At 43.6% G+C, this 119,661-nt stretch overlaps 1 protein-coding gene and 2 non-coding genes across 8 annotated transcripts; 2 read left to right on the top strand and 1 right to left on the bottom strand.

The window, feature by feature from the left end:
• Nucleotides 1-13,546: 13,546 nt before the first annotated feature.
• LOC140607644 (small nucleolar RNA SNORD104) lies at nucleotides 13,547-13,617 on the top strand. The gene has a single exon (XR_012009603.1). It is a non-coding gene; the product is annotated as a small nucleolar RNA SNORD104 (small nucleolar RNA).
• A 199-nt stretch (nucleotides 13,618-13,816) lies between these two features.
• On the top strand, nucleotides 13,817-13,950 carry LOC140607662 (small nucleolar RNA SNORA76). Its single transcript, XR_012009621.1, has one exon. It is a non-coding gene; the product is annotated as a small nucleolar RNA SNORA76 (small nucleolar RNA).
• Nucleotides 13,951-14,831: 881 nt separating this feature from the next.
• On the bottom strand, nucleotides 14,832-116,584 carry TEX2 (testis expressed 2). 6 transcript variants are annotated; one of them, XM_072781139.1, is made up of 13 exons: nucleotides 116,430-116,566; nucleotides 74,234-74,437; nucleotides 71,229-72,891; nucleotides 53,351-53,551; nucleotides 52,038-52,377; nucleotides 50,516-50,763; nucleotides 40,856-41,002; nucleotides 36,242-36,341; nucleotides 27,710-27,842; nucleotides 21,908-22,033; nucleotides 20,003-20,212; nucleotides 17,986-18,106; nucleotides 14,832-16,491 (listed from the first exon to the last, which is right to left on the bottom strand). In XM_072781139.1, exons 3-13 carry the CDS (start codon nucleotides 72,864-72,866, stop codon nucleotides 16,369-16,371), a joined length of 3,387 nt encoding a protein of 1,128 aa, XP_072637240.1. In that variant the 5' UTR covers nucleotides 72,867-72,891; nucleotides 74,234-74,437; nucleotides 116,430-116,566; the 3' UTR covers nucleotides 14,832-16,368. The 6 variants fall into 6 exon arrangements, with proteins under 6 accessions (XP_072637240.1, XP_072637242.1, XP_072637241.1 ...); XM_072781141.1 differs by lacking the exon at nucleotides 74,234-74,437 and adding an exon at nucleotides 115,221-115,438 and having other exon boundaries at nucleotides 116,430-116,554; XM_072781140.1 differs by lacking the exon at nucleotides 116,430-116,566 and adding an exon at nucleotides 114,528-114,670.
• Nucleotides 116,585-119,661: the final 3,077 nt, after the last annotated feature.

Genomic DNA, 119,661 nt, shown 5'->3' with positions numbered 1-119,661 from the left:
GGAAGTTGCATTAAATAGTATGCACTCAACAAGGCAAAGGTCATGGTCTTTGTGTAAAGATAAGCCCTCTTTTTTCACCAAGGCAAGAAGAATATGTGTATCAGATTTGACAAGGACTGCAGCAGGACCTGAATGTGTCTGAGGAGCTGGGGGGTTGGGAGAAAGTGAGTTTGCCAAATCTTATTTTCACTTCTCTCTAAACCAGTGGTTCCCAAACTTGGAGAATGTTTTAAAAACAGATTTCTGGGTGCCTGGGTGGCTCAGTTGGTTGGGCAGAGTCCTGATCCTGGGGTCCTGGGATCGATTTCCACGTTGGGCTGTGGGAGGCCTGCTTCTCCCTCTGCCTGCAGCTTCCCTTGCTTGTGTTCTTTCTCCCTCCCTCTCTGTCAAATAAAATCTTAAGAAAACAGAACAAAACAGATTTCCAACACCTTTTGGTGCCCTCATCCCTCACTGATTCAGCATCTCCAGGGGTGGACTCCAGAGCCTGTGTGCTTTCCAGTTTCTGCAGGTGACTGAGGGAAGCCAAGATCCTGGGCCCCAGCTCTCTCCTGGTGTCCGGTGTTAATTCCTGTGGCTGCTAATCCCTTTTGTTTATTTTAACAAATGTCGCCCTCTGCTGGAATAAATTATGACTCAGGCTTTAAAGGGCTTGTGCCTCTTTTGTTTGAAACCCTTCAAGATTTCATTTAAAAATGATTATGAGGTTGATTTGCAGATAGCTATTTAATGAGAGGGTACCTACCTTTGTAGGAATCTTCTTTGTAATTTAAAATCAATTTAATTGGGACATTTGGGTGGCTCAATGGTTGAGTGTCTGCCTTTGGCCCAGGGCGTGATCCTGGGGTCCTGGCATTGAGTCCCACATCAGGCTCCCCTGCAGAGAGCCTGCTTCTCCCTTTGCCTAAGTCTCTGCCTCTCTCTCTGTGTCTCTCATGAATAAATAAATAAAATCTTTTTTAAAAATCAATTTAACAGATAGTGTATTATTATTTTCAGAAGTAGAATTCAGTGATTCATCAGTTGCATGTAACACCCAGTGCTCATTCCATCACACGCCCTCATTAATGCCCATCACCCAGTTACCCCATTCCCCCCAACCTCCCCTCCAGCAACCCTCAGTTTGTTTCCTAGAGTTAAGAGTCTCTCATGATTTGTCTCCCTCTGTTTTCGTCTTGTTTTATTTTTCCTTCCCTTCCCCTATGTTCATCAGTTTTGTTTCTTAAATTCCACATATGAGTGAAATCATATTTGTCTTTCTCTTGAAGGATTCTTGAAAGGAAAAAATGGTAAAACCACAAAGAAAGGCCATGGTTGGCAGTTCCAGGAACGTCTCAAAGGAACAGCGTCTTTATTAGAATAAGTTGACTTTTTTTTTTTTTTTTTTTTTTTTTTTTGTGATCTTGCTGCTGCTGCTGCTGCCACTTACAAGCGGACTTGAACTTTCAGCGTGGGTCGGGTAGTTCCAGAATAAGTAAAAACAATGAGGCAAGAGTCTCTGGTAGCAAGTGAAATTTTTATCTCCTTCGTGTCCTGCCATTTGAGGGAAATTTAAGTAAAGCCCTTGTCACTGTGGGCAGTTGCTTTTAGGTAAACAGAACTCTGGTTCTTCCTGTTCCAGGATGACTGGATTTGAAAAGACTGTGACACTAGTCTGAAGAACTTCTCTTTACCACAGAAGCCAGCTCACTGAGTGCTTTCTTGTATCACAAAGGGGAACTTTTTCTCTTTTTTTTAAAAGATTTTATTTATTCATGAGAGACACACAGAGAGAGGCAGAGACACAGGCAGAGGGAGAAGCAGGCTCCTCGTAGGGAGCCTATGTGGGACTCGATCCCAGGACCCCAGGATCATGACCTGAGCCAGTTGCTCAACCAGCGAGCCACCCAGGCGTCCCTGGGAACGTTTCTTATTATCACTAGTGAATTACTGGCTGTTTGCTATTGTTTGGAAACGCGCAGGTACATGCTTTGTGGGATCACCTCATGGTACCTGCATGGTAGGTCCAGGGGTAGGTGTTGTTCACCCCGTCTTACAAATGGCACGTGGAAATGTTAAAGGGTTAACCATCTGGTGGGGTAACGTGCAGCTAGCAAGAGGCATGACCTGGCTTAGGACCCAGCTACCTGCATGACGTCAGAGTTTGCCTGAGTTTGTCTGGTCCACCCCAGATGCTATAACATGGTCCCCCATTAGGTGCTTATTATCCTTGCTCGTCCCACAGCATCATGACAAGGTGCCCTTATGTGACCTGTAAATATAGTTAGCAGCCCAGCTTGGCATTTCCCTGGAGTACTGATAACAACCAGAAATTCATCCAAATATGTGAGGATGAGGGGCATCGCCTCAAAGAACACGTAAGCCTCCTGGCCTCCTCTGGGGCTTGTGCAAAGGAATGTGAATAAGAGAGCAGCCATCTGGGAGAGAAGAGTGAGCTTCCTCCTGGGAATTCTGCTCTGTGAGAGAATTCAGTCTAATCCTGACTGATTATCTGTTCACTTGCCTGTGAGCTGTCGGATCTCACACGGTTGTACTGAGTCCGTGTGCCACCATGGGGAAGCACCCACAGGATCACCGTTCATCATATATTAATATTCTCAAAAGGTCAATGCAGCACTAGTGTGAAAATGGCTGTCCTCTCAAAATGCCTCCACTTCCTCACTGGCCAGTCCCTCCTACTCCCCTGGGGTCTGGCTTATTTCCACAGAACTCTCTGGAACTTCCTTCAGGCAGCTCATAAACATTCTTCCTCTTGTGAAATCCCGATGGCCATGCTTCATCTACTTTTCCCTGGGCCTCTCTTCAGATGTGTTAACAGTTCTCCTTTATGAACTTTCCCTCTCTGGATATTACCATTTTCTGGCTCATTTTCCTCCCTCCAGACTCTGTTTCGCACAGCTTAATAGGTAGACCTTACCTACTCTCTCTCCTTTCTCCCTAGATCTCATTCACAGACATTACCAGATTTCAGAGCAGAAGGCAATCTTAGTAATAATCTAGTCAGCTTCCTTTTGCAGATGACTTCATCTCTGACTTCCACACGGTTGATGACTACTCATTCATTCATTCTTTTAACAAATATGGCCAAGGGCTTCTGAGCACAAAGGATTGGTGCCACGAGGGGACTATGATGGAGTTTGCAGGTTGGCAAAAGTGTTAAGACATGCACAGAGATGAGCACCATGAAAGGCTGACTGTGAAGAGTTTGAGAAAGCAGGAGTAACTCAGAAACAGAGCTATGGTGTTCAAGAGAGCAATGGATCGGTGGAAGGAAGGGAGTCGGATGGATAGAGCAGGAGCAGGGGGGCTTCATGGAAGAAGTGGTTCCTGTGCTGAGTCCTCGCGGATTTGGCAAGGGAAGAGGAGGTCAGAACAAAGGCATGAGGAAGAGATGACACCGTGTGGCTTCATGGGAGCCCAAGCTGACTCCTCAGTGAGCTTGTGCTTGGCTTCCACACAGGAGAGCAGTGGGCAATGTGGGGGGAAAGGCAGGCAGGATGGGCCAGTGGGGTGCCGATGTCCGGCTGGGCTTTGTCCACTAGGAAACAGTGTCAGGACTGAAGCTGGGTTTCAGGGGAGAGTCAGGGGAAAAGATAGGCATTTGAGAGACTATTAGGGCATTGTTAACAAGGCTCACTTTGGTCTTAATTAGAGCAAGAAAAGGAAGTGGGAACAAGTTAGACACAAGAGACCTTGCCAGGGCAGAATGGAAAGCATTTGACTGGTGCAATTACATGCATAAGATGGAGAAGAAGGAATAGTTCATCAAACATTAGCCATGTTCAAGGGGCTCTTCTCACTGCTAGGATGGCAGAGGGAGCAAGCGAACAAGAATCGGGGCCAGTCTTGCAAGAGGAGCTGATATGCTAGGTGGTGTACAGACCTGTTGACTGTCTCCTAGTGGGCACCTACCAGGCTGGGCCTATCAGGTCACTCTATTGTGGTAGCTAATTTTCAAAGATGGTCCCCTAAACAACACTCTCTGCCCCTTCCCCCCATATGCACATGCTGCTTTTCACATCAAAAGATAGAGCTGTTTCAGGGCACCTGGCTGGCTCAGTCGGTAGAACATGCAACTCTTGATCTCAGGATTGTGAATTCCAGCCTCATATTGGGTGTAGAGAGTACTTAAAAGTAAAATCTTAAAAAATAAGTAAGAAAATAAAAACTTTAAATTTAAAGAGTTGTTTCTCCTCCTTTGGATCCCAACTGGCTCTGTGACTGGTCTTGACCAGAGGTGACATTCAGGGACTTACTTACCAGCTCCGGTTTAAGAGGCCTGGCAGCTTCCATTTCCTTCCTCTTAGAATCCTCACTTTGGGGACACTCCTTCTTGGAATGTGGTTGCTATGTTGGGAGCAGCCCAAGCCACACACAGGCCACATGGAGGAATGGAGTTGCTCTAATTAACAGCTCCAGCTGAGCTCCCAGTGCGGGGGGCCAACTCCTGCTGTCTGCCATCTGGGTGAGCCACCTTGGATGTTCCAGCCCAGTCAAGCGCCTAGGTGTCTTCAGCGAACACCACGTAAAATGGAGGAATTTCCCAGCTGAGCCTAGTTAACTCACACAATTTGTAAGAGATAATAACCATGGCTGATGTTTTCATTCCTGACTTATGGAGTGGTTTGGATATGCAGTATTAGTTAAGCAAAACAGCCACCCATCTGGCCACCTTCACGTGACCCATGAGTAGGCTTCTACCCATTCTGACTCCAACTAGAGGCATGAAAAGAAACTCATTGCCTTTCTAGTGGCCAAGCCGGAGGTATGAGGCCCATCCAGTAGAAAGCCAATAGAAAAGAAAGAAGTTGACGAGAAAAGCACAGATGCAGTCAAGGTGCCCCGGACAAGCTTACATTCTAATTGGAGTTGGCTTGGGATTGGCCTGCCCAGCCCCACCTCCCCTATTTAACCAGACCTTCCCCCATTTACCTCAGCTAGTTTAAGTTGGGTTCCTCACTCCAAACCAATAAACCCTGATTAAAATGCTGGCTCAGCATTTCTAGGAGGACTAAATCAGCAATGCAAATGACCACACCTGGCCCACGGCCAACCTTCAGTAGTTTTCTTTCTTTTTTAATATTTATTTATTAATGAGAGACACGCAGAGGCAGACATAGGGAGAAGCAGGTTCCCCACAAGGAGCCCAATGTGAGACTTGATCCTAGAAATCCAGGATCACTCCCTGAGCCAAAGGCAGACACTCAACTGCGGAGCCACCCAGGCATCCCTCTTTCTCCTTTTCTCTTCCTCACCTACACCTGTACTCTGAAGAAGACTGGTTGAAGGAGGTTTAAAGAGGGACATGAAGTGCAGAAAATGTAGGGGTTTTCTTTTCACCCTCAACTACGCGGTGGACTAATTGAAGATAGGGACTGTTTGCTCGACATTCATATTGCCCGATCCCAGAACAGGATCAAGCATGGAAGGGGGACTCTTAAAGTGTTTCTTGAAAAAGAAAGTGAATGAGAGGCCACATCTTCTGAGACCAGAGAGAAGGGTCTCAAGGGTTGTGTTATGTTGAGGTAGAGAAGAGGAAAGTTGAGGGAAATCACACAATGGGATGATTTGGGTCCCTTTCAGCTTCCACACATCACCTCCCTCCACACATACACACCGATGGCAACCATACGAGCAAGTCACAATGCTGGCTAGATGACTGTTCTAGACAGTGTTCTTGGTCTTCTCCATCTTTCATCCCTACATGCTGGTGTCCCTCTCACTTCCCAGGAGCCCTGTTCCACATTCACCTCAGGCCCTCCCAGATTCAGTACCCTCCTTGACTCTCCCCCCAGGGCCTCGGGTCTTAGCTCCTCTGTATAACATCTGGGTCTTCCTACTGTTCTGAGTTAGGACTCCCCACCACTCCTGCTCCTGGTCCCTTAGTTCACTGGGTAGTTCATGGTGTGGGAGGTTAGTGGCCCTCTCTCAAAAGTGAAATGTGTAGGTATGTATGTTGGATGAACTCAGCCTTCTCAGACAACAAGGAATAGTTTTGGCTAAAACAAAGTTTTGCCCTTAGGAGGGTGCATGGTGTAGTGATCAAGGAGCATAAGCTTTAAAATCAAATTGTTAGGGGACGCCTGGGTGGCTCAGTGGTGGGATCCTGGGTTCCCAGGATCGAGTCCCACGTCGAACTCCCTGCATGGAGCCTGCTTCTCCCTCTGCCTATGTCTCTGCCTCCCTCTCTCTCTCTCTGTGTCTCTCATAAATAAATAAAATATTTTAAAAAATCAAATTGTTATGAGTTCAAATCCCAGCTCTGCCTGGCCATCTATTAATTATGCAAATGTAAACAAATTACTTAATCTCTCTGAGCCCTGGTTCTGATTGTCCTGGGACTTACAGCTAAAGACCAGAAATAGCATTCCCTACCTTTTAGGACTGTCCCGAGAACTAGAGTTAAAATGTCAAGCCCTGCCTGTGGTAAGCACTCCCTTATTAGTAGCTCATGTTATTCTCAAGAGGGGAGATAAATCTGGATTGTGAGATGTCACAAGGAGCTTGAACTCCACCAGACTGTCACTGTCTTGCTTAAAACCCATCAATAAATTGGATTTCTTTTTTTTTTTTTTTTGATTTCATTAAAATTTAAAATGCCTCCTCCTTGAAAGACAGGAAAATAAAAAGGCAAAATATTCACAACACATAGATATGAAAAAGGATTTAAAGAATTCATATAATTCATTAGTAAGAAAACAATTTTAGAAGTGGGCAAAAGATCTCAACACTTTATAAAAAGAGGTATAGTAATGGTCATGTGAAAAGAGGTTCAACATCTTTGGTTATCAGAAAAATGTAAATGAGGGGCACCAGGGTGGCTCAGTCAGGGTTAAGCGTCTGCCTCCGGCTCAGGTCATGATCTCAGGGGTTTGGGATCAAGCCCTGCATCAGTTTCCCTGCTTAGCAGGGAGTTGGCTTCTCCCTCTGCCCCTCCCCTTGCCCCTCTGCACATGTGCTCTCTCTCTCTGCCTCTCAAATAAATAAAATCTTTAAAAAAAAGTTTTTAAAAAGAAAAGTGTAAATTAAAACCACCATGAATTATCACATTTCTACTAAAATGGCTAACATTAGAATGAGTGACAATAACTAGGATTTGAAGTAACTAGAACTCTCATACGTTGCTGGTGGGCATGTAAAATGGAAAATAGATTGGCAGTTTCTCATAAGGTTAAAGATATATGCTTATCACATGATCTAGTAATTCCACTCCTAAAAGGAAAGCAAATGTCCATAAAAAGACTTCTACGCTGATGTTCCTAATAGCTTTATTCATAATAGCCCCAAACTGGAAACAACCCAAATTCTGTAAACATGTGAATGGAAAAACAAACTGGCATATTCATAGAATGAAATCCTACTCAGCAACATAAAGGATTGGATTACTGATACAATAACATGGATGAATATGAAAAATATTAGTTTGACAGAAGTCAGACACAAAAGTACCAATTGCAGGAATCTTTTACAAGAAAATCTAAAACAGGCAAAAGCATTCTGTAATAACAGATCATGGACTAGTGGTTGCCTGAGTTGGTGATTGAAGGGGCGAGCACTGACTACAAAGAAGCAGGAAAGAAGCATTTTGGAGCGATGAGAATTTTGTGTCTTGATTGTGGGGAAGGTCATGCAAATGTGCCTATTTGTAAAAACAAACAAAAACCAGAGAAACAGACACTTAATATGGGTCCCTTTTATTCCATAGAAAGTTGAATTTTATTTTATTTTTAAAATATTTTTTATTTACTTATTTGAGAGAGCATGAGAGGAGAAAGAAGCAGGCTCCCTGCTGGGTGCTCCCTGGCTCCCCTTAGGGCTCCATCCCAGGACCCCAAGATCATGACCTGGGCTGAAGGCAGATGCTTAACCATCTGAGCCACCCTGGAGCTCTAAAGTTGAATATAAAATTCAACTTTATTTTTCAAAAAAAATTCATTTTTATTTTTTTATAAAGTTGAATTTTAAAAGAGCAACAACAGAAGAGAAAATCTGATTGTCAGCTGATTGGTCAATGGTCGTATAAAAATATATTAAGTGCGTTAAAAAGTTAACTACAATGAGATACCATTTTATATTCATGTATGAAAAGTCTGACAATATCACTAATTGGTGAGGATGTAGGCCAATGCCACAATGCAAAGTGGAGCATTCACTTTGGGAAGTTATTTGTTATGATTTAGAAAGTTGGAAATGTGCCTACGTTACCACCCAGCAATTGTGCTTCTATATACCTACCCCAAAGAAATTTTTTTGCGCACACACACAAGAATGTTCAGAGCAGATTCATTTGCAATAATGAAAGCTGTAGCTATTTTAAACATCCGACATAAAGAGATGTGTAAAGTGCAATGTAATTGTGTACTGAGATGCTACACAGAAGTGAACCTGGTTGCATTACTACAATTACTGACTGCATATATACAATGTGAATGTCACCAATATTAAGTAATAAATATAGTAAGTCATAGAAGATGCATATATATTCTATTTCTATAAAGCTCAAGATCAAGCAAAATTAAATAATATATAAATATATGAAGGAAAAAAAAGGAAACAAGACAAACTCCAAACTCAGGATGGTAGTTTCCTCTGAGAGTGTGCGAGGGAAATGGAATGAGAAAGGGCAGAGTGAGCTTTAAAGCTATTGATAATAAATAAATAAATAAATAAATAAAAATAAAGCTATCGATGATGTCATTTTTCTAAAAGTGGTGAGTATATGAATGTTCAATTTGTTAATAATCTCCAAACCACACATATGTTATATATGCTCTTTTGTATGCAGAGACATTTCATACTAAAAATCTTAAAAGGTAAATATTGTCACATTGGGTTAACCATGATAAGCCAACCATGTACCTCATACAAAGGACACACTGAAAATAAAATAACACAGAAAGGTTAAAAATAAAAGGATGGGCAAAGTTATATCAGCAAACACAAACAAGAAGAAGACACAAGTAGAAGTGCTAATATAAGACAAAATAGAACTAAAGGCAAAAAATAGGAGTGTTATTTATATTTATATATTTATAGATACATGTAATCCATGATGGACTATCATCAGCCACAAAGTGCAATGAGATAAATAACATAGCCTCAAAATATACAAAGCAAATAATAGAAGTTATCAAGGAAAATGACTGAAGCATAATTTTTTAATTTTTCATTTTTAAATGTCACACTGTAAAGTGAAACCTTCTGGGGGTATAGTTCTATGAATTTTGATAAATACATAAAGTCATGTAACCACCATGATCAAGATACAGAATAGTTGTATCACCCTCAAAAATGCACTCCTGCTGCAACTTTGTAGTCAAATGCACCTGCACTTCCAATTCCTGGAAAAATCTTTCATCTGTTTCAGTTCCTATTGTTCTCTATTTTTAAAATGATTTTATTTATTTGAGAGAGAGTGTGTGTGAGAGTATAAGCAGAGGGAGCAGCAGAGGGAGAGAAGCAGACTCCCCATTGTGCAAAGGAGCCTGACTCAGGTATCCATCCCAGGACCCTGAGATCATGACCTGAGTCAAAGGCAGATGTTTACCTGAATGAGACACCCAGGCACACCGCCCCCATAGTCTTCTTTTTTCTAGAATATCATATAAATAGAATCATATCATCTTTTGAGTCTGGTCCCTTTCGTGCAGCATAATGCCTCTGAGATACTTCCAAGTGTTGCATGTATCAATAATTCATTCTGTTTTATGGTCCGATAGCATTCAATTGTATGGATGTACCACAATATTGCTTAAGATTCACCCAATGAAGGGCTTTTGAGTAGTTCCACTTTGGAAGCATTATGAATAATGTTATAAATATTTGTGTATAGGGATTGTGTGTAAACATAAAATTTTGTTTTTCTTGGGTAGGTTGACTTTATGAGAAACTGTGCAAATTCTTTTCCAAAATGTATGTACTATTTTGCATTCCCAAATAATAATGGAGCAAAATTCTTGTTGCTTTGCATCCTCCCCAGCATTTCATACTTGAAACATAATCTTAACAAATCGCAGTCAATGACAGTACATATACCCTCCTGATCAAGAATAAAATAGATAGATGTTTGGACAATATGATTACAACACAATTAAGGTTGAATTAATAAATACTTCATGTCAATGTACATGATAGTGAAAACATCTCCATTCCAAGAATCCATGGAATATTTATTTATTTAAAAATATTTTTAAAAGGTTTTATTTATTCATGAGAGAAATAGAAGCAGAGACATAAACAAAGGGAGAAACAGGCTCCATGCAGGGAGCCCGATGTGAGACTCGATCCTGGGACTCCAGGATCATGCCCTGAGCTGAAGGCAGACACCCAATCGCTGAGCCACTGAAGCATCCCTCTTTATTTAAAATTTTGCTTATTGGGATCCCTGGGTGGCGCAGCGGTTTAGCGCCTGCCTTTGGCCCAGGGCGCGATCCTGGAGACCCAGGATCGAATCCCACGTCAGTCTCCCGGTGCATGGAGCCTGCTTCTCCCTCTGCCTATGTCTCTGCCTCTCTCTCTCTCTGTGTGACTATCATAAAAAAAAAAAAAAAAAAAAAATTAAAAAAAAATAAAATAAAATTTTGCTTATTTATTTGAGAGAAAGAGTGCACTCTGGCAGGGATGAAGGGAGTGACAGAGGGCGTGGGGGGCAGGGAGGGTTGTGGGTAGGCAGAAGGGTAGGGAGAGGGAAAGATGGAGAGAGAATCTCAAGCAGACTCTATGCTGAGCTTGGAACCCTTCTTGGGGCTGGATCTTATGACCCTGAGATCATGACCTTGAGCTGAAACCAAGAGTCGTCCAATGCTTAACTGACTGAGCTACTCAGGTGCCCTGAGAATCTCTGGAACACTTATAAAAATAGATCATATTCTAGGCCACAAAGAAAAGTCGTATTCTTTTCCTAATGTAGAAACTGTACCACAATGTAATAAATATAGAAAATAATAACAAAAATTTAAGTAGCAATAAGAATGATTGCATAGAGGTCATAAAACCATTTGTCAAAATAATAATTACTTTGGGTCATAGAGGAATTAAAAATTTTAAAATTTTATTAAAGATTTTATTTATTTATTCATGAGAGAAATAGAAGCAGAGACATAAGCAGAGGGAGAAGCAGGCTCCATGCAGGGAGCCTGATGTGGGACTTGATCCCGGGACTCCAGGATCACACTCTGGGCCAAAGGCAGGTGATCAACCACTGAGCCACCCAGGCATCCCTTTAAAAATTTTTTTGAGTAATTTTTAAATTTAACCAAAGACTGTGTAGAAAATAATGAAAATAAGAGCACTTTTCAACTACAAGCTCAGGTTGAAATGCTCTTCTTATTACATTTTCTTTATTAAATTAGGAGGAAAAAAGGAAAAGATCTCCCAAAGAGAACATTGAGGAAATAAAGAAAGCCAGATATTGTGACAGTCCAGTTGCGGTTCTCTCTCTGGGTAGATCAAGCTCTTACGGGGCAGGGCCATATCATTTGCCATCACAGTTGACCCTTGAAGAACATGGGTTTGAATTGCAGGGGTCCACTTTTTTTTCCAATACATACCGTATAGCACTGCAAATGTATTTTTTCTTCCTTTAGGAGCTTAAGAGGAAGAGAGGGAGAGAGTGTCCATGAGCAGGGGGAGGAGCAGAGGGAGCAGAGAGAGCAGAGAGCATCTCAAGCAGGCTCCACACCCAGTGAGAGCCCCATGTGAGGCTGATCTTAGCACCCTGAGATCAAGACTCAGATGCTTAACCGGCTCAGGTGCCTCTCCTTTATGATTTTCTTAATAACATTTTCTTTTCTCCTACTTTACTGTAAGAATGTAGCATATAATACATGCAATGCACAAAATATCCGTTCACGGGCTATTTATGTTATCCGTAAGGCTTCTGGTCAACAGTCAGTACTACTAGTTAATTAAGCTTTGAAAGAGTCATAATTGAGTAAAAAATTTTCCACTGCCTGGTGGTGGGTGCCCCTAACACCTCCCTCATCCCCTTCCTTGTTGAAGGGTGGTGAAGAGTGTGCCTGACTTTCAATATGAATTCAGTACTTGGAAGTACTTTTCACCTTCCCAAAGTTAGCCATTCTCTCCTTGGTGCCTCCACAATAGGGTATTTTAGCATTTATTAAAGCGCTGCACTCACATAAGCTTCCCACATCACGGCAGTCCTTTATTTATTTATTTTTTTAATATTTAATTTACTTATTCATGGTAGACAGAGAGGGAGAGAGGCAGACGACACAGGCAGAGGGAGAAGCAGGCTCCATGCAGGGAGCCGGACCTGGGACTCGATCCTGGGTCTCCAGGATCACGCCCTGGGCTGAAGGCGGCTCTAAACCACTGAGCCTCCCACGGATCCCGCAGCAGTCCTCTAAAAACAATTATTCTGGGGCACCTGGGTGGCTCAGTCGGCTAAGGATCCGACTCCTGAGGTCATGATTTCAGGGTCACGGGATCCAGCCCCACGCTGGGCTCCGTGCTGAGTGTAGACTCTGCTTTAAGGTTCTCTCTCTGGGGCACCCGGGTGGCTCCGTGGTTGAGCATCTGCCTTTGGCTCAGGCCGAAATCCCCAGGTTCTGCCATCGGGCCCACATCAGGTTCCCCGCAGGGGCCTGCTTCTCCCTCGGCCTATGTCTCTGCCTCTCTGTGTGGCTCTCATGAATAAATAAATAAAATCTTTAAAAAATGATTTGGGGGCGCCTGGGTGGCTCAGTGGCTGCCGTTGGCTCAGGTCATGATCCCAGGGTCCTGGGTTCCAGCCCAGCATTGTGCTCCCTGCTCAGCAAGGGAGTCTGCTGCTTCTCCTCTCCCTCGGCCTGCTGCTCCCCCCTACTTGTACTCTTGTCAAATTAGTAAATAACCTTTAAAAAAGATAAACACAACTGTTTACCACTCAGAATGCACCAGGCAACTGACGTTACTTAATCGTCATAACTTTTTTTGATATCATTTTCCTCAAACTGAGGATCGTATCACAAATTCGTCACAAAGACAGGATTTGGTTGCACACCCTCTACTTTCAAAAACAGGCTCTTTTTTTTACCCAAACAGGTTTTCAATTCAGGAACGAGGTTAGGCTGCCACCTAGGTACGCTCAGCTCCTCGCCTAGCTCCTGGCACGGAACATCTCAAACAAGTGAGCGCCAGCTGCGTCCCGTTTGCAAACTTCCCTTCGGTGTACCGTACAGAGACACGCTAATTACGAGCACCCGATTTACGCACGGAAAGAAATCCACAATTTAGGACACAGCGCGCCTTGCGGCCCTTCTTTCACGCCCGTCTCTATGGTTGGCAGGTGACCACTCTACACTCTGGAGGACTCAGCGAGGACAGCCTCTCCTGAGGCCCCTTTACCAGCACGTGACCGGAAGTCTGGCTTGCTATTGGCTAGAGCCGGTAGAGCCCGCCCAACCGCCTCCTGTCAGTTCCTTTAAGTAGAAGCCAGAGGCCCCCGCTCGGCCTTTCGGGGACTGTGACGCCGGACCGGCCAGGTGCGTTTGTGTTGGGCCCCGGCGGGCCGGCCCGCAGCCTGGTGGGTCGCGGGGGGCGGCCTGCAGTGATGACATTCCAGAAAAATGCACGTGTTAGACTGCTGACGCGGGTGATGCGAACTACAGTCTGAGTCGGGCCTCCGCGGCGGCGGGCAGGAGACGGGCAGGCCCGCGGGCGCGCAGCCGCTAACCACCGCTCTCGTTCTTGCAGGTTCCGGCTGGGCCGAGGACGTCGGAGCTTCCTGCCCTCCTCCCCGCCCACCTTTACCCCGAAGCCTCGCAATAAAATGGTTTGATCCAGCGCTGGTGTTAAGCGTCTTCGTCGTCCCGACGCGCTGCCTTTGAGCCCCCGCCGCGCCTGCGCGTGGCGCCGGGGGTCAGGCTGCAGCGCCAGAGCACGCGCTTGCGCATAACTGGGGCCGCCCGGTTCCCCCGCCGGCGGCCCTTTTAACCGCGAGCGACACGGCGGCACCTGCAGGGGACGCGAGCGTGGGGCGGGGGCGATTTGCGACTCCAGCCTCAGCCCTTGAAGCCGAGGCTGAAACGCCCCGGGCAGACGCGGCGATCCTCTAGGCCCCGGTACTCAGGGCCCTGCATGTTTCCTGGAAGTCCTGGCCTCCGTGGTCTTCGAGACCTGCAGGCTAACCGCGGCGTGGGTGGCCTCTGGAGGGAGGGAGGGAGGGGGCTGTCCGTGAGCAGCTGGAAGGGCCGCTGTATACTTGACGGGAACTGGTTTCAGTCTTGAATGCTTCCATGAAGTTACCTCACCTGGTTAAGGTGTAGCAGCGACCCACTTCGAGAAACTACAATTTAGGGTCAACTGCTTACCTGGATACTGTGCCAAGCATGGGAATAAAAGCTTTGCAGTTTAGCCCAGTTAGCCTAAACAAGGTAGTTCAGATGAAGTAGATCTTATGCATTGCCGGGCACATCAGGCACCTAAGTAAATGCACAGTCCTTCCCGGTCCGGATGATTGGTGGTGGTCTCCTCTGGGTTTGGGTGAAATATGCAACTTCGAGTACCAGGCAGCTCTGTTGACGGGCAAGGATGCCCAAGTGCAGTGTTTAACCTGCTTTGGCATGTAATAACTGGGGCATCCGAAGTTAACAGGATTACTAGGCTATTGAGGGTGTAAAATCCAGCACAGAAACAAAGACGGTCGCCCTCAGGTTTTTAAAATCCTTTGAAGATCACACCTACCTCCTAATATTAGAAAACCCATCTAGTGATCATACCAGGAAATGGAAGCTGCTTTGGCAGCTTGAGTGCCCAAGTGATCTGTACACCTTGTTTATCCTCTCCCTATTAATCTAAAAAGGAGGATTCAGCAAAAATAACTTAGATGCTTATCTAGTATTTGACATTGAGATATTTATTTTGTGAAACAAAGCAAGCGATTGTAAATCCCCACATACTATTTGAGTGCAATAGGGTAGTCGTGTGTAATCTCTTTACACAGTAGTGCATCTAGTCCTTTGCCTTTAGTTATTGCACAAAAATTATAGACCAGTGAACAAGACATGCGGACTGACAGGCAAATTGGCCTACACATTGAGAAATTAGAAAACAGTACACCAACTGGAATGATCAAATAATTTAAGTCAAATGTTTTAATGGTGCAATTAAAGTAATCAAGGGTTCAAATATACTTTTTCAATATATTAGTTTCTTTATCTTTAAAGTCCTGTTCAGGCAAGGTGCTGTTTAAAAAACCACTATTAGCTTTGTCCACAGATGTTATCAAAAGTTATCCACGGTAGTTCTGATGTTGAATGCAGCTTTAAACAATAAAAAATTGTGTTTAAAGAGTACTTCTCAAAGCAAATTACATACCTAGGGAGCCCCAAACTTATAAACTAAAGATTCTGACACAAATGCACAAAATAAAGTTGGCAACATTAAAGAAAGGTCACATGAATTTTGAGATAACGTAGTGTTTAATGTTGAGCAAACTTGGTCGTGACTCTCAAAAGTGATAGAGTTCTGTTTTGGCTGTCAGAGGAGGAAACTGCCCGCAACCTCAAAATACAAATCAGATTAACAAAGCATTTTAGATGCCTATATAAAGCACAGAGCACATAGGAAGTGCCAGATAGAAAGATGGCTCTGGCTTTCTGCTCCCACCTCAATCCATTATGTGCAGTATTTGACATTTTCACATCTGCTCGTGTCTCAGGAAAACATTTGGGATTAGAAACCAGGTGATTGTACCTCATTGGTAGAAGGCTTTGGATGGTTTGATCTCATGGCTTTGCCTAATGTTCACATAAATCCCACTGTCCCCACTCGAGCTGATAGTATGTTAGTGTGTGTATGTTCTATGGCTACTTGCTTCCAAAATGCACAATAGGAAAAAAGTTGCTATGCATACCTCTTTTTTATCATCCATGAAATGGTTCACACAAAATTCCACTCCCCACCCTCCACACATTCCTGAATTGACATTCAGGAAGTATGGAGGGCTGTATCACCTATAAACTAGGAGGAAACGTTCCATTGTGCACTGGCCGCCTGAGGAAAAGCTTTGGAGTTGAGGCAAGGGGAAAGCCTTCCAGCTGTATAGCTTTGCTCTTACTGTGCTCTTTGGCTGCCACAAAAACTGGTGGACTCAAAAAAGCCATGGTGTGAGTCATCTGTAACCTCCAGATCCACTGTGGTGACTCTTCCACAGTCTTCTTTGCTGAGTCAAAGCTTTGCAGCAAGGCATTTTGGGCCCCAGTTCCCAGATGCGTGGAATGACGACACGTCACAGTGGAATGGGCACCAGCAGGCAGAGGGCAGAAGCTGTGGCACGAGGAGGGGCCAGTGCTACAGCACGGATGGCAGCCAAGAACCCCACACCTTGAGCTAGATCTAATACTGGGAAGGTCGGATCTTCACCCATCACAACTGATCAGCAGCCTCCACCAGTGAGTCTTTGAGGAGGCAGGAGGCGGAGCGAGGGTCCATGGCTGAGTGCATTATAGGGATATAGACATCATCCATGTTTGGCATGACAAAGACTTTCTGAAGGAAGAAAGAGACATGTAGAAGAATGCTTTTAGATAAGTTTTAAAAGTACCTTTTCACATACATTCTAAACTAGCTCCTGTCACATTTAAAGAGTTGAATCACATCAGCACACGAATACAAGAACCCAGTAAGTCAGCTCTGAGGCAGAAGCGCCTTTGATTTCATGACATATAGCGACATTACTCATGAATTCATCAACCTTCAACACCATTACTTTAACAGAAATGGCTTAACCTGCTCATGGTATTTCCAAATACTATGTCCAGAACACATATTCCAAGTGAATTTATTCATTTAAATCTTAGCAACAAAATGTAAGCTAAGTTTTTTCACCCCCGAACAAGACAGCTATATAAGAAGGAAATCCTACTCTAATGAACACACGAAGAATAGTGATTGATAGTAATGGTGCTTTGCCTATCCTGCTTATAAACTAATTTTACATAAGTGAATTTTGGCAATGCACTCATGAAGTCTCCAGTAATACCCTCTTATGAAAGCATATATGAAAGCAAAAAAAGGTGGCTATGGGAAGTGGTAGCAATTACCCATCAACTTCCCAACTTGCCTCAAAATACCAGGTGCAAAACACATATGGTGGCTTCCAGAAGCCTGGGTGGCTCAATCAATTGGGTGTCCAACTCTGATTTGGGCTCAGGTCGTGATCTCAGGGTTGTGAGATGGAGCTTTGAGTTGGACTTCAAGATGAGCTCTGTTCTCAGCAGGGAGTCTGCCTGAGATTCTCTCTCCCCTCCCCCCAATAAATAAATCTTCAAACAAAAACAGGTGCCAACCTCTGTCCCTTTGTCTTGTCTTTTAGCTCCTTGTACCCCAATACCCCTGAAAGAAATGGCCTCCTCTAATTCCTATTATAGGATCTAGGAAAAGGAAAAAACTAAAGGTTCAAATTACTTTTCCACTTGGTGATATTACTAAACTTTACAGAAACTGGTTTTCAGTTAATGTTAGTCCATAGCCTTTAAATATAAGCTTTTATTTATAAATATAAACTTTTAAAGGCAATAGCTCAAAGTATACCATGGCAAAAATTAGTCTCCTTCAAAAGGTGAAGTGCATTATGAAGTAAATTGTTTGCCAATCCATAAAATCTCAAAACACAACTGTGCCTCGAATGTGATAAAAATTTGGTAGAAGTAGTCATCCCAGGGCCTCGACTACATTGCTTTTAGCTCTGGTGACAGAAAACAAGGCAGACATGGAGAATGAGTTCTGGCTTAGTGACTCACCTTTTGGGTTTCCTCTGAATTACTTAACAGGGTTCTGTGGATAAGGTTCAGGATTTCTGAAACTGGACCTAAAATGTTATGCCTGTTCGATCATGACAGGTACTTTCCTAGGATGAAGGTCCAAAGCTTTCATTAGCTTCTCAAAAGAAGATCCTGACCCAAATGAACTTCAGAACCTCTGTTCTGCTCTGAGCTTTGAGAGTCAGGTGAAACGCACACCAGACAAACACCACATGTTTACCTGAAACTCTTGTTCCAGTTTCTTCTCTATCCAGTCTGTCACATGAACTAAAGTCACTTCTCTCTCTCCAAGTTTTGGCCGAGCTTTCAGCTCTACATATGGTGGCTTCCGGAAACCATACCTTTTGAAGAAGACAAGTAGTAAACAATTACATTTAGACATTTAGATGCAAAGAAAGGAAGGACATAAGTACCAACAGCAGACCTAGTTCACTTGCCCAGGGCTTTATCACTATTTTAATTGTTCTCTTACTCTGAAGATCCCCTCTAAAAATGATGCAAAGCAGCCAACGCAAATTGTGAGCTCCCACATCCCCGGGCCGTGTGTAGGACTGTGATGATCTGACAACAGTCCTGACAAAATGGTAAAGTCAGGAAGCACCACTGGAAAAGTCTGTGACCTGGGCACTGCTTTCCGGTTTTTTGTTTTTCCTGAAACAGCAAGGATCTTTCTTGTTTCTTTTTCAATAAAGGTAGTGTACATACACTACAAAACCCAAAATATACATGTGTATAAAGCATAAAGGGAAAGATACTGCCTCTCTGAATCTTACCCCCAAGACACTGAGAGAAGGACTACTGAGAGAAGTGGGGTCGATTTTCCCCACACTCCTACATAAATAGAGAATATTCTATAACCTGCTTTTACGTTCCATACCCCACGGCATGCTTGTTAAGGCTTCCTAATGGAGCAGACTGACACTCAGCTGGTAAAGGATCCAGACAAGAGACTGTGTGCTATCAAACTACCTAGAAGTTTTTCGTCCATCTGTCATGGATCGATGTTTTAAAAATTACAACAAAAATGTCAAATTGCTATAAGCATTTCTAAATCTCTCAATATCTATACTTAACTTTATGGATTAATAACAAATGCAGTGGGTAGTACTACCCCAGAAGCCTTTAATTTTATCTTCCACTTGGGCCCCCTGCTCAGTAGTGAACCTGCTTCTCCCTCCCTCTGTCACTCCCCCTTGCTTATGCTCTCTTGCTCTCTGTCAAATAAATACAATCTTAAAAAATTGTTTTCTTTTCTTTCACTAAGCAGTAGCACCTGTAACTGATTTTTTTTATTTGTTCCCACTTTTTTTTTTACAATGAAAATACTACTGTCTCACAACAAAATCTATAAAGGTATTTTAAAGTTTTTACTGGGAAACACCAATATCATCATCAAATAGTCAATTCAAAAATCGCCTTCTGATCATTCTTATAAACCCTTCCTAATGCCAGGGATATGCACTAGCATGGAAGTTTCACTCTAGGATAGAACAGAGCTATCTTTTTCATACCATTGTAATTTCTGGTACAATGAGACCTCCTACAATCACTGTGTACACTTATGTACATTTTAAAGGACCTAGAATGCCAATCTTAAACTTCAATTCACAGATAGTGATTTTCTTCTACAGGACCCATGAATAACAGGTTAGTTCAGTGGTTCTCAATCTTGGCTTTGTCCCCCAGGCCCTGGATTCTGGGAACTGGGTGCATCTTTGTTCTTACCAAGTCCCCAGGTGACTGTGATATGCAGGCAGGGTTGAGAACCACCAGTTCAATGACAACTCCTTGGACAGACCTCCTACCACAATTACCAAGTGCATAAGCTCTGCCTCCTTAACATCTAGGTCTAACCCAAGGAGTCTTCCCTAAGCACCACAGGCTCTGCTGCATGCATGAACCCCTTGTGTAAGGTGGGGTAACAGTGCTACCTATCTCTGCAGGATGCTGTGTGGACTGACCAGGTGAAGCAGCTACACCCCAGGCCAGGCAGAGAATAAGAGCTTTACAGATGGTGGAAAGAGCTGGCTTTAGAAGACTGAGAAGAAAAACATATGAAGATAACACTTAACATGTGAACGAACCATTCACAGAAGAAAATAGAGTTGGATTTACAACAGACATTACGTTCCATGAAAAAACGTGTGAAAGTGCTTCTGCCCAAGAGGAGGTACTTCCCATAATGTCAAGGGTAAGCATGCTGGGATCTTTCTAGCCACACAACAGGCTGTACGCACCATATCCGGTCAGTCGGCGGAGGTGGAATGTTGACTGCCAGGGTTCCTCTGCATTCTTGTACTTCCACAGTTAGCAGCAGGGGTGTATTGGAGACTTCTTCAATCTTCTTCTTAATGAACTCTGTCTCAGTTGCTTTTTGGAAGTATTTTGACTTGGTAATCTTATCAACAAACCTCATAATCTTACTTGTTCGATGACCTCCCACATACCTTTAAATGAGGGACACAGACAGGTGTTAGTATAAATTTTGCTCCTCCACACACACAAACTCTGTGGCTCTTCGTTCACCTCACTTTAGACCAGAGTTTTTCAACCGAAGCATTACTGACATTTTGGACTGAGTATTTCTCTGCTGTAGGGTCTGTCTTGGGCACTGCAGGATGGTTAGCAGCCTCAACCTTCTAGATGTTAACAGCAGGCTTCCCCCAGTCATGATAATAAAAAATTGTCTCTAGACATTGCTGAATGTCCACCGGGGGTGGGGGTGGGGTGCCGGCAGGGGCACAAAATAACCTCTCAGTGAGAAACTACTACTTTAGAGATGGTATGGGGATCAGAACCCAAGTCTTGACCCATGGAGAGACAAAGTTGTCACAGTGCAGAGAAGACATCAGACCTTTCCTCCTTAATAACCCTCTGCTAGTGACTGTAAATCCTGTGTCCTCTTAGAGGAATCTCCCCATCTCTACACTTCAAAAAGGAAATCATGCTGCATCAACAGAGACATAAAATACAGTATTTAACTGACTGTCTTTTAGGTGATATATCAATTTTAAATGGCAACTACTTTTCAAAGGGCTTAGAACTTCTTTCTAAAAAAAAAAATGCTAATCAAGCTGGCATGCTAGCAGGTCAAGAAAGCAAGCTTTTCTATCAGGTCATAGTTACCATAAGACTGCTTTAAGAAGGGAAGATATTTGTTTTTTAAAAAACGCACACATGGGCAGCACGGGTGGCTCCAGTGGTTTAGCGCCGCCTTCAGCCCAGGGTGTGATCCTGGAGACCTGGGATCGAGTCCCACATGGGGCTCCCTGCATGGAGCCTGCTTCTCCCTCTGCATGTGTCTTTGCCTCTCTCTCTGTGTCTCTCATGAATAAATAAAATATATATTAAAAAAAACCTGCAAACTTTAGATATCAATTTCTCAAATGTCTGGATTCTTTTCATATTCTGTAGGATTTCAAAAGTGAATAGGCTGATATCTTCTTACAAGTGCTTCTGAATCTCTGGTTTCTTTACAATCTTATTTTCTTCAACTCACCTTAAATAACTAACAGATCCTTACAGAGAAGCTATTTAAGCACTCTGATTATTCCAGAGTCCACATAACAGTCAAAGGGAGCTCTGAAAATGAAGTCATGATCTAAAAGATCAGCTAAGTGACCCACATCTTTAAAACACACCAAAGAAATCACTAGACTGTTCCAGCCTTGCTAGAAGGAACTGGCAGGCAGCTCAGCATAATTGTGACCCGACTGAAGGGGAGCAGTGCTCTCCACCCGGCACCAGGGGGAGGTGTTGTATAAGCTGTGCCCCTTGCGAGAAGCTCGCCTTTCAATTCTCTATGCATAATTTTCTTATATTCAAGTGATGCATCACTAAATTCTACTCAAACTAATACTACAATATATGCTGAACTTGAATTTAAATAAAATCTTTAAAAAATACTTTTTTTTTTCAATCGCCCAAGAAAGCCATCCAGATGGGGACCTTCTTAGCTAAGAAAAGCTATTTGGATCTTTTGGCTGTGGGGCCTGGAGTTTCTAGCCACTCTGGGTTCTTAATGCAAAAACCATTCACTCGATGTGAAGGAGGAAGAAAGATTACCAGGAAGAGGGGGAAAAAAGCTCACTCCCAACTTGGTACCCCAACCCCTGGAGACCCTCAAAACTGGATCCACTCACCCTTCAGCCCCCGGGAGAAGTGGTTTGTCTCCTGCGCTGGGCTCTGGAGCGTCGTCTTCATCAGAGGAGCCAGCACTGGAGGACTCCTCATCGCTGTCCGCCAGACAGTACGCCCTGGGCCTGCAACTGATCAGGGCAGAGTCACCACCGTAGCCTGTCCTTCAGGCTCTGCTTAGAAAGAGAACACACATGCTCCACCGCTAACAGGTCCTCAGTCTCCCCACTCTGCCCAGAAAAGAAGAGGCCCAATCCAAGAGTCCTCGGATTGGTCAGGCTACCCAGGAGGCTCTTCAGTGCCAAGTTCCCTAAGAGCAGTGCAGAGGACTTGGACCTCAAGAGTTCTATTTTGTGCATGCGTCAGGACAGGTGGTGGGAGTGTGATGCAGTCCACACAAAATGCAGGGATCTCATCAAAGTGCAGCAGGAGCCAAGTGGGAGGGTGAATGGAAAGAATGATGGTTGCAGGGGTGAGGTGACAGCTTATGTTGGCGACATGACCTCCCCTCACCCATGACGGGGATGTTCAGGCAAGTCCCTTGACTCTGGCTGAGTTTAACAGCTATGATGCTTTCTTATTCACCTCCACATTAGTTTTGACTCGAGACTCCTTTCTAGTGAAACTACATATGTTACCCCATACCTGCCCTAGCCCCTAAAGGCCATAGAAAAAGCTAACAATCACACATGACAAATCTCAAGGGACTCGGGGAATCAACTGACAGGAGAACCCAGGAAGTTTTCTGGAGAAATACAAATTTAAAAACCATTTTAAAAATAAAGTAATAAAAGCATGTCTAGGTGGTTCAGCAGTTGAGCATCTGCCTTTGGCTCAGGTCATGATCCCAGGGTCCTGGGATACAGTTGCACATCGGGCTCCCCACAGGGAGCCTGCTTCTCCCTCTGCCTGTGTCTCTGCCTCTCTCTGTCTCTCATGAATAAGAAATAAATCTTTAAAAAACAACAACAACAAATAAAGTTATACAAAGCCTCATCAACAAGCAAAGTCTCTCATTCATCTTCCCAGGTTGAATACTCAGTTTCCAGAGGCATAGGGATTACTAGATCACCAGCAGTGGCAAGTGCCCCTCTAATGGTATGGGACAGGGGAGGAGGATTCTTGGCTGAGCTTCAGCCCCATAGAAGGCAATTTCCTTCCTGGATGGTGGCTTTGCTTCAGAGAAGCAGAGAGGCAGGGTCCGTCCCTGAGCCTCAGAGACTTAATTGGGATGAAGCGAACAAGAGACAAAGTAGTCTCTGAACACACTAAGCAACCAAATAGTCACAAAGCAGAGGCAAGGCCTTGTATTTTTGATAAGGACAAAATTACCAGGAGAGAGGAGGGCAGTGGAGCTTAGGTCCTATCCTTACAGGTGCAATGCCTTTGAGGTCTTCCTCTGATCTCACATCGAGCAGCCATCCCTTGGCCAATGGGGACCAAGGGCACCCAGGGCAGAGTACATACAGGAGGGCAGACTTAAAGGCCCAGCAGAGGCCCCAGCCCTGGAAGGGTGGGGCTGAAATCTCCACCCCTGAAACAGGAGCTTGACTGTAAGAAGACCCCACCAGTGTCCTCCCTGGCAGGACACCCGGATCTTCCTCAACCCCAGCTCTGAAACATGAGAGCAAGCTGTTTCAGCCAACAGGCTTTCATGTACAGTTAAAGGGAAACTCCCCCTGCAGATACAAAAGGGCATGGGGATAGCATCTAACTGATTCTTTCTCCTTCCGTTAGAATCCTGGCTAGTCCAGGAATGTATATGGGTGCTCATTGATCACAAAGCCATTTTGGAGCTTTCCATGGTTAGGCAGTCCTTACAGAGATCTTCTCTTATATAAAATGTGCACAGCAAAATATTATTCCCAAGAAAGCCCAAATTGGGTGTTGAGATGAGGAAAGTTGGGGAGTCAAATCCCCAGATAACACAACCAGCTGAGACATCCATTTTCCTTGTCCATAAATACAATGACTAGGCTCCCTGGGTCTCAGACCTAGAGCTATCAGATGAGGAGTCTGTGTCCTGACTGCACAGGTAGCCTGTTCCCCATCCACGCAGCACTAAAAAAGCTGCCTTGAGATCTGGGACTGCAGTGAAACCTGCTGAGCCACCATCCCCTCCTGTCCCCACTGGTATTTGTCATCTGGCAGCCTCCAGACTTGAAGCAAAAGATGCCAAAGGCTGAGCACTGCAGAGAGCTCTCAGGTTCCCAAATTAATCCTCTGCAGGATAGAGAACAGGATAAATTTTTGTGGCTGAAGTTAATAATTTAGACAATGCCCTATCAGTTAAAGTAGATTAGGTGACATGAAATTCTGATTTTGACCAAACAGTACCTCTATGTGGCACCCAATACTTAACTAATTAAATGGGTAACTAAATGTTTGGCTGTTACTCAGTTTTATAACTGAACATGCATTTTATGATATCATGATGTCAGTATGAACTTCAGAGAAAAATACACTGCACATTCTTAAATAAGGTGTGCTAAACATAATAAGCCTAATTTTTAAAAATGCTTCTTAGAATCCAGCTATGATATCCTTTCAAAGAGCCACCTTAAAGGGCTAATTCTAGTTTTGCTGCCTCTGCTAAAAATCTATTTGGATATGAGCTTGGAGTCAGATACATAAGAAAAAGTGAATTAAGCACAGCCCTGGTGGCTCAGCGGTTTAGCACTGCCTTCAGCCCAGGGCGTGATCCCAGAGTCCTGGGATCGAGTCCCACGTCAGGCTCCCTGCAAGGAGCCTGCTTCTCCCTCTGCCTGTGTCTCTGTCTCTGTCTCTCTCATGAATAAATAAAATCCTAAAAAAAAAAAAAAAAAAAAAGGATGCATAATTAGATTAAACAGCACAGTGAGGTGGCCACACAGGAGAATGTATTTTCTTGGGAGTGAAATTGGCACCATTCATTTGCCACAGACATGCATGTGCGTATACCCACAGAGCGAGACCAAGTCACAGTGTGGGCTGCAGGCACTTGGCTCACAAAACACAGGAGCTTCAGGGTTGTGGTGGTTGGGAGTATACTGTGACCTAGGGACCCAATTCAGAGGTCACAATGGCCCCCCTATGGGGACTGTCCCACCAGACCCAGGCTGCAGTGGAAGAACATGAACTGGCCAAGTGCCTCCAAAGCCACAGTTCCTTTAGAGAGCAGCCAGCCTGTAAAAAATTCCCCTTACTGACTCACTCTGGTCCTCTTCAAGTCACTTCCTAAAGTTACTACCTGAATTCCACTTTGAGCACCTTATTGCCCCAAGGTGATGTAAACTACAATATGTAAGAGGGTGGCTATTTGGGAAATAGAGACTAAAGGAAAAATATCTACAGATATAAAGACATATTTCAGAGAAAGGACTTCACTAGAATAAAGCAACACAGATTGGCATTTCTCACTATCATCCTCAGGATAATAACGTGAGGACATGAACAAACTTTCTAACAATAAGTGGGGCTTCTCACAGGTTGAGCAGCTTCTTCTAGAGACTCCCCAGGCCACAGTCATTTGCACACTTGAAGGGGACTGAAAAGAAAGCCATGAAACAAAGCAGAGGCCCAGCCACAGCCTCCACTTTGGAGAGATTTGCCAATAAGGAATTTCGGTCTCTCAGTATTTAGACTTAGGGGGATTCTGGTGTGCTCATGATTGAGGAAGTGATGAAGTGGGTTCTAGAATCTCTTCTGGGATTAGGTTCTTAGTTATGGATGGGCTTTCAGAGGCTCTCAGTGCTCCCAGAAATTGTGAGTCAAAACCGTACAGGTATAGACATTTTCAGGGAGGATCCAGAACTCCTGAATTCCTAAAGGGGTCCTTTATATATATATATATATATAAAGTTAAAGATCTATCTTTCTAGGCCTTTTTCTCTCAAATGAAGTACTTGGAATGGGTTTTTTCCCTTGCTTTTAAAATTAAATGACAGCCAATTACCCATCAACATATAACGTAACACCATAGGAAGAGGCAAAACATTTTATACCCGCTCTACTAGGACAAAAATGGTACTTCAGAAGTATATTACAAAATATACCATCATATTCCAAAAGCAGAGGATTTTTTTTTCATGTAGTCTGGAGAAGCACTGCTTACTCAGAAACATGCCCATCCTCTTTGATCAGCCAAGGTTTATGAACTTGAAATTGTGCCAAGAGAGTCACATGAACGTGGCACACCTAAATGGCCAAGATCTCAGGGACCTGGCTGTGTTGGGGCCCCGTCTGCTACCCAAGACACCCCTTTCTAAGGAGTCCAGTCACCCTGTGCTGTTGAGAATGGACTCCTTCCACAAGGCTTCTGACATTTGCTCTGCCCTCTCCTGTATAGTTAGAACTCACTTTCAAGGCTGCTTCTGCCCATGGTGCTTTGTCTTACAGGCTGGGCAGCTAATACACAGCTGTGCATGGCAGTGGGGTGGGGGCGTCCAGACACAGGAAATTGAGTCTGATTAGAGAACTAGATCAAAACACCAGCAACTCAGATGAGGGAAGTTGGCAAGACTTTCCCTCCCAGGAAAGCCTCTTATGTACTCTGACCTCAATCCTCTTAGGTCTACAAACTGAGCCTTTATGTTCAGGGACATGATGAAACGACAAGCTTCCTAGTGGCGTCACATGGGACCAAACAAGACTCAGCACCTACAGGGTATGAAATGCTACATGGAGAGTTGATAAACACCACTCACCAGAAAATACAATCCACAGATTGCCGAATCCAAACACATTTTAACAAATAGCAGAAAAGTGAAAGGAAAACAGCACAGATACAGGTTAGATTGCATACAGGTAGGGAAATTCTCCAATTGTTAAAATAACATTTCATTAAGTAACTGGGAGAAATCAGAATAATCTAAGTAAAAGCACATTCTCAAATGTCTAACCATCCCCCCCTCTGCCAATCTGCTATGACCATATGTATGAATACAAGCACTAGGTCAGCATCATAACCAAGCAAAAATCTAAGAGTCTGTGTGTCTTATATATAGACCCTGCGAAGGTGGCTCCTTGTGGGGTTTTTCTGTCATTGTACTGTTAATTCCATGCCAACGGATAAAAATGTGAGAAGTAGACTCTAATCAGTATTTTTAGTTTGGTCAAAACAATAATATAAAGGAGTATTTTAAGGCATATGGAAAACTAAAGTTCCAATTTATCCATTCTAGGCCTCTAAGGGGGAAAAAATAAACCTTTATTACCTATCTCACGAATTTGAAATATTTACTAAATCAAACAAACTGTGGGCAGCAGATGCAATATCTTCTACAAAGAGAGGAATTTACTAAGTAAATCAATATTTTATTATTTAAGGAAAATACATCTCAAAACACTTTAGAAGCACCCTGTTGGCTACAAGATCAATTGAAATAATTTAGACTTTATGATTAAAGCAGATGGACCGACCCCCCCCTCCCCCCGCCCCCTCCAGGGACCTTAGCCTTCCCACACAATGCTGTTTGTGGCTGCAAGTTGACAGAGGAAGTTTCTGAATGAGGATTCTTTTCACAGAGCATTTTCTTGTGCAGATGAGCCTGTCCTACTGGTCTGAGTCAATGATGCTTTCTGAATAATTGCTCTGTGTGCCCCCCTGGCAGCAATGAGGCCAAAAGGTGCTGAGCAGAGGTGGGGACTCCCAGTCTTGGGGAGATGGAAGTCGGGAACCCCTCCCTGAAATCCTCTGTGGTCCAGAAGTACATGCATGGAAGCTCACTCAACATCCGAGGCTATTACACATCCAAGTTGCTTCCCAAAGGCTAGAGGAAGAGGTTGGTTCCCCGGGGATGGGTTAGTAAATTTGTATGGCCCCTTACCCTTCTTTGCCAATTTCTCCAACCTTCAGGGCTTCAACAAGAGGCTCTTTACCTAGTTTGGTCAAATTCATTTTGGTCTCGAGAGTCATCAGAAAGGACCCATTGTAGGACATTTCCAAATCAATCCACAGTCCTGGAGAGAGAAACAGTGAAAAAACAGAAGGTTCCCATCCCTGCCAAAAACACTATAAGTGACAATATAAAAACTTACATTTTAAGGTACTGAAGTAGGTATCACATTGAAAGCCTGTAGATTTATATTGCCTGTACTATCAATGCATGCAACAGGAGGTCATGTAAAGAAAAGCTCCTGGAAATGGTTCAAGTGTTTGTCACTTTGCCAACATGTGAATATCCATTAAAATGGTGAGCTCAGTGCAACCTGTCAGTCCTGGAATGGTCCTGTTCTCTGGGTTTTTCTCGCATTTATTTATTTAATTTTAAAAATGATTTTATTTATTTATTCATGAGAGACACAGTCTTCTCACATTTAATAAGAAAATACACTCCCAACAGGAGGATGGCTTGACCTAGGGCAAAACCAGGACAAAGTCGCTGATTCCCAGCCAATTATGAGGAAGAAGAGAGGTGCGGAGACCTCACTGAATGCTGGGCTATTCTTTAAAGCCACACATGAGAACCACTGCCTTAAAATAACCTCATGTTGGTGGGGGAGTGGAGCACAGGAAATGTTTCAGACTGAGCTCAGTATGATTGGGATAGGGACAAACATTTTTAGCACCCTATTCTTTCTGGAAATTGCTTAGTAATGGAAACAAAAGAATTAATGTTCAAGCACCATAATTATCCAGATAAAGTGGGATAACTGCTTTGTACCTTAGTTTAAAACCCTGTTCCTTAGAAAAGACACCAGTATCAGTGAGATCGTATCTAAGAGGGTTTCAACTTTGTGGAATTTCAGTGGGATGGCCCACCAACAGAAGCAGTCACTGACCAGAAGTCCAAAATGCAATCAGAGATTATCTCCTGACCTTCCACACAAGGACTCTAGGATTTGGGGTAGAACATGCTACGTTGTGATTTTTAGACTCAAGGTTCTGTGACACTTCATGGACTTTCAGTCAAAATGTGATTGTTCAAGTGGGTGTTTAAATGTTAATCCACTTTATAGATCCTCATAAGATGCATGACAACATCTAAAAGGAAGCAGGAAACTCATCTAAAACCATCGCTGACACAGAGCAGCATTTCAAGCAATTACAGTAAATAATCTATCCCCTATTTGGCTACCATTTTAGATAAAAGCTTTGCTTAACCTCAAGAAGCACTAATGGTGTAATTCCTCACTACAGGCAGAATAATTCCCATTTTGTTTTCAACAAATTCTTTTTATCATAATTAAAGGTAATTGTTTTCCATGAATGACATTAGGTGACATGTAGGTCAATTGTGACTTTGTTTGTAGCAACTCACAAAACTGCTTTATTTCTTGCTTACATTAAGCAGTTAAAAATCATCAATTAGCTTGCTCTTCATAGGTAGTTACTGGAAACAAAGGGTACATCTGCTTTATTTATTTTTTTTTTAATTTTTTTTTTAAAGATTTATTTATTTATTCATGATAGACATAGAGAGAGAGAAAGAGGCAGAGACACAGGAGGAGGGAGAAGCAGGCTCCATGCACCGGGAGCCTGACGTGGGATTCGATCCTGGGTCTCCAGGATCGCGCCCTGGGCCAAAGGCAGCCGCCAAACCGCTGCGCCACCCAGGGATCCCGGTACATCTGCTTTAATGAAGACATTTAGTCATTAATCACTTCCAGTGGAAAGGGAATAGGGCAAAAAGCCAGATATGAATAGGCTTTAAATTCAGTATAGATAGAACATCAATAAAGAAGGTATTTATTGCTGTATAATATGTCGACCTTTTTTAAACTTGAGAATCGATAGACCCCAACTACCTGGCTGTTGTTATGTATTCAGAAATAACTTCTGAGAATCCTGGTCAGGTTTCTAATAAATATTAATAGTGTATGTAGTGCCTTTGAAGATTGTCATAATAAAGGCAATGCAGAATTTTCCTTCTTATAAAGTCCAAGGTTTTGTCTGTCTGTTTTTTTATGAGGAGGTGTGGATACAGCTTAGTGCACTGCTGACTTACACCCTGGTAACTGGAACATCCTGCCCAGTGACATGTGGTTCAGCGCTCCCTCCGCCAGGAGTTGAAGTGAGGCAGGCAGAGGGAAGATGCATGTGGAGCCCTAGCACATGGACCAGGGCTGGAGTTCCCTTGCAAGTTTCTAGATCTCCTCATGTGCACAAGGGAGGGACTGCACTGCCTCTTCAGGGGAGGGCTATGTCCATCCTGGCCAGGGCTCGTCCCTCTGCTGTCACCAGCCCCATGTCCTTACTTCCAGGACTCTCTGCTCCAGCCTAGTTTTCTGCTGCTGCCAAGGCAGATGGGGACTGAACGAGAGAAGGCCACTGGGCCAAGGGGACACAGGGCAGGCAGAGAGCCCTGTCTGGGCTGGGGAGGGTATGAAGCATGGACATCTGATCCAGCCTCTGCATGAGGAATGGGGTCGGTTTTTTAATGTCATTATACAGGCCCCAACAGGCCCACCCCCAGGGCTATGTCCAGCCCTGGCTGGCGGGGAGAATATGAAGGAGTCAAGAAGGTCTTGAAAACTTTAAAAAACAGATATAAACTGCAACCATTCCAACAAATTACTTGACACACTTGCTTGCATTTAGATGAGGGTAAGGAGACTATTTTAGCATTAGGTGCAAAGAACAACTTGCTTCTGTGACAATGATTTGGCGAGCCAAAGAGCCCCCCGAGAACCCTGGAGCACACACAACCTGGAGCCGAGAACGACCAGTCACGTCACGGGTCAGTTGGGAGGCTCCTGCCTGAGAGGACTGGACAAGGAAATTAATGGCACCTGGGAGGCTGTCTTCTCCTTGTGGACAAATGTGTCAGCAACGTAAGGATGGAGACACACCCTGTTCCACCAGCGGTGTCTTAACCAAACTGAAGGCCACTCGCCTGGATGAACGTGGTTGCAGAACTCTCTCTTTTGTGCTTCTGACAAATGTTAAGACTCCTGTGAGGCATTCCACTTAAAATGCTGCTTTCTGTCACGATCTGCTCTTGCTAGAGCTCAGGGACAAAAACCAGAAGTTGAGCAGAACAAATTTTTAAGCCTTTAATAGGAGTAAGGCTGTCAGTGCATTCAGAGGTCTCCAGAAAGGCCATGAAAACAAAGGGTCTTTGTTAGTCTGCTTGGGCTGCTATCACAGAACACCACAGATTGGGCGGCTTAATCAGCAGGCATTGGTTTCTTGAAGCTCTGGAGGCTGGAAGTCTGAGATCAAGGCACCGGCCAAATCAGTCCCAGTCAGTGTTCTTCTGGCTTGCAGAAGGCCACCTTCTCCCTGTGTCCTCACACGGCAGACAGAGAGAGCAAGCTAGCCCACTGGTCTCTGCTCATGAGGGCACAGTCCCATCATGAGGACCCATCCCTCATGAACTCCTCCAAACCTAATCACTGCCCCAAAGCCCCACCTCCAAATATCATTACATTGTAAGTTAGGCCTCTAACATCTGAACTGGGGGGAACAGGGGAACACAAGCGTTCAGTCCATAACAGATCCTCCCCCACACAAGAAAGGGTCCTTGTGCAAAGAGGATGTCCAGTGATGAAGAGTGGCAGCTGATTACCAACAAGTCCCTACAAGACGGCACTTCATCTGGCAAGATGGGGAACAAAGTGACGATGACAACTTCAGTCAGCTTTCATGCCAGAACCTGTGAGGAGCTCAGATGGCTGCTTTTCTGCTCTTCCGCCAAGGGCAGGATCAGTTACCACCATCACCACTTGGAGGGACACTGCAGCAAAAGTTACAGCCTGTTCCACTGAAAATGTTTCTCGAATTCTCAGTGCAAGACATTACGGCTAAAGACACTGAGATACATCCCCGCCTTCAGGCACCTTAGGCTCGAAGATGAATAAAGATGGCCAGGGGCACCTGGTACATGGGAGATAAGCATGTCTTAGCATGTGTCACCACGGACAGCATGAAAAGAGGCCCTTCAGCCTTCTCTTGGTATTCTATTTGACAGACACCATGCCTCAGAACAGTCTAGCTGTGGCCATGGATATCTAGTCATTTCACTCGGCAGCTCATTGTTTTATTATTATTAAAATAGCTAAAAGGCATCAGTCTCACTGGAGTAGGCTTAACAGGATACCTGCTGCTTAAAAGGGGTAAGAGAACCCAAAGCCTTGCTCACCTGAGCTTGGCCCTTATGTTATCTGCTCCTCCATTTCCCTCTAATTGTGACTATTACTGGTTGATTTTCACTTTGAGAGGCACCATTTGTCATCCAAAGAACAAACTTCTTAAAATGGCACATTTAATAACATATCATGAACAGATGTTGGTTAATGGGTTCTTAGAAAAGCACACCGGTGATTATTTTGTTCCTGGTGCCATATTGCTCACTCAAATACCACAGAAAATTAGCATTCCTTGTATTAGGATGTATCTTTTAGGACAGATGCTCTCTACCTGCAACTGTTCTCGGAAACAGCTCTGCCTCTCAAGATTGATCTAGTCACAAATCAGAGTGTCCTCTCTTCCACCCCAACAGAGTTCCACAAAATGGTATTTTTCTCTCTTTTCTGGAAAAAGTAATTTTTCTTCCTGCAACATGATCTGGTTAGAGTGTGTGGGTCCATTCCTGTCAGCACTGAGCCCCACGGTCTGGCCCTGTCGCTGTGCTCAGCCCTGGGTTGGCTGCTATATTTGCTCTTAACAAGGGCATAGTGGAAGGAATGGGCGGGCCACAGACGGACTCTGGGTCCAGTTTTCTGCAATACTCAGGGGCAAAGTAACTTCAGTTTCAGCACTGGATAAAGGTACCAGGCACTAAAGGTTAAGGTCCAGAAGATGATCTGTAGATGGCGGACACCAGCAGTCACAACCAAGGGCATCTCCGAGAACAGACAAGGTTCCTGTTCCTGTGGGACACGGTATTCTTGCCATAGAATCCAATACCTTCTGTCATGTGTTAAACACATGCGCCGCACACCCTGGAGACTAAATGAATTAATCTGAATCTGAGGGGTCACAGCCCACATCCATGGTTCATCCTGACATTGGGTGACATGCCTGCGGGTACTGCCCAGGTGTCTGGGCCCACTGTGCAGCCTAAAGGAAGAAAAAAGACCTATACACATCCCTCAGTCAAAGGTGCACATGGAGTGAGCAGGGCTCAGAGATGAGGTGGGAGGTGCACAGCCAGTTTCCAAGGGACAAATCTTCTCTATCTTCCATCTACCTGCCACTGGTAGGAAGTGAAGACGCCCCTGGGAAAGGTGGTCATTCAACCTGAGGAAACTGGCTGTGTGTCCTGGCACTTGGACAGGCCAATGGTAGCCAACATGTGATTTCAGAACTATAGGCGTTGCTTAGTGGCAAGGCCACAACAACTGAGAATGGCCTTTTTCTTTCCATTTATTCCTGTAAAATGGGTCAACTGGGCACCAGAGCCACCCACATTCTAAGCTCTCCAAGAGCAGCAGCAGCAGCGAAGGTGCCACTACTAATGGTAAAAGTAACAACAGCCGGCACTTCCCACGCTCCTCTTCCAGGGGCCTTTCATGCACTAACCCACTCCACCCTCAGACCAGCCTAGCCTACCAAGTCATATAGTCTCCTCACTGGAGAGAGCAGTTAGCAGGGTTTATGGAACCTGCCCTAGGCTGCAGAGTGGTGAATCCCAAAGCCTGACCCCAGAGCTGTGCTCAGAGCCACGGGTCATCCCCTCATCCCGAGGATGGAGTGATCCAACCAGCTGTGGTCCCAACAGCCAGCCCCCTCCACCCCCTGGCCAGGTGCTTCCAACAAACACGCACAAGTTAGGAAACATTTAAGAAAGAAAAAAAAAGGGTATGTGTGGGGATTCCCTCCCTAGAGATCTGGTGGCCGCCTTTACAGGGCTTGCATTTCCTTGGAAGGTGAGCTCTGCTTTCCAGAGTCAGTGTTAGCCAGTCACCACTGATTTTCATTTCCTTCAAAGAAAAGTTTACCTTAGAGCAATGGAATCCAAAACAACACATTTCCTTTATGTTTATTTCTATTTTGACTATCACATGCATCCTTTGCAGACTTGGAAAAGCCTAATTTGATGGAACTTTTAAAAACCACAGGCTTTATGTCTTTCATCATTCCTTTCTTTCGTAACATTTCCTCCCTTGTTACATAAGCAGGCAGACGTCTAAAACTTGCCCTGAAAGGAGTTAAATAAGAATCAAATGGATTAAAAACCAGCAAAGCTTTGATCTGGGTAGAAAAATGTCTTGCCCCAGAGGAAGAGGAAAGAGACTTAAGCATTTGGTGAATGTCACTCAAAGCCTGACAAAGCTGCCCTGGGAGGCCGCAGAGTTCAAAGCTATAGAGACACTCCTTAGATGCCGCAAAGCCCAGTTATGGCCCTGCTTCTTTCTTGCTGGAAATTTCTACTAATGCAACAAAGGACAGAGATAAGAGACTGCTAACACATTAGGAAATAGAGCATGTCCACATATTATTTACTTTATTTAAGCTTGACTCTGTGGAGGTGTACATTAGCTGATCATTTACCAGCTTGTTACAATTCCTAAAAGGGCAAACAGCAGGGCAGCCCGGGTGGCTCAGTGGTTTAGTGCCGCCTTCAGCCCAGGGCGTGATCCTGGAGACCTGAGATCAAGTCCCCCTGCATGGAGCCTGCTTCTCCCTCTGCCTGCATCTCTGCCTCTCTATCTGTGTTTCTCATGAATAAATAAATAAAATCTTAAAAAAAAAAAAGAAAAAGAAAAAAAAAAGGCAAACAGCAAAGGCGAGTCCAAAGCCCACCAGAGCCAGAGGAAGGCAGGCAGCCATCAGGTGGATGAGGTAGAGATCCTGGCTAGGTACTCACCACACAAATAATGTATCTTTTAACATTTCATATGCTGTTAAAAGAATTCTAGCTAAACTGTCTGCAAATTACCTTTTCTAGTTTTACCCTCAGTGAACCAGAAAACAGCTAAATCAGGAGCACATGGATTCAATAAAGTATAGACATGGTCAAGGGGTTCCAGGTGTTCTCAACACACAGGTATTAGGTGGACTTTGGCATTTGCAAATAATACTCTGGTCTATCTCTGAAATCCACGGGATGCTAAAAACAAGGAAATACAGGCTCAAAAAAAAAAAAAATACAGGCTCACTGTTGGCTGAAATACTGCTCAAGAGATCATCAGAGCTGCTAATTGTAGGGCTAGAAAAAAATCTCTGTATTTACATCAAATGTATACAACACAGAGAGTGATTTCACTCAACATGATTCAAGAGCCATCTGATACAGCCATGCAGAAACAAAAGTAGATGCTATAGTCTCTAAATTTACAAAACATTTACTTTGAAACAAATATCAGTCTCAGAAAGTTGTAATTATTTTCTCCCCTACCTTGGTCCTGTGCCTTTTGAGGAATGATGTCAATCCAGTTTAGGTGGAAAGAGGTATATAATGAAAAGGACTACTACAGAAAAGAAGTCAACTGCTTCCACGGTGGGAAGATTTTGCCTGCCCGTTCACGGACTATTCTGACTTACTGGCCTCATGCCTATTTTCACCCCACTCCTGTGTATTAAATTTTCCATCATGGTCCTTTTAAGCCCATGTGCCACAAAAGACACATAAATCTTTACATCATAATTTTATTTAAATGCTATATATCCGAATCAACTCTTCCTGCCCCAACCCACAAGAGTAGTTGTAAATAACGTGTCAGGAGTAGGTCTTATTTTTTTTTTAATTTTTTATTTTATTTTATTTATTTATGATAGCCACACAGTGAGAGAGAGAGAGGCAGAGACATAGGCAGAGGGAGAAGCAGGCTCCATGCACCGGGAGCCCGACGTGGGATTCGATCCCGGGTCTCCAGGATCACGCCCTGGGCCAAAGGCAGGCGCTAAACCGCTGCGCCACCCAGGGATCCCAGGAGTAGGTCTTAAAACTCAAATCTGAGCACCTTCCCCCAGCAGACAACCATATTCCCAAAATATTGCTGACAACACCTGTTTTCATTTTTAAAACACTTACTGAGCACCTACTAGGTGTGGAAAGGAACAGCAAGATGTAAAGCATGAAGGTCAGAGAACTTGCAACCTAGGGGTTGGGTCAAGGCAAAGGTGTGAGTGCGCACAAGGAACAGTGGCAGCTCTTGGTGAGAGCTGAGGGCTGCTGGCTATTTTCTAAATCACATAAAAGCCAACAGGTATAAAGCCATGTCTGGGCTGGGGCAAGAATGGTAGTGATCCGAGAGACTAGAAGGATTAGCAGGGAGATCTATTCCTAATCTGTTCCTCATCAGCTGAAAGCAGTGACTTAACAACAGAAAACAATCAAAGTAAGACAGATGCTTAAAATGTCCCTGAACTCCCTCCCAACACAAAGCTTTCGTATTCGATCTGCAGAGATGGAGACATTTCGACACTCATATAAATGGTCAGTTCTCTGCGAGAGATTATTAAGAGTTACCTTGGTGATCAACGTAAGGCTTGAAGGCCTGAAGGATTTTTGGCATAGCCACCCCCATGTCAAGTTCCGTCAGAGTTAGTTCATTCATAAAGTAGGGGAGCTGGAGGAGAAAAGTAAACAATGAATGAGACATTAGTAACCTGGTCAGTGTTAGAATTCAGCATCTGCTCAGAAGGAGAGAAGGTCAAGGTTTTGGGGACACATTCATTTCCCTGAAATTTACTGAGTACATACTGCATATGAGGCATCATCCTACAGAGAGAGCTGTGGACAAGTCAGGCAAGCTCCTTGCTATCCTGGGGTTTATGTTGGAGAGGTGGTAACAGATAAATAAGTAGATAAATAAATAGTTTGAGAGAGTGGTTAGTGTTACAGAGACAGTAAGGCTAGTGGTGGGACAGAGGGAGCCAGGATGTGGGTCGGGGGTGGCTATTTTGGAAGTTGGAGAAGGCTTCTGTGAAGAGTGCCGATTGGCCAAAGACCTGACTGAGGAAGGGGGAGCCAGCCATGCTGGTCAGGTTAACAATGCCTGGCTAGAGTGTGGGAAAGTGGATCCCTCTTAGACTACTAGTGGGGAGTTAAGAAATTGCTGTAACATTTATGATAGGCAAATTCACAATATTTATTAAAATGCTTGGAAAAAAAGAAAATTCACATCCCTTGATACAGTGCTGGACATTTTCTGTTTGCACCCCCTGGATTCAAGTTCTGAGAGGCTGGTCTGTGCAAAGCACACCGATGGGCTCTCCTGCCCTCTGGCTTCTGGTTGGGCTGGCCGATGGGATCCACCAATGCGCAGGGAAGAGGGGAGGTATTTGGAAAAGAGTGCTGTCAGGTATTTGTCCCCTCCCTCTGTTGAAGGCCACAGCTCCTGTCAGACAGGCAACCTCTCCACACAGCCATGGTCTGGTAACTGCTCCCTGCTTTCCCCCTACAGAGAGTGCTAAGAGCTCCCCACTGCTGCCAGCCCTGGGTCCTGCCCTGTTCTTGGTTTCCTTACATTGCCCCACACATTTATAAATCTTTTCCTTAACAAACTCTCCTCTCAGGTGATGCCACTTGAGTGTGCCATTTGTTTTCTGCTGGGACCCCAACTAATACAGTGTCAGTAGGAACCTGCTCTAAAGGAAATAACAGGAGTACTAATATCATGCTTAGAAATTCCTACTTTGCCTTGAGACTGAGGAATTAATTCATCTATTTCTTTCACCTGAATTTAGGTATGTGTATATATTATTATTTTAATTTGTAGTCTAGTCTTCATTTTAGTATAAGATATAAATCAGGGATCCACTTTAAACTTTTTTCCCCAATGCCTTCTCAGGCGTCTTATTGAACAACCAATACTTTCCCCACTAACTCGTAGCGCCATCTTTATATATGAGATTCCCATGACACTGGAGCCTATAATGAGCCCCCAGTTTTTCTACCAGCATCAAACTGGCTTTTTAAAATACACATACACTGAACATTTCCCATAAAATGTGGTAACATTTAGCCAGGCATGGATTTAATGCCTATTTTGGCTGGACCTCTTCAGCTAAGTTGTACACTTTGACAATTCACCAGAGAAGTTTCTCCTTCTCTGTTTTTCTGCAGGGGTGGGATAGTTAAAGAATTATGACATCTGTGATGAACAAAATGTGACCAAAGGCAGTACTCAAATGTGCATTTTGAATTGGTGGTTGCTGGATATGGAAAACCTTTTTTCCAAGGCATCACTGTTATGTGGTGGCTGACCTTCCAATCAGCCTACTTGGCCAAGAACGTAGCCAGATTCTTGCACCTTTGCCCCAGACTGTCTATTATCATCACTCTAATACCCAGTGAGTCAGGAGCATGCTGGGTTTCTATGGGAACAGGAGTCCAACACTGATCAAGGGGAGTGGATGCAGAGATGGCATTCCCAGTCCCCTGTCCAACCTCCCAGCCCTCCCACTCTGTACTCTGTGGTTCCTACAAGGGTAGAGGAGGGACCTGAGACAAAGGGCTGAGGGACCAGGGACTGGGAAAGACTCAGCAGGGTTGGGCCAGGCCTAATCATCAGTAGGCAGAATGAGGAGGGGCTCTGCAGGGCCCAGATTCCTACTTATTCACCTGAGTGCCTAACTCCAAGATTCTAGAACATCTCTCACCCTTCCCCTCCAAATCACAACTGCTTTGAATAAAAACTCTTAGAACAGGCCCCAGCCTAGTCAGCCTCCTTCCTACTCTGCAGGGGAAGGCAAGGAAACGTCACTCCTTCTGCTCTTTTCTACCAGAAACTCTCTTCTTCCCACCCAAAGGCATCACAGAGAGACAAGAACCCACTGCATGTTCTTTACCCTCTTAAGTGAACCCAACTGGACATTCAGGTGAATGGAACATTCTCAGGTTGGTGGGAGGAACTGCTGGAAGCTGTCTGCAATAACAACATTTGCTGACACAGGCATAAGAGGCCCATGACTGAGGGCCCCGGGGCAGTGTTGGGAGGGGCCGGCTGAAGCCAAGAATGTACTTGCTGTTGGGGCAGAAACCCAGATTGTTTTAAACCATCACTGGGCACCAGATACACACACAGGGCTGCTCTTTCACAACATGAGTCATTATCACATGTGAGGGTGACAATCTGAGACCGCAGGGCAAAGCCAGCAAAGAGTTCTCCATATGTCAGGCCTTGAAGGGAAACCAGGAGATGGGAGATCTTTGTCAAAGCTCAGGCTCCTCCGGCTATTCTGGCTCTTGTATTGGCCATTAACCAACACTCACTACTAGATTTAGTTCTTTCCAGAATATGTGGCTTTCCAGAATATGATGATCAGAGTCTTTTTGGTAGGGGTGGCAACAGGTTCAGAATTGGTAGGAATATCCTGCTGCCTTTCTGTTTATTCCATTATATCCAGGGTCTCCTCTAGTCTTGCAGGACACTCAGGTATTGACCTGCTGGTACTACTGGAGCCAGGCCATTTTTTCCATCCTAACCTTCTAGCACTTCTGACCTCAGTTTTAAGTCTGCAAACTGAAAAAGCCCACATGACCAGCAAAGGGAGAAGATGAAAATAAAAGACTTTCCCTCAGCTTCCTCTGGAATGAGAGAGCCTATCATTCTCCAAGACGGTAGAGGATCCATGGACTTCCAGCACTCAAGAGAAGCGTGGGACAAGACCCTGCCTCAGTTTGTTTTGGAATGTGTGTAATTGGGACAGCAACGTCCTGTCCGGAGTTGAGGCACGCCCTGCTTTCTGCCTCCCACTGCCAGGACTCCCAGCCCTCATGTTCAGGGAAGGGCCCCCAGCAGTCTTTGGGAAAAGAAGAGGGCCAGCCCCACTTGCGTGTCTTTACCCAGAACTCATCAAGCTCTCCATAATTTTCTAAAAAGGGGGAAGAGGTGGAGTGAGCTCCAGCTTGGCTGCTTGTGTGCGAACATGGAAGGGTCACTGCTGCTTCCTACTCCCAGTTGGACCTGGCTAGCAGAGTGGTTTCAACCCTCAATCTACCTGAGAAACAACAGGCTGACCCAGGTCAACTGAGCCCTCCCAAATCCTTGCCCTGAATTCTGCACGAAATCCACTCTTCCAGCTCAGATGGTGGTCTCTTTTCTTCATGTCCTCTTAGGGAAGAGAGGACATGGGCCTCCAGCTTGCCAGAACTTGACTGAGCCCTTAAGATCCTTGGTTTGCCACCCAAAGGAATTACACAAGTCACACTGAAGTTTCTTCATGCCTGCATTTTCTAATGAAATTTTACCTTAGCCCACAGTTCCTAACCTGGAGTCCTTGAACTCTCTGAAGTCATGGGCAAAATTCTGCATCACTGTGCATTTTTCTAGGGAAAGGATTCATCTGTTTCTGCATCTCAAAGGTATCTCTGACCCATAATGATCTACAGCTGCTGACTGTGCCACTTCTCAGTGAAAATTTGGGGACCAAAGGGACTCCTCCTTGGTTGGGTCTTCCTTGGGTCAGAAACTTACTTCTATGTAACCTTAGTAAGGTCTCTGGGTTGGCAGAGGTGGTACTAAATGAGTCACTTAGTGGCAATCATGAGGAATATTTATACAGTTTAAACTTATTTCCAAGTGGACCTTGATCAGCACCAGGACTGGTGTTTTCAGCAAAGAGAGAGCCCAAAATAAAATACCATCTGGCCACAAGTAAAGGTCAGACCCAGACACATTTGGAGTGCCATGCTAACTTTCCCAGCTTGGAGAGAGAGCATGACTTGGGAAAGAGGTCTGTAGTCTGGCACTTTCTGCAGCAGAGATAGAACAGCCCCCAGACTCTGAGGCCGGGTGGGCTCCTGAAGTATGATTTAAGTTCCTTACTGATTTAAAGACAACAGAGGTCTACATGACACACCAGCTACAAAAGCTCCCATTTTCCCAAACCAAATTCTGGATTATCACCTAGAGTGGGTAATAATGAGGGGCACACAAAGGAAAAAGTAAACAGGCACATTCACTAGGGTCCCCAGGTCGGGTGAGTCCTACAGTCAAGGTCACAGCTCAAGATATACTGTGGTTCTCATATGTTATATGCTTTAAGCCAAGTTTTTGTCCCCTTAGGATATAATGATACAAAACTTCAAAATTAAGAAAGATGAAGAATTGGAAGCCTCTTGGGTGGAAAACGGTACCTTTATTTTGCTGAGTTTCATTTGGATTTTCTTAGATACCAGGTCAGACCAATATTTCTCTCCTAAGAAGTCCCAAAACATTCTTCCAAGGAAGGCGTTCACCCAGGCTTCCTGTTCTTCCTCCTCAGAGGGCGGAGCCTCTGGCAACTGGCAAAAGAAAGAGAACCAAAATTAGCTGGAAAGCAACTGGAGAATAAGACAGGTGCTTATTTTTACAAAGTCACTGAAGGTCCTTCCCTATAGAGATGGGCGGCCACGGGAGTTTTATTTCTCCCCTACAAATTACAAGCCTCATGTTATGTCAGTGAATAGAAAAAGGGAGCAACAAAAGCCACCATCACAGATAAAAACTCCTATTTGTCTCTTTTCTTTTTCTACCAGTCTTCCTGTGAATGAGCTAATATTTCATACAATTAGCTCAACCAGATTGCCCTGCCTCCCAAATGAGCTTGGTACCCACTTCTGATTAATGACACCTCTGATCAAATGTCTGCCTGTCTTCTTCCAGCAGAGGCTCCCTAAAACATATAACCATCAGGCTGGTCCTCCCAAGGCAGCCCCAAAGCCTCTAGGCCCAGGACTCCCTCAGTCAGCTGTGAACACACAGCCCTCTTGGGCGTGGGGCAGGGAGCTGTTTAAAAACACTGGTGCCTGGGCCCTACACCCAGAGGTACTAATTTAAGTGGGTATCCAAATTTCCAGCAGCTCTCTCACTGATGTAATGAACAGGTGAGGCTGAGAACCACAGCCTCAGATTAGAGAGAGCCTGTTCTCAGGAATTCTGTGAAAACCCCTCCGGCTGTTCTCCCCAATCTCAGCCCAATGACATACCCTAGACCTCACCACCGCTGGGTACAATCGGTCTTAAACATCTAGCACAGCCAGTATGCGAGGCAGGAGGAGAGCAAACGTGAGTTAGTCTCTGATTTCCAAGGCTAATCATCAGACGATGGACCCTTGCCCAGAGAGGGCCACGTGGGGTGAAGCAGGAGGGAAAAATAGGTGGCAAGGTACCAGCAGTGCAGGTAATGCTTGCAGACCACAACTGTCGTCACAGGTGCCACCAACTGACCCTGCGCCAGGCCCTGATAAGACAACTTCTCAGGCTCCCTCATTTATGCCTTACAATAGCCCAGAAAGACGGAACCTTTACTTCTATTTTAGGGGTGAGGAAATGGACTTGGAACCATTCATGTCCTGCCTGAGGCCCCTCGTTGATCAGTGCAGCCTGACTCAGAGCCTCTTTCTCCCTGATTCCTGCTCTGTCCTGAGGGCAGAAGGTGGTGTGACCAGCACCTGGTGTGACAGACATTTCCTTATGCTGAGATCTCTAATTAGACTACAGCCTTACTGAAACAATTAGCCTGGAAAGCAAAGACCAAAAAACCCAGAAATGCAGAAATGAGCAAACTGTTTACCCTTTCTCTTCCCTCTGCGGTTTGTACAAATGCATCTGCCCTGACCTCCGGGCTGCCTGCAGCCATAACACACATCAGACTCCTGCAGTATCTCCAGGCTTGCTGCATGAGCTCACGCTAGGGCAATCTGTGGTGGGCGGCTGGGTCTAGGCCAGGGGGACTGTACCCAGGTGGCCTAGTGCTCATGCATTTGACACCTGGAGATGTGATGACTTGTGAGTACCCCAAAGGTCTATGGCATGTACCCGTGTGTGATTTTTCTGGAGCCTGGAGCTCTGTGGGTCTGAACCGCTCACTGAGCTTGTGCAGGGACTGGTGGACTGCCCAGCGCCCACCTGTCCACTAGTCTTGTCAGAGCAGGCGCCGTTTCTCTCTTTGGGGGTCTGGGAGTTTGCTTGTGTTTTTATATTTAATGTTCTCACGTATAAGGGGAGATATTTTATGTTCTAGGAGTCCTTCAAGTGTGGGTGTTTTTGCAGGTCTCCCTTAGGAACGTTGGTGGGTCTCATTTAAAAAAAATTAAACTCTGGTTTAAAAAATAATACATGTTGGTCATTCCATTTCAGAAGACATGGCTCTACCTCACTGGTTTCAATGGCTGTACAACGCCTCTGTCCTTTCTAGTGCTGTAATATCTTTTGTTATTAATCAATACTTTTTTTTAAGATTTTATTTTTAAGTAATCTCTATACTCAACGTGCAGCTCAAACTCACAACCCCAAGATCAGGAGTTTCACACTTCCCCAACAGAGCCGGCTGGGCACCTCTCACCCAAGACACTTCTACCACCAGGTCTTGGGTACAAGAGCAGAAGTCTGTGATCACTGGGCATTTGGTCATGCTACAGGTATTACATGTTTTTTGGAATCACTTTTCTCTCTGCCTGAACATCTGCGCCCACCCCCCATGGGGATCTGGTCCAGCTTTTCTGAGGTTACGGTCTTTGAGTCACATCAGATTATCTACACAGACTTCCGAGTAAACACCCATCCAAGGACGATGCCCTCCTCCCCCAGGTATTTAGGCAGTGCCAAGTTGTGCCCACACCAGGCAGTGCATGTCTTGCTTAGATCTGGAGGCAACATAAGAGAATTGGTCACTTTCCCCCCTCTATTAGCCTTTCTTTACAACCTTAGATATTCACAGCAAACAGGTTTGGCACAAAAATAGCAAGGAACAAAGGGCTATTTCAGAATTTACGTCCAAGCCGAAGGCATATGATGTGGAAACACATTTCTGAAATAACTGACAAGCAGGTTGTTTTTTCTTTTCAACAGTTCCTTCTGCAGGCTTCTCTCCACAGATTCACTGGGAACAAAGAAAAATCCAAGAGCAGCAGGACATTGACAATGCATCAAAGCAGCTTTATGAACAAAATCTGGATTCACTGGACTACTAGAAAGAACTCACTTCCAATGAACGTCATAAAAATTTAAGAGCTTAAAGAATAAATATGCATGCGTTTCCTAACACTGCCATTTGCCTGCAGGAAGGAACGTGAGAATATTCATTTCACCATTTCAATTGCACATGTACATGTAGATAGGGTACCTTTCTCAAAATGACTGCCAAAAAAAAGGTCTGGAAGGTCTGACAGGCAGAAGCTAAAGGAGGCTACCAGGCTTGTCTGAGTAGCTTTTGGGATATAGTTTATTATAAGCTAACCTCCAGAGTAAAGTACAAATTTACTTAATTTTTTAGCCTAATCTTTGCTGTAACAAATGGCCAGGAGGCCAAGGCCAGCCCAGCTTTTTTTGTTCCAAAGAGAGCTTAGTGCCTCTGCTCTAAAGGTTTGGTCACACACAATCTGGTGCCACTAGGGTTTCACAGAGGACTACTGGGTCCAGAAGACACAATGGAAGACCTTTCCTCCAGATCTGTTAGCTGTTTTCCCAATTATAAAAACAATACATATTTATTGCAGAGAACACCCATAACCCCACTATCCAAATGTAAGGCTGATGAGAATCCAGATAGCTGACAACCTAGGGACAAAAGGAATTTGGGGTAGGGGGATTCACTGGTTGTAAGAGAGTTCTATTTTCTTTTTTCTATCAGTTTTTTTTTTTCAATGTATGCTTTTAGGATACTTTTTAGGATACAGAACTTTTTAAAAAAACAAAATTGGATCAAACTAACATGGTTTTGAATCTTCTTTTTTTTTTTTTTTTTACAGCTTTACAGAGATATAGTTTACATAACACACAATTCACCCATTTATCTAAGAGTACAATCTATGGTTTTTAGCATATTCACAGAATTATGAAGCCATCACCACCATCAACTTTAGAACATTTTAAAAAAATCTTTGAGAGCGAGCAAGCACACACACACATGTGCAGAAATGGTGAGGGACAGAGGTAGAGAGAAGAGGAAGCAGACTTCCTGCTGAGCTTGGAGCTCCCAGTGGGGCCTGATCTCTTGACCTAGAGATCACAACCTGAGCTGAAATCAAGAGTTGGATGCCTGACTGAGCTACCCAGGTGCTCCAACTTTAGAACATTTTAATTACCCTCCAAAGAAACCCTGTATCCCTTAGCAGTTACTTGCCATTCTTCCCCAACTCCATCCCTGCTACCACCGTTCCCACCGGCACCATCCCCATTAGCCTCATCCCCAACACCAACACCTCTCCCCACAAGCCCCAGGCAACCAACCACTAATATATCTCAGCAAATTCACCTATTCTAGATATTTCATATAAATGGAATCCTGCAACATGTTCTTTTGTGACTGACTTCTCTTGTAAGCATAATGTTCTCAAGATTTACCAATGCTGTAGCAGGTGCTGGCACATTATTCCTATTACAGAATAACATTCTATCGTGTGTATACACCATACTTGATGTAAGTTTCAGTTGCTTCCACTTTTGGCTACTGTGAATAATGCTGCCATGAACATCTGTGTACAAATTTTTGTGCAGACATAGGTTTCTATTCATTTCTCTAGGATATATACCTAAGGGTGAAATTGCTAGATCACATAGCTATATGTTTACTTTGAGAACCTACCAAAGTGCTTTCTACAGCAGCTGAATCATTTTACATTCCCACCATCAACCCAAAATGGTTCTACTTTCTCAATATTCTAATACTTGCTATTTATTATTATTATTATTATTATTATTATTATTAATTCTAGCCATCCTAGTGGTTGTGAAGTGGTATCTCATTATGGTTTCTTTTTTTTTTTTTTTTTTTTTTAATTTTTATTTATTTATGATAGTCAGAGAGAGACGGAGAGAGGCAGAGACACAGGCAGAGGGAGAAGCAGGCTCCATGCACCGGGAACCCGACGTGGGATTCGATCCCGGGTCTCCAGGATCGCGCCCTGGGCCAAAGGCAGGCGCTAAACCACTGCGCCACCCAGGGATCCCCTCATTATGGTTTCGAATCGAATTTCCCGGATGACTAATGACTGAGTATCTTTTCTAGGCTCACTGGCCATCTGTATTTCTTCTTTAGAGAAATGTCTATTCAAATCCTTTGTCCATTTTTTTTAAGGTTTTATTTATTTATTTGACAGAGTGTGTGTGTGTGTGTGTGTGCACAAGCAGTGGGAGCTGCAGAGGGAGAGGGAGAAGCAGGCTCCCCACTAAGCAGGGAACCAGGTGCAGGGCTTAATCCCAGGCAAACACTTAACTGACTGAGCCACCCAGGCATTCCCCTTTGCCCGCTTCTTAATTAGGTCATTTACCTTTTAAGTGTTCCATTTTAAGTCCTTTGTTTATTCTAGGTAACAGAATATCAGATACATGATTTGCAGATATTTTCTCCCATTCTATGGGTTGTCTTTCACAATCTTATTGGTATTGTTTGCAGCACAAAAGTTTTTAATTTTGACGAAATCTAACTTATCTTTTAAAATGTTTTTGGTTGCATGTACTTTTGGGTATCTTATCTAAGAAAGTTTTACCTAACCCTAAACCACAGAGATTTACTCCTGTGTTTTCTTCTAAGAGTTTTATAGTTTTAGCTCTTATATTGAAGTCTACAATCCTTTTGAGTTAGTTTTTGTATATGGTGTGAGGTAGGGGTCCAACTTCATTCTTTTGCCATGTGGATACCAGTTGTTCCAGCACCCATTTGTTGAAAACACTATTCTCTCCCTCCTACCTCCTTGAATTGTCTTGGCACTCTTTTCTGTATCCTTTCTAAAATTTATGTTTATTTTTTTTTATTTTTTTTTAAAGATTTTATTTATTTATTCATAGAGACAGAGAGAGAGAGGCAGAGACACAGGCAGAGGGAGAAGCAGGCACCATACAGAGAGCCTGACGTGGGACTCGATCCAGGGTCTCCAGGATCACGCCCTGGGCTGCAGGCAGCGCTAAACCGCTGCGCCACTGGGGCTGCCCTAAAATTTATGTTTAAAATGGCTCTATGGCTTCATATTTTTTATTCACTGTATGAAGAGCACTTTTTAATTCTACTTTTAAATGTCTGAAAAGCTGACTTTGAGCAGGAAAGGGGAAGCCTTGGAAAACCACTCTGCCAACTAAGATTTCCTGGTTTCTGTTGGATTCCTATTTGCTTTTTTGGGGTTCTTGTCTCATGATCCAGTTAATAGGTGACAAGATAATTAGTACAACTGTAATAATGAAAACAGGGCTCTCCAAACCTGGGAAGCTTACATTATTTCTAAACATTTAGGATCTTCCCTGAATGAGTGTGGAAGTGTGTGACATGATCTGAATACTAGAGCCTTGCACCTGCCTCAAGGATAGGCAAAGCACTGCCCCACCGATGGTCCTCTCTCCCAGGCAGTCCACTCTGGGGCACACAGAATTAGTAGCCTCTCTGGCCTCACACCCCTGAGCAAATCTGCAAGCAGCCTGTGTGGTCTCCCTTCTTGAGGTAACCACACTAGGGGTAATACTATGCCACCCTTAGACTTTTTTTAAAAGAGAGCTTCCCTCTTAACATACAGTGTGCTCTTAGTTTCATAAGAGTTTCCTTATTTTCTGGTTTTCTGAATTACTATTAAAATCTCCTCCTCCAACCAAGCCGACTACCTTGACAAGACAATAAAGCTCTGGTCTCCCCAGCCAGCCTCATGGTCTCTCAACTACTCTAGAGGTTAAGTTGCCTGAACAGTGAGAAAATGGCTCCAACACCACAGAGATTCAGAGGCTTGCACAGTCTGTGGCTGCGGGACAAAGCAGTCACAAGGGCAAGTCAGGGCTCAGTGGCTGGTCACTAACCACTACACATCTGGAGAACCAGGCCCTTCCCCCAAAATAGTAATTTTATGATTCCAATTTTGAGCTCCAAAATGGTTTCAATATGCAGAATCCCCTGGTTATGTTTTTAATAATAAATATTTGTATTTATTATAATAAATAATAGTAAATAATTTAATAATAAATTATACTTTAAGGAAGGATGATCACCAAAAGTGTTTTAGCATTGTTTAATGCAAACTTTGTCTATATTTACTAATTATACCCTAAGTGTTTTTAACAGTGGTTTGACTCCTGAGCCCCAGTGGCCTTATTTACCTCCAAACCTAGCTTAGCAGTGGGTGACATGTCAGAAAAGAGGCCCAGCGGGTGGAAGTTGCCATTAGTCTCAGAGCCCTCAGGGTAAGATACGCTTTGACCATGGCCAAAAAGAGGCAGCAGCAGGGGGAGAGTAGGGAGAAGAGAAGTTGAGGCAAAATCTGGAGCTGTCTCCCCAAGCTCCCTCTCTGAAAGAGGAAGGGGCCTGCTACTCTGGGTAAGCTCTGGCTGGTGGCTGACACTGACTATGTGACACTGTAACATGAAGAGATGTCAAAGGTTCATTTGTGTCTCTGAGCCCTTTGAGTTTCTCCTAGACTTGTGATATCAGAGGCACAGAGTAATAGTTAAATAACAGCTTATTCAAGACTGTCTTAACTAGCAGACCACCCGAGAGCCAGGACATGGCCCACACACGCTTCAGGCAGGTCAAATGGATGCGGGAGCCCAGCAATGGACCTCATGTGCTTTCTTCCAAAGATCCTTTTTTTAAGGACAGTCATCCTGTTTGCACAATAATTTTTTTTCCCCCCAATTCTGGCTTTCTGGTTTCCCAGCCTACACAAACTAGAATTGTTATATTAAGGGTAGGGGTGGGAGATGGGCATTAGCACTCAAGGAAAATCCACTAGAAGGACATATACCAACACCAGCCAACAGACAATCCAGAGAAACTACTGCACAATCTGCAGCCTGGGATAGCTCAGATGGGGGTGAAAGGTCTCCAAGCTCAAGTAGGCCTGCATGACGACAAGCCTGAATTTCTGTTTGTTAAGTCCTTAAATTATCAAGATTAAATCATCCATGCCTGCTCTGCCTAAGGGGGCCAGGAAATGCAATGTGGTTTTTAAAGATTTTCATCAGATTTAGGAAAGGAAAGACATGTTTTGGTGCTTAAAGAGGTAAATGCCAAGTACTCAGAAAGGAGGTTTGCACTAGAAAACTCTCCCCTGCTTGGGGGGCAGCAATGCTGGGTGGAGGGGCTGTGTTATGTGCCATTGGGGCCTCCCAGCCCATCGTGGGGTTTCCATAGACTCCAGCAAGGACAGGACACATGTACAGGTAACACACTGAGGAAACTATGTTCAAAGACATGTTTTTGTATTTTTAACTTAAGGAACTCTTTTAAAAAGCAAGCATTATCATTAGACAATTTTCTTACATTAGTATACAATTCTCCCCCTGATTTCCCTGAAGCTGATGAGAATCCAGATAGCTGACAACCTAGGGACAAAAGAAATTTGGGGTAGGGGGATTCACTGGTTGTAAACAGGACATTCCTAGAATAGTCTTTTATTACCCAACTCCACCCTAGAGGAAGGCCTACTTCCCACTCTAGTTGGTAACTTAGGTCAGAAAGCAGAGGCAGTGAGGAAGGGACCAGCTGAGGCACAGGGTCTTTTTGGCCTGACAAAGTCAGCTGAATGACGGTTCAGGGGCCTCTTTCCCACTGAAGAGGATCAACAGAATTAGTCAAAACCCATGACTGACGAACAGCACAGAGAAGGCACCGAGTGCTTCCCATGAAGAACAGAGATATGGTCACTTGAAGAGGTCAAACATTTCAGTAAGTTACTGAACAGGAGAAAAACGGGTTTTGTGCTACACAGGCCAGAGGTGGTGCTTAGAGCATGAGTGGAGGAGTGGCAGGAAGCCTCAGGTCCAGCACCAAAATGGCAGTGGTGGCAGCTGGGGGCCTACGAGTGTCAGATCAGGTTTTGTCTACGCCATCACTTAGCAACTGTGAAATTAAGCTACTTAATTCTTGTGAACCTGTTTCCTCATCTACAAAATAGAGAATACCATTCATCTGCAAGACTGTTGAAGGGGTCAGAGTAATTCTATTGCAGTGCCTAATAGAATCTGGCATATGGCAGCTTAGATTAGCTATCTTATTGCAAATGATCCTGAGTCAATGGCCAGCTTGTTACTCTACAGGAGGAATGCTCGTGGTAAATCTTCAAAAGCACTGGACATAGCTAATGAGTCCAAGAATCTGAGAATACAAACATAACTGAGGAATTAAGACCTTTATTACTAATGATTCTGAGAACTTCCCTGATTGCCCAGTTGCTCAGGTCAAAGGCCCCTCTGGTTCTCTCATACCCACATCTAATTCATCAGCAAATCCAGCCAGCTCCCCTCCAACACATATCCCAACTGCAGCTGTTCTCACCACCCACTGCTCTCCCTCATCACAGCCCCATCCCCCACAGCCCCAAGGGTGCCCCCTGCCCCCCCACTCTCCATGGACAGCCATTTTTAAACTTAAATCCTCCTTAGAACTGATCCCATGAGGCCCTACCTCTCCGTCATTGCAGGGCCTCATCACAGTTCCTTATACTCCAACCACATCCCTGCTTTGGGGTCTTGGCACTTGCTGGTCCCCTCACCTGGAAGGCTCCTCCCACACACAGCCCAGGGCTCACTTCCTCACTTTGGTCAGGTCTGTGCCCAAATGTCACCTCCTCAAGGAGGCCCTCCTGGACCACCACTCTAAAACAGCAGTCTGGCCACTTTCCATTCCCCCTTACTTGGCTTTATTTTAATTCTTGCCACCACCAGATGTTTGTTTCTTGCTGTCTCCCTGACTAGAGTATAAGCTCCCTGAGGGCAAGGCCCTTATCTATCTTGGTCATTACTGTGTCCCCAGTGCCTAGAGCAGTGCTAAGTGCTTATGTATGAAGAAATGAGTTTGAGTAGAAAAGCAGTATAGCCACAGCCCAGGCAGCCAGCTTTACCTTCTTCCCAGCCGTGGGGCTGCTTTCCGCACTCTGCACAGGGCTCCTCTGGGGGCTTCGATTTTCCTGGGGGACACATCTGGCCATGTACACACTGTAGTCCAGAAGCATCTTCTGCCGCACACTGCCCACCAGCTCCTTCTGCTTCGGCTGGGACATGATCTCCTCCACGCTGCCTTTGCTGCTGCTGCGGCTGTGGGTCAGGTGCCCTGAGGGACTGTTGTGTCTGCTGTGTGAAGGCAAAACACCTGCAGCAAAGAGGGGCTGGCTGTTAATGCACGTGAAGGAAACAATTGCAAAGTCAATGGTACATCAAACAAACCTCCCTGGGCTGAGTTGAAAACTAGCTAAAATGCTAACAAGTGAGTGTTTAAAAAAAAATATTTATAAGGTTATTTCCTATCTTGGAAAATATCTTCCACTCTAATAACAGATCATTTTTTTTAAAGTTTTTATTCTTCCCTAAGACAATTCAGAGGAACTGAAAGCCATGAAGTCCATGTGGTAAGTACCTTTTTCTTTTTTCCTTGTGATCATTTAAGGTCAAATACGGAACTGACATACCCCATGGACAAATGAAAAGTGGGCAGAAAGCTAACTGTTCACCCATAGCTCATGGCAATTCCAGACCTGTCATCTTTCATTTAACAAAGATTTTTATCAAGCAGTTTCTCTGGGCCAATTCCACATGAAACAAAGAATAAGACATAATCCCTGCCCTTGGGTTTGGGCACCTAGGCAAGTAAATCACAGCCCTCTATAAAAATCATTGTAACTGAAGCATAACTAAAGGACTTTCAAGACAGAAAGAAGAGGGTGACTATCTCCACCCAAGAGAGACCAGGACTAACTTTCACAGATAGTGTCCTCTGGGCTGCCTCTGGAAGAAATAGTTGGCATTTTCCTGGTGCAGGTGGGAGGAAGAACACTCCAGGTAGAGGGAAGAGCACATGCAAAAGCAATGACAGATCCCAGTATGTCTGGAGAATGCTGAGAGGTTCAGTGAGGGTTCAAGTGGCATACATGGGGCAGAAGGACAGGAAATGAACAGAGGCTCATTTATCAGTACAAATATGAATCAGGAGGCCAGGGGACTCTGCATTTTTATGGTGATCTCAGGTTTAGAGAACCATGTTTACAGCCAGGAGTTTGAGAGCACTAATCTGATATACTGCCCTGACTCATCCATCTCCTTATCACAACCAGGATTCTCCTGAGGTTTCTTCTCTCAGAGGAGTCAAAATATAAAGTACAAATAAATATAATCCTAAGGAACCAACAGAGGTGAAAAACTATATATCTGCAAGCTGTTCCAAAACTGGTTAAATGGTTTGGTACACAGAGCTGCCTAGAAGTGATCAGCACAGTGATCAACCTAAAAGGTAAACAACTCCTAGGTACACTCCTTAGGTAGCAGACCATCATCAGTTCAGGGTGGCTTTCCTTCCTTCCTACCTGGGAATCTCTCTCCCTTGCCTATGTGCCTTTTAAAAATACTGGAGCATTTAGCACGTGTCATTACCTGGTTTACTTCCAGAAACACCAGGTGGCTTCTTGATTTCTGACTTCAGTTTAGATGCCAGAATAAATCGCCTAAACCACTCCTCTTTCTCTCGGCCAGTTCTCCCAAAGAGATATAGTATCTGATCTCGCTGGCCAGATCTTGTTCCCTCCTGAGGATGGGGTGGCTTCTTAGGGTCCTCGCCTCCCAGCTCTCTCTCAGCTGGTGGCTTTTCTTCAGAAGTCTCTTTATCAGTCTGGGCCTTAGACATAAAGTCATCTTGTCGACCAAGTTCAATGCAAATGGGGTACTTTTTATTCCAAATTCGTTTTCGAGCCAAACTTTTAGGCACAAGATAAATCTACAGGAAAGAGAAATGATGATTGACATAAGAAATTAAGAACTAGCCACACTGTGCATTAATATTATGCAGGAAACAAATGCAAACTTTATAGCTTTTTTGACTAAAATAATGAGCGTAAAATAATTACCACCCATCTACAACAGGACTATAGAAACTGGGATAAATTTTTAGAAGTGACTTGTTATTCTTCAAACCCATTCCAGAAGTAGATATTTAAGAACTTTGCAAGAATTACAAGTATCTATAATTTTCAGGTAACAGTGGCATAAAAATTATTAAGCAGGTTATCATCAACTAAGTTTCATAACCCTGGATCAACTTTAAATTTGAAAAAAAAAGAGTTTATCGAACTAGATCTAGATGGGAAGCTCAAGTTTATCAGTCTCAAGTTAAGAATGAATTTATACAAAAATGATTTTAAATACTTCTGTCATTCAGGGTAAACTTAAAGCTCACTCATTTGAGTTATAACAACAGAGAACATATAGCTTTTTTGGAATAATAAACAATTTACATTCTCACAGTAGTATATAATACTTATCAAATGTAGTTATGTTGCATAACCATAATTTTCAGAGTCTTCATTCATTATTACCCTAGCACCACTACTCATAGCTTTTCATTGGACTGAAAAAGTTAACTCTCAAAGTCAGATGAGTGTGCTATGCCTTTGTTCCTCAAAGTGTGGTCCATGGACCAGCACCAGAGTATCACCTGGGAGCTCATAAAAATGCATCCTCTCAGGCCCTATTCAGACTTGCACTTAGAATCTGCATTTAAAAAGATGCTTGGGGGATTTGCATGAAGGGTACTGCCCTAAATTATAATAATACTTTAAACACACGCGTGCACACACATATATACATATTACACAATACACATACACCTTTTTGAGGGGAAAAATGCAGTAGAACAACCAAGATTCCAAATGCTTTTCTTTCATTTAAATTTCTCAAATTAGCAGGCTTACCTTGCTGTCTGAAAGGTCGTAGATTTTCTGGCTGATGTAGGTAACCTCTGGCTTTGTTTCATTGTAGCTTGCCCTCCTAGATATATTTTTATTGGGCTTTGAAAGTCTTAAGGTCCCACCCTCAAGTCGAACAAAGACTGAATGTGTCAAAGTTGCATGGTAGGTTTCTGGATCATAGTTGTAAATCTCATTCATCCATCCCTGATGGAGAAAAACTTCCATTAGTGAAATTAGAATAAACACAAATCTTATTCGATACAAAAATGAAAGTATTCGGGACACTGAAACCAAATCTGTGACGCAAGTATCAAGGCATTGGTAACTAGAGGTTGCTAAGACAAATGTGAAGCTTGAAGAATGATAATCAGTGTTGAGGTGTAATCTGCTAGGTTTTTGATAACTAAAAATCTGAATTTGGAGGGATAATGATAATGTCCATTTCTCTAAATAAAAGGTTCCTTTCTTTTTTATTAATTATTTTTTAAAAGATTTTTATTTATTTATATGACAGAGAGAGAGTGAGCACAAGCAGGGAAAGTTGCAGAGGGAGAGGAATAAACAAGCTCCCTGCTGAACAAGGAGCCTGACATGGGGCTTGATCCTAGGACCCTGGGATCATGACCTGAGCCAAAGGCAGACACTTAACCAACTGAACCATGCAAACTTTCTTTCCTTTTTAAAAGATAACAAGCAAATCAGGAAACTCAAACGTGGTTTTTTTTTTTGTTTGTTTGTTTTTTTGTTTTTTCAAACGTGTTATTCATGTAAATAGAGAAAGTCTTTCAGCCTGACCTCTAGGTGTGAATAATCCCACCCAGTCTGGCCTTCTTCAATTTGCCAAACTCATCCTCTTCTCAGCTCACCTGCAAAACATCTTTGGAATTTTACAGATCATATTCATTCACGCTACCATTCCAGGACTGAGAGAACTACCACTCCATTACTAACTCACTGAAATCACACAGTAAGGCAGATGGTATTAGGCATTAAGTATTATAGATATATGATCAATAGTATGTCAAAATCAAAAGATATATAGTAACTTAAATGAGTTATATTATGCCCCAGGTCCCCCTCAATCAACACAAATGTACTTATACATTGATCTTCAAAAGGAGCACATATATTAATATGTACGGACAACACACCATAAAATTATGCTAAAGCTATTCTCATAACAATACTCAATATTTATCATCTAATACTCTACCTGCCCCACAGTCCCTTTTCAGATGATATAGTGGCCCAGATCTTTTTAAAAGAAGTTCTCTTGGGAATTTTAATTGATTCCCTTCCATACCCCTCTTTTTTTTTTTTTTTTTTTTACGATTTAGAGAGAAAGTATGCATGTGCACATGGGGGAAGGGAGCAGAAGAAGAGGGAGAGAGAATCTCAAGCAGACTCCCCACTGAATGAGGAGACCAATGCAGGGCTCAATCTCAGACCCTGAGATCATGACCTGAGCTAAAATCAAGAGTAGGAATGCTTAACCAACTGAGCAACCTCAGCACCCCTATACTCCCCTCATTTTATACATGTTTTTGAACCAGAGAGGTACTAAAAATCACAATGCAACTGAGAATGTCCTTCTTTTCAAAGAATGGCCATTTCCACAATGTGTACTTGAGCCTCACACTGAAGTCCCGACCTGAAGCCTCTGCAAATGAGGAATCCTTAGAATTCTTTTTTATTTATTTATCCATTCATCAAAACATGCACTGAGTCTATATCCCAAGTAATGTGTTAGGAGTTGATTCAAAAATTTTTTAAAGGACAGGATTTTTGACCCAAGCATGCTCCCAAATCAATAGAGAATTAGGTCTTCATTTTTACAACCCTCCTGGAGTAACCGTTAAAAGGTCATCACCAGGTGCCTGGATGGCTCAGTCAGTTAAGCATCTGCCTTTGGCTCAGATCCTGATCCCAGAGTCCTGGAATCGAGCCCTGCATTGGGTTCCCTACTCAGCAGAGAGCCTGCTTCTCCCTCTTCCTTTGCCCCTCCCAGCTCGTGCTCTTTCTCCACTCTCTCTCAAATAAACAAAATCTTAAAAAAAAGAAGCAAGAAAAAGGTCATCACCAAGAGTATTCTGAATGTTAAGTAAAAACAGACAAAAGTACTTTTTCGTGGGGTGTGTGTGAAATTTATGAGCTAATTATATAATTTTATATATCTTAGCACAGTTTTATGGGGGTTTTTATTTTTTGTTTTTTTTGGGGGTTTTTTTTTTGCATGAGTTAGGAATATCTCTCCTTCCTCCCAGTGCATCACTGCATTCATTAAAAATGTTGAATGAGCAAGCAGTGGCCACAGGAAGAGGGTGTAATCTAGGTGTTACAATGATCAGAGCAATGAAATGAACAGGGGACAAGCGACACAGAGCACAGTGGGACCTGGAGTGGACTGTACTGCCAGGGTATCAGTTTGGGTAGGTTTATTTGGCTAAGTATAGAACCAAGCACATCTTTTGGTTCATAGTTTTTTTGCCTTTTTACTTAGTACATTCATTGATTTTTGAATGTTGAAACAGTCTTACATTCTTAGTAAAATTATGTATTGGTCACAATGTGCTGAAGTTGGATTATCCCAGCTCACAAGAGCTAATTCTACACATCTCTTCCTGACTCTGTGCTTGGGGACCTCACAGTGGTAGCTTACAACTGGCCGTGGTGGGAGTTTTTCATTTTTTTGTGGGATTTTCTATACCATGGAAATCAGTGAACAGTACAAAGAGGGCTTCCCCTTAACCCAGAGAGCCAGTTTACCAGCACAGTACTATAATTATCCTTTTCATACATTGCTGAATTTGGCTTGCTAATAATATTTTGTTCACTTGTCCCTCTAAGCTCATAAGGGAAATTGATCTATAGTTTTCTTGCAATATCTTTCAATATTAATTAGCCTCATATAATAAGTTGAGAAGTGTCCCTTCTCCTATTTTCTGGAAATTTGTATAAAATATTTCTTCCTTAAAGGTTTGGCAAATTTGCCAAGGAAGCTATCTCAGCCTGGAGTTTTCTTTATAGAAAGGTTTTAAACTATGAATTCAATTGAATTTAAATAACATAAAAATATAAATAAATAAATAATAAACTATGAATTCATTTAAGTTTCTACTGGAAATTACACTATTTCTTCTCGAGTGAGCTCTTGTAGTTTGTGTCTTATAAGGAATTTGTCTATTTCATATAAGTTGTTCAACTTCTGGGCATAATGTTTGTAATATTTCCCTATTATGCTTTTAAGTCTGTAGAGTCTAGTAATATTACCTAATATCAGTAATTAGTACTTCTAAAATGAGCACTTAATGCTATTAATTTCCCTCTAAGCACTGTGTCAGCTGTAAATTTTGATATGTTATATTTTTAATTTCATTTCATTAAAATATTTTCTACTTTCCCCTGTGGCTATCTTTGGACCAACAGGGTAATTAGAAGTATGCTGTTTAATTTCCAAATATTTGAGAATTTTCCAGATATCTTTGTTATTGGTTTTTAGTTTAATTTCATGATGGTCAGAAAACATGCTTTATAAAATTTCCGTTCTTTTAAACTTTATTTTTTATTCACTAAGTTTTTGAAGTTCGTTAAATTCAAACATTCACTATAATATGGTGTATCAGGTGAATGTTCCATGTACACTATAAAAATATAGACTTTCTATAAAGAACATGAAGCAGATCTGATTTTTCTGGACTGCTTCAGAGCCATGCTCGAAGGCCAGGCTGTATTTACTTGCAGAACTACTAAACCCAAGAAGAATCTGTGGAGGAAGGGATGGAAGGACTGGTGCTTAAACATTTCTTAGTCCCAGGGAATGACAATGAGATTTCATTTATTTTTCATTTTATCGTGTCATTTATGAGCCATTTAGCCATGCAGTCCTCACTTGGGAATGCTCTTCTTGAATTATTTCACTCTGAGTGTACATTTCCTACCTAGAACACAGGCTATTTGAGGTGACACCCTCTGTGGGGTCCATATTATATCTTAGCTGAGATGTTAAACCTTTATTTAACTGATTATTCAGTTATAATAATAATTTGATATGTCAAAAGTTTCTACAATATCTCCATATAAGATTTTTCATTTGTTTCTAGCTATGTAAAATTATAGAACTAAAAAGCCAATAGAACTAACATGATACTGGAATTTTGGCTAAAATACCCAGCATTATAAGTTATCATCTAGATATCACCAGATTAGAAAAGGCTGAAAGAAAAAAAAAAAAGCATATTATGAAGTTATTCTCAAATAACAGGACAGTTTCTGAGAAATAGAGTAAGTAGTGTGAGCGGTTTTGAAACTTCTGAGATTGCACAGGTTAAATGATTTATGAATAAGAGACATTTTGAAAAAAAAAATTAAGAGACATTTTGGGGAAAAAAAGGTTGTTTCTCTCCAATTGCTTTCATTTTATTTTTCCTAGTAAGTCAGAAAATGTAGAGTTGTCCCAGGAAGCACTATCTGTTGGAAATATAATATAAACCATAAATATGCATCATGAAAATATCTAATTTTAAATTGTCTAGTAGTAATAAAAAAGAAAAAAGCAAGTGAAATTAATTTTAACAATGTATTTAACTCAATACAGTTGACCCTTGAACATGGGTTGAATTGTGCAGGTCCACTTACGTGCAGATTTTTTTAATGAATACAGTATATTAATGTAAATGTACTTTCTCTTCATGATTTTCTTAATATTTTTTTCTCCAGCTTATTTTAAGAATATGGTATACAATACACATACTGTACAAAATATATGTTGACTATTTGTTATTGGTAAGGCTTCCTGATCAACAACAGGTTATTTGTAGTTAAGTTTTAGGGGAATCCAAAGTTATACAAGAATATTCCCGACTGCACAGGGAGTTGGTTCAGTGGTCCGTATACCCAAATATTATCATTTCAACATATAACATTAACAATTTCTAATTATATTTTACATTCTTTGTTTTGTACTAAGCCTTCAAAATCCAGCACATATATCACACATAGAGCACATCTCAGTTTGAACCACCTGCACTGCAAGTGCTCAACAGCACCATGTGGCTAGCAGCTACTTATATTAGTACACATCCAATACATAGGTTCTGGCTTTTGAGCCTAGACACCAGGCTCAAGCAGATCGATCAACATCCTCCTCTCTTCTCTTACTGTACTTCCAGGATTCTAAATTTTATTTTATTTTAAGCAATCTCTATGCCCAACATGGGGCCTGAACTCATGACCCCAAGATCAAGAGTCATATGCTGTACTGACTGAGCCAGCCAGGTGCCCTTCTTGCTCAAACCTCCAACACAGGCAGTTTTATGCTGTGTTCTACACTCTGCTTTACCAAATTACATGAGAGAAGATAATCTAAGTAATCTCCAGATGAAACATCCAATCTTAGAAATTCAAAACCACTCTAAAAAGCTAACACGCAGGGCAGGGCATCTGGCTGGCTCAGTCAGAAGAGCACATGACTCCTGATCTCAAGGTCATGAGTTCAAGTCCCATGTTGGGTGTAGAAATTACTAAAAATAATAAACTTTAAAAAAAACTAACATGCAATCTTAAAAAGTATAGAAGTAATCTAAGTAAAAGGCTAAAGTTTTTGAAAACCCTTACAGTTCTATAAGATCATTAAAAGATACTCAATTTGTGAACAAACTTACAGTAAGTTTTTGCTTATTCCTCTGTTTTTTTTAGTAGAAAAGACAACAGAAAAAAAAAAAAAAAAGAAAAGAAAAGACAACAGGACACACAGGCACATGTATTAGGACATAAGCATGCTTCAGCTCACCTGTTTACAGGATCACTGGTGAAGAGCCATTGCTCAGTACTAGTCTAACGAACTGCTGCCCCATTACTATTCCTGGTAAACTTCCTTTATCTGGTTAACAAGAATAACCATTTCCACAGTGCTTCAAGGATTTGCTCTCGACCTAGCAGCCTGAGCTCCTACCCAAGCCAAGAGCCAGCCCTCCAGAATTCTTGTTGGGCTACAACCCAAGACCCCCAACATGGCCACAGTTCCAAGATGATATGTGATTGTCCTTCGCTGACTGCTCTGACAGGTCACTCTCTACCACTTGCCAAATTGCAGCAATATTAGAACCACTGGATATATAGAGGCATGTGGAGGAGAAAAGAGTTTCAAGTCCTACACAGTTTAGGAACAAAACCCCACACCTGACCCATGAGAGGACACAGCAGTGAGAGGCGAGGGTAGGCCTAGGGAAACATTCTAGGAGATGCCTTCCCTTGGGAAAGGTCATGGGGGCTCCAAGTTCCCTTCTGGTTCAGGGCTGGCTTGAGCCTCCTCTTCCCCACCCACTCCTTTCAGAACCACCAGTGGCTGCATTCCAATACAAAGGGCCCTGTGACTTTTCCTTCCTTTTATCTTCCTGCTTCCTGTGCTACCATTTTCTTTTCTTCAGGTTCAGGAGCTATCAGAGGCTAGAGCCCACAGCTGCCAACAAACAAATAAATAAAACCCATGAATCAGGATTTCAATTGCACGTCTATTGTAGACAATCATTTGTTAGCTTCAGTGAGGCGTGACCTTGATTCAGTGACGCCTGAATACTTGATTACATGACAGACTGCTGGTCAAAACACATGCACTGCAACCTACCCACAAATATTAGCAGAACTGCTGCATCTGACACACCTGCATTCCAATCCTGGCTTCACCACTTTCTAACTGCCAGGCTGGATGATGCTTATCCCTAGACTCTCAGTCTTCAGGCCAGTGAGATGGTCTAACATGGCTTACTCCCCAGTTCCATGCCTCCCCCATCCCCACATCACCCTCTTCTCTGGCCATTATGAATTTCTCCATGCTGATGGTACTTTATTGAGGTATAATTTGCATGCATACTAAAAGGAAGAAATCTTACTCATAGGATATTTAAGAATAATTGTAATAATAGTTGACATTTGAGCTCCTAGTATGATCCAGGCATTTCAGGTACATTAGCTACCTCAGCCAATTACCTAAGATTTTCTAAGAGAGGTTGAGCGATTTGCCTAAAGAATGGTTAAAAAAAAAAAAAACAAAGTGGCCCAGAGAGTGGCAAAGCCAGTACTTAAGCCAAGTCTACCTGACTTTGAGCCCAGTCTCCTACCTCCTCTCCATGGCATGGCCCACTTTCTGTCTGGCTAGTCATCCCCTAGGTCGTGGCAAAAGTGACATTTCTTCTAGGGAGCCTCTCTGATCACTGAGGCTCTGTTTTCTATTACCTTCCTCCTATCACTGTATCTGTTAACTGCCTGGTCTACTTAAGTACAAACACTGCAAGACCATTGGAGTTATAACAAATGTTCGTTGACTCAATACATGACTGTAGCCTAATTTGGACAGCGCCTGTGGGGATTACATGAAATCTGTACAAGTGAGTTGGACAAGCTGGTGTCCCCTTCACAGCCTGCAGTAGTATTCTAGCTGCTAAGTAGAAAGAAGCACAGAGAGTGGCAGAGGTTACTTTGAAGTAGAAGGCTTGACCACTGCTCCCAAGGAGAAAAACCAAGTTATAATTGCACAAAATAGCACAGAACAAGAGAAAAGGAAACCTCAGGAAGAATCTTAAAAGATGTTAAAGCTTTTCAGGACAAAAACTGAATTAGCTACTACTCCTCTGTAGCAGAGAGAGGCAGGTGTGATGACTGGTGCTCAGGTTTCCTGATCCTCATGCAGGGCTCCTTCCAGAACATCACAAGCTTTGAGAGGAAACCTGGAGAGACTCACAGGGGCTGCTACTTGCCCCATGTCAATCAGGCAACCAGGATGCTGATGGCCATTGGAGGCTTGGGCCAAGAGGTGGCCAGGTATGATTCTCCCGCTTCTGTTCCCAAACCACACAAGTCTGTCCTTGCAGAAAGTGATCTCCCAATTGCCTTTTGATACCATCAATCAGCCAATTTCTCCCCTGTGGCTTGACCACCGCCCCAGATTAAGCTGCAAGTAGAATTTCCAGAGCTAAGCAGTCAAAGATCAAATCTTGAGAGCAGTGCAGCAACTTCAAGGCCTTCACTTGGTTCACCATATAGTGCCCAGCTGTCTACTGCTCAGCTGTTCAATAACTCTTAACCCTCAATTTCTCAGTAGGTAAGATATTTCTCTAATTTTATTTTGTTATGGGACATGGTAGTGGGGATAAAGAGTTATAGTATAGAGTTAGCAACTCATTCCATTTCAACAGCTCAATTAAAAAACTCAGAGATGCTCTCAACCCACACTAAAGCAGCTCAGACAAGCCTTGTTTCTTTCTGAGGCTGGAAATGTTAAAATGGAGACAGTGCACACACTGGGGGGACAATGACCACAGTCAGCCGGGCTGCAGCTGTCTGGCCCACAGACTGGTCCTGTGATCCCCTCTGTAAAAGGTCAGGGGTTTCTCTTCAATTCTCCACTGGATTTAGAAGTCATATCTCTCTGAAAATACAAACCACAATCTATAAATGGACTCATTTAATGCTTGGAAAGATTAAAAGCTGCAATTAACCTTTTGCAAAATAGTAAAGTCTGCAAGAACTACTACTGTGTCTACTTTCAGTTACAGGGCCAACCAGTAGGTCAAGACCAATGCTCTCTTGGTCAGCTTGATGCTGTGCGGACCAGAACAAAGTGCCAGCCCTTTGGCCTGGGGAAGCTATGGGGCTTTCCCTATCTATCTTCAGTGTCTTGTAGGCTGACATTCCGCCATCATATGGCTGTGCTGGTATTTGAGGCTGCCTGTCACTCAGCTCCCCTGCATCATTCCTTCATCTAGCCTATCAGGGAAGGAGCAAATCCTAAACAGAAGGATGGAGCCAGGGCTTGGGGCCCCTGCTGCTGGAAATCATCTCTGAGGAAGATAAAAAAGTCATTACTTTTCTGTCGTCCCCAAAACTAAAACACAAGCAAGGTTTTCTCTTTGCAGGTTTCAACTCTTTTTGATGTGTTAATGGTTTAGAACTGGAGTCATCAGTCAAAACATGATCTCACAGATCATGGACTTAGAGAATATGGCAGGAACAGTCTCCTTAAATTTACAGAACTTTAGACACAAATTTGATTTTACCTGTAAAAGACAAAAAAAAAAAAAAACCTACAGACATATAGACTTCATGCTATGAATTATTGCCTCAAGCAAATAATCAACATTCAAAATAAACACTCTAAAAGACCTCATCAAGAAGAGAAAAAAAGCCCATCAGGGGAGAGAAGCACCAGCATCAATACCATCCACATCCTCCAACTGCCTACTTCACAGCCACATCACTAGAAGCAATGGAATCAGAGCTAAAGGCACAGACTCTGCCTGGCAAAATGGCCTTGATCTCAGCTTTTCCTATCCTCCAGGGTAGCATCTACCCAATTCAGAAGACCAAAGAACACTTTTTAAAAAGTTTTTATTTATTCATGAGAGACACAGAGAAGGAGAGAGGCAGAGACACAGGTAGAGGGAGAAGCAGGCACCATGCAAGGAGCCTGAGGTGGGACTCGATCCTGGGTCTCCAGGATCATGCCCTGGGCTGAAGGTGGCACTAAACCGCTGAGCCACCCAGGGTGCCCCAAAGAACACTTTTTAAAACATACTGGTAAATAGTAGGAGAAGTAAGAAAATGAACATTCAAAAAAAAAAAAAAATTGGGGAGGGGGGCAGAGGGAGAGAGAGAGAATCTTCAGCAGACTACACACCCACTGCAGAGCCCAATGGGATTTCAATCTCACGACTCTGAGATCATGACTTGAGCTGATATCAAGAGTTGGACACTTAGGGACGCCTGGGTGGCTCAGCCGTTGAGCATCTGCCTTCAACTTAAGGCATGATCCCTGGTCCAGGGATCAAGTCCCACATCAGGCTTCCTGCAAGGAGCCTACTTCTCCCTCTAAGTCTCTGCCTGTCTCTCATGAATCTTTAAAAAAAAAAAAAAAAAAAGAGAGTTGAACACTTAACTGACTGAGCCACCCAGGCACCTCTGGACATTCAAATTTGAAAGAAAAATAACACGATCTCAGATGAACCAAAATAACCAAGGTCTTATTTATGTTAATACATGATAACCATTAAATCATATTAACAAGTTTTGAAATTATAAAACAATAGATTAGCAAGCCAATAATTTAGTAGCCTCTAAACTTTTTAGATCATACCTCCTATCAGCTAAAAAAGTTTAAGTATATATCCACAATATGTCCATTTACTTATAAGTTATATATATATATATATTCTATCATATTACAGCTTTTATGAAGGGTAAAAAATAGGAATTAAGAGAAAAAGATGAAATAATTAGCCTTTTGGTAATTTTTAGTTTTTCCTTCCTGATAGCTTTGTACTCTGTTCAGCCGACACCTCAATGCATAATAATATATACTTAGGGTAAAGCTCATCATTAATGATAATGGATATAAATCTGTATTTCAAATAGTCTTTTTAAAAAAATATTTTATTTATGAGAGAGAGAGAGAGAGAGAGAGAGAGAGAAGCAGGCTCCATGCCAGGAGCCCAACGCAGGACTCGATCCCAGGACTCCAGGATCGCGCCCTGGGCCAAAGGCAGGTGCCAAACCGCTGAGCCACCCAGGGATCCCCCATATTTCAAATAGTCTTATTGATAATCATATATTGACCTTTGCTGAAATACTTAGAAATTATCTGTATGTTAAATATTAGCAATGCTTATTTACTTTCTTAGATGGAAAGAATAACAATATATACAAATAGAGACTTTAATACTTTCTTCGTGGATAGTGTCTTCAGCAACTCATCTTGGAGACCATTGAAAAGAAGCAAAAGAGGGATGCCTGCTTGAGGGTTTGCCTTAGGTTCAGGGCATGATCCCAGAATCCCAGGATCAAGTCCCACATCAGGCTCCCTGTGTGGAGCCTGCTTCTCCCTCTGCCTATGTCTCTGCCCCTCTCTCTGTGTCTCTCATGATAAACAAATAAAATCTTAAAAAAAGAAAGAAAGAAAGAAAGAAATGAAACAAAAGAATGAAACAGTTTACAATAGCAGCCTCAGGAACCTCAGGAACCTCCTTTCCTTGTCTTTGGGGATACAAATATCCTCTTAAAGTTTAGCTAATTTTTGGGGTGGCTGGGTGGCTTAGTCAGTTGTGTTGTGACTCGATTTTAGCTCAGGTCATGATCTCAGGGTCGTGAGATTGAGCCCTGCATTGACTCTGTGCTGGGTGTGGAGTCAGCTTTTCCTATATTCCCTCCTCACCCTCTACTCTCTACCCCCACCTCGCACATGCACACTGCTTCCAAATAAAAAAAAAAAAAAGAAGATTCTCTCCGCCTCTGTCCCTCTCTGCCACAGGCTAACTATTATATAATAAGAATAGTCTTCAATGAACTTAGTACCTTTTTTATACGTTAAAATAAATTTTAGAGTGAAAAGATATCTAGCATTGATTTTTTTCCATGGTTAATACCCTACTCTTCCAAAAAATATTATTGAGAACTTTCAGGCCCACTGTACCCACAGTCTCTCTCCCCACCCCATACATAAAACCTACAACAAAACTAAAAAGCATAGTCCTGAAATACCTAGCCAGAATTCAAAATACATTTTCTCAAGGAAATGATGCTATAAACTTAGTCATATATAAGTGAACTGGAATTACTGCTTAGTCATGTTATAAGCTGATAAGTTGAGTGAGAAATTGGCAAAATGTTGATAATTGTTAAGATGAGGCTGGGTGTTGGGTACATGGAGTTTCATTATACTATTCTCTCTACTTCTGTGTATGCTAGACATTTTCTACAATAAAAAGTTAGAAAATGAAAGTTCAAGAAAAAAAATTGTTCTGTAGTCACCTGACCTCCTTAGCCACATTGTTCCTATGTAATTCAGGAAGCATTTTCTACAGAGTTAGCTCTCCAACCAATTTTAAAACACGGGTACCTGCTTGTGAGGGCTGCCTGCAGCTGATACTTCTCAAATGACAAGGGATGCTGGGAAATAGCCATGTTTATAAAAGCCATCCATAAAATTCAAGTGACAGGATGCCTGGTGGCTCAGTGGTTGAGCATCTGCCTTTCAGCTCAGGGAGTGATCCTGGGGTCCAGGATGGAGTCCCACATCAGGCTCCCTAAAGGGAGCCTCCTTCTCCCTCCACCTATGTCTTTGCCTCTCTCTGTGTGTCTCTCATGAATAAATAAATAAAATCTTAAGAAAAAAAAAATCAAGTGACCCATTACGGGAGCAGGATATTTTCAGTTCAGTATAATATAGAAAGAAATGTTTTTAAAAAAATAATGTTCTCCCAACAAAATTATTTTTACATATCAAAACCAAAGCCTATATTTAGAGAATGCAATTATTTAAAAAATCTATCCCTCTTACTAAAAATCTAAATGTGATATAACCCAAGGAAAAAAGGTTCTCCAAAATTCATTTGTTAGTCTTGCAATGGTGGAAACATAATTTTAGTCGGCCTTTTGGGTCATATCTTTTAAAAAGAGACAGATCATCATTCCAGAAACCAACATTCTACTGTTGTGTTCTGCAAGTGGTTTGAAAGTCTGAGATAAAGAATTTACCTGTGAATATAATTCAAAACTGTATGAGTCATATAGGCAAACATAAATCCAAGAACCTTATGAAATCTTCAGGAAACTTATCATTACAGACATGTAGAAGCATCAGTGAGCAGGAATAGCACTGAATTAATTAAGTACACTCCTGGTCAAGTGACAAGTACATTCTTCGAGAAGTAGCAACCAATTTGCTTAAGAATGCTCAGGAAAAACAAATATCCCAAATGCAATGTTAACGCTAAATGGCTCACTCTCCCCATGCCCAAACCTACTCTTTCCCAGGGTTCCCAACTCACAGTATCTAGCTAGTCACCCAAAGTAAACCTCCCAGAAGGTTACCACACAGGAGCTGCTGCTCAAAATGAAGCCCTGGGACTCTGCAGCACACACACGGCTCTGCCTTGAGCTAACAAACCCAGGCTGCCAAGCTTTCAGGCACATTAGCGTCTCCTAACATTTTGGTCTCACCCACTGGCTTTCACGCATTCCACTTGTCACTTGGTGCCTGTCTAGCCACCTTTCTCCTATTTGCCGCTTCTCAGCATCAGCATGAATGTATGAATTCATCAAGTATGAAGATTAATGTATGAACATTAAGAACAAGCAGGCCTTGGAGGAGGCTCTAAGAGTCGTTCTGTGGGCTCTGTGACAACTATTTGGCCTCATGGAGGTTTTGACTGCTTCCGTGCCAGTGGAGAGAGCTGCTGACTGGCAGGGTTGAGTGAGAGATAGTGGAGGGTCATGAGGCCAAATCAGCTACATACCAGTCTTTGAGAACAGCTACTCCTTGGCCACTAACCAATCTTTGTGGCTCTCCATCCTACATACTCACCACAGCAGCAGGGTCATTCTTTTAAAGATTTTTAAAAATTCATTTGAGAGAGAAAGAGAGAGGGAGCAAGAACATGAGCAGGGGGAGGTCAGAGGGAGAGGGAGAAGCAAACTCCCCACTGAGCAGGGTACTCAATGCTGGGGCTCAATCCCAGGGCCTTGGGATCGTGACCTGAGCCAAAAGCAGACACTTCACTGACTGAGCCACCCAGGCGCCCTTGTAGCAGGGTCATTTTAAAATACAAATGTCCACACTAGATGGAATGGTAAAATCACCTGGATAAAGTACAAAAGAGCTTTACTTTTCTCCTTCCTTTCATCTTCATGTGAAGTCTCATTGAAGAAAAACTGCAGTGCTTTCTGAATTGTTTATGGAGCCAATTTAGGACTCCGACTCTCAGTCCTGGACCCATCAATGAGAACTTACATGCCTCAGAAGTTTAAAAACACACAGTCTCCTAAAATAGTCCTGGAGCACTAACTCTCCGGCCTGTCTGGTTCATGGGGTTCCCAGATAAGAGTCTGCTTAGGGCATGAAGTGCGTAGGATCACTGTCAATGGGCTGTGCCTCTATACTAGAGATCTTTATCACAGGCAGGTTTTATAGCCTATGTCTGTGAATTTTTTTTTAAAAGTTTCCATACCTTCCCTCAATAATTGCACCATTACATCCTCTATAAAAGCCAATGGAATAGTACCAGATCCACAGAAAATAATTCAAAACTGCTAATTCCCTAAACCAAGCTATTTTCAAAAAGTGGCTTTTTCAATCCTAGAACAGGTTCACAGATCTGTTTCATAAAGAAACCAAGGCCAATCTCCTACATCTCTTTTATTTTATTTTTTCCCCCAGTTTGTCCCCTTTTTAATTGTACACAGAAGGCAGAGTCGGGACAATCTACATCTCTTTTAAAGCCATAAATCTAGACAGCAGAAATCTAGAACCTGCCACCATTTCCATTTCTCTAATACTCGACTCGGCAGATGCCAGCAGTCATTTTCCCTTGAATTCAGGAGGCCCCCACTGTATGAGTGCAGGTAAGAGAAAAGCAGACTTGCTGCCAGATGATTTCTAAACAGTAAACACCAATTTCCAGATCCTGTCAAAGATGGACCATCTTGGCCTTTTCACTGCAGTAGGAAAAGAAAAAACTCTTCATAACCTTATTTTCTAGTAATTATTTTTTGTCTTCTTAAAAGACTACCCCTTTCAACCTGACTACATTTTTTCCTTAAGTAACAGGGATTTCTTATAAAAAGCAACTTCATTAGGAGATGACAGGGTCAATATTGCCTCACCAGTTACATTTCCTAATAAAGCCTCATTCATTCATTCATTCATTCATTCACTCATTCACCATCCATCCATCTACCCACCTATTCATCCAATAATTATTTATCATGTGCCCAATATGTGCCAGGTGCTAAGGACACAATGATACAATGGACATGGCCTGTGCATTCATGAAACCTATGGTTACTGGAAGAGATGAACAATAAACACGCATATAACTAGGGCTCTTATAAGTACTATGAAAGTGAGGCAGAGAAGGCTAGCTGTGCTTTCAAACTTTGGGCATTTTCTTCCTCTAGCTGTTGCAGGGAAGAAGCTGTTCATCCAAGTCCCAGAACCCCGGACATTTTGGAGGACCATGTGACTAGCTAACAGCGGAATGTGAGTAGAAATCACGTGTGTCACTTTCAGGTCCAGGCATCATCAGAAGGTATGCCTTCTTCTGCTTTCTCCTTCTCCTTCTGCCAGCTGAATGAAAGAACTCTAACACCCTAGGGCAGGGGTCAACAAACTGAGCCTGAGGCCTATTTCTACAAAGTTTTATTGGAACAAGGCCACACTCATTTATTTATACATTGTCTGTGGCTGCTTTCCTGCTACAATAAAAAGTTGAGTGACTGCAACAGAAACTCATGACCCACAAGCCTAAAACATTTACTATCTGGATTTCTGAGAAAGTTTGCTGGGCCAGAAGCTGGAAGGAACTTGGGCCTCTGAATCAACACGTGCGGATGGCCACCCACCCACCAGGAATAGCCATACTGAACTGTTTCGCAGGCAAGATACAAACTTCTAATTTGTTAAAATAGCTAGTGTTATCCTACCTCATATAGAAAGTAAAGCACAATGTCCAATGAGAAAATATAACAAAACAGATGCTCGAAGTTAGACTCCAGCATACTTTCCTTTTCTCACTACAGCATTTGAGTCCTAAATTTAATGTCAACACTGCTAAATACTTTAAAGTTGTCATATTTTTAAAATGGTTCCCAAGAGTATGATCTCCAACTCAGTAAAATTAATTGGCCCAAAAAACATTTACATTTGAAGTCTTTGGCTTACAATATACAACCTACCCTTCTAATCTGTAGTAGTGTCCCTTTTTAAAAATAAAGTATTTAGCCAGGTTTCTAAAAAACAGCCCTGTATACCCAACAAAAGAACTCAGGCTAAAATATAACTTTTCCTCAAGAGTAATGAAGCCATACCAAACAAGCTAAGGCTAAGAAGGAAAAAGAATTACCAAAACAATCAGTATTGTTCAAACATCAATCAGAAAGAATATTCATAAAACAGCATAAGATAATTTGTCAGTCCATGACTGCATTTAAGGAAAGTTAGGGCAAAACATCTTCCTCTTTAAAAGAATAATTAGTACTGCTTGGCCCGACCACTCACAGGCTATTAGTCAGGAGCAAGAAACCTAACTTTCTGTGCCTCCATTCCTCATGAGCACTCCCTAATTAAAAAGGGTTGGGATGAGAATTAAATGAGAGAATGTACCAAACACCTTTTTCACTATAGGTGCTCAGCATCCCAGGGATGCCTTTACTGCTTCAGTGATGCGATCAAAACAACCATACATATTTTCATAACAAAAATGAAACCATCTTTGAACTACTAAAAAACTACCAAAAAACAAAGAAATAAACACACCAAAAAACAAGCGTTGGCAAGGATATGGGGAAATTAGAACTCTTGTGCTCTCTCGGTAGGACAGCTAAAATGGTATAGCCACTGTGGATAACAGTACAACAGTTCCTCAGAAAAATAAAAACAGAATTACTATCTGATCCAGCAGTCCTACTTTTGGGTATATACTCAAAAGAAATGAAAACAAGATCTCAAAGAGCTATCTATATACACCCATGTTCACAGCAGCATTATTCAGCGTAACTATAACGTGGAAGCAACCCAAGTGTCCACTGATGGATGAATAGATAAGGAAAATGTACCATATATACACAATGGAATATTATTTGGCCTTAAAAGAAAAGGAAGTTCTGACTAATTCTGATTATACTAAATAAAATAAGCTAGTCACAGAAAAAGACAAATGCTGTCTGATTCCACTTTATTCAAAATCAAAGAGTATTCAAAATCAAAGATGAGTGAACTATGGTTGCCAGGGTCTAGGAGGAAGGAAGAAATGAGGAGTTACTGTTCAATAGGTATAGAGCTTCTGTGGTACAAGATGATAAGAGTTACAGGGGTGGGTGGTGGTGATAAAGTGCACAGCAACGCAAATGTACTTAATGCCACTAAACTGTACTCTTTAAAATGGCTAAGATGGTAAACTGTATGTTATTTGAATCTTACCACAATTAAAAAAACATATATAGGGACACCTGGATGGCTCGGTGATTGAGCATCTGCCTTCAGCTCAGGGTGTGATCCCAGAGTACCAGGATCGAGTCCCACATTGGGCTCCCTGTATGGAGCCTGCTTCTCCCTCTACCTGTGTTGGGTCTCTGCCTTTCTCTCTCTCTGTGTCTCTCATTAATAAATAAAATCTTTAAAAAAAAACCCCATATATATATATATATAACGTGTATGTGTGCCTATGACTTACAAACTATATAAGCTACAACTATATATTGTGTATATTTTGAGACACATACACAAAACCCAGAAGCTTTTTAAATATGCAAAAGTAAATGTGAACGGAAGTTCTAATATTTTCTTCCTGCACCAGGATGGATCAACCTGACACCCCTTGAGAGGCCCAACCTGAAACTGTCATGCACCGGAAAGTGAGGTCTCTTTCTCCAGCCCACATCTCACTGCACACATAGGAAAGAGCAGTGCCAGCCGTGACCAGCCACTGACATCAATTTGCCTTCTCTTTCTCCTTTCCTTCTCTGGCATTCCGGGAGTGCTGAACCCTTCTCCAGGGTCTCAGGAATAGGCAATCCTAACAGTCTTAGCTATAACAAATCCTCAGCAAGTAACAAATCCCTGGAAAGTTTAAAGACTGAAATACAAACTGGATGTAAATGCTACTCTCTAGCATCGCGGAGATCCTTGAAAAACTACTTGGTGGATTGGTAAAACCTGAACTAGGATGAGATTTACCAGAGAAGTCTCTCGGGCATCCCAAAAACAGGGAGATCTAAAAGCCTTAAAAACAGTGCTGTGTGAAAACCCACAACAATCAACTAAAATAATGAAGTTGGATTTAAAATCAGGCTGGATGGGAGAGAGCACGTGTGCACGCCAGCTGCTGCAGAGACTTACCTTTAGTATTTCTGGTTCTTTGATCTCCAGAGATCTTGTGTTCCGGTGTTGTAGGTTTTTATGAAATCTGTGATATTTATGAGCACTTGGTGGTGTAAAAAACCAAATCATGCAAACCGCAGTCATGAATCCAAGACCAATTCCCAGAAAGAGTCCACTCACATAGTGGGGTAGAGGGAGGATGAGGTACCCATAGACACACATTATAAAGAAGCCCAGTGTCTTCACTGGTAATTCTGGGTGCTGCACGGCCAAGTGGGCCTCGTCCTCACTGTCAAGGGTCAGACCATCATCTGCCAGCACCTCCGGCTTGAGAGGGACATCCGGGAGCTTATCAACTGTACTCTCCACCTCCGCTTCCAAATCAAAGTCCTCGGTGTACAGTTCGCAAAACTCTTCATCTTCTTTGCTCACTAAGGCAGACAAGGAGCATTTCTCGAGCACAAGAGAGCTGGTCTTCAGGCCTAAGTCCTTCAGACCGCTTCCCTGGGATGCTTTAGGCTCCGCCTCTCGAGAGGGCTCATCCGAGGACCTGGGGTGGTCACTTCCGGGGACACTGGGGTCACTCCCGGAGCCGTCCCCCTCGGAATCACACTCCTCCTCCTTGATGCTGTAGTTGTTATTGCTTTCCAAGTGGCCGTTCAGGCTGGACAGATTGGAGAGTTCTGAAGCACTTGAAGATAAGGCTTTGGGCCTGTGGCTGCCACTCTCTTCCCCGATGATTTTACTGAGGAGCTGAAGGGGCTCACATATGACTTCTGAAAGGCGGCGCTTCGTGTCCTCAATTTTAGCCTCCATTTCGGGCACTTTAAAAAAGGAGCGTGTGTCAGAGGGAGAAGTGAGTGGGGAAGAAGGTGCAGTTTTGGAGTCTCCCCCTGTGTTTCGCGGCTGTGTGAACTGCTTGAACAGGTGTAAATTGAGCTTGGAGTCGGGTGGTTTGTAGGACACGGTATCTGACTCCTGCCTGGAGGTGTCTGTGGACAGAGACTTAACTAATGTCTTCATCAAGTGCCTGTGCCGCGAGGGGTGTGGGGATTCTTTTGGCTCCACCTCGGTCGACAGGGACTTCACAAGGCTCATGAAGGGTTTTGCACTGGAAAGCGTGGAGGATGAGGCACTGGATGAAAGGATTGGAGACTTGGAAGGAGAGGACAACGGGGAGGAAGAACTGGTCTTCTGCTCCGAAAGAGATGACACGCTGGGAGAGCTAGCTAAGGGCCCTGACGAAGACGACCCTGGGGAAAGAGCCAATGGCACTGTACTTAATACTTGCACTGCTGGAGGAGGGGACTCCAACAGCTTTACAGTGTTCTCGGAGACGGGCAAAATGGCAGGGGACACGGACAGTCCATCTGCCAGGATGGGCTGGGCGGCAAGGCCAGTGGAGTCATGGCCACCCTGGGATTCAAGATAAAGGTCTTCCTTGGCTTCGAGCCCCGTTACAATGCTTTGGTCGTCCAGCCCCTCCTCGAGGTACTCCCTGAACTCCTCCTCCTCTTCCTCCTCCTCCTCCCCGGATGCCGAGAAGTGAATGGCGATAGTGTCTCGGGACACGGACCTCTGCACGTGCACTCTGGGGGCTGATGGTTTTGGCATGTCAATGGTTTTCTCGGCATGGCGACCATCCAGACTTGTCATTGCCGGCTTCACGAGGGCTCAGGCTCTGTGGAAACAGCAAGGAAACCAGAAGTCAGAAAGCCTTTTCTCCACAGGAGAGGCTGTCATGTGCACACTGGAGCACAGATGAAGCTCACTTCCAAATGGTGATTATGTTTTTACTTGGCAGATGGCCACGGTTTTTCACTTGAGCAGGTTTGATGGTTTAATTTTCACCAGATAAATCCCAGTTAGGCATTCTCTTTTATGAGCAAACTACAAACCGGTACTATAAATGCCATGCAATCTATCTGACTTCACAACATCTGAGTAATCGTTTCCTCCCTCTTAACTGGCTCATTTCTACCAGCCATTCTATATTTCAACACTTGGAATACCCGCACAATAGATGTCACCAACATTACTTCGGAAGTCCAACAGGATAGAATGCAGCAGCCTGATGATTTTGAGGATCTTGGAACAAAAATTTCACCACTGTTTTCTAGCTATAAAAAGCCAACCCAGGAGGATTATTGCTTCCATTGCTATTTTCCCAGCAATCCTAACAATTATTTGGCTTGCTTCTCCCACCAGGACTCATAGTATCCTGCCACTGCAAAGCAGCAGCAAAGTCTCCAAGGGTGGAAAGGGAAATCTCTAAATGAATTGCTATCACCTGTTGGCTTCTTTATTCCCCAAACGGCAGAGTACTTAGGGAGCCATGAAGACATGGCCATATTCTGGGGCTTCAGGATAAAGGAAACATATTTTAAACTGAAACCAGGATTCAGAGGGCAGGGAAATTAAGTATCAATGCTGCAACCTACCACCAACCAAGAACTCTGTTAAGGGCTATGGTGAGAGACATGGAAGCTATGCTTCCTGCCCTTCTGGAGCTTAGCAACCAGCTGGGGAGAAGACAGCTGAAAAGCTGGGGAGCAAAACAGAAGACACCAAGCTGCCCCTGTGACATCTAGTACATTACCTCTCTCCCTATTCACTAAAGGCCCCTTTACTGGACACCACACATCGTGACCCTACAAAATGGAAATTAATACCACAATCTGGAAAGAGACCCTGTCAAAGGAGCTAAAACACACTTGCGGAATGAACTTCAGGTGTTCTGAGGAGGCTGAGACCAGTGTGGGAAACAGGACACCTGCTCAACTTTTAAAACTGATGGGTAAGGGACACCTGGCTGGCTCAGTCAGTACAGCACATGACTCTTAATTTCAGGGCCATGGGTTCAGGCCCCATGTTGGGTGTGGAGTCTACTTAAAAAAGAAATAAAAATAAAATAATAAATGGATGGGCAGGTTGTGGAAGAAGGGGCATGATCAGAAAGCAGTGAGAAGGTGTGAAGATGAGCATGGGCATGATATGTCCTGCCAAATGGGTCTATCCTTTACCTCCAGGAGGGTGGGTAGGTGCTGGGGAGCAGTGGGAGACCACCAGTACAAGAGCGGCATCATGGGGAGTGGAAGAGCAGCCTTGGGAGCTGCTGGTATATATATGCTGGCAGGCAAATAGGGCTTCTGGTACTTGCTCCTTTTCCAGCTGACTCTGTGGGACCTTGAACAAGCCAAAACTTCTCTGGTTCTCAGAATCTTCATCTGTAAAATGGAGGATCAAGAGTTCTTTCCAAATCTAAAATCCTACATGTTTATAGATTGTATAAAACCCAACATTATACCCTTATACAAGTAATCTACAATAGACAATCAATGTTACATTGCTTGCTTGTTTCTTTAGTATGAAGAATTCCTATATTTGAGTCTTCCGTCAAATATTCATGTTCAAAATGCTGGCACCTGATACAACCAACAAGAGAAAAAGTAAACTTTTTGTGGGGGTAGAGGGTCAGTGATCCTAGGTCACCAGAACAGAAAATACCCCAATAATGAGGAGAGTTACCATCCAAGAGCACAGTCACAACATGGACACATCTGAAACTACGCCTTTTTAGCATCAATACCTAAGAGAAGTTACGTTCACAGAAACTTTCCAACAGAATTTTGCCCATGCTCACCATGACCCTCAGGCTCTCCTACCCCAGGAGATTCAGGAAAACGAAATGATCTTTATGGACAAAGCAATTTAAATCCAGCAGCTGAAGGCAAAATGAAAAGACATAGGACAATCCTTCCTGGTTATCTTTACACCAACAGGTTTATAGGCTTAGTAAGAAGAAAAATACCAAAGTGCAACACATGTTTTTCATTTAACTTTCACCTAGTTTTATAAGAGTAATTTAAAAAGAAAATTATAGAGGTAATTTAAAAAGAAAAGTATGATACTTGATAATTCTCAGTAGGCTGAAAAACTAAGCTTCACTTAAATTGCTTTAATAATGGGGCACCTGGGGGATCCCTGGGTGGCGCAGCAGTTTGGCGCCTGCCTTTGGCCCAGGGCACGATCCTGGAGACCCAGGATCGAATCCCACGTCGGGCTCTCGGTGCATGGAGCCTGCTTCTCCCTCTGCCTGTCTCTCTGCCTCTCTCTCTATCATAAATAAATAAAAATTTAAAAAAAAAATAATAATGGGGCACCTGGGTAGCTCAGTCTGTGAAGTGTTCTACTCTTGGTTTCGGCTCAGATCATGATCTCAGGGTTGTGAGACTGAGCCCCAGGTTGGGCTCCCTCCTCATCATGGAGTCTGCTTGAGATTCTCTCTCCCTCTGCCACCACCCCCCACCCACTCACACTCTCTCTCTCAAATAAATAAATAAAATCTTTAGATTGCTTTAATAACATAAAGGATGACCTATAAGGTTCTGCTATTCTGAGGCTGCTCCCTGGGTAGCAGTGGCCATGTGTTAAAATGACTGTGGGCACAGGTGTAAAGGCAGAGCATCACTTGGGGGGCTGAACAGTGTGAATCGCTCCTCTGGGGGAGCAAGGCAAGAACGGAGAGGCCTGTCTGTAGTTGAGGGTGGGATGGCCTGGGTATCTGCAGACAAAGTCAGGTCCAGGCAGCAGCCAAGGGGAGAAAATAGTAGTGTATTCAGCAGCCTGTGGTAAAATGAGCAGGCACCTGCCCAGGATAGACCACCATCAGGGGCCTACTTGCCCAATCCTCCTTCACACAGTCAGGCCCCCTGACTTGGCAGTTGAAGGGCTTCTACTAATCTCTCATCAGACTGTCTCAAGGCCTATGTCAGCCAGTAGAGCTCAAGCTGGACCCCAAGGAGAGCTCAGTGCCAGGTACCAGCTAAGGGCAGGCAGCCTGGCTTAACATCCAGTGTCTTTCTCCAGAGCTTGGGTAGCAGTGTCAGAGATCTGGCACAAATTCCCCCACATCCGAACTGACCAAAGCCTTGCTCTACTTAACCAGTTTGGGGTTTTTTGTATGCTTATTTTTATCTGTTGTATCTGGTAAAACATTGTTAAAACATACCCTGTGAGGCAAAAGCAGCACTTCTATTGCTTAAATACAAGAAAATCTCAGGACCCTGTTTGCTCATCTGCAAAATGAGGGGATGAGGCAAAAGAAAAACTGCTTCTAGACCAAAACTGCTGGATACTTGAGGGAAATGGGACCAGAGTCAATGGTTTTGGGTTCTAGACAAGCCATTGAGTGGTCACTCCATCCTTGGGGGCTAATGCAAGCACCCACCTTTCTGTTCTCCAGATGGCTAGCTGCTGGGTCCAGAAAAACCCATCCTCCCACAGCCACAGCCCTGCAGGACAACCAAGATCAAGAGCAAAGAGCACCTGACTGTTGCCCAGGAAGATAACATGGTTTGTCTAAGGCCACAGCACTGAGAAGGGGGAAGGGAGAGACAGTTAGATGTGGGTTTTTTCTTTTTTTTTAAAAAAAGATTTTATTTATTTATTCATGAGAGACACAGAAAGAGAGGCAGAGATACAGACAAAGGGAGAAGCAGGCTCCCTGCGGGGAGCCCGATGTGGGACTTGATCCCAGGAGCCCGGGATCACAACCTGGGCCAAAGGCAGATGCTCAACCACGGAGCCACCCAGGTGCCCCTAGACGTGGGCTTCTGACACTGGTGTCCTGATGTCTTTTTCACCACAGCAAACTGCCTCCTCCAGCATGTCATGCACATTCTTTAGGACTGCTTTGTCCTGGACTTGGCATTCGCCCTCTATGCTCCAGCACAGACAGCTCTCCCAGGAACTAAAAGCTCAGTTCTCACCCACCAGCATGTGACCAGCTGCATGGAGAAATGAAGAGTCATCTCATTATCCATCTGACAATCTAGTATCCTAAAAAAAGTAACTAGCTCCTGCCCTCTACTATTGGTACAAACTCAATTATAACCGGACTTCAAAAAAGGAGAAAACCTTATCAAGCCCTCAGCAACTGAAAGGCCAGAAAAAGAAATTTCCTTCCCAAGAGGTCTCCTTCTTCCAAAGTCACCAGCAGATCACAGGGCCCTGGGCTTTTTTGATACTGGCTCCTGAGTCCTACGAGGGGTGGGCCTATAGCTCCCCTTGCCACGTAGGTGGATTTGTGGATTTCCTGCCAGAGGTGTGTTGAAGCAAAAGTTTGATTTGGTCATGAGCAAAGTGAGGCTGAAGAACCACATCCAGAATGAATGTGGATAGCAGAGGCAACATTGATAAACTGAGGCCAGAGGTCTGGTGTCTAGGAAGGCAATGTCTATCACCAGGCTCACCATTCTGCTGAAAACAACTAACACTGAATTCAACATTAAAAAGAAAAAAAAAAATTTTGGAAAGCACTGAAACTTTAACCACTGGGAAAAGAATAACCAGGCTGAGACTAAGGCAAATGGGAACCCAGAGAAGAGCTCTAGACAAGCCACTCTAGCCCTCAAAACACTGGACGACTCTGACAAATTGGAACGTTAATTTTAATGATCTCCTGAGCAGAAATCAAAGTTCAGGCCTGGCCAAGATGAAGCCCTAACTGAAGACCCTTCTACAATGAGCTGGAACCATAAAGAGCTACTACATCTACTCAGCAACGAGGGAACGAGAGGCAAAGGGGGCCCTCCCTAGATTTGAGAACTTTGAGGACGTTCCATTAAGTGAAGAACGTACGTCAGTCACAAAGAGACAAATACTGAATGATCCCACTTACCTGAGGTATCTCAAGTGGTCAAGCTCAAATAGAACACAGAATGGCAGTTACCGGGGGCTGAGGGTGGGGGAATTGGGAAATTGTTCAGTGGGTACAAATTTTTGGTTTTGTATGATCAAAAAGCTCGGAGATTGGTAGCATAACAATGTGGATATACTTAACACTACTGAATTGTACATGTAAAAACAGCTAATACGGTAAAATTTTATGCTATGTGCATTTTACCATAAATTCAAAATAAAAAATGTTTTTAAAAATATTCATTCAAAACTTTACAATGAAATAATAAAACTGCCAACTGCCCTCCCTATCATGAAGTCTCTCAAACTTAGTACAGTCAAGGTTAAAGTATGAACCAGTTATCATGCCAACTAAAACAATTCTACTCAAAAAGTTCACATTGTTACTTAGCATTCACCCATGGTTACGTTCTAAGATAACAAACGCAATTGTATTTATGTTCCCATACTTCTTGGGGGTCCAAAAAAAAGCTGTTTAGACACCAGTGCTCTTCGAACCTTAGCCTTGGTCAGGTTTATGTTTCAGAGAAAAAGGACATTTCAAACTTTTGCTGATGGGTCTTTCCTAAGGTCCTGACTACAATTCTCCACCAAAGTTCCTATGCCTTGTAAAGATGGCCACTGTTCTAATTAAGACTGAGAAAGCCTCCTTTATAAATAAATAAGTGGTGCCTGGGTGGTTCAGTCAATTAAGCATCCGACTCTCGATTTTGGCTCAGTCATGATCTCAGGATCGAGAGATCGAGCCCTGAATCAGGCTCAGCACTCAACATGGAGTCTGCTTAAGATTCTCTCTCTCCTTCTTCTTTTGTCCCTCTCCCCCCTAAGGCACATGCTTGCTCTCTACATAAATAAATTAACAGACTGTGAGAGTCTCAGAGAAGGGCTTTTCTCCCTAGCATTTATGCAGGATTCTATTCTGTCCAGACTAAAGACAAGGAATAAACTGATGGCTTAGCTCCCATCTAATCTGAACTCATTAAAAAAAAAAAAAAAAAAGGGCTTTAAACAGGAAGCCATTAGTCAACTGCCCTATCATGAAGTCTCTCAAACTTAGTACAGTCAAGGTTAGAATATGAAACATCCATGAAATTTATTTTATTTCTAGTCACTCAAAAAGGTTAGCATCATTAATTAGGCCATGAAAAACCAATCAACAATAAATCAGACTATATAATGAAAAATGAAAAGCTATTTCAAGATTCAATGTTGGCATTTATTAACTCAGATATAATAACATCCCTGAATTCTGGTGATTTGGAGGGGGGGTAGCTAATTTTCTAATAAAAAATTGCCCTTCCTACCTCCAATTGTCTTTGAAACAAGTCAATCCTGGGATCCTACAGAGCCATAAACGGAGAAAATAGCTCCTTCCAGGTCACTCACTTATCAGCAATTCATCCACTTGGTCCTCTCACATTAAAACAAATAGTGAGGGGCACCTGGGTGGCTCAGACGGTTGAACATCCAGCTCTGGATTTTGGTTCAGGTTATGATCTCAGGGTCCTGAGTTATTTTTTTTTAAGATTTTATTTATGTATTCATGAGAGACACACAAAGAGAGAGGCAGAGGCAGGCTCCCTGCAAGGAGCCCAATGCAGAACTTGGATCGTGGTATCAGGACCTGAGCCAAAGGCAGACACTCAAGCACTGAGCCATGCAGGCATCCCTCGGGGTCCTGAGATTGAGTCCCATCGGGCTCCACGTTTGGCAGGGAGTCTTCTTGGGATTCTCTCTCCCTCTCCCTCTGCCCCTCCCCAGCTCACACACTCTCTAAAATGATAAATCTTTAAAAAAGTAGTGATGTGGCCATTATTATTAATTTCTAATTCGTATACTAGATTAGAGGAAGTGCTGGAGGAAGGAAAATGAGGAGAGAAATACGGAGGGAAGAGAACAATTTTGACTGAAAACTGAACCAGTCTCCAGAGAAAGAGTGCACAGTAATATAGCAAATCTTAGGAGGCAAGCCTGTTTGGAAAATGCCTCATTTCTCAGGAGCATCACTAATCCTTCAAGATCATTATTAAAATGCTTTGTCTTTGTAAAATTCAGCATGTTGGATATTTGCTGCCTCTGAACAAACTTGCACTTGGATATGTGATGCTAGCATGGGTTGTGTCAGTCAATAATTTCAATTCAAAAACTTCTCTTGCCAGGGGAAAAGAGGCAAGCTGCATTGTGTGGTGGAGGATGGCTTAATACCTCTTATCTGTGTATTTTTAAATAGGATTTGGTTTTTTTTTTTTTTTTTTTTTTAATTTTATTTATTTATGATAGTCACAGAGAGAGAGAGAGAGAGGCAGAGACACAGGCAGAGGGAGAAGCAGGCTCCATGCACCGGGAGCCTGACGTGGGATTCAATCCCGGGTCTCCAGGATCGCGCCCTGGGCCAAAGGCAGGCGCCAAACTGCTGCGCCACCCAGGGATCCCGGATTTGGTTTTTATAAAAAGTAGTGACGAGGCCTTAAAACTCCCATTTTAACGCCTTGATGCTGCAGAGGAAACAGCTGAATCTGGTCAAATCGACCATAATGGGAAGGTCTGATCTAGCCTAAAAATTTCAGGTGCGTCTTAATAGCTGTCTCTTGATTCATTTAAATTCAATGAAGCAGCTCAGAATTGCTAGCAGCCATTCTAATCTGTTACTACTCCACCTTGCAAACAAAAATCAATATTGACATTATAGATAATGAACTAATTCTGGCCTTAGTTTCATTTAAAAAAAGAAAAGAAAGAGGAAAGAAAGTACCCTGCTTCCAGCACAGGCAACCCTTCCAAGGCACTTTGTCAGAAACTCAGAATGCCTTTCCCATTAGTTATTAGGTTCCAAGACCCACACTCCAAAGTCTCTTCCAACCCAGCAGGGTCTTGTACCTCAAACACAGGCTTTCGACTGTCCACCCTCTTCAGCCAATGCATGGACCCTCTACCTACCACAAAGAAAGCCCACCCAGGAGAAGTGCCGTAACTATGGAGGAGAAAGGTGTTCAAATGCATCAACCCAATTAGAATTTTGCATTATAGACTGCTAGCTGGTTCCAATAATGAAATCCAAGTTCAGTTCATAGTATCTCATTCAAAACCAGGTCACACCTCCAGCACAGCCACACAAGGCCCATGGAGGCCGAAAAAGGGTAACACCGATGCTACCCATTGTGGGGAACTCAGGAGATAACAGGTGGATATTGTGTATGACATCTTGAAAGCAAGAAGACCCCAAAGTAAAATAAAAAGTTAGAACAGGCTTGCCCCAATCAGGTGGTGGTAATCAAGTAAAGATGTCTGGGAATATTTTCTTTTAAAGCAGAAAAGTCATGTCTCTGGCCTAGACATGAAAAGAATATTGCAGATATGAAATATGAATGCAATGGCAAGGCACTTGGGACAGAAACAAGTTAGAACAAGAGGGTGGGTCAACAGCTCAGTTAGCTGTGGCTGTGGTACCTGGCAGGAAGGTGAATATCTGAGTTTAGGGGCAGGGAATCGATTATTCAAAACCTTTAAAGGCTAAACATTTGGATTTATATTTAAATCTTAGGAAACAGAACCCCTGTGGATTCTTGAGGAATTTGAAAACTGGGTGTAGATGTTTTTGCTCAGTGAATGCCTGGAACCTAGGAGACTGGTGCTGGGAATCTGGAAGGAGGGTAAGAAAATAGTTTGTTAGTGGTGTGGTCCCCACATAAATGCATTTCAACAACTGACGTTCATGGGGTCAAATGTTAACAACAGGCCAACCTGGGAAAGGGTATATAGTGCTCCTTATTCAGTTTTTATTTTTGCAACCACTTAAAATTTTGACATTATTTCCAAGTTTAAACAAAAAAAGGCAGTGTTCCCTCGCCCTTATTTGGCTTTGGATCAGTTGTCAAATGTTGCTCCCTCCCACCTCCCACTGGCTCTACTAGTCAGAATGATCAAGGCCAGGTAGAGGTACTAACAGGAGGGAGCCTGAGTTTTAGCATACCTTGAACTTTTTTTAAACTTTATTTTGAAATAATTAGAGGCTCGCAGTAAGTTGCAAAAGTAGTACAAAGAATGCTATGTACCTTTCGCCAATCATTCCTTAAAATTTTTTTATTTTTACTTTTTTAAAGATTTTTTGAGAGAGAGGAAGGAAAGAGGCAGCAAGGAAAGAAGCAGAGGGAGAAGAGACTCTCTGCTGAGCAGGGAGCCCCACTCAGGGCTCCACCCCAGGACCCCAGGATCATGACCCAAGCCGAACAGATGCTAAACCCACTGAGCCACCCAGGTGCCCCATTCCTCAAATTTTAAGGCCAAATCAATCCCAAATGGTTAAGAAATCAGGTTTTAAGCACAGACCACCAATTCATCCCTGTAAGAAAAATGCATTCCACCTGAGAGTGAAACTTCCCCTTATAATAAGGACTGATAGTTTTTCTTAAGGTCTTAAAAATGGTCAGGTTTAGGAAGATACATATCATCAATAGGTAATTCCCAATATATCATCACAAGATACATAAACAGACAATTCACCCAAAAGTTCAAGTGGCCAACACACAAACAAAAAAAGCTCAACTCATCAAAAACAACGGCTGGGAAACAAATCAGTGAAACAATTTTGGTCATCAACGCCATCATTCCATCATTAAAGTGTGATGCTGTCAAAGGCACATTGAGACAAACCCACTATTGCACTAATGGTTGGAACATAATTAATAAGAACTTTTCAGAAACCAATTTTGCAAGTTCCTCATTCCAGGGGCACATGGGTAGTTCAGCCAGTTAAGAGTCAGGCTGTTGATTTTGGCTCAGGTCATGGTCTTAAGGTTGTGAGATGGAGCCCACAATGAGCTCCGTGCTCGTCTGTCCCTCTTCCTCTGCGCCTCCCTCCGCTGTGTGCACGCTCTCTCAAGCAAACTAATCAAATCTTTTTTTTTTAATTTTTATTTATTTATGATAGTCACACAGAGAGAGAGAGAGAGAGAGAGGCAGAGACATAGGCAGAGGGAGAAGCAGGCTCCATGCACCGGGAGCCCGACGTGGGATTCGATCCCGGGTCTCCAGGATCACGCCCTGGGCCAAAGGCAGGCGCTAAACCGCTGCGCCACCCAGGGATCCCTTTTTTTTTTTCTAATAATGTTCATTCCACACATACACCAAACAAAAATACTGTTTTAATGTCAGTTTTGCTTATCAGTAATTTTTATTTTCCAGTTTTAGGTGTTTCCAAATATTTTCATAATCTAGAAAAATTACATGTAAATGCATGTCAATCTTTAAAATAAAATCGCGATCTTTGGAAAATAAAATTGCACTAGCCCATCCCCCTCAAGTTATCCATCAGAAAACTAAGGCACAGAAAGATTCATTTTTATAAAATAAGACACACCATATGCATTCATGCAATCTGTTTTTATGCAAGATTATACAGTGATCTAGCATATAGGTATCAATGAGGCCTTTGGCTTTCAGTTCCACCAACCTAGGAGTATGACCCTCAGGCAAATTATTTACAATAATTAAGTCTCTGTTTCTCCATCTGTAAAATGGGAATTGCAAAAGACTTCAGATTAAATAAAACAATTTATGTAAAGCACTGAACGGTCCTTGATACAAATTAAGCATTCTCTAGATGTTAACTGTGCTTATTAAGTATTTCCTCAAGTCAATAGAGATTCTTTTACAGGTGATTTTAAATAGCTACATAAAATGAATTTTCCATAACATAACCCTTTCAACACAGGATACTATTGGAATATGTTGCTGTTACAAACAATGCTACAATGCATTATGATTCTATACTAACTTTTGGCTGCCTCTGATTATTTTCTCAGTAAACGGTTTTAGAAGTGAAATTACAGGGTTACATAGCATCTATACATTTGTATTCCATTTAAAAAAACAAAACAAAACAAAACAAAACAAAACGCAGTTTTAAGCTCATTCTAAAAACCTTCCAAGGGGATCCCTGGGTGGCGCAGCAGGTTAGCGCCTGCCTTTGGCCCAGGGTGCGATCCTGGAGACCCGGGATCGAATCCCACATCGGGCTCTCGGTGCATGGAGCCTGCTTCTCCCTCTGCCTGTGTCTCTGCCTCTCTCTCTCTCTCTGTGACTATCATAAATAAATAAAAATTTTAAAAAAATGTTTAAAAACCTTCCAAAACTGTTCCCCTCAAATCAACTGCTTGGAATGTATCTTTCCTAAGAGAAAAGGAAAAAAGAAAAGAAAGAGGAAAAAAAAAAAAAAAAAGAAAAGAAAGAGGAAGAAAAGAAAGAAGAAAGAAAAGAAAAGAGGAAAAAAAAGGATCCTTCCTCCTGGTCCTTTTGTATTTATAAACAAACAAACACATAAAGCTGTTTGTTTTTAGTCTGAAAGATCATACTATACATACCATTTTGCAGTTTGTTTTTCACTATTTTTCCTAAGATTTTTATTTATTTATTCATTTGAGAGAGAGAGAGAGACTGAGAGCACGAGCACGAGTAGAGGAGAGGGGCAGAGGGAAAGGGAGAAGCACATTCCCTGCAGGGCAGGGAGCTCGATGCAGATCTCAATCCCAGGACCCCAAGATCATGACCTGAGCTGAAAGCAGACAGGTAACTAACTGAGCCACCCAGGTGCTCCTCGCTTACTATTTCTTGGATTTTTTCTTATGCCTATATATATAAATTGACAGGTATACATATACACACATGCTTTCTCTACATAGTACAAATATACCATCATCCACTTACTCATTCCTTTGGTAAAAATTAGAGTTTTTTTTAGTTTTCACTATTAGAATTAATGTTATCTTGAAAAGCCTTCTATATAAATCTGTACAAGCAGGTCTATCTGTAGGATACATTTCTAGAAATGGAATTGATGGATCAAAGGAGGTGCATATTTACAATTTTGGAACTGCCCTGCCAATTTCCCAATTTAATAATTACACTCCTACCAAAAGTGTAGAAAGTGTCCACTCTGAACTTTTGTCAAGACTGAACATTTTTAATTTTTGTTCATCTGATAAAAAGGCATCTCGATGCTTTAATAATCATTTCAAGTTTTCCCCCCAACTGTTTCCCTTCTTCTGTTAACTGGTCATTCATAGTTCTCGCTCAAAGATTTTTCTTATTCACTTTTTGAGTCATGAACAGTTACCACTTTCTCTGTCTATTGCAAATATTTTCCCCCATCTCTGACCTGCCTTTTAATTTTTAAATATACAAAAGTTTTAAATTTTGAAGTGCTGAATCTCTCAATCTCTTATAGTTTCTGGGTTTTACAGTCCTGAGGAAGCCTTTCCCATTCTATCAGCATAAGAGCATTAAGTCTGAAATTATTGTAGAAAACAATGACAATGGTAGATGTAATGTGCATATTGTTCTCTGGTTCCCACACAAGGATCAAACTCTTCATTTTAGAAAAACTGACAGATATGAATGATCACTTCTCTGTACTTTCTAACTATAATAAATAGCAAAAGTATTTGGATTTTTACCCCTCCAAATCATATTAGTAAACTGGAAAACCTAGTTCACATACCTGAATCTATTAGTACCTACAGACTGTTCAGCTTTTCCATGTAAGTAAAGTATTTCAGATTAATTTTTCACAAATTAGTAAAACTCTTTTTTTTTTTTTTTTTATGATAGTCACACAGAGAGAGAGAGGCAGAGACATAGGCAGAGGGAGAAGCAGGCTCCATGCACTGGGAGCCCGACATGGGATTCGATCCCGGGTCTCCAGGATGGTGCCCTGGGCCAAAGGCAGGCGCTAAACCGCTGCGCCACCCAGGGATCCCACAAATTAGTAAAACTCTTAAAGAAAGGAAGCAATGGGTGGAGGTAGGGGAAGGTGACTTGAAGTTTCCCAGAGGTGTGTGTGAGTTGGCCCTTGAAGACTTGACAGGCTCTCGCCAAAGAGACTCAGTGTTGAGAGTACATTCCAAGTGAAGGACAGCAGCCAGGAAGCAAGCAGCCACACTGTGGCTCCCTCCAAAGAACATTACTTGCCTACAGGCCCCATCAGGTAATGTTCCCCACCCCATCTCCTGCCATCCTACTCAACCACCATTGAGGGTGACAGGAAGGACGTGACCTGAGAGCAGCCCAATGATATGACGCAGCCCAACAGTTCTATCCAAGTGTGTGATTTTGAGAGTTGTTCAGCTAGCAGTGGAATCAGCCACTGAAAACTCATACGAAGTGAAGCCATGAGGCAGCAGGGCCAGGAGCTCTGAGGAGGACCAAGACCCTCCAATGACAGTACCCAATTCACTTCCCTGACCCTGAACTCTTCCACTGTAAACTGAGGGGACTCTCCTCATCTTCAAGGAGTTTTCCAAAAGCTCTAAATTCTATGTCTATGGTCTGTGATTCAATGTTCATGGAACAGAACCTACTGAGAGTTCCTACTTTTTCATTTTGCCCAGAGAAATCCCTGGCAATCGCTCAAGTCAAGCAAAGGAACCAGAGTACACTTGAAATGATTAACATGCCTAAGGCAATTAAGTCAAAATATTTTTCTACTAATATTGAAACAGTTCATCTTGCATTAACAAATACTTCTAAATCTTGTCTTGCTTTTAGTCCAGCTGTGGAAACATCCCTCACTTCTGGTCATAGGTGGAGAGTCTGCCCAGTCTACTAAGAATGAGATGCAAATAATCAGCATTTGCATGTGCTGTAGCAACAGAAAGCCCCACCCTCTTGCGGATTCAAACTGTACCTCCTTTATATTCCCACCGATCCTCACATAAGGCCACAACTCCATACCCCCTCCTACTCTGCCTGGCTCTTTTTTTTTTTTTTTTTTAATGAGAGAAGAGAGCAAGGTAAGAGAATGGCTGGCCTAGTTTTTAAGATGAAACCACCATCTGTATTTTCAGACCAAACCACCATCTGTACTACTCTCTAAATCATTAACACTGCTATCTACTGCCTGCGAGACATCCCCCCGCCCCCATGCCAGCAAGTCACTCCCACTGCTGGGGATCTCCATCCCAGCTAGGGAGGGTGTTGGGGGAGAGGGTTGGGTGGGGGTTGCTTCAGATCCTAGTCAGGAGGTGAGTACAGCATGCAGACCTAGCATAGGACATGGCTGTTTCCAGAAAATTCCTGAATTAGTTCATTGATTTCCTGGTCCGATCCCCCCCCCCCCCCCCGTGGTGTGATTCCAGGTCTCATCTCCCATCCGGGCATCCAATTTTCTCTCTTTTCTCCCTCTAAGCAGATGGGCTCGCCCCTAATTCACTGGGAAGATGGTAGGAGTTGCCATCTTGTCTCTCATACCTAACTATAATACACGAATCACTATTCCCATCCCTTGGCTAGAAATTCTTCTAGCTGTTCCTCTCTAATGTACACCCACACACAGATCCTATCTCAGTCCAAAGAGGCCTAATTCTAAACCAAATGAACCCATCTGTCCCCTCATTCCTGCCCACCCAACCCGACCCTATACTAACTTCCTCTCATCCATCAAGGGACCACTGATTTTCCAACCACCAAGGCTCCAACCCCAAAGGGTCATCTCTGATGTTCTCCTCTTCTTTATCCTCCAAACCTCTTTTGTTCCCCAAGTCTTGTTGATGGAGTTTTTGTCCCATCTAATCTCTTTGGCTTTTAGGCTCCAAAGTAACCCAAGCCCCTCTATCCATTCAACCTTATTTTCAGTTACTCTCCAGTGTGTTCTCAACATTCTGGTTGGGTCTGATGATCCACTGGCTCATATAAAAACCATCCACCTTCCCACTTCCTCTCATGCAGCTCCCTGTATTGGAAATCCCTTCCACTCTCGCCTCTGCCTCGTCAAGTGCCAATATCCTCCATGAAGCTAGCAATGCTTGAAATGAACCCCAGGCCTTCCTCCTAGACAACTCTGGCCTCTCAGCTGACCTCCTACCAATATTTATGCCACACAAGTAATCACAGAAAGTGAGTTCTCACCCAAGAGTAGATTGTGTCTCAAAAGTTCATCAGCAAAAAGTTCAATTGTTTGAAATTCAAAATCCATTTATCCTGAAGGAAAATACATGGGAAATAGGTTCCTAGGCCCACAAAACTTATGCAATCCACAATGTAACTTAACTGTGATAAAAATGTACCTTTCCAACCACACAGGACATAAAACAAAAACATATTCTGAATTTAGATAATGCCAGGACCCTAGAATTTGGGCCCCCTGTCCACACTCCCGAAAAAGACAATTCTAGAGAATGGGAAGACAAAGGCCCAGGGTGTAAACCCAGACACTTCTTACCCATCTGACCCAACCAGACTTGTAGAGTCTGAACTCCAATTTCCAATCCAGCCCAAGGACATGAGTCTGTTTTAACTCATGTGTAAAATTTTCTCATTCAATAGAACCAAGACCCTGGAAAAATACAGAGGAATTGGAACTTGCCTGCCCCCGAGACACACAGGGGGCCAGGCAGCAGTCACAGAAAATGCTTCCTCTTGGGGCCCTTCTACGCAGCAGATCTGCTTCGATGACTTCCAAGCATCACCATGGCAAAAGGCATCAGGGAGAACACGGGGAAACTTTTTAAATTTGTCCAGAGGATAGAGCAAGGCACACAGATAACTAATTAAGAACTTGGTGGCCACTCATCAGTGGGGATTAGGTTCTAAGGTCAAGGCAAAAAGCTATCAAGAGCCAAAATTACTCCACAAAGTACTATAAATAATGCTTCAGGCAACTCTGTGCAGTCATTGTGCCAAGAAACGTCAAGATAGGACGGAACTAAGGAAAAGACCGTGGGCTGGCTGTTCACCCCACTCTTGCCCCAAGGAAGACGAACAAAGCTCTGACTCCGATGGAAGGTTCCCAGAACTTCTGCTTGCCTGCAGCACTTGTTCTATTTATCTACTTATTTTAATACCAAGACTCTGTGACTTTACTGCACACTAACAGATGTGTTTGTTACGAGGATTAAGGTGGAAGGTGGTGAATTGTCTGGTCAGAGAAACTTCATTAAGAATTCAAATGCAGGATCCCTGGGTGGCCCAGCGGTTTGGTGCCTGCCTTTGGCCCAGGGCGTGATCCTGGAGACCCGGGATCGAATCCCACGTCGGGCTCCCGGTACATGGAGCCTGCTTCTCCCTCTGCCTATGTCTCTGCCTCTCTCTCTCTCTCTTTCTCTCTGTGACTATAATTAATAAATAAAATTAAAAAAAAAAAAGAATTCAAAGCCTAGGGATGCCTGAGTGGTGCAGTGGTTGAGCGTCTGCCTTCGGCTCAGGGCATGATCCTGGAGTCCCAGGATTGAGTCCCATGTCAGGCTCCCGGTATGGAGCCTGCTTCTCCCTCTGCCTATGTCTCTGCCTCTCTCTCTGTCTCTCATGAATAAATAAATAAAATCTTAAAAAAAAAAAAAAAAGAATTCAAATGCTGCAGGCCACCAGGGTGGCTCAGTGTTGAGCATCTACCTTTGGCTCAGGTCGTGATCCCAGAATCCTGGAATTGAGTCCCACATTGGGCTCTCCACCGGGAGCCTGCTTCTCCCTCTCTCTGTGTTATTTAATCATGATTAAATAAATAAAATCTTTTTTTTTTTTTTAAAAAAGAAGGAATTCAAATGCTAGCATTAAACTAACCCAGGTTCAGATCCCAGCTGCACCTCCCACCAGCATCTGACTGAACAAATTACCACAAAAAAGCCTCTTTCTCCTCATTATACAAATAAAATGGAGATAACAGTGCCTACCTCAGAAGGGCTGCTGGAAAAACTAAGAAACAATATTTGGCATATGTAAATTATTATTATCAGCATTTGCAGCAGGCATGAGCGCATCTTTTTTATCCATGCTGACTATGCCACCCAGCCATGTCCTCAAGGAACAAATAGCTTGTCTCTGGCTTCTCTAACTACCCAAATTTGCCTGTCTGGACTGTCTGACTTCAGGTTTAGTTCAGGCAACTGTGACCATTAAGAATTACAAACATAGGGGCAAAGCAGAAATATGGAAAAGTCTATACATTGTAGCACATGAAAAAAACAGAACTTGGGAGAGTGTGCATGAAAAAAAAAAAAGGGTACAGCCAACAGGATCCTAGGATCCTACACAGACTAAAGCTTAATAGTTGTTTTTCTTTTAATTTATTTATTTGACAGAGACACAGAGAGAGTGAGTATACACAAGCAGGGGGAGAGGCAATGAGAGAGGGGGAAGCAGATCCCCATTGGAGGGGGAGCCCAACACAGGGCTCAATCCCAGGACCCCAGGATTATGACCTGAGTTGAAGACAGACACTTAACAGACTGAGCCACCCAGGCACCCCAATAGTTGGTGCTTTAGTGTGGGCTGCCTTCTTTGCTTTTACTGCAGACCTGGTTAAAATGATCGCTTTAAAAATGAATGCACTGGAGACACCTTGTGGGGCTCAGTCTGTTGGGCATCTGACTCTTGCTTGATTTTGGCTCGTCATGATTTCAGGTTCATGGCATCAAACCCAGTAACAGGCACTTTGCTCAGCAAGGAGTCTGCTGGAGATTCTCTCTCCCTCTCCCTTTCCCCACTCGTGCTCCCACGCTCTCTAAAATAAATAAATATTTAAAAAAATAAATAAAATGAAGGCACTGAATGAGATCTGCAGTATGACCAACCTTTAAAAAAAAAAAAAGATTTTATTTATTTATTTGTGACAGACACACAAAGAGAGGCAGAGACACAGGCAGAGGGAGAAGCAGGCTCCATGCAGGGAGCCTGATGTGGGACTCGATTCTGGGTCTTCAGGATCACACCCCGGGCTGAAGGCAGTGCTAAACTGCTGGGCCACCGGGACTGCCCCCCCCCCCTTTTTTTTTTTTTAAGATTTTACAACCTCTTTTTTTCTGTCCTTTCCCCACTTTGGCCACATGTTTTTGCCAAATTCTATAAAACGATATTTAATAGTAATTGGTTAATTCTGTTTACTATTTTTCCATTTCAATGCTGATCCAAATTTTAACCAACAATCCACATTTATAAAGGGTTTTAAATAACATTATGAAATCAAATAACTGCAACAGGTGTAATGATGATAAACACCGCTAAGTAAGCAAGAAACAATCAGTTGCTTAACTTGGACAGTCAAGGTCAACCTCATTCTAAAGGCAGTGAGAACATTCAGTTTGGAGAATGAGACCTGATACCAGCTCTAATAACAATGTCTAGAATTAGACCAATCCTGTCTCAGAAGTTCTTATTATGTCATCCACAGCCAATTAGAACTTGGAATCAGCAAGAAAACATACAGACTTGCAATTCCAAACAGAAGAAAAGAAACTTGATGATTTGGGTAGCTTTTGTGTCCTTATCCTGGGTAAATGCATAGTTTCTATTAAGTCTTTTGAAATCCTGAAAATGGCCCCCTGGCTCCCATGGGTTCCTTTGCAGATGTCAAGTTAGAACCACCAGCCTCTATCAGCTCCACCCAGCAGACTGCAGTGGGACAGCTGATCAGTCATCTCTGTGCACCTTCTCATTCCTAGTAATCAAAGGGCAGGTACATCTTGATATTGGGTAGAAGGCAGGTGTACCAGAAAATCTTAGGAAATGTATTCATGCAAACATGACATGTCATACACAGCCACCCCTTCCCATCTCAGGACCTGTCATACTGAGGAGGGGGCATCAGAAGATAAATAGTTTGAAAAAAATTCCCCACTAATCACAGCCTATGTGTGTGCATACACATGCCCCAATATCTACCATGGAATTGAGACTAAATCATCTTGGAATATCCGGAATGCAGTATACTCACTCACTAACTTATACACACATGGGAGAAGGTGATGAAATAATAAAATCACCAGAACTCAGCTGGAGATATGGTACCAGCTATTCCTTGGCACCAACAATTAGTTAATCCAGTCTACATCTATGTTAGAAGGCACACCTTAGGGGCAACTCCTTTATAAGCGCTGACTTCTCTATACCTGTATTAAAAAAGAGGGGCAGAAAAAAAATTAAAAAAATAAAAATAAAAATAATAAAAATAAAAATAAAAAATAAAAAAGAGGGGCAGGCCTATCTCCATAAAGGCTAATCAGTGAACTACTTCGGGTATTTCAAATGAAGAACCATAGGTGGGCCACTGCTTCCATGGGCACATGACCCAACTGGACTGAGTTTTGTTTTTTTTTTTTTTTTAAGGATTTTATGTATTCATGAGACACACACACACACACACACACACACACACACACACACACAGGCAGAGACATAGGCAGGCTCCCTGCAGGGAGCCTGATGGGGGACTCAATCCCAGGACCCCAGGATCACGACCTAAGCCAAAGGCAGATGCTTAGCCACGAGCCACCCAGGCACCCCTAAGTTTTGCTCTTGATCTTTGATACACTTGACTGTGCTGTTTGTCCCTTGAGTTTCAGCCTCATCTCCTGGGGCTGGTCTGAGCCACTCCCCTCCCCAGACCCTAGGTAGAGTTGACCCCAGCCAAGGCCTCCACAGCTGCCCATTCCTGAAGGTCTGTTTCATTACCATCTCAAGGACCAAAGCAGGACAGAAGGCAGAAATGAAGGGCAAGTGAAATAAGCACTTGGATGCTCAAAGTAACAAGAGAAAAAGGTGCTTCTTGGCAGATCAGAGAAAATAAACACAAGGAGCATTTCATAACCAGAAATACGAGTACACCTCTTGGAACCAAACTGCCTCATCTAATTCTGGAGGTACTATAAACCTGACAGGGGCTCCATTTGATGTTTCAAAGAAGCAAACACTATAAAGTGTTGATCTTGATGTTCTTCTATTCACAGGTCCAGCCAACTGCCTAACAGCAGCATCCTGCCCTTTGTTTATTTCCCTTGCCCTTTCCAGATGACTAGTGCTGAGTATGTCATTGGGTTTTGTCTTCCAGCTCATGTGGGTCCTCAGAGAGTAGTCTCTGAGGACCCACATAGCCAAAAAATGCCAAAGCAAAATGCCAAAACAGGAGCAAAATTTTCGGGCTGTCCATGTGTAATCAGGATACCATAAAACCCCATAGAGATAACTCAACACCCAAAAGTGTAGCCCTGGACAGCTGAGGCTAACTGGGAAGAGCACCAGCTTGGGAGCAACCTCGCTGGGACTGCATTTCATGATCTGTCAAATGAGGGTCATGATGATGAAAACCCACACCTCAAACTGCAAGGAGAAAGAATAAATGGGACAGCACTTCATAAACTGTGAAGTTCAGGCACTGACAGCATAGCAATGTTATAAGTAACCACGATGCTCTCTCCTTATGGACAGGATGGAGTAAAGTATACCAAAAGAATATTATTGTTCTCAGAAGAACCTGTTTGGCAGTTATTCTATATAAAGATGTATCATGGTCATCTTCAGAAGACACAAGAGGTTTTTTCCCCTCCAAAAACTTTGTGACAGCCATTTAAATTTCCATGGTAAAGAACATCAGCTATGTACCGGGTAGCACATAGCCCAGTCACTTAAAGCTGCAGCAATTTTTTCTCGGATGAAAGGAGGGCCGGGGCCCATACAGATCCAAGTCAGACACAATCTGGACTTGAGAGGATGTATCAGAGGGATTCTGAACTGATAATTAACTTTTACATAGGCCAGGCCTCAGGGCCTTCCCAACAAGATCTCATATATAAGCTCATGACTTGGCAAGGTAAGTACTATTATGATTCCCACGTTTCACAGGTGAGGAAAAAGGATGAGTGGTTTGCACAACTTATCCAGGCAACAAAATCACTGACTAGCAGAGCTAGGGCTCACACTCCAAGGCCATTCCTCTACACTCCTCTACTAACTGCCTCATTCAGGTATTTCCAAGGACAAAAATCAATCCCTGATCAACAAAGGCTCTCTACAGGCGCTCTGTGCTTCAAGAAAGACTTCCATCCATTCATTCAACATTTACTGAGCACTGGCTGCACGCCAAGCCAACTGCTGACAGACAGACCTTCACACTGTCCAGCGGGAGCCTCAATTCCAGGGGGGACCCTGAGTCTAAAGACAACTCAGGAAAGCAATGAAAAGTACTTTTCAAAAAGTCCCAGTAATTCACAGAACAGGCTATAAAATACTTTATTTTCTCTATTGTTATAGGCCCCTCAAAGCTGGCTTAGGATAATCATCCAACTAATAAGGAAATATGTTCCACATTGGGAAGACTTTCTTATAGTACGGTAAACCACAGTCTACAGCAAAAAGAAATCAGTAGGCTCATATCAGCCCTCAGCACTACTTGTCCTACCCACCCCCCTTCTTCATTACTGTATATAAGTAAATGTTCTATTGCATATACTAAAAATCTTAAGAAAGCCCTAAAAATACTGCACATCCCTTTTTGTGTGCTATGGGAACATATTTCCATCTTAGGGAAGTTGGTCACAATTAGCTGGGACTTCACTGAACCAGTGAGAGGATACATCAGATGAGGCTGCTGTTTGCAGCAAATGTTCCACTCATGTTATTGATTTACCTGGTGATTTTATTGATTTCTCTGTCTTCCCTTTTATACTAGCCATCTCTGGCGGTTGCTACCACAGATTTCTCCTATGTAAACCACTCCACAAAATGCTCCTCTACGTGTCTCAAGGTACTAAGATACAGAACCTGACTTCAAAAACAACACCTAAAAAAAAAAAAAAAAAAAAAAAAAAAAAACAACACCTAAGGACAAACTGGTATTCCTCTCAATTTACTATGTATAAAAAACAAACATTTGGAGTTGATCATAGATCTAAGGCTCCTGATTTTACAATTTATGCACGGTACAGGTCTGTTTGCATGAACCTTTTTTCTAGCTGGACATGTGGAATTTAAGCTCTGAAAACAGAGACACATTTCAGCATTTAGCACTTGCTATTCATTTCCGGCCTTACCAATGCACAAAGCAACAGAGTACTGGAATGGCCCTCAGGGGGCTTAGAGACGGATAGGGGGGTGGGGGGTGGGGCATCAAATAATCAATGCAAAAGCTGTGAAGGAACGTGAAGAGTGCCAAGAGAGCACAGCCAGTAGGGAGACCCAATGAGTTTGGGGTTCAGTCAAGGAAGGGTCCCTGGAGCAAGTTGGAATTGAGCTGACATTTGAAGGATGAGTCAGAGTTGGCTAGGATAGTAGTGTGGGCAGTACACAAGGGAGAATGGCGTGAGCAAGGGACCTGAAGCAGGAGCAAAGCCAAACAGAGGAATCCAAAGGAGGACCCTTGAATATGGGAACAGTGTACACAGCATGAGACTGGAAAGGTGGGCAGGGACCAGGCCATGTAGGACTTTGGAGGCCGCACTGAGGAATGGGTTTTTATCCCAAGAGCAATGAGGAACAACCAAAGGGTTATTGTACATGGTCCAGAGGCAGTATGGAGGTGATCAGATCTACATTCTGAAAAACTCACCAGATGCAGTGTGAAGCAGACTGGAAAGGCACAAGAAGAGACTCGGAATGGTCAGTTATGCTCTTATAACATTCTAGGTGAGAGGTGACAGTAGCCTGGACAATACTGTGTGAGTAACATGTGTCATAAAACCATCTCAGAAATGTCCACCTGAGTTCAACTTTTTGGAACATCTTTCAAGAGAAATTTAATGTCATCTATTATTCTACACACACCCACACACCCACACACCCACACACAACACAACTTTTGGGACCCTAAATTAAACCAGGCAGCAAACAAGAAACTTCAAACTGGAGCAGGAAAAATAACTGTTTCCTAAAATGAGGAGCAGGGTATGTGTGTGTGTGTGGGGGGGGGGGGGGGGGGGCGGGATCTTGGCATTACCCAGACAGCTCACTTGGCATGCACTAACTCATTTGAAGTTCTGAGTTACAGAGAACAAACTCTGATTCAAGATTTAAGTCCCAGATACATCAAGACACTCTTCATTTCATCTTCTGGCCCTAAGAGGCAGGAAGTGCGTTTTCATTCCAAATGAGGAATGGGAGACAGAGAAGTTGAGAGACTTGCCTATGGCATCATTGCTAGTAAGGGCAGAAATGCAAAGCAAACAGTCTGGGCACTCCCTTTAGTGATGTCCAACACCACCAGAAAAAGGAAGCACCAGCTATTTCCTTGACGCCAATCCTCTGCTGCAGAAGTTGGACATTGGGATGTTTATTTCAGAAGGTATTTCCTATGATTACCTGTCAAATTCATCCTTAGCTTCAAGATAACCTTAGTTTTTAAAAAGTTTTGTCAATTCAATCCTACTTTAGCTTCTGAAAAGGGTTTTGCCTGGTTAGACATGTAAATCGTACCCAAAAAGCTTTGTTTGACTTACGTGCTTTTACAAGCTATATGATTGCCTATAACAGTGGGGTCCAAATGTAAACTCCAATCTGGAAAAAAAACAAATATTTGTTTTTCATCAAATGCCTACTACATGCTTCCAGTCAAAAACCACTGAAACTATGGTGAATAAACTGCCTCTAGCTTACAGAACAATTCTGTAAAAACCACTTATTCTTAAGCCAAACTCAGAACTTTTTCTCCTGAAGAAGAAATGCTATCAGGTACATTCCTTGCCAGGCCACAAAGCCTAACAACTCAAAGAGTCAACCAAGGATCCTAAGTGTGTTAACAGGAAATATTACATAGTCCTTACAAATAGTTAGTATGGGGGCACCTAGGTGGCTCAGTCAGTTGGGTGTCTGCCTTCGGCTCAGATCATGATCCCAGAGTCCTGGAATGGTGTCCTGTGTTGGGCTCCCTGCTCAGCGGGGAGTCTGCTTCTTCTTCCGCCCTTCCTCCTGCTCGTGCTGGCTCTCTCAAATAAATAAATCTTTAGAAAAAAATAAGTACGTTCATTATATAGAAATGGGGCAATATGCAAATGAAATCATAATAAATGAGGAAAAGACAGACTAGTATTACATGGATTACACAATGTTTAGAAATATCGGGATCCCTGGGTGGCGCAGCGGTTTGGCGCCTGCCTTTGGCCCAGGGCGCGATCCTGGAGACCCGGGATCGAATCCCACGTCGGGCTCCCGGTGCATGGAGCCTGCTTCTCCCTCTGCCTGTGTCTCTGCCTCTCTCTCTCTGTGACTATCACAAATAAATAAATAAATACCTTAAAAAAAAAAAAAAAAGAAATATAACATGACTGATACGCTAGTGATATAATTTTCCTCCAGATCTCCACACACACACAGATACGTATGTAAGTATACGTATACACATTTATGTGTGTATGTGTGTGTATAAAGTTGTCAACAAGTGTTTAAAGTCTATCAGCCCTGCAGGGATCTCGGAAGCACAGCTCAATCTGGTACCGCCCACCCCGCCCTGACAGACTCAGGTAGGCCGCCAGCTCATGTACCAGGCAAAGTGGCTGAGGTGACTCTGAAGAGGAGGGCAGAGCAGGAGTTACAAAGGAAAGAAGGGAGCAAGGGAGAGGTGGCCTGAGGCAGGTGAGGCAGGCCCTGGCAAGGTAGTAAAAGCATGCTTTTCCAACTCAGACAGGGAGCAAATCCCAGCTCTGCCCTTCACCAGCTGTGTGACCTCAGACTAGTGACATCACCTTTTTGAGCTTCAGTTTTTTCATCTACCAAATGGGAAAAATAAAGTCTACCTTGCAGCATCTGTGTGGGGATGAAAGAAGTTCTGCACAAGCCCTTATACAGGCTTCTCCTCGGATGACTAGTGCCCTTCCTTCCTTGACAGGTATAGTTAGTTTCCTGGTCAGCAACAACAGGATGTTGTGAGGATTAAGGACAGAAGTACGGCCCTGGGTCTGTCCAGCGCAGCCCTATGCAAATATGTGTTATTAATGTATCCTGCAGCTACTGAGCATAGGGAGCAACCATGGGGCTGATTAACAGGCCCCAGGTGTGGAGATAGGCTTTGGACAGTGGCAGCATCACTGGCAGAAATATATACTATTTCCTAAAAGGTTGTTTTATAATTTTGTGATTCAGTGCTTAAAAATGACACTCAGGAGGAAAAAAAAAAAAAAAAAAAAAGCCTTAGGCCAACAGCTGTAACCCTTCAGCCTGTACTCGGACCCCTGTGTCTGGGACTCGGGGCCAGCTCCAGTTAGCTGGCCTCTAGATACAGGGACCCTTCTCAGGGAAAGCATTCAGGTTGTCAAACCTTGTGGAGTGACAAGTGAAGGGTCAGTTCGTGCATTTTAAAGACCTCTGGGCGTGCATAACACCAAAAAGTGAGGTTCAGTAGTCAAGCTCCAAGCCAACCCATGAGCTGGGGGATGCTCGGGTGGCTTTGAACCACCAGGACACCAGCCAGAGGCAACTCTCTCTCCTCCTGTTTGTGCCACAAGAAAACTGACAGTAAGAAAAAGAGGGTACCAACCAGAATAAAGCCAGTCACTCTCTCAAAAGGTCACTGATACCAAAGTCTCAACTCCTCAAAAGGTCCTTCAAATTAATCTGGCAAAATCTCTGTAAAGAAGCTTCACTGAATCCTATGGCCCCAAAGACAATGGTTACTCCCCAAACCTTGTAGTAAAAACAATGTAGTAGAAACAATGGGAGGCCTCAGCTTTCTGAAGATCTCTTCAGAAAGACCTTCCTGACCACCTATCCTAAAAGCACAACCTCCCCATCCCCTTTTATTTTTAAGAACATATTACCACCTGACCTTGTGTTACCTGTCTACCTACTTGTTACCTCTCAGCCCACAGAATATATGCTCTACAGAGCAGGCACTTAAATATTTATTGACTGAATGACAGAAAGAACACTGCACTTAATACCTAAGTAACCTGTTTTTGTTTTTTTTTTTCTAAGTAACCTGTTTATGTCCTTTTCAGAAAATTCCATATGGGGTAGAAAATAAATATGTTATTTACAGTCCAGGAGATTTTTAGCAACGGGGCATCAGGCTTTAGCTCCAGAATGTAACATATGTATGACTTGCTAGGAGAAAGTGAGATCTAACTTCATACCCAGATCATCTCTATTGGATACTATCCTTTGCAGGAACACAAGCCTTTCCTAATGCAGACTATAAGCATGCTCTCTCCTTTCCAAAGAGCTACTGTGTATAATATTGTTTCTGATGGGAAAATGTATTTCTTCCAGGAAACCAAAATTCCAAGCCAGCTGCTGTCAAAAGAAAAGGATCCTTCGGTCAGCCCCTGTGGCTCAGTGGTTTAGCACCGCCTTTAGCCCAGGGTGTGATCTTGGGGTCCTGGGATCAAGTCTGCCTTTGGACCAGAGCCACCCCACTCCCAGCTTGTCTCACACACCAGGCCCACTGGAAAGTGGAGCAGAGGCTCTGAAAGCAAGACACAAATCCAATACATGCAGTTTTTATGAGGTACTTTCTTAAAAATATATATTCTCAAATGGGAGAATTCTGAAATCATGTGCATAGGAAAACATGCAATGCCTCCTTTATAACTTATATAACAAGCAATTTATCTAACAAATTATTTTAGGCTCTTAAAACCCACTTGGTCAAAGGCCGTATCAGTCTTTTTACTCTAAGGGGAAAACCATATGAGTAACGAGGTAAATAAATGCAGAGTTGCTATTGCTTTGTCATATACATATAATAAATGATGGCACTTACAAAGACCTTCTCCAAAAAGCCTCTGACAGCAAACACTGGGCCCAGCTCTTGAGGGGAGCGAGGAGTTAGTTGCACCTTCTGGAAGTACTACTCAGATTGTACAACTCTCTCAAAATAGTCCTGGCTGCATGTTCCAGCCCTGCGAAATCTTACTGTCCAACAACCCACAAAGTACACTCCCAAGCGAGTGCTTCTACCCTCCCAACGAAAAATGGCATCTGTACCAGCAGCAAACTCCTTCCAAATGCTCTTCAATGAACCTTGCATCCTATTATTTTACATCGGGGTTCTTAAAATCCTACACGCAAAATTTGACCTGTGTGTACATGTGTGGTTTCCTAGGGAGACGGCACATAGTGTTCAGAGGTTCACAGGGGTATATATTCCAAAAGTTAAAACACCACTCTTGGGGATCCCTGGGTGGCTCAGCGGTTTAGCGCCACCTTTCAGCCGAGGGCGCGATCCTGGAGACCCAGGATCGAGTCCCACCTCCGGCTCCCTGCATGGAGCCTGCTTCTCCCTCTGCCTGTGTCCCTGTCTCTCTCTCTCTCTGTGTCTCTCATGAATAAATGAATAAAATCTTAAAAAAAAAAAAAAACACTCTTTCAAGGGGTGGCAGAATTATCCATTATTTTCGGAACCCAAATTTTCTAAGAGCCACATCTGGTAAGCAAGATTTTTACCCAGTTGGGAACTGTTGCAGATCAAACACTTTTTCTCAGGAAAAATATTAAGAAGCCAAAGTACTAGCTGCAACACTTGTTTTATGGGTATGGATCCCTTGCATTTCTGGGGTGCCCAAAAAGAACCCATTGGACCACATGATAAGGTAAGTCAAGATGGTAAGGGAGCAAGAGGTCTGCACTTAGGATGTTGATTCCTGAATTTGTTTTGGACTCTCGAGTGTTGGCCTTTTCCACTGAAGGGCTTTGACACTTCATGATAACTACTATTTTTTTCCTCAGAAACAGATTATTTTATCCAGCTTCGTAAAGATCAAAATTAATGTTGAGTCTGCAGTGCTTCATACATCACTCAAAATGCAGGGCACATCTCTACAGAAACTTTCCTCCTAGGCAAGTTTTTTTATTTGACTGAGTGCTTCTACATCAAATGTAATCCTTAAGGCACTGTTCCTGCTGTCCTCTGGCTCCCTCAAAATCCCTCAAATTTAGGTCCTAGGTACCTAAATTTTTTTTTTCAACATCCTATAAGATGCATATATGCACTTTCCGCCTCCTGTTTTTAAAAATTTATTTCCTACTTTGGTTTTAACAAACCGTTGTTCTCTAGTTTTTCCTACCTTGGAAATTTAAATATCATACCAATTTAAATATTCTTCAGATTACATGGACTCTCCACTTCCACCAACCCCAGCTGCTAAACCTGCTGTGATCGCACATCCTTTGTTTCTACAAGCCACATAAGAAAGTGACCTTATTACTCTGAAAATCTCACCTTCATTTCAACTCTACCCAGTTACCAGTATGCTTTCACACATACAGCAATTCTTGGTCTCTCTTCAAAAATGTGGCCAAAGGTATAATAAAAGAGAAGCTTAAAAAAAAAAAAAAAAAAAAAAAGAGAAGCTAAAAAAAAAAAAAAAAAAAAAAAAAAAAAAACACCTGTTCTCTGTCTCCTGGACCACAATCTTTATCATTTCTCCTAAACCAAAAGGTACCACTGTATTTGGAAAATAATCAGTTTTGTAAAAAAGTATCTTTACACTATTATTTCCATAACTATTTGTACAGAAGGAGAAATTACAATCTGCTGAGGCAATTGCAAAATAATTTCTAACACTATTTGTTATAATTTGACAATTCTGTCTTCAGAGTCTAAAAACAGTACGATTGAGATGTCTCAAAACCATTGTCCTGAAATCTGTTTAAAATGGAACAGTTAGTTGTTTTTCAAGTCAAATAGAAGCACATATAGACCAGAGATCCTTTCTATTACATCAAGGGATGATATACCTATAAAGTATATCACAATATAAAATAAAAATTTTAGCCGCAAAATACCTCAGCCATTTATCTCAGTGTATATACACACTGATCTAGAGACCTTCAAATGTTGACATACACACAAAATGAAACACTGAACAATGCTCCTCTAAAAAAAAAAAAAAAAAAAATCGGGGATCCCTGGGTGGCGCAGCGGTTTGGAGCCTGCCTTTGGCCCAGGGCGCGATCCTGGAGACCCGGGATCGAATCCCACATCGGGCTCCCGGTGCATGGAGCCTGCTTCTCCCTCTGCCTGTGTCTCTGCCTCTCTCTCTCACTGTGTGCCTATCATAAATTAAAAAAAAAAAAAAAATTAAAAAAAAATAAAATAAAATAAATAAAAAAAAAATCAATGTCAGGAAAAGCAAACATGTTCTATTCATCTAGCTGATTTTCACTCACAAGTGTTCATTCTCCATACATTTTTATTGTTTTCTTTTAAATACATCGGACCTTTTGCTTCTCTGTGTTCACAGAAGAGAAAAGTGGAATGGATAATGCCAAACAATTGACTTGGGAATACACGGCATTTTTTGCTAACTTCCCGTTAAAATGGGTCCATGTGGGAGGAATGTGAACCAAGCAGAGCGGAATGGGAAGGGAGCCCACGGGCACAATGGGGTGCAAAGGGAAGCCAGCTAAAGGCTTAAATAGACCAGCAAGAAGTAATCTACTCAGATAACTGAGAGCTGGTGCCATAACTTCCTCTGTATTTAAAATCCACAGTGCTAACTCTTCATTAATTTTAGATGAATTTCATGGTACGTTTTTTGTAATTACCAACAGCTTGCATCACTAGCTCATGAGATGGCTCTATCAATTAAGAGATCTGGTTTCCTAAGCAGAGTTTCCTGGATCACATGCCTGCCTCCATGTGAAGGTGAGTGCTGCCAAGGGGCTAATGAATCCTCAAAAGCAGCAAGAGAAGGAGACTTTCCTCCCAAATCCATTCAGGACCAGACCATTGCCCCCCCCCCCCCCCCAGCACTGGGGGAGAAATTCAGAGAGGGAAAGAAGCTTAAACTACCCAAGGCAGAAAATGATCATCTTCTGTAATTTAAATTTCTGCTGTTTGCACATTTGTCACCAACGCTCTCTTCTATAGTGGCCTGCCCCTGCAAGAACAGTCTTTCTGGGCAGCCTGGGTGGCTCAGCAGTTTAGTGCCGCCGTCAGCCCAGGGCCTGATCCTGGAGAGCCAGGATCGAGTTCCATGTCAGGCTCCCTGCATGAAGCCTGCTTCTCCCTCTGCCTGTGTCTCTGCCTCTCTCTGTGTGTGTCTCTCATGAATAAATAAATAAAATCTTAAAAAAAAAAAAAAAAAAAAGAACAGTCTTTCTGAAAGCAGTAGCTTTTGTCTTTTCTGCCTCTGGCAACACTGAAATAAAGCATATAAAATGGAATCATACTTTTATGAACAGAGCTCACCAATCAGAGGATACATATGCGGTCCACAAGGAAAGGCCAGAGCCTGTGACAGCAATTGTGTGTGTGTTCCTGGCCAGGTGGAGGCCACCAGAGCAGATGGCTGGACCTCTGGGATGGAAGAGGGGGAGCCGAGACCCCAAGGCATCCCAGGGAGGGGCAGGATCCACTGTCCAGAACCACAGAGCTAGGAGGACCAGCCTCTCAGTTCTCTAACTCTGGGCCCCTTCTCTGGCTGCAGACAAAAATTATGAGACCTAAAAAGAAAAGCCAATGACAGGGAACAGACTAACTCAGAATACATTAAGGGGAAAAAAGGGAGGGGGGAGATAGAAGGGGAGAAAGAGAAGGTGATATAAGGAAGAAGCACAAGACAAATGAGAGGAGAGGCTTACGAGAAGTTAAGGAGCAGCTAGGGCTTTGGTCAAAATAAAATTACTAAAGAAACCAAAGACAAAATATCCTGGCACGTGGTACCTGGCTTGTAGGACAAGTTTATCCAGTGCTCTCTCAATAAAGGATACCTCAAGGATTTGAAGAGAGGAGAGGGCCCAGCAGGGAGGAAAGAGGATCTCAGGGACCCAGGGGTAGCCAGGTATGATGGTAGAAACCAGGCTTGTGTGCATGGAGCTACCAGTCAGGAACCTGCAGTCTGTACTCTAGGTTCTTCCTTACTGTTAATATGTCCCTCTGTTCTAAAAAGCTGGCTTTAGAGCTTACTAGCTGAGAGGTACAGAGACTTCAGAGCTGGAGTTCTTCCTTTTCTCCTTCAACAGCTGCTTGAAAGCCTGATGGACCTAAGTAAGACACCCACCACCAAACACAGATACACAAATACCCGCAAGATTTCACCTTCAATTTGCAAGAAGATACAAGACTGTTCCCTTCCCCTTCCCAAGGTTAAAAACCCTGATTTAAAGAACTCATTACACTGTTCTGAGTAAGAGGTAGAGAGTTTTGATGTATACCGTTTGGATAGTGGGTGTGTGGTCTCTTAGAAGTCTGGGCAGGAGAGAAGAGAGAGAGCAAGGTGAAGTCCTGCCCCAAGAAAACAATGTCTCCCAAAGCTTCACAGAGCCAAAACCTTAAGGGAAAATAGATGGCTCCTTTCTAGACACTCTACAACCAACCAAAAAATTGAAAAGCAGGGGATCCCTGGGTGGCGCAGTGGTTTGGTGCCTGCCTTTGGCCCAGGGCGCGATCCTGGAGACCCGGGATCGAGTCCCACATCGGGCTCCCGGTGCATGGAGCCTGCTTCTCCCTCTGCCTATGTCTCTGCCTCTCTCTTTCTCTCTCTGTGACTATCATAAATAAATAAAAATTAAAAAATAAATAAATAAATAATACTGGCTTTGGATTTTAAAAAAAAAAAAAAAATTGAAAAGCAAATATTCCAAAACATACTTAAATGCTTCCTGAAGTTAAAAAAGAAAAACTGGCAGACTAACGTATAAGCTAGCTATTAATCAGGAAGAAAAAAAATCTAATTAGCCATTCTTTAATTAAGAATTTATCGTGTTTAATGCTATGCAAATACTTGCTTTAAGATTCTTCGAGACCTGGGCAGCCCCAGTGGCGCAGTGGTTTGGCACTGCCTGCAGCCCAGGGTGTGATCCTGGAGCCTCGGGATCAAGTCCCACATCGGGCTCCCTGCATGGAGCCTACTTCTCCCTCTGCCTGTGTCCCTGCCTCTCTCTCTCTCTCTCTCTCTCTCTCTCTCTCTCTGTGTTTCTCATGAATAAATAAATAAAATTTAAAAAAAAAAAAAAAAAAGAAAGATTCTTCGAGACCTTCCTTAAAAAGAATGACAAAGTGGACAAAGACTTTCAAGAGACTCTTAAGAGAGTTACAGAAGACTGACTTTAACTGCAAGAGAGAGTCTGGACCTGCCCCCATGACAGTCTCCAAGCACAGCCACTGTCTTGGGAGCAGTGTCATCTGCTGAATGCTCAAGGGATCACTGGATAACCAGCCCATATTAACTCCATGTGGGGATAACCCATTTGAGGACTCCTTTCTCAAGCCCCAAAAATTTTGGCTTGAAATCATTAGGCTGGTTAGACATGCAGTTCCAAAGCTCGTTTCAGGGCTTCCTGTTTGTCTGGCAGGGTCACTCCCTTCCTACGCAATAGCATCACCCCACTGAGAGATGTGGATATGCACCCTACAACAATGAGCAGACACATGAACTGACAGAGCTGAACCAGGTAACGACCCTGCTTAAAGGTGGCAAAAACCTCTCATTTCCCCTTTAAACACCAATTTGGGCACCCATATGAATTCCTCAAATAGAAAACTATGGCAAAAAAAAAAAAATCACACTTTTTTCCTTAGCTTGCTATAAAGTACCCATCTCACTGAACATTTACCAACGGTGCTCGCTCACTCTGCGGTGCCGGGCGAGAGGCCACCATACCCTGGTGTAGCGCTGTGCGAGGAGCCCAGGATAAACAGGAGGGTATTTCTGGAAGAGGAAATCGCAGCTAATGGGTCAACTCTGCCAGATAACACAAAATGGCTAAAATTCTTAGGCCGCAGTACAGTTAGGATTTAGAAGTAGCTACATCTGCAATTCCTGGAAGACTACTTCTAAGCTGTGGGTCATATATATTTTTTTCTTTTTGAAAAACATGTTTAACATTTTATTTTTTGAGATTAACACTCTGGCATTATACCATTCATATAGCTGGAAGGACCTCTTGACCATCCGCCCCAGAAAATTCTTGCTTACATTTGCTGCCAAAGCAACTCTCACTTAATTCAGAAACTCAAGATATGTTTTTTCTTTTCATAAGATTTTTGAACCACAAATCAGACCTCATGAAATAAAATTTGCTTCAGGCTGTTACGCCTCTGCCAACACCCCTCTTGATCGCAGTCAAGCCTTAAGACAAAAGCTAGGCTGACCAAATGAGTTTAGTCTCTGGCTCAGAGTATGATCAATAGTCATTTCTGTTGGGAGTTTTAAGCCTTAAAAAAATTAATGTTCTTGCTTTACTATTAACCTACCCCATCAGGATCGAATACCACTCATCACATCCCCACAGACATTAGCCTACCCTGGGAAATTAAAACAAAGGCAACTCCTTTCCCATGGGTTTTCTACTACTCTGACTTATTTTCCACTTCGATCTTGCCTCTGAACTTAGCCAGGGCAAGCAGCTCAACTCTCCCTGAGGATAACTCCCTTCAGACTTCTAGGACAGGTACTGCAATTTCTACTCTTAACTCTTAGGGTGATGAGGCAGATGGGAGACCGAGGAGGAGCCAAACCAAATCAGTCATTACTATGGCCTGATACTCAAAAAGTCTTTTCCAAAAGGATCTGGATTTGAGGACATGAAGATGGCTCCTGTTCAGCTTATGTGAGGAGCAGTTAGTGTCAAAGGAAACAATAGTATAAGGTAGGAGATGCTCCAAAGGCAGGGGCTGTGGAGCCAGCCTGCCTAAACCTGAGCTCTGTGCTTATTTCTGGGCTGCGGTCACAGGCTCCCTTGCCCTCTGGATGGCTTTACCCTACCCACACTCTCAACTGGCTTTTCCTTATTTGTCATCATTAGATCCAAACAGCACCCCGCCCAGCGCGCGCGCGCGCACACACACACACACACACACACACACACACACATACTTCCCTCTACCTGCTCTCAGAGGTAAAAAAAAAATACCAGCAAAATAGTATTAAAATTTACTGCATGGTCCACTTCTAATAAAATTCACCTACAAAAAAAAAAAAAAAATTCACCTACAAACATTTTCATGATCTACTACATTTGTCGAAGGCCTCTTTTAAGATCTATGGAACAAAATCATTGCCACCTCGGTGTGGCAGGCCAGCCTACAATTACATACCAGCTCTTTCTGTCATAACTGGAATGCTTGCCACCAGCACTCTGTGGTCAAGGAACAAAAAGGGAGTCTCTCCTGGGACTTTGTTTGGGGCCAGGTGTGCCCATACTACTTTGCTCTATTCCAATCAGGCCTACCAGCAGATCATATTTACCTGGCTGTGCTGTTAAGGTTTCCAGAGCCTGGAGGCACTAGGCGCTCACCCTCAGGCATGAGTTTACAGATAGATACCTGACCCCTTCCCTCCACGCTGTTCTCAAGCAGCTTTGGTGCTAATGTCCACTTGAGAGTTTCTGGGCACCACACTGCTGCTGAGTCACACAGGTCTCTGTTATCTGGTTCTGCAAATTTCCTGTATACTTTATCTTTTTTTTTTTTAATACTTTTCTCTTCTATCCCCTTAATACTCAGCTTAAAGCCTTCCCAACCAGACATGCAAGGCTCCTGGAAAACACAGCACTCTTGTCTTCAATAAATACCCTGTCTCTGGTCTAGCGACCCAAACCATTCTTCCAGAACAAAACAAAAGAAAAAAAGAGTTACCTAGGAAACCAGCTAATGACATCCCACATCAGTTTTCTCTCTCAGAATTACAACCACCAAAGTTGTAGAAGAAATGTAACCGCTATCTCTGCCTCAAGACCATTTCCTGTTTAGAACTTCAAAGTCCCGGTGAAGATCCAGGTGTCTCCTATGATTTCCTCCCACGTAATAGGTGATCTGAGGAGGTAGATTTCTCCCTTTATTGGAAGCTGGCCTCAAGGAGAGGGCAAATCTGCCCACCTGCAGGGTCAGGTGTAAACACAGCTGCTTCCGTTCTCTGTTCTCTCCAACTGGGAGTCTCCCAACATCAGGAAGATTCTTCCCCTCCTACTGCTGCCCAGAGCCCTTTTTAGGGCCCATCTAGCGTTATGTTTGAGTAGTACCATTAGGGGCCATTAACAAACACCTGGTGAATACCTCCAAGGGCGGAACACTCTGGTTTGGGGGTGGGGGAGTGGTCAGGAAGTATGAGAGGGAGAGGACACAAATATAAACAGGGCATAGTCTCTACCTTCTAGATAGAGAGAAAGACTACTACATCCCTGACTGTGGGCTGTGTATGGAAGACGCTAACCTTGAAGCCTCAATTTGGAGCCCCATGATACCGATGACATACTGATGACATACTCGGCAAGAATGATGCCTCCTGAAGCTTGGATAGGAAGCCCATCCAGACAAGAGGGCTGCCCTTGCAACATGGCCCATATGAAGGTTGCAGGACGTAGGGCAACCCCCAGCCTGGAGGATGCAGAGACAGGCTGAGGGCCTGAGCTTCCTTGGTCACCTATTTATTCCCAGCACATAGTAGATGCTTGATGAATAGGTTTCAAAAGTGGATGACAGTTTTCAAGAATAGATTTAAGAGCAAATATGGAGAACAGCTTTAAATTTATCTAGAAATTCTGAAAAATAGGTGCCAAGGGAAGTGTAATACCAGTGAGTTGCAGAGTACGCACAGCCAATGTTTTCTGCCAGAAGTAATTTACATTTCTTTTCACTGCAAATGCAAGCTGGCCCTTACCTAGTCCTTCACAAGTGCTGTGATTTTATTTTTTAAACCTCTCCTGAATGGTCTCTTTCTCTCCAGTTTTGCTGCCACCACTCTGACCCAAAAGACCACCTTTTTGCTTGGAAGACAGCAGCAGCCCCCTCATGGCTCTCTCCACAGGGCTTCCATCTATTCACCCCACTGTAGTGGGGGTGGTTTTAAAAACTCCTAATATGGGGGCACCTGGCTGGCTCAGTCAGCAGAGCATACGACCCTTGATCTCAGGGTCTTGCATTCAAGCCCCATATTGGGGGCAGAGCTTACTTTTAAAAACAATTTAAAAATTAGGGGCACCTGGGTGGCTCAGGTCACAATCTCTCCATCCTGGGATTGAGCCCCGAGTCCAGCTCCCCTGTCAGCAGGGAGTCTGCTTCTCCCTTCCCCTGCTCTTACACTCTTGCTCTCGCTCTCTCCCCCTCTCAAATAAATAAAATCTTGTTTAAAATAATTTAAAAATTAAAAAAAAATCCTAATAGGAGCATGCCACATCCTTGCTCAAAACATTATGAGAGCTTCTTGCTACTCATGGAATAAGACCCGTGTTCTGCAAAGTGCTGTATGATCTAGCCCCTCCTGCCTTCTCCCTCAGCTGGGCCTGTGCCTCTCCTCTTGGTTTATGATATTCCAGGCACCTTTCTGTTCCCAGGAGGAAGGGAGCTAGGCCTTTCAGAAACCGAACCACCTGCTCCTTCATCAGGAAACAGCTCCATCTCTCACCTTACTCGGTTTGCTCTCATCCTTTGTAGCACTTCTCACTACTTCTTACGACATATTTGCTTTTCTCCTTCCTCCAGGAGGACAAGGACCTTGTCAATTTTGCTCACCACTATATACTCAGTACCTAGCACACTATCTGACGCATTGTGCAAGTTCCTTAAATGCTGGGTGATGAATGAATGAATGCAAGCATGGTAGAAAACAAGGGGAAAATTGAGAAATGCTCTTCACAGTTTGGGTTCACTGAAGGAATCTAACAGTTTTTAGAGTAGATTAATCCAGAAAGAGGGTAAGGGGGAAAAGAGTCCATGGGAATCCATCCTTGGAGCTGTCCAGGGGATTCAGATTCATCCTATGAAAGGATTTTCCATGCCCTTGACCCAGACTTGAAATGCATCAGGCTCCCAGCTCAGTGGGAAGTCTGCTTCTCACTCTGTCCCTTACCCTGCTCATGCACTCACGCTCTCTCTCTCTCTCAAATAAATAAAAGTCTTTAAAAAAAAAAAAGACCAATTGTCAAAAGAAAGGAAGAAAGAGGAAGGAAGGGAGGAAGGAAGGAAGGAAGGAAACAGAAAGGCTAAAAATCTACCTCCCATATGAAACACCAAAGCAGACAACTGCAGGAAGGAGGTGAGGAACAAGGGTTCCGGTTGAGCATGGCCCCCACAGCAAATGAAGCTGAGTGTTCCCCAGGCACAGGTGCTCCATGGTTAGCGCATCACAGACTGCCCGACACCAAGCTACCCTAGAATGCATCCAGTAGCTGTGCATATTAGCCATCTTCATCTCCTCTTCAGCCCCGTGGTTACTTTACACATGGAAGGACAGAAAATGCTGACCAAGAACAGAGGCCCATCCACTCCACATTAAGTTCCCCACTGCGTGAGAAATCAGCAAACCTTTACCCCCAGCCTTTCCTGCACATGCCTGGCACTGCTCTCAAGACTTCCCAGATGTCAGCGCATTTCCCACTCAAAAGTGGGAAATCTGGGATCCCTGGGTGGCGCAGCGGTTTGGCGCCTGCCTTTGGCCCAGGGCGCGATCCTGGAGACCCGGGATCGAATCCCACATCGGGCTCCCGGTGCATGGAGCCTGCTTCTCCCTCTGCCTGTGTCTCTGCCTCTCTCTCTCTCTCTCTCTCTCTCTCTCTCTCTCTGTGTGTGACTATCATAAATAAATAAAAATTAAAAAAAAAAAAAGTGGGAAATCGAGGCACCAGGAGCCTAAGAAAGCCCCATGTCCCCTGAAGTACTGCCTGGCTCCTAAGGCCAGCCTTGCATGGTTCTCTCTGTGTCTCCCCTTCCCCCCATTTCCTTCCCATGTCACACTTTCTACAAGCTGCTCCCTCTAGAAATGCTTTTCTGGACACTCCCAATGGCTGGCTCCCTCTCCTTCTTTCTTCTCAGTGCCCTGTTCTTCCCTTTCAGAGGAAGAAGCCTTCACACTTATCACAATGTAATATATACACACAATGCATACATCTCTTGACTTGTTTATTGTCTGGACTAGATAATGCGCTATGTGCCAGCAGGGACCACATCTATTTTGCTCCCCAACGGATTTCCAACGACAGGCACAACGGTTGGCTCCAGTAGATGCTCAAATATTTATTGAATGACTAATAATCATTGTTCAGGCAGTCCTTTCAATGGAAAGATTTTTAAATTCTCTATTTCAAGCCCTGAATGATAAATATAACCATCTTTAGGAACACTGCTTAAAAGACAACATTAGATGTAAAAAAGGATTTAAAATTAAGTAAGAAAACAGGCCAGCTTATGTCAGCTATAAGAAAGAAACAACAAAGAAATGAAACTAAAAAAATGCATATTGTGACTCTGAAAGGTGACTGCAGGAGGGATCCAAGGGGTGGGTTTAAATCTCAAATCCCCAGTAAGCTTACCACTGAAGAGGGCTCCTCTTGCCCTGTGCCATTCTCAACTATTAGGATAAGCCAGGGAGGCACTCAATTTGTGAGTTCCTATAACCTGCCTAGGGAAAAGCCCTTAGAACCAACATTCTAGGCAAACCCAAAGGGAAAGGTTACCTGATTGTTTCAAAGACCACCCGCGTTTCCCATCCCACCAGCTTCCACACTAAAGGACTGGATTCTGCTCTTAACAGTCCTGCTTATGTTCACAGTGACCCAGCTTGTGGCTTCTGTTCACCAAAGAAAAACCTTGCCTTTCAAGGACTTAGGTTGCCTGCAACGCCCATAGGGGCTGTTCTTTAGGTTGAACAGAGTTCTCCCAATACACAGCAGATGTCCTGAACAAGAACTCAAATTTAAACAGGTGTCAGTACCTGATAAAAGACTAGGAATATATGACCTCAAGGCAGGGGCAATCCTGCTGGAAAACTTCCAGAGCACTTGGCTTGAGAGGATTCCAAGATGAGGCAGGGTCCACCTGAAACAACCAAAGAGCTCGTACTGGAGAGTAGCAGAAGCCCTCTTCATCTTTGCTATGTGACTTCAGCCAAGGTACTTAGTTTTCCGAACCTCAGAGTTTTCATCTTAAAATAAGATTAACAGTGGTCTCTCCTACTCACCATGTGCCAATGTGAAGTTGCAAAGGAGACAGTGTCCGTCAGCACATAACAATTCTTCACGAGTGATACTCATATTGTTATCACCTAACTATCATTTTCTGCTTTACAAAGCCTGATCACAAACACCCAAGTGAGACTTTGGGAGTCCTGAATGAAGAACTTCTTTCAACCATTTAATTTCCCAGATCCTTAGTTCATAAACTCACATAATCTCTGATACTGTGTTGGAAGGAGTCAGAGGAGGAGACTGAGAAATCAAGTCCTCATTTTGGAAAACCCTCGAGGCCCAGAAACACCCTGGGGTCCAGAGCCCAAGAACAGACACAATAACAAGATAAACCCTCCAGAACTGGGACCAGGCCTTCTGATGCCCACTCTAGAGTTCTCTCTACCTCATCCAGTGCTAGTCGAGCATGTCTGTACCTTCATGACCTCCTAGGTTCCTTCTGATTAATGGCATCTTATGACATTTCACCCAAAGCAATTAAACATTATAAGGAGTTTTGAAAGGGGAAACACAGAATCTTGTATATAACCTTGAGGTGCTTTAAAATTCACATGTAAGACTATTCGCATCAGTGTAGGCTTCCAAGCTTCTTATAATGATATTTATTTTTAACATGGGATTTAAAGTTGACAAAGACCTTAATGAACAGGCAGGACAAAGGGAGCTGTCTGTCCATGGCTCGTTAGCTCCTGAAGTTAATGCTTCTCATGGGGACAAGAGTCAGCCAAAGGACAGAGTTCCAGGCGAACTGGAAAACATCCCTCCAGCCCACAGATTATGCATTACTGCCTAGGTTCCAAGTGGAAAATCTTATGAGATGTTCTCCAGATATACCCCAGAGCCACCTACCAGTTAACCCTAGCCCTGTCATTCAGAACCATCAACTGATATTGGGTGCTCACTATGTGCCAGGCACCACGACTACCTATAAAGAATGTACTATGGAGTGCCTGGGTGGCTCAGTCAGTTAAGCACCTGCCTTTAGCTCAGGTCATGATCCCAGGGTCCTGGGATGGAGTCCTGAGTTTGGCTCCCTGCTCAGCAGGGAGTCTGCTTCTCTCTCTCCCTCTGCCCCGCTCCCTCTGCCCCCACCCTGCTCATGCTCTCTCGCTCTCTCTCAAATAAATAAAATATTCTTAAAAAATAAAATAAAGAATGTACTACTATAGTTCATCTAACGTAGGACCCCACTACTATAAGACGTACCATCATTGAATGTACAAAAAAAAAAAAAGACACCTCTGCCAACTACAACTGTGAGAACCACAGATTTTAAAATAATTTTCTTTAGATATGTTAATATGAGACAAACTGTACTTGTCTTAGCATTGCTGGAATGTGAATACTGTCCCATTTTACAGATAAAGAAACTGAGGTACAGAGAGAAACAATAATCACAGAGCTGCTCAACAGAAGCATTGGGATATGCCCTGGTAAGTTGGGTCACCTTTTCACAGCAGTAAACTCAGATTTCCTGGCAGCCACATGAATGACCCATAAAGGTACCAAGCAGAGACACAGGGTGCAAATTCTTGATTCACCATAAGTACATTAACTGTGGCAATTCCCTGAACATCTCTGAACCAGACCTTTCATATGTCCAAAGAAGGCACTGTGCTAGCATGCCATTCCTCTTCTGAGAGAAGTAATGCAGTACAATGGAAAAAGCACGTTTTGGAATCAGAAAGTCCTAGATTGAAATTCTTGCGCCACCACCTAACCAACTTATCACTCTAGACAAGTTACTGAACTGCTCTGAGCTTCAGTTCCCTCTTCCATAAAATGAGGCTACCTCCATCGATCTCCCTCAGAGGGCTGCTCAAGGACTGGAGAAGATATCTCTATCTATATTTATAACTATACCTATATTGATATAGATATCTCCAAGGAGAGAGAGAAAGGAAAGTGGTCTATAGCAGAGTTGAAATTCAACAGATGCTCTTTTCTATACTCCCTGCCTTCTGCTTTGGGACAGAATGAAAGAACACATGTTCCCTGTGACCTCAATAACACCCAAGAGGACCCTCAGGAGAGAATAAAGATCAGAGAGAGGAAAGTAGATGCTGAGGGTTACTCAGGCAAAGAAAATGAAATGGAAGCACCTAGAGGCCAGGGACAGTATTTGTTCAATGAAGTTCTAAATTTTTGAATAAATAAATTGATGAGGGAAAAAGGGGATCTCTGAGTGGCTCAGGGGTTTAGCGCCTGCCCACGGCATGATCCAGGAGACCCGGGATCAAGTTCCGCGTTGGGCTTTCTGCATGGAGCCTGCTTCTCCCTCTGCCTATGTCTCTGCCTCTCTCTCTCTCTCTATCATGAACAGATAAATAAAATCTTTAAAAAGAAAGAAAAAAAGAACAGGAACTGACATCATGAAAAGTTATTGGTCAATAGATATGAGGATGCAGATAGTTTTATACCAAACCTGACACAGAAAACCACTCTTTGAAGTTTCAGTTTGACACCAACAGTAAACTACAGTGGGAAGAATTTCCCATTGTTCTGTTTTGCTCTTACATTAAGCAATATTTTGTGCATTTCTCTCCTTTCTTTCCTCAAGGACTTCAGAACATCCTCAAAAGAGAGCTTTTGACTTGGAAGGAAGGCAAACCCTATGGCAGGTAGAAAACAAACCCTCTATCCGTTTTGTTTTTTTCCACCGTAACCCATAGTGCCTTGCAGTTTCTGGCACACTACCAACTCAAGAAAAATTAGTTGAATGAATATTTTTCCGCTATATGCAATTACTTTTTGATGCAAACTCCCAAACATCCTGTACATTTATTCTACCTGAAAGCCTAACCTCTCTTGCTGCTTTTCCAGAAGTATTCTAAAAACATAATCTCTGACAAACAAAACGTTTGGTATATGTGATTATCTCCAACCCTCCCACAGGAGGACATCCTATTCTCTTCAAACCTCCAAGCTCCAGATAACTTAGCCAAAGGAAACTCCTGCACTTCCCTTACCTTCCCTCCCTCTGTCCCAGCCCCTGGGCTACTACTTGTCAGTTGTCTCCATTACCTCCACCTCTGACTTGAATTGGATTGTTAATCTCCTTCCTCTCAGGCACAGCACCTCTTCCTGGAGATAAATGTACAGGCCAAGCTGAGTTCCCCCAGAGCCCTCCACATACTGACTTGAGGCCTTCACTAGTAACATTCCTGGAGAGGCCTGTGTGAAAGACAGAAAGTGTATGGCAAAAAACCCACTCTATACCCATCACCTTAGGAGGCTTACTAGTTTTCCATAAGTTGGAAATTCCAACTTCCAATTCTTGGAAGAATCTAAAATACCAAAATAGATTAAGAGTTGACCATGAGTTAATAGGAAAGGCTGGTTTGGTTTTTTTTTTTTTAAAGATTTTATTTATTTATTCATGAGAGACACATGGGGGTGGGGGGGGGGGTGGCGCAGAGACACAGGCAGAGGGAGAAGCAGGCTCCATGCAGGGAGCCTGGTGTGGGACTCGATCCCAGGGGGACTCCAGGGTCACACCTTGGGCTGAAGGCAGGTGCTAAACCACTAAGCCACCCAGGGATCCCCATGGAAAGTCTGTTTTACTCTTCCAGCACCTCCTATGAGATAAGCTTCACGGTGTCACATCGTTTTAAACCCACACACCCAGACTCCTCAAATACCCCCTAACCTGGAGTTCAAGGATCATTGGCTCCTCCGGTTTTTCCTCATTGGTTTCCATAAAAAAAAGTCACTCACTGTTTTCCTTCCAGCTCATGTCTGGCTCCTCAAAGGACTCCTTTAAATCCTCTGATGAGAATCACTGAAACATGCAGAAGGCTGGTCCCTTTCAATTCTTGTGCGGAGCAGCAGCCATGGTGGACTTGACACAGGAATACGGCATTACCGCCCCTGCCTTCGGGGGAGCCCACGCTTTCCCTTCAACTCTAAAAAAGTACGTCCTCCCTGAGCCGTGTCTGTAAAACGTAGTGACAAAGTACTTCGTCGCTTTGGAGAAAGAGCGAGGGTGGAAACAGACTTTGCCCTTACATTTGATGCCCCGTAACCATAACAACCGATGGTTTAAGGAACCATCAACCCACTGAAGGGCTAAGTTTTCTAGAAGCCGTTTTTTTTTTTGTTTTTTGTTTTTTGTTTTTTCAAAAAGGGGCAGACTCCCCTGCACCAGCTCCCGCGTCGCGCGTGCAACGTGGCGGCGTGCCCGGTGCAGCGCGCAGGCTGTGCGTTCCGTCCCCGGGTCCCCCGGGCTCCGCGGCGCGCTCGCCAGCGGCCGGCAGCACAGCCTCCACCGTCACACCCGCGCTCCCGGGCACGGCACCTGGCGTTAGGCCTCAGCCCAATGTCACTTGTTAACCTTCCTATCCCCCGGCGGTCGGCACGCTGCCGCCTCCTAAGGACACGCAAACCAGCCCACGGCCACCCGCGATTCCCAGCAGCTGGACAAAAACCACCTAAGCGCAGTCAACCCCTGACGGGTCCCCGTAAAAGTAGCTGCGGTTCTGCACTTGCGAGCGCCTCGCTACGTGGGCGAGGGGGGCGGCAGGAACCCGGGGCCCCATTCATAAAATCGCAGGCTGTTTTGCCTTAGTTTGCGTGCGGACTGCCCTCCCGGGCCCGGGGTGAGCCCGGAGCCCCGAGCCCGCCACCGCAGGCTGCGGGGACCGGCTGGCCGGCGCCTCCCGTCGGGGTCAAGCCCAAACCGCCACACCCGCCCCCAGAGGAGAGAGGGGTTCGCCCGGGGGCGTCGCAGGTGCGCGTCCCCGCCAACCCCGGGCCGCGACAGCGGGGCGGGGCGGGGCCCCCGGCGGCCGATCCCCGCGCCCCCGGCACCAACGGCCGCCGGCCCCCCGCGCAGCCGGGACCCAGCGGGGTCGGGCCGCCCCCGGCCCCGGCCTTCTCCGCGGGCGCTCCTTCCGCCGCCTCCTGCCCGGCCCCGGTCGCGCTCACCCCGGCTCCGCTGGCTCCTTCATTGTACTGCGCCGGCGCCCGTGCTCCGCGGCCGCCGCGGCTCCGGCTCGGGCTCGGGCTCGGGCTCGGGCTCGGGCTCCGGCCGCTGTCCTGCCGCCCGCCCGCCCCCGGGCACCGGCCGCCCCGCCCCGCCGGCGGACCCGCCCCGCGCCCGCGGCCCCCGCCGCCAACCAGACGGCGGCAGGGGCGGGGCAGGCCGCGCGCCAGGCCCGGCCAATCCAGCCCCTACCCGCGCGCCGGGGAGCGGCCTCGGAAATGGGCGTGCGATTGGTCAGGTCTGTTAAAGGGACCACCGCCCACGGGGCTGGAGAGGGGCGGCGGCGGCGTTACCTGGAAGAGTCGGGATGGGAGGGGCGAGAGCTTCTCTTCTCTCCCCAGCCCCGCGGCTGCTGCGTTTCTTCAGTTCTTTGCGCTTATTAATTTCCTTGTCCCGCAGCCTGGGTAAACAAGCGGAGACAGAACCGGCCCCGATCGGAGGGGGAAACTGAGGCTGAGAACGCAAGGGGTCTCACGCTGGGCATAGTCACTGACATTTGGGTTTTAGAAAGCCGTCATCTATTCCGTCCAATTCCAAAAATTCACTTCAAAAGGCACATTTCTCAGCCTCACCCTGGAGGATTTTAGCATGAAGATCCCTAGGTCCCACTTGAGTCTCTAATTTCCCACGACTGGAATGAGACTGGGGAAATATCCCATGGATCTAATGCAAGTGGTGCAAGACCCACACGCTCCGGGGCATATTTCGAGTCCATCATAGTAACGACATTTAAATTTAACTGCCAAAAACAAAGCAAAACTCTTTTTTTTTTTTTTTTTTAAATCCTCAAAATCAGTAATATGGCTGGGAGACTCTCTAGCTGGGCTGGAGGACTAAACTCAGAGCAGTGCCCTAAGTGGGTCATGCTAAGAATTGAATTTGAAGGGAACTGGACTGGGATGAAACAACAAACCTGCCTGGTTCTCTGCCTGGTGAGACAATGCTGAAATATCTTAATGGCAAACACACCCAGACACAGTCATAAGCCCAGGAGGGTGCCTTGCTCCTCTGGAGCTTCCTTCCGATGTGTTGAGCCCTGCCCACTCTCCCAGCCACATTCCTCTCCTCATCCAGGTGTCCCAGATACACATCTGACCTGGAAGTCACTGCCTTCAAGGTCAGCCCCATCCACCTGGACACCCCCTATGAAGAGCAAATGGCCTCCACAGGAAAACCCATCTTTTGCTATAGTATCTGCTAGGTACTGTGTTTGCCAGGGACGGCTCCACACACACATGGATCAGCCTTGTCAGGGTTAAGTCTCCCGCTTGCTGATATCACTGCCTGGTATTACCATGTCTCCTCTTGGCATTCCCAAAGGAAAAGAAACTCTTGTCTCAACAGGAGAGGGCTCCGTTCATGGGTATCTGGAAATGTGCAACAAGAGCGATCATCGGTGGAGAAACAGCCCCCAACTTCTGGCCACATCTTAAAACCCCCACCTCAGTGGGGGGTTGGGAGGGTAGGTCCTGAAACTGCACCACTGCCAGGGTCCACGGAAGCTGCGCCCCCCTCTGTGTCCATTTCGAGCCCTACATAAATCTTAGATTAATTAATGCCTTATCAACCTGACCTAAACTAGAGTCCGATAAGATCCAGCATGAACACTTAGAAGGATCCCTCCTTTTTGAAAAGTGAGGAATTTGGGTGCTTTGAAAAATAAATGAATGTATAATAACATAATATTAACACTTCCTGCCTATTAAGAGGCTACTATACACCTTACTATGTCAAGGCCTTTTTACATATTAATTCAATGAAACCTTACAATAATCCTGTGTGGTTGATAGGATTGCTATTTTCTCCATTTTACGGATGCAGAAACTAAAGCCCAGAGAGGATTGCTGATGCGTCCAAGATCACAAGACTAGCTAAAGAAAGAGCCAGCATTCATGACCCTAATGACTAGGATCCTCCTAACTGCTCTGCTCCAGTGTCTGCCAAAATGCCCTTTGTTGCTGCCAGAAACAGGATGGATAACTTCAAAAGGCAAAAAGAAGCAAACATCACTAATTTTTAATGAAAGACATAGAAGCACTGCCTTGGAGTTGAAGTTTCACTGCTCTAACTTACATCTGTTTGACTTTGAACAAGTTACATAATTATATCTCTTTAAGCCTTGGATTGCTCATCTATAAAATGGGATAATAACAAATTCTGATTCCTTGGGCTGGTATGAAAATCCAGTCAAATAAAGAATACATATGTGAATATACATGTACTTTGAACTTACAAATGAAAAGAGTAATTTCAGAGCTTGGCATCTGTGACTCATTAGAGTGCCTGTGACAAAGATCAAGGATTCTGATGCTAAATTTAGATATCAAGCAAGAGTCCTTACTCTATGCCCCAAATAGCTGCTCTATATGTACATCATGTACAAAGTAAAAAAAAAATTTTTTTAGAGGTAGAGGCAGAAGTCATAGAAATTCAAGCCCAAATTGTTAGTATTACTCTGGCATCTGCCCCCTGCACTTTGTCCCAACCATCAACCCAATCTCTTTCACAACCCAGATTTCAGCTTAAGCCTACCTAGGTTCTGGCATACTTAAATTATTCCCCATTATGACATTTTAAGATAATCCCTCTTTTCTCTTGAAACTCTAAACAAACAAAAATGCTCTAAGATTTTTAATTCAATATTTTGACACTGCATTGCACTTTTGAAGGAAGAAATGATTACAGAAGTATACAAAAACAAAAATGTTGATCCACTTGTTTGCCTAACAAAGGCTAGGGATCCATTGTGCCGCAAGCTGTACCATTGATGAGCAATCGTTGAGAGCTCAGTAAGTACCAGATGGAATACTACACACTGGGGATGGAGATGAAGGTAATTATAAAAAAGTAGGAAAAAAAGGTGGAAGGGTGCCTGGGTGGTTCAGTTGGTTAAGCGTCTGCCTTCGACTGGGGTCATAGATCCCAGGATCCTGGGATGGAGCCCTGCACTGGGCTCTCTGCTCAGTGGGGATCCTGCTTCTCCCTCTCCTTCTGTCCCTCCCTCTGCCTGTGCTTGCTCTCTGTCAAATAAATAAATAAATAAATAAAATCCTAAAAGAAAGAAAGAAAGAAAGAAAGAAAGAAAGAAAGAAAGAGAAAGAAAAAGAAAGAAAAAAAGAAAGAAAGAAAGAAAGAAAGAAAATGAAAGAAAAAGAAAGAAAAAAAGAAAGAAAG

This window comes from Canis lupus, chromosome 16 (assembly GCF_048164855.1).
Source record: "Canis lupus baileyi chromosome 16, mCanLup2.hap1, whole genome shotgun sequence".
Taxonomy (NCBI): Eukaryota; Metazoa; Chordata; class Mammalia; order Carnivora; family Canidae; genus Canis; species Canis lupus.
This window is presented reverse-complemented; position numbering and strand designations above follow the sequence as displayed.

Coding starts and splice junctions, on each gene's coding strand:
- TEX2 (XM_072781138.1), bottom strand. CDS start 72,866: ATGACAAGTCTGGATGGTCGCCATGCCGAGAAAACCATTGACATGCCA. Junction 52,378..53,350: donor ACGACCTTTCAGACAGCAAG/GTAAGCCTGCTA, acceptor TCTTTCCTGTAG/ATTTATCTTGTGCCTAAAAG. Junction 20,213..21,907: donor CTTCTCCCGGGGGCTGAAGG/GTGAGTGGATCC, acceptor CCTCATTTAAAG/GTATGTGGGAGGTCATCGAA.